The sequence below is a fragment of the Solea senegalensis genome, linkage group LG1 (genome assembly GCF_019176455.1).
Source record: "Solea senegalensis isolate Sse05_10M linkage group LG1, IFAPA_SoseM_1, whole genome shotgun sequence".
In the NCBI taxonomy this organism is placed as follows: Eukaryota; Metazoa; Chordata; class Actinopteri; order Pleuronectiformes; family Soleidae; genus Solea; species Solea senegalensis.
This window is the reverse complement of record NC_058021.1, coordinates 19,921,543-20,065,721: the sequence shown is the minus strand read 5'-3', so window position 1 is coordinate 20,065,721 and position 144,179 is coordinate 19,921,543. Positions and strand designations below refer to the sequence as shown.

Here is a 144,179-nt window from a genome sequence, read left to right as displayed (position 1 = left end):
GCCTCGTATGACCCGCAGGCCGCGGGTTTGAGACCTCTGTGTATGTTTATACGTTAAGTGGCACAAACAAATCAGTTGCTGCTGCTTGGCAGGCAATAAAAACACGGTTACTGGGGCTGATGTTTTGTTTTAATTCAATTCAGTTCAGCAACACAAACATAATCGGCAAATAAAAGTCAATAAAAGATTCTATTTCCAAATTTATGGAAGATTTAATACACGGGATAACTGATGTAAGGAACAAAATAAACACAAAAAAATATCCAATTCTATTTGTTAGGGGAAAATTAGGAGATATTTGTATATATATATATACATATATATATATAAATATGTATGTATATATGCACATGGAGACTGAACTTATACTGAATCCGTTGGAGCAGAGTTCCTGCATAGATGTGAGATGAGATTTATTCATGTGTGTGTGTGTGTGTGTGTGTGTGACTGCTTATATATCCACCCTTTGATCTTGGTGGCCTCAGAGAGCAACGGGAAGCTTTGATCTCCCCATCCTATCCCTTCACTTTGGACCACGGCCCATATAGGAGATGACAGCAGGGCGATGAGTGGAGGTATAGCAGCACAGACAGGAGAGGGATGAGTGGTGGAGCGAGGGTGGGGGGAGGGCACAACAGAGAGAGGAAAGACCGAGATTAAAAGTGTTGCAAAAGACTTGGTTGTAGGTAGGGGCCTGGAAAAGAGTGTGAAGACAGAAGAGGACGGAACAAAAACACACAGCAGGAGATTAGATGTAGACGAAAGGAGGAGAGTAATGAGAGCAAATAGCATGGATGAAAACAGTGAGAAAAAAGACCTTTGCTTGGGTAGACGCGAGGCTTCGAACTAAATGCCTGCGTACATTGGCATACAAAGCTTTGTTTTCTCACTTCTGTTCGTCTTCTGTGTCTGCTGGTTCTGTATCCTCCCAGATCATTTAAGCCTTATTTGACCAGATTTTGTGGGTGTTTGTCTCCAAGTTTGCTCTGCGTCCACTTGAAAGAATGGTGGTGAATGTAATTTGCAGTGTAAACAGCAGTGGTGGGAAAAGAAAAAAAAAAGTTTCTTGAACTTTCAAAGCTTTTTGAGTTCTTTCAATCTTTCAGGAAGAAAAAACAATACAGTAGCTTAACAGAATCAGTGAAAAAATATTGACAGCCATCACTTTCACTATCTGCTCCCCCGCGTTTAACGCAGGATTTGCGTTAGTTTGGGTTTGCCTCTTTGTCTGTATCCATGTCTTTTTTATTAAGAGGAAAGTGATTCAAGTAGTTACTTTACTAACAGCAATCAAACTGTGAGTTTGACAGCAGTCAAGAAGAAAGAAAAAGTTTCCATCCTTTCAATGTTTTAGTTTCCTCAAGGCGTTTGGGGATTCTTCTCCCAGTTATATAAAATGTGAGAATTAAAAATGAGATGTATCATAGGAAATATACTCGCTCGTCGGGACACTTGTAGGAGAAAAATACCATAAGTATCCTACAAAAATAAGAATCAGTCAATATGTTTAAATGCTAAGGCCGTAGACCAACTAAGACAGGTAATTGGACAACTTTGGACAACTATGTTTCATACCTGCTCCACGTTAGAGTAATCAGACTATGAATCGCATTATCTAGGTATGTTAGTCGGACTAGCTCGATTTTAGTCAGACTAACGTCTTTACATGACATTAAGAAAACCAAATTATTGTCTTAGTTAAAAGCTACAGATTTTAGTTGGACTGACTTTAGACATGCATGTAAACGCACTGTGTTTTCTGGGTGCACTTTCCTCTGTGTAGCATTATCTTGCTAGCTTGGCTACTTAGTTAGCTATGTACAATGAGTTATCAAGCACAACACAGACAACATTGAGTACTACAACGTTCCTATACTGTGGCAGAACATGTATTAAATACACACAATTACAAGCTGTTACAGTCTGTAAACGTTCAATTACCAGTGGTAGCAGCTACTTATGTTAGCTTGATGCTAACATAAGTAGCTCGCTTCCATTTCATTTCACCTCGGCACTGCGCTTATAAGTGTGTCGATTAGCATGCAGTGCTCGTAAGGTGCTACAGTCAAGCATGTAGCAACAGAGCGAGCGGGCGTTATGAATTTTTTGTCATTTAATTGGACTCCTGATGAAAATGATGGCTATCCTCACCTTTTTAAAAAACAAATTGCTCGAGTGCAAGTTCTGTCATGAATGCACTTGATAACTATCTTTAACATTTTTAAGTGATTATGTGACGAAATCCTGGCCCTTTTGTCGTGGAAATATGAGAATGAGCTTTATATATAGTGTATACCCGCAGGTATGTGATCGGATCTCAGGAAAAAACCTCCACGTTAAAACATGTAAGTTCAATCAAGCTTCTAAATAATTATTTCAGTGCATCTTATCCTTTATCCCCATCAACATTCTGTACAAACGTGCGTTGCATCCAAATATTGCAGTCTCTTCTTTGTTTATGCATTGTTCTCATCATCACTATTATTATTAATGTGATTTATTTTTTTTAATTGAATCTCAGCGAGAGATTCACCACTGTCACTTCAAGCACAAGCCAAATTCACCGTCTGCCAAGACAAGGATGAATGTGCTCATATAAATCATGAGTAAGCAGAAATTTAGAGGCAGGATTAGTCAAATACGTTGTCTGTGGCGAGGAGGAGCCCTTTCAAATTAGTAAAAAATACTCAGTCGTAACGGACTGCAACACACAGTGTATGATGGACGAGCAGGTTTGCTGACAGCAGAAAAATGTACAAACAGTCAGAGACAGATTGGATTAGGTAACAGTCTCAGTATACTGGGAGAAGCTAATGACTGTTTATTGCCAAAAAACTAATTTTTCCCGATATGGCTGTTCAGCGTGATTATTTTTATTATTGAGAAGCAGCTGTGGATGCTGTTTGTAGTTTGAGGTGATCAGTGCGAACAGATGGACAGCAGAGGCTGGACAGGTGACGCATTACAGGGTCAGTCGATAGTGTGAAAACACAAGGGCCATGTGGAGCCAGGCTAGAGATGGCAGGGGAGAAGGAGGAGGAGGAGGAGGTATCTGGAGGCAGAAAAGAAGAAAAGTTCATCACTATGACAACAGTAAAAATTAAAAAAAAAAAAGCAACATAAATGATAGCTCTAAAAAAGTTTGTTTCGGTTGAGTAGATTTATCCCACATTTCAGAAGCCCTGATATGAGCCGTGGCGACGCCTCAGTCTCGTCCCTGCGCTCCTTTTTTTTTTTGGTTTGGCTGGTTTAAGGCGAATCATCCCTCCGAGGTTTTAAGTTACTACTTTTTTTCGCTTGGCAAAAACAACTTTCAAATGACTCGTGATGAGGTTTAAATTTAATTTTTAATCACTTATCATTATCATGACAATACAAGCAAGACTTCATTGATCTTCACTTCTATAATTATGGTACTAATTCATGAATGTACAAGTGGAGCTCCTTCACCAAGAGGCAAAGTAAGAATATAATCAAACATACATGTCGGTTCTTGGCCTGGAGCTCGTGTTTTGTCTCTGGACTAAACTAAAACAGACTTTTATCAGCTACTCGGAGCTGCCTGCTCATTGAGTGGCTTTTCTAGGCATGTAATTCTGTCTCAATGAGTGACTACTGTGTGTGTTGAGCACATTTATGATGGATCACTTTAATGAAATTTGCTCTGTGCTTTTCATCCGTTCGCTAACACCCCACTGTTTCCAATCTCTCTCTCTCTCTGTCTTCTGCCCTTTCTACTGCCTCGCCCTCATTCTGCTTTCATTTCACACTGCCTCTGAAATGAAAAAGTGTAAATTGTTTTTCCTTCTGATCAAAAGGATGAAAGCAGGGATATACTTGGCTTTGCTGATTGCATTAGATTGGAAGTGAATAGAGCAACAGTGATTTGGAAATTCCTGAATCATTTTTTTTCTCTCCCCCTCGCAAAATAACATCAGGCATCAGAGTTCAAAGAGACTGATTTCAATGGAGTCCTTGGCTGATTCACGCTTTGTATTCCAGCACAATGTTTGTGCTGTCACCTCTGGTTAGCGAAGACATGTCAGGAAATATTCTTATTTCATAGAAAAAAGAATCTAAGGTCTGTTTCCAGTGTCAGTACATTTATATTTATTCCAATATCCTTTCATTGAAAAGAGGTTACATTTTGTCTTACAATGATCTCAATTAAAACGTCACAGTCTTTTCACGGCGTCGCTGCATGCGGCGTACAAACACGAGCGACGTTTGAGAACTGGGATGATAAGCGAGGATTTAAGCAGCAGTGTTCTGAATCAGCTGCCTCACTTTTTGAATCCTCATGATGTTTTTTGAGTGTAGGTTGATTATTTTGTAAATGTCTGAAACAGGCAACAGCAGTTCCACTTCATTAAAATGTGTTATTCTTGCACACACACCAATTAGTGAGAGTGAATTTGACCTCTGCATTTAACCCATTATTTTTATGGGCAGCAATTGTCTGAGTTCGGGGAGAAATTTGGGATTGGGTGGAGCAGTTCACGGTGGTACAGTATGGTATGTATTTCTTTTTTTTGTACCAAAATAACCAGACCTAACCTTTCCATTTTTTTGCACCCTTCCTTTGGAGTACCAGAGTAAAATGGTACAGTAAGGTTTAGCTCCACCCACGACAGTCAGCTGACTTGGCGACAGAAAGAAAAGAAGAAAATAACAGCAACTGTTGTCTGTTGGGTAGCTTTTGTCGTCACACTGGTATTACGTCACGCTACGTATCTGCTCTCTGTTGAAATGCAAGCCTGACCCACCCAAACCGTACAGTACCATAATGAAGAGGTGGAAAGACTGCTGACATATTCTACTTAAGTTAAAATACCAAGTGCTAACAAAATAAAATATGTAAACACATAATGTATCATTCAAAATGGGTCAACGGTCATCGTTCTCTTGTCCTCATTGTTCACCTGTCCTCATCGTTCACCTGTCTTCATCATTCTCTTGTCCTCATCATTCACCTGTCCTCATCGTTCACCTGTCTTCAACATCGTTCACCTGTCTTCAACATCGTTCACCTGTCTTCAACATTGTTCACTTGTCCTCTGAACCGCCAAATGATCTTGAGCTGGAATGCCCATCACTACACTGTAAAAACAGATGTTATCATTTTCCTATCACAATTACATTATCATCCTCATTTTAAAACACCATTAATACTTGGTAATCTTTCCTTCCTTTATTTGAAGATCAGTTCTGGCACATCCAGTTGTTGATTTGTTTAACACACTTGAGCACGTCTGAGATTGTAGTGCCCCCTTGTGAAACGGTTATGTAAATGTGCGCGTCATCTGCATAATTAGAGAGATTTTTGGCAGAGCATTAAGGCAGCTGGAGAAGAGAAGGCTTTTTATGAAGATGTTTTATACGATCACAGCCTGTCTTTGTTGATATCTCTGCTTGATAGGATCAAATTTTGTGGGCAACACATTTCCTGTCAGTGAAGAAATAAATTCATAGTCGTCCAAGGCTGGTCGGAGTTCAGAGGTCGCCGACATGGGAGTCCGTCTGTTTTCTATTATGATCAGCGTGGCGTTTCTCTGCAGCTGCAAACTAGTGGATTTGGGCAGGGGAGATAATGGGAGTAGGGCAGGGGGTCAGCAGTGTGTAGCATTTCCATCTGGACTGTGAACTCCGAGAGGGCAGCGGTGGGGTGGGGGGGCATCTGGAAAGGAGTTTTTCAGGGGATGAAGATGGTGAACCCTCACAGCCAGTTGTTTATGTGTGTGTGTGTGTGTTGGGCGGGGGGGTTGCTCTGATATCTGTGAGGTGACTCCTTTAGTGTTTCTGCTGCATTGTGTTATGACTTCTCTGGTTCTCCAGGGGCTTCCTCCAGCTGCAGCTGCAAAGAAAGGCTGTCAGGTTTGATCTTATGTGATGCCAGGTCGAGGGGGTGAAGTTAAACTGGTTGGAAAAGCAGGAAAAAAAACGTGGTCAGTCCAACTGGTCCACCTATTCCACCTCCAACCAACGCTGTAATTATTGTGAAGGAGAGAACTGGAGTTGAGGAGATGCTCGTTGAAGGTGTTTACCTCCACAGGCAAGGTAGATGCAGATCTTACAGGGCAGCACGCCCTTTGTCCAGGAGGCTTGTTCCAGCATGGAGGAGATGTACACTGACATGTGCACATGGTGCACCATCCCATAAAATCAGATTTGTTTCATATCAGAACCCATGTGACTTTTTGCTGATATACAGAGGTAGAGTAGCTCTCACCCACAAATTCACTGTGCTAGCTTCTCTTTATGAATTTCCCTTTTGGGAGATTAATAAAGGTACATCTTTTTCTTATCGCTCAAATCTTCAAGACCAAGTGGTCTCACAAATATAATGTTTTCTGTTGTTGCCGCATGCAAAAATATAGTATTTGTGCGCATGTGTGCAGTTTGAGAAGCTGTAATGAATCAGATTTGAATTGGAGCTGGATTAAAATGAACCAAATTTACCAACCATACCTTTTGTGCTAATCCCAGATGACACAGTACCTTTGGAAGTGTAGTATTTATTTACTGTAAAGCCTGGATTGTGTGTTGTTGTGTTGACCTGACAAGGGACTACAGATGAAAATGTGCTCCTTTTCTTTGCTAACACTGGCACATTGAAATGTTGATTAACGTGCATCATCTCTTTTAAAGAAGTGTTGAATTGTGTTGGTGAGGAATTCTGTAACAAGTGATGTGTAAAGTACAGAGTGATCTATACGCTGTTTTCCACTGGCCAAAAGAAAATCCACTAACATCTGTTTTTTTTTTCACTCCGCAGTGGAAATTGAAAGAGTCTACATTGACTTCTGGGTCAAATGATTTTGCAATATACTTATGTGTCAGGAACGTCTGCAGTGGTTCTACTATCCAGACCCATTATATCCTCCTGGCACAGGATTACACATATAGTAATAATCATGAAAAGAGAACAAACCCAACAAGGGGTTTACTTTATGTTTTTATATTTGCCACCATGTGAAATAATCCCTGCTCCTCTCTGTGCTCTTCTCTGAATAAGAAACACTGACTATGCTGAGGAATATTGAGCACCTTCTCAACATCTGACAGTAATTACTTTTGTGATTTGTGTAGTTTTAAGCTGCAAAGCGACTTTTCATGTTACAGACACTTCAGACGCTGCAGATCCACTACACAATAAAAGACAAACGGTGTATTTGTGTGTTCTGTTTGTGCCTGTGCTGATGACGCAGGCTGTTTATTCCCCCCAATCCAATTATAAAGTAATGTGTTCAACAAGATTGGGTCAGGTGGACCGGGGGGGCTGTCCACTCTTAGTGGTGATTACGTCGGTGTATGAATTTGATTTAATATGACTGATTGCGCAGGACCTTATTTGTGTAGGTGAAGTGTGTAATTAGGTTTTCATTTTGCCAGATGCCAAGATTTGTTTTCCTGTCAGAGATCTTCTGGAAGACGTCGTAGAGCATCTGGGCTTGTGTGACAGCGGTGGAGTGTTGTTGACTACTAAGTGCAAGTGCGGTGTTTCAGCCTCACTTGCACTTTTAAGTTGAAATTTTTTTTTAATTAAGCAAGATACACAGGCCACATTTGAACTCGCTTTATACTCCCACACCCATAACAGTGGCCCAAAGCACATTTTAATGCTCCCAATCTAATTTCCTGCCTCTTACACATGTGTAACTACTGAGATTGTGTGCTAGACTCGGAGAACTTCCACCACGCAGGGGACCTACATCTCACTGTGTTGCCAGCACACCTCCTGTGCGGCGCAGCATGGAGTTGCTCTGCTAACAAGCTGCTCACGTTATACTCGTGGTGGATAGATATGATTTAAGGCCAGGAGCTCAACTTACACTGCAACCTAACCAAACACACAAAGAAAACATCGACAACGCACTTGAATACTTGTGCATCTGCAGAAAGTTTGGTTTGTGTTGTGTGTGTCAGGATTCTCTCACATGACACTGCTCATTAAAAACACTTGAATTTTGTGTAAGATAGAAGTGATTTTGATATTTAGGTAAACGTCTCCCTTGTTTGCTACAATGCCACCTACTGTTTCATGCCCTGCGTTGCTTGATGTACGTAGACAAGACCTATGCAGCATGAACGCAAGTCGTAATTATCACTGTCCCTCTCTCCGCCAATGACGTGAGATTAACGTTAACCAAAGAGAGAGCAAATGACAACGTGATGCCTGGGAAATGAAAAATTCCAAGATCTGTGTCTCACCAAAGGAAATGACAAAGACTGACTTTGACCAAGATCCCCAAGGACAATCACTTGTGGACGCCATGGACGAAGACAAGCTCTTACAAGTTGCCCTCCCATCTTGTCAGCACATTTGGTCTTTAAATTTGAGGGAATTGGTCCTGGAAAGTCCTTGAATTTGATATCAGCCAAGGTGTGGGAACCCTGTATATACATAAACCCCTACTTACTAAAGGAAAATAATAAAGTTGTCCAGATGTAGATGTAGTTTATAGGCGTCTTTTGCCATTTCTGTAGCCCAGTCTTGAATTGAGGGTATGTGTTTAATTAAGTTACATCATTATTATAAAGTCACCCATGCAAAAATCCCCCTTAGAAATCTTCATAAAAAACAATGCAGGTGACATTTTTTTGGACATGGACACTGCCACGTAGCTTCCAGTATCCATGTGTTTTGAAGTTGGTGGTTTTGGGGGTTATCACTGTGGACGGATGCAGCCTGAAGTCGCTCAAAACAGCTTCAGGCTGTGCAGCCCACACAAGGCTATAGCACAGCGGCCCGCGGAACATGTGAGTGGGCGGGTTTTGTGACAGTACTTCTTGTGCCAAAGTATCAAAATGGGCATGTCTTTTTCTCTTGTGCTGCTGGTTTGTATTTTTCAAAGTACTCTTTCTAACTGTGTGGTAGTTTTTTGTCATTTTGTGTGAACCTAAATGTTTGTTGGTACCTGTTCATGTAACATATATCTTATATATAACTAAACAAAATGTGTCCAGCCATGAAAAAAAAACAGGAACAAATCGGCTGAGGGACACTTTGAGATTCCAAAAGTTTTGTGATTTCTAAGCTTTCCATCAATGTCTAACACATGGAAATTTGGGGAGAATTTTAGCCTCAAAGATTTACACCCTCTGGGAGCCAAGAGACATTATCAAGAGATAGGAGGTTAATAAGAGGTTTCTTTTCATCACGGGCGTCATGTGGTCATCTCAGAAGTAACTGCTGTGTCTGTTTGTCTCAAGGTGTCCAAATATTCTCATGTCCTGCCACTTTCTGTAGGCTGCTAAGTAATCCATCCGTTTGTTGTGTATAAGCTCTGGAGAAAGTTTGCGACGATGAAGTCTGCTAGCTTAAATGCTAATACGTTAATGATAAAGTCCCCTAGCTTAAATGGTAACACGTTAGCATTAAAGTCCCCTAGCTTACATGGTAACACGTTAGCGATAAAGTGCAATAGCATAGCAGAAGTGAGATCGGCGTCTTCGTTGTGAAGTACAGCCAAAGGTTTGCGCTGTAACAGCAACGATTTAGTTCTTCTGTGATGTGTTTTTCCTTGTCCATCTTCATTCAATGGTGAAAACACAAAGTTTATGGTTATAAGACCCCTCATACTGTTATTTGAAGCATGTAGGGGCTTCTTTGAAACTTTAACTTGCATAATTTTGAAGAAAAAAAAAGGAAAATCCCTCATTTTGTAAAAACAATAAAATAAACCTACTTTCTGTGTGTACTGGGTTTGTGCTGGGCTGACTTGTGGCGGGTCACAAACGATTAAAAGCTCGGTGACATTGTGCACATGTGTGCACAGTCTAGTGAAATGATGGATTCTTGAAAAAGAAGAACACACAGTGTTCCTGTGTGTGTCTGCATGTCTATGTGTCAGTTTTACTTTTCTGTGTTTTTCACACTTGACCGTGCCCTACAAACAGTCAGGTGAAGCATAAAAGATAATACCACAAATCAATAAAGCTTGGCTCAGATGGTGACAGGCGGCCTGAAGGAGACCTGAGCTTTTGGACACGTCTCAACTCCTGTATCTTTTCAGGCCTGGCTGATCAGAGCCAATTTTCTATGTGGCTACGCCAGAGCAGCTGTGAACACAACACATTGAATGTGTGAACGTGTTTAGCCAGTGGATCAGAGGACAGAAGTCCTGGCCAGTCAACAGACTGTCACAGACCTCAGGGGACCCGAGGACTGGAGGAAAACCTTTTCAGTGTCTGCAAACACAGTGCGAGCACTTGGGAGAGAGACATTTTCTATATTTGCCTGTGGTTGCTAATAGATTCAGTGCTGTCAGGCTGCTCTCTGCAAAATGGACACTATCCAGGGGCAATGCAAAGGAGGACACTGCCTGTGGCCCAAAGTGAGAGACATACAGCCCCCAAGAATGGATTTTATTAGTCCACAGCAATGAAAAATAATGAAAATTCTTTTAAATACAACCACTGACACACTGTCACCCTTAGCGCTCGACTCAATAAAGTTATAATAAAGGAGGGGAACACAGTTTTACTGCAAGTGAAAACAATCCAAATAGAATAATGCCGAAATATAAAGTGAAGTGAAAACACATGATGCAAAATGAGTGGTGACTGTGAGTGAGTGAGTGAGTGAGTGAGTGTAAGGATGAGCAAAAAACAAACTGAGCTGTGCTGCAGAGCTGAAAGATAGAGAGAGAGAGGGAGAGAGAAAGAGAGGGAGGACATTCTGAGAGGATGGAGAACACCATGCCCAGATGCCTCCAACCAGACAAATCATCAGCGCACTGAAGGAAAACAATACGTTTTATGAAAAATACTAAGTGCAACACACTTAACGCGAAATTGTCCCTGGCAGTGACTGTGTGAATGTGTGAATGTGTGAAACTGTGGCGTAACAAGCAGCTTTGAGTGATCATCAATGATCCATCTACTAAGTACAGGAGACAGCAAGAACTAGACATCCTTGCAAAGACTTTCTGATTACAGTGTGGCCAAATATGAAGATATGAAGCATGGTTGTGTTTTATGAGAGTCACAAAAGGAAAACGAGGGTCTCCTACGTCCAAAAATCCCCTCGATGAGCTTCTCTGATTTGTACAGTGCCGTTTTTAACGATGGCCACATCGCATCGCATTCACACCACCTTGTTTTCGATACAGAGAGTGTTGGAATAGTCAGAGCAGAGCAAATGCAGAAATCAGATCAAATGCATGGCACAAACACAGAGAGCGAGCGGGAGCTGCTGGAGCTGCTGTTGTTGCAGATGTGCCCCTGAGCAAACGTGCGTCGGGGGGGAAAAAAAGCAGTCGCATGAAACTTCTTCAAGCCGAAATTGGCCGCGCTTTTTTATGTGTGATGTCGCATCCAAAGATGGCAAACTGCAGCAGCCGAGAGCCAAAGCCTCTCCAGCTCAGCAACAATCACACCAGCCCTGTGTCAGAGTGAGAGGACGACACTCGTATCCATTCACCCATTCATTGCTACAGGCTGCTGGGAACGCCTCTCTCCCTGAGTCTGATCCCCTTATTTCCCCCCCAATGTTGACTTTTACACACTTGCACAAAAATAATTGGTCTCATTTCCCAGCTGGATCAAGGAAGTTAAAGGACAGTATCATATAATTGCTAGCTTGTGAATGTGGTGGTTTGTGTATTTGACGTTTTTTTGCTGATGGTTATGGTTGAAACTTTTTGAAATGGTTTCGTTCTGTTTTATTATTCTTTCTTGTTCAAGAATACTGTGACTACTGAATATTGTCTCGTCCTCCATTTGACCTTGTGTCTTCTAGGGCTGTCAATTTTCCTCTATAATCCCATTTGATTTCCATTCCTTATTATTTTTAATATTTGAATTACGTTCAAATTTTTTTATTAAAATTTTAATACATTTTAACTTAATATCATGTGGTTGAGACCGGACCCGTGCAAGATGTTCATCAGTTTCATGTTTTTGCAAATAAAGTGTACCAGTTTGTCTGTAATAACATTAATAACATGTAATAACAAGCAGCTGTACACTCACGATGTGGAGCGAGGCAAAAAAATGCTCTGACTTAAAAAGTGGTGATCTCCCCGGGTGTTTTTTCGCCGTCAGCCATTTCTGACTGAATGTGAGATCGTTGTGATTCAGAAATCTTGTTTATATTGTTCTGCGAGGCAGAGGAAAGAGTGTCAGGCTTCCGTCGCCACGTTTTAACACATGTATTAAAAAAAAACACACATTCAAATAGTAATTACAGCATTCGATTATCAATGATTTTGAATCGACTCCCAAAATTCGTTCCAACAGCACTCGTGTCTTCAGACTACACAATCTTTTTGCCTATTGTCACTCGAGTGACTTTGACCAAAAGACGTGTACAGAGAAACTCGACCCAAAACAACCATCACTGACAACGAGAGGATGATGGAAGGAAGACGGCGCTGTAACCAAAGTGCTGTGATGTAATATTTTCTAAGTTTGTACGTCGCCAAAGACCAGCGAGGACATTTTGGTGCAAGTCCGACTCCAGTCCGTTTAAACATATACATGTAGGAGTAATCAGACTTTGAATTGGATTAGGTATTGTTAGTCCGACTAAGACTGGACTAAGGAATTCTACACACGGCCTTGATTCCTGTTCACTATGACTTTGATGCACTTCAAGGTATAAAACAACACATTTCCTGGCTCTAAAAGTCCCAAACGGAAAAGGGAAAATTGCAAAGTGTGATGTGTGTCGGAAGGTTCCTCGCTGCTGTGGCAAAAGACTAATTTCCAGCATTTCATTTTGTGCACAGTTTATTTATTTTTCATGAAGCCAGTGAAGACGTGCTTATAAAAATTGTCTGTGAACAGAAAAAAAGCAAAAAACTGCTGCTGAAAAAACTGCCCGTTATAAAACATTAATTGTTTTCCGGTGGTAATTTCACTAATAATTTTGTGCAAATGTATGTGCAAAATCAGTCAATTGGCCGTAATAAAAGAATATTTATTTGACCAGAAAAGCTGTGCTTAGAATCCGTCCTGGAGTTTAACATGTAATAATAATAATTAACAGAGGAAATGGAAAATCACATCATCATTTAGCGGTCATGGTAACGCTGTCGCACTTAGCATATTGATGATGGTGGCTGTACTTGTGTCATTAGGAGTTGCACTGAGGAACTTTTGTGTTTGGATAGAAGGATAAAAGAATAGGATGAGAATCAGGGCCTGAGACGAGATTGTCTCTTCTGTCTCTCTGGATCTTTTCTCTGTCTTAACTATTATTATATTATTAAGCTTGTTCATTTGTTCAGCAAAGTAAGGCACCCATGGGCGGATTTTTCTTCTTCTTCTTCTCTTCTTCCTTTGTGATCATCCGGTGCCCTCCAGTAGATGACACCTTAGACAACCGCTGGTATGGCCGATGCCTAAAGGCCCTGCAGGGTAAACATCCGCACACTTGCCGCACGCATATTGCAGACCCTGGTTAGTCGTGCATCAGTGTCCTATAGTATTCCACCTCACCATCGAGTGGTGGTGGTGGTGGTATCACAGCTGAAGGGCCAAGGCTTGGATGACTTTCCTTGGCGAATATTTCTGTTTCTGTTGTCTAAATGTTTTTTTCTGCACCCAATGCGCTCTTCACTCGTGGTTCCAAAATCTGGGCATTGTTCTCATCACATGCACCTTGTGTGTTGGGTCCACGTGGTGTTGTGTGTGGAAGTATACCAGGGCCTTAAAGCCTTAAACTGATGAAAATGAAGTGGAAGTGGAACAGTGATAAATAGACGGAGGAGACGAGAAAGCGTCTGGGTGGAGAACTTTGAGCTGCATTTTTTTAAGAGCTTTGAACTGCGATGGGAGTAGGATGAGACGGAGGAGATGAAAGGATGTGAGGAACTGGGATCAAAAACTTCGAACTGTGGGGTGGGGGGGAGAGCATAACACCGCTCAGTGTACAGCTTGCCAGAAATGATTAGAAAAGAAGAATGAATCAATCAATCGATCGAAATGTGTTCATGTAGCACCTTTCATACAAAGCTACAGTAAAAACACTCATCTCAACAATCAGCCTAAACAAGTTTTGCGGTTTCCCACAACACCGGTGGGAACACGTGGAACGACAGCGGCGCAAAGACACTGTGTACACTTAACATCTTTGTGCTTAATATGTATTGTGTTTGTAGTGCCTCTGCAGTATCTGTGTCAAATGGGCACAAAATGTGAGCAGCCTTTCCGCCGCAGCCTTTTCACGGCAGCATTGATTTCCCTACAATGATTCTGTTGTGCGGCTACTTATCCTTGACGCGATCGCTTGCACAAACGGTGATAATGGCAAACACTTTCAGAGGCATTCAAAACCCTCTCAGTGCTATTACTGTAACATTAACAGTGATGGCAGTTGTGTGAGGAAATGAAAAGGAGAGTCTGAGGGACGTGATGAGACCGCAACTCTCCACTCCAGTGACGTGTTTCGCTCTAATCTCTGTGTGTATTACAATCGTCAGAGTTGCCTTCCCTTATAACCTCATGCTCGTGTCTGTACGCAGCAGTGTGTACCTTTTCCCTTTGTCATTCAGTAAACACGCACATGTTTGCTGCAGACATATTTCGGCGATGAGCACATCCTTTGAATATTAATTGAATGTAATCTACAGTCCTGGTTTAAGTTAATATCATCCAGCTGGAGGAAAGATAAGGCTGTATCTCACAGAGCTGTGTGTCATTGGCTAATTGAAAAACAATATTGTCTTTCATATCTCTATTAACAAAACACCGACCAATATAAGTTGGTGTATGAACACGCCAACAGGTCCAGTATCACAAATCACAGCTTTGCCCCCGACAATCGCTGTCATCTGCACAGAACACAATACTGTTCCCACGCAGCATCATGCATCATTATTTCAAGCCGAGGTAAGTTTCATAAATGGCGATTTAGTAGAGATTCTCTTCCTTCCATTTATCTGGGCTTGGGAACCGACACAAGGAGTAAACTCGATGTGGTCCCTCTGTGGCTGAGGTCAATTTAGAGTGGCATCACAATTAACACTGAGCAATGAGGATTGGGTGCCAGGCGGGTACTCAAACTGGCAACCTTTCAGTCACAAGCCCGGTCAGAGGTCAGTACAGAAATGTAGAAAAAGTTTGAGAACAAGAGCTCCGTCTGGACCCAGCAGGACCTGACGGTTTGGGCCAGGTTTCGGACAAAAATCCAGAAATTGTTGGGCTTGGGTCGGGTTTGGTCACGTCAGTTGCCATGGTAATTTCAAGTTCTTTCAATGAAACATAGAGTAAAATAGGAGGAATTCAAGAGGGATTTTTCTTAAAATCATCCATCATCCATCCATCGTCTACTGCTTTTTCCTCCACATGAGGGTCGTGTGCCAATCCCGAAACCCTAACCCTGGCCCCAGAGAGATGCCACCAATAATTTATGTCAGTGTATATCAAATGTAGGCCTGAAAACTTCCTGTAAATGAAACAATATTTGTTAGGCGTACTTCCTATTGCCAGTAGGTGGCACAATGACTGGCTTTGCAGGTTATCATCGTTGACCAATTGACGCAGAAATTATGAAAAAGAATAGCGACTATTCCCGCAAACATATGTTTCAGCTGCTACACGGTTGCCATGGTAAATACTGATCAAAGGACGCAGAGGGCGGAGTCTGCCGCATGGCTAGTGGGAACACAAAATATGAAAATATGTTTTTAACTTTAAACGTTTGTGTTCAGCTTGTGTTGAGCTAATATTTGCCTCCTGGATGTAACGATCATTTTTGTTGTTTACCACCTGAGCGACTACAATCTTCTTCTTCTTCTAATGTGATTGAAGTTCTCAATCCCAGCTCGACGCTCACAATATCCTCAACCATCTTTTTCCTTTCTCTTTTTATTCATTAGTCTTTAGTCCTATTTTTGTAATTAATAAATTACTGTAAAACTGCAAGTATAGATGAGCACTTTTTTTTCTTTAAACTTTGCTTCCCTCCATTGTACACATCCTTTACAACGACAACAAAAACACAAGCAAATTAGTACTTTTGCTCAGTCTGCCTGCTTCTGCTCCTGCATATCGCTGAGCGAACACTTCCACAAATTAAACCCTGCAGGAAAGAGGGGGAAAAAAGCAGCAGCCAGATAAAAGGAGGTGTTAGTTGTTAATCAAAACAGGAAAGGACAGAGGAAACGAAAGGAGAAGAGAAAAAAAAACATTAGATGAAGATTAAATTCATTTGTCGTCAGCACAATAACCTGTCAGATGGAGCATCCCTCCACAGCGTTATATTAAATAATCGATTACTTTAATGGAGAACTCAAATAGGATGCAGGGCAGTTAATGGTTTTATTTTATTCCACCTTTCAGAACTGGTTATTTCCTTCTAATGAAATATGTGGATTTCGAGGTCACAGTTTCCCTCTCATATAAAGACGCTGAGCTCCTCTTTTTCTTCTCCTCGCACTGGTGCGACGCGACAAACAATCGGCATCACAGGTGCCATAAAAGGAGTCCTGTTTATACTGGTTCTCCATCAAATACAGTGTGTGTGCTTTTCTACAGTTACTGTAAAATAAAAAAAAAGCCGCGTGTTATTAGTCTCATGCTGGTTGAAAATCAGCGGATTGGAAATCAGGAAAAAAGACAAAAGGAAATCTTTAATGTGTATATATCGTTTTAATGCTTTAATATCGTATAAATGCTTCAATAAGCACGGGATGTAAAGCGCGAGGTGAAGAAAGCAGCAGCAGCAGTGCTTAACTAGCTTGTGTGGTCGGCTGTTTATTCCTACGTTTATGGAAGTAGAATATCTGTTGTACATCTAGGAGCATTAGGCTCCCGAATTGGCCGATTACGGCGAGGCGGCAGATGCATCAGCACAACTGTTATTAGCAATTTAGCTGTTTGAAATGGCGAGTATAAGACGATCAAACCGATCATGATTCTCGCCGTCGGACGTGTAAAAGTGGTGTTGAGCCATTTCCAGTGATTTGTAGCCATTAGCTTGAGATAATGTTTTCTTGTGGCTCTAGTTTTCTCGGTGTAAAACTTTACCACTGCTCTTAAACCCGGTGCCTACTGAGAGTGAACACTGAAATCCACCCGTGCAGATTTGGACACCCGTTGCTAGCTGATGTTACATCGCTCTAATTATTATAGCTATAGGTTTTTGTTTGCACTTAACTGCAGCAAAACAGAAACATGTCAGAAAAGGTATAAATGCTTGGGAATACTCGTGGACAAAACGAATACTGCACGTGTCTCCTTGCTGTCCGCTATCCGTCTAACAAAACGGAAACGGCACCAAACCAGGAAGTCATGATCCAATTTATCGACCGTTTATATGAACAAAAATAAAATTGGTTTCCAAATAGGCTGCATCGGATCCAGATAGCCTTACTATTTCACATGTGAACGATCAAAATGGAGGGAAAGTGGTCGGTTGTAGGCGTTTGAATTGAGGGACATGTGAAGCTTATCCATTAAGCTCAAGCACAACTCTACTTGACTGTAATTGTTTCATTTGCTTTTCCATCAGTATATCTGGTACCTGGTGTATTATTTTTGTACCAAGCGAGCTGGTCAGTGTCATCACTGTTAGAGTCATGAGTGCGACGCCACAACACAAGAATCAAAGCGAACAGTGCCGAACTGTGGATCAGTTAAAAAGACTAAAAAAAAATCAATGAAAACATTAATCTCCGACATTTAGAAATGGGGAAAGGAAATGTCTCAAATCTGGAGTCTGGTGTATTTAGCGACAGCACTGCTGAAAGCCGGCGATTGTGAGCCGAATCACAACTGACAGTTCAACTGATTCTAATGATTCAATTACACCGAAAACAACTGCTTTACAAGTCACGAGTTTGAGTGTTTGTGTCGTGTATAAAACAACTGTGCGATGGCGACTCAAACCGAGTAGAGTCGAATAGAACTAAAACTACATCATGAGCAAGTTCTAGCAGAAAAACCTAATGTGGATTTAAATCAAGATGATGTAGGAACATCAGTGTCCAAGTCAAAGTTCAAATCCAAGCCCATGGACAGAATCTGTGGAGAAAGATTTCAACATGAAAATTCACTTTTCCAACGTAACAGATCCTGATATTTGGAAAGTCACATTATGTGGTTATATTGAGAATATCTTGCAGCTGTTTGTTTGGAGAATATAGTTTGTCTGTGACGGTGTCAGGTACTTCACGATAAACGACAGAGAAGTGATAAATGAAATATGCAGCAGAGGAGCCGCAGTCGACGGCGCTGCTCTCTGCATATTATGACACAGTCTGTCGTAGACATTCTGTGTGGAACACGCGGGATGAAAGACACGTCTTGTGTGTGGACAATAATAAATGATGTTATTGAATGCTGTGGCACGATAACATGCCCGTCTTACACTGAGCTGGATGGTATTTTATTCCTCTTTATTCTCACAGTGAATAACAGAATAACCAGTCTTTTTATGTGGGACATAAACTTGAAATTTTCATTCATAAAAACTGTTTGAACATATTAGTTCCTGGTTTATCCAGGCCTGTGGCAACATTGCCACTCTTGCTCACCAGCAGCGATGCATTTTACATCAACCACCAGTGACTGGAATGCCAGAGGTGAAGAGAAGAGCAACAGGTGGGGAAAAAAGCAGGTTTTAGAAAAGCTAAAGCAACAGGTTTTTGAAGCCTATGGGGGGAAAAGAAAAAAAACCCCAACAAAATGGGTATAATGCCCCCAAGAAAAGTTTCAGATCCTCCACATGACAAAGAAACTCACTGTTCACAGAAGAAGTAAGGTGGTGATTTGTGAAAGTTTATGCCCCCTGTTGGGTTGTGAACACACTGCAGGTGGACTCAGCCGACGTGGGGCGATAGGCGGAGTATACACAACAACCGTCCACTCGCACACCTATGCGCTATTTAGAGTGTCCAATTGAACAAATCCCCATATTGCATGTTTTTGGACTGTGGGACTCCATGACACAACTGAACAATAGGGTGGCCACAACACAACACCAAAAAAGAGGACACTTTGCGGCATTTAGTGAGGAAAGAAATCTCTAGTGTACTCCCCACGACAATACAATTCTGTACATGATGTACAACGATGGTATCATGACCAGTGTTGGGAACGTTACTATAAAAAAGTAATTAGTTATAGTTACTCACCACTTGTTCCAAAAAGTAACTGAGTTAGTAACTGAATTACACTATAATAAAAGTAACTCGTTACCAGGGAAAGTAACTATTTGTGTTACTGTTAAAAAAAAGTTGCTATATGTCAAAGAATTTGGATTTTTTTGTGTAGATTTCACAAGTCAGTTGAAATGAGTAGATCAGACAGATGTTTGTACATAACTTTCTATATTTATTGCACGTCGACAGACGGCAAGATGTTTATCCTGCACTTCAAGTATTATCTTTGTAAGAGAAGTAAACAGTTACACCATATAAAGTGCATTTAACTCTAGCAAATTAAATCAAACTCTCAACCTGAGACAACAAAAGTAAACTTTTAAACAACAAAAAAGTGTGTTTGGCTCTGTAGTCTTATTCTTAATTAAATAAATCAAACTCTCAATAATCTGTGTTTTTGGCAACTAACTTTGTAGATGTGTGTGCCATTGTGAGATGCTTCATTAAATTAGAATAGCTTACAACGGAGTTTTTGCTTCGGGACATAATGCACACATTACAGTACATGTACATTCTTGCCTTTGATCACAATGAACTTGAAGAAGTGATATTATCGCCACAAACAATGAAAATGCCAACTTTACATCGGAATCCTGACTCGCCATCTCTGCTGCTTCATCGATTCTCTGGTTAGCTGGTGTGTGTGTGTGGCGCGTATGCTGGAATGCGTGAAACGTGACTCTGCCTTGGTCAATCATAATCGCTTACCTCGTTATTAACCCGCCTCCTCACTAGCTGTGAGACAGGGGTGCGTTGGGATTACACAGTTTATTCAATCAATGCAAAGTAATGCATGGCATTTTACGTCCAGTAACGTTAACGGCGCTGTAACGACGGGAAAAGTAATTAGTTAGATTACACCGTTACTGAAAAAATAACGCCGTTACCTAACGCCGTTCTTTTAAACGGCGTTATTCCAAACACTGATCATGACACAGTGATTCTGAGATACTCTGTTCATCACAAAGCCTTAGCTTTTGTTCCCCTTAGCTGTAGATGAGTCACTGAAGATCTCTCGGTCAACTTTAATTCCACAGTCTACACTCCATGACTGGTGATGCTTGACTGTATGATAAACTTTAAAAAGTTCTGCAGCGGATATCTTGTCATCTTCAGGCGATGACGTTGCTTCCCGAAAAAACAACCGGAGGGAGGAGGTGCCTGCGGCCTGTCCGTATCTTTCTCCGTGCTAGCATGCCTTTCAATGGCCGCCTTTTCCTTGTGTGCTAACGTCCACGTCACAGCGACAAAGTGTGCAATACGCATGCAAGTCGTCTTTGCTACGTTTGCTGACAAACGTGTGCTCTTTTGACCATTCGGCATTAAATGAGGCCCGTCTTTTTCACATGTTAACATTCAGTTAACGAGATGAGTGACACAGCTAGCACATGGGAACAGGGGGCGGCTTGTTTACATTTTCAACCAATGAGAAATCAGAGAATTGAGTGACACCGCTTATAGCCAATCATTTTTAACCAATCTTTTTTTTTTTTTTTACCGAAAGTCTTACACCATTGGACAATATGCAGGGTTGCGTTCAGGTGCAACTCCAAAAAGGATGACAAATAAGCGTCCGGACAAGGCATTTAAATTCCGGACTGTCCAGCCTAAATCTGGACGTATGGCCACCCTACTGAACAAGGACCCAAAAACTACTAGCAAAAACAAGGGCTAAAGCTAACTAACAAAAACACTCTTTCGAGGGAAAAACTACTAGCAAAAACAAGGGCTAAAGCTAACAAACAAAACCACTCTTCCAAGGAAAAGACTACTAGCAAAAACAAGAGCTAAAACTTACAAAACCAGTCTTTTGAGGGGAAAATTACGAGCGAAAACAAGGGCTAAAGCTAACAAAACCACACTTTTGAGTGAAAACTACTAGCAAAAATAAGGGCTAAAGCTAGCAAAACACTCTTTTAAGGAAAAAACTACTAAAAACAAGGGCTTGACAAATTAGCAAACCAAAGTACAAAACCTGACAAGGCTTAATGTAACATTAGCCGCTCTTTCCCTTGTCCCTAGGCTGTTACAGTATATGATGTATCGTCATATAATCACTCTTCAAAAGTCAGTGTTCACTCACTCTTCCTTTTTGTTGTCCTGTAGACAAAAGCAACATGGACTATGTATGATTCTACGTCCGTGGCCCTGCCTGTTCCTGTTGCTAATTAGCTGTGATCTGCATGTCTCCCTGGAGGACTGACCCCTGTTCTCAGGTCCACTTGGTTTTGATTACACATAATGTTAAACAGATCACAAACCTGTGGTGGTCACAGAGCCATGGTAATATATCTGGATCCCTGCAGGTCAAGGTCTTTGGTCGTAGAGTTTGGGGTGGAAACATAATCAATGTGGTGGTGCAGAAGCTCGCATTGATTTTTATAAGGGCTTGTTTTCTCTGTAAATGAAACCTTGAATCAGTATTGACACTTTTTGACGACAAAGATTTCCCATAACAAGTGGGGAGCAATAGGGATGTGCTGCCATGTCTTAATGATTGAAGCGGAGCAGTTTAAATAAGGTAAATGCAGCAGACTACGATAACTATACAGTCCAACAATAACACAGAGGAAGTGGAGAGGGTGGGAGATCTAAAAAAAGCAGTTAGGAGATGATTTTTAAGGCATCTTTTTAAAAGACTTCATGGAGGAAAATCCTCTGCATGTGAGATATTTTGGAAGATCTGGATCAGTGAGTTCGCTGTAAATAGTGAGACCTGTTTTGAGAGGCTGCGCATAATCGAGCAACACGTTCTGCGACACGTCTCGTTTTGTTCTCACGCACTGATGTTTTTTTTGTTTTTTTTCTCCTGTTTATTTTACTCCTAACATACGTTGGTGCTTACCCGCACACACACACACAAAGAGAAAGCATTGCTGGACTCGAATCAGAGATTTGTTTTTCTCTTTCAATGCTTTTTTAATGCTTGCAGAATCTTTACCAAAATAAAACATTTTTTTCTCCTTTGTGGCCTCGAAGGAAATACATGCTCCCCATGTTTCATAATGTAATTGTACATTTAGACTTTATTTTTAAATGTACAATTTCAGCTCACATTAATCAGAAGATTTTTCATCACTGAAAATGAGAGTTGAAGTTCAAAGAGCTCTTTAATGTCCCTGGTTGAAATTGGTAAATTATTAATATTTGGAGAAATTATTACCTTTTTTTTTTAGAAGGAAATTGTCCAACATTTGGAAAAAGGTGTGTCTTCTTCCATGTATTTGTTGCTGTTACCTCTTTAAGACCTTGATTTCTGGCATAAACACTGACCATGTCAGGACCAGAAGTCTTCATGGAGTCCATAACCTGGTCCTAATGATGTTTAGGGCTGTGCTTTGTATGGGGGTTATATTAAGGTTAAGGTTAGGCACTGAACACTCTGTTTAGCCTGTCCACTCCCTATTAAATCACTAAGCGTCTTCAATATTTACAGCGTCCTTTAATTTACATGTCTTGTGGCCTCACCTGCACTCACCTGCACCTGAATGTCTTAAATCCTGCATCTCGCACGTTTTGCACATTACAACATTTGCACAAAATACCTTCCATTGAGACATTACTGCACAAATAAGCTACATAATTATTTATTTAGGCCGCACTTTGTTAAGTTTGTATATTTCTGTCTATTTGAACGGAGGAAATGTTGCAAAGTAAGAGTTTCATTGCTTATTGTACTGTGCTCATGACTAATAAACATCTTGATTCTTGAATCTCTTGAATGGAAATCAGGGTTAGGGTTGCAGCGATGCAAACCTGTTTGTGCGTGTGTGTGTTTATATAATAAATGTTGTATTGCACATCAAAGAGGGGAAGGAAGTCCACCAACATATGAAGAACCAAAGAAGGTGACCAGAATTTAAAAAACCTAAAACATTTTAAGTGCAAAGAGCAGAAACAACATCATCACCACGTCCATCAGGACTGAAAATGTTCACTGAAAATCTCCCAAAGGTCATTTTCGGTGACGACGCTAACATTTAACATTTAGTTGTGATGTGGTTTCATTTTACGCTGAGTACACATGAGCCTGCAAAGAGAACTCCTAATGTGATACTTGTTGGTGAAACAGTGATGAACAGAGACGAGTTGCCACCTCCTCTGTCTCGTGTCAACATACCTTGGCCCCATTTCACGTCACAAATAAAGGGAATGACGGGGAATTACGGTGCTAATTTAGCAGCAGCAGCAGCAGCGTGTGAAACATTTGGCGCTAAATAAGAGCGTCACATGTGGGGTTTCTGGCTTTTAGGGCATAAATAGAGCGTCTTATCCCCGTTACACAAACCTCAGATCTTGTTTTCGCACCATCAGAATCAGATTGGGGGCTTAGGCATGAGCTCCGAAAACAAAGACAACTAATCTGCTTTGGCTCACTGGCAGATGTACTGTGTGTGTGTGTGTGTGTGTGTGTGTGTGTGTGTGTGTTCATCTTTACAGTGAAGAGAGAAGGGCACAGAAATAATCACGTTCTGTGGAAAGATGTCGTCTTTTGACTGAGAGGAGGATTAGACACTGGAGGTGTGTCGCCTTGCGTGGTGTCAAATTAGAGCGGCAACGCACACAAATAAACCCAACCTATTTTAGGCCCAGCAACACGCTTTCACTCCTTTGATGGCCACATGCATTCAGTGGATGACTGGATCTGAGCAGGTAGGTGTGGCTTAGCTCGATGAGGCGCAGAGTTTCATTTTTTTCACCGGAAAGCAGCGGTCAAACGTCTGAGAGGAAGGCCCCGAAAGTGCTGCTCCAATTTTGTCCTAAAAATAAGTAGCTCAAAATGAAGAGAAAAGTCCGTTTAATTGAGCCGGGGAAGGCGATTATTGCATTAATGTGCATTAACCGTTAGATCTGTGCCGCAGGTGCTCCCATGGTCATTTGCTGTGGGAATAATAAACTCCAGTTACCACATATCGCCACAAGGACGCGCCAAAGCACCATGCCTGATACCATTATTTTAAAAGATTCACTTCAATGAAAATAAAAAGACAACAACACAAACTTTTTGTTGTTTATTCTCAGGCATTTGAATTTTACCGTCTCTCCTTTAAACATGCAAGCTTCTCTATCACTCTTTTGTTCGTCAATATGTGTCCTTGTCTGTTCGTGTTATCGTGCTCTTTCAGAGAAACGTTTGAAGTCTGTAAAACCCGTCTGAATCCAGGCTTGTTCGGTGTCCGGCATCGGAAAAAGACGAGGCAGGGAAAACAAAACACGGTGCTGGTCTGAGGGCAAACAGTTAGCTCCTGGAGAAAGCGCTAGCGACGTTCGGCTGGTCGAGTTCAATAAGCCGACGCTTTTCCTCTATGTAACGCAGCGCTCTTTTGCAGCGAGAGGAGAGGAAGGTGTTTGGTGTTTCTTTTTCCACACGCTGGTAAAGTTAGCACAACTTACATAGAAGCGAGCAGAGGCACAGAAACATGTCACTTGACCGGCACTGATTCCTAGCTTCTTCTTCATGTGAGACTGGCGGGGCGGTGCCCTAGCGCCCTCTATGGACGGGCACAAATACAGGCTTCCTATCTGTTGTTGAGTCAAAGTTCTGATTCATTTTCTAATTGCATTTTTTAGTAGCGATAATTGTGCAGACATCACTAAAGTAGACCGTTTTGTTTTTGTTTTGAGTGAACTTTGAACTGTGACATAGTTCACAAATTTCACCAAATTCATTCTGATTTTCAACATTTTTGAGTACCTTTTGTTCAGGTGTGTTAATATAGTTGGAGAAAATTAAAAAAAAATATTCTATTATACATTCTTATAGCCTCTATATAGTATACGTTTTAATGCTCTGTGTTCTAAGGGTTAAAGCTGTAGTGCGAAACTTACTGACTGTTATTTTCTTACAGTTGTCAAATCAGTCCAGCTGATTAAGTCCGTCGGCTCCTCGCGACGCTCCGTGTGTCTCCGTGTGGCAGTGTTGTACTTTTTGTGTCTGTGGAGACGTTTAATGTCACGACTGACGGAGGCGGAAACATGACGTCTGTGCGCTTGTCAACAGTCGGAATATGGACCGAGAGTCGTCCTGTGAACAAAGACTGAGGAGTGTGCAAGAGTCTGATGTCAAAAACCCAAAGTTTCCTCCTCATCATTAGAGTCCTGACTCGTGACGACAGCCTCTGCCTCGCTGCAGCAGACGACGACGACGTGTCCTCTCGTCGCAGCGGCGGTTACTCATCGCACAAGCTCGGAATATTCCTGCTTTTACTTCCTGAGCTTTTAGACTTAGTCCCGTGTGCTCCTCATTAAGGCGAGGACGTGTCGAGCTTTTCGCATTAGAGGTTCAACGCGGAAGCTTTTGATTCTACACTCATTTTATAGCTTATTATAAATGTATAAAATAAGTGATGTGAGAGAGAGAATAAGAGTTTCTGCACGTGTGTCTTTAGAAGTTTGACCTTTCAGATTACCCGGCTGAAGTGACTCACACAACCCTGTGAACTCATTTGGTTTGTTTCTATTTCAAAGTAACACACTACAGCTTTAACCTTTTATCTGGCAAGTGACTTTTGGATGGTAACTTCCTCTTATATCTGAAATAGCATCGCTGTGCAGCCCAGTGAGGTTGGAAAATCACGTGACTTCTCTCGGCCAATCAGTGAAGGTTAGGAGGTGACATCACAGATCATTAGACCAAGGAACGGTAACTTGATTGATCTTCAATTTTCTGACATACAGGGGTTAAATAAACATTGCGTCAGTATCAGCGGAGTATTTCAGAGACGACGAGGTCACCTCGGTTCACACGAAACCGCAGGATCGCTGTCTTTCTGTGCAGCGTCGTCGGCCGGTCGGCGCGAGCATCATCGACTTCTTCACTGACCACATTTTGCCACGTTCTCCCCTTTTTTATGTGTATCAGACCAAATGAACGCCTGCCCAGAATAAACCGAGTATAATTTGGCCCAGGCCATTGGACCCCTCTCTTGTCACTAATAGTTATAAACAGGAACATTTCTTTTAGCCCAAACATAAAACATTAATAAAATGTTTGTGCAACCTAAAGAAAATGTAGGATAACAGAAGTCTTCGACTACTTTAGTAACGTTTCATACATTTATCCAAAAACACGCTTCTAATTACTCCAACATTTGACTTTCTTTTCTTTCTCACTTTCATTCTCGGGATTAAAGTCCGGCCTACAGGCTAATTTATCCTTGCGTATAGCCCATAATAATATACCCAGAGTATAATCTAGCATAGGCTGCTTTAAGCCTGGTTCATTCTGGACTGGAGGAAAACTACGGTCTTGGATTGGTTTTTCGCGTCAACGTGAATTCTTCTTCCAACTGTAGCGTTGGAGCGAGCGCCCACGTCTCTGTGACACAATGCGGTCCATCTGCCCGCCGACGATGATGAAGATGATGCTGATGATGGCGAGGACGACGAGGCACAGTCGTCTCGCTGTTGCTTTCACAGCTGCTTTAATTGCTTCTATCACTTACGCTGACGAGTTTGTCGCCGGGATCTTAATATGTGACGTTGTTGATGAAATGAGTAAGTGATCTGTGTGTGTGTCTGTGTGGAGACGGCCCTGCCCGAAGCAGACACGATGGCACGAAGTCCGTCACAGAAAAACAGTTTTACAGCATTTTTTGAACATCTATATTTTTCCACTTCTTGAGTATTTTTTTATCTCACTTGTCTGTGATTGAGGCGATGACTCAGTGTTTTCTTTGACTTATAAACTTATTGTTATTTAACCGACTTCCTTAACTTTTTTTGTTGTTGGGCTTCAGTCGTCAGGTGCAGTTCCGTGTGAAGCCTTCAGCATCGGCTCACTTTGAGGTGTCCTGGAAGATGTTCTCCAAATGGCGCTCTGCTCCACGCGGTCTCCAAAAACCTTGATGAACAATGACAGACACTTGCATTCATCTCTCCCTCTCTCTCTCTCTCTCTCCCTCTCCCTCTCTCTGTCTCTCCACGTCGGCCTTTGATGATGCCAGGAACAACAGCCAGCACATCCAGGCAGTCGCCACTTTACTTGCGGAGGACTCATCAGTCCCTGCCGCAAATGTTTCCCCTCGCTTCTTCATGTCTGGATGCTGCGGCTCCCGCACTGAGGCCATCTGTGGAGGATCGCATTCACCAGAGAGAGGACGACGCAGTGATTGTGCTCTGAAGTGAATGTTCACATCAGCAGCCTCTTGTTTTTTAACTCAAGCGTCAGAAGAAGGAGAATGAGGAGGAGGAAGAGGAGGAGGAGGAGGATTATACCATTCTGAGCCCAAATCCCAGCTCAGATACAGTTTGTCTTGAACACAGTTTGTCTTTTCCGTGTCCCTAAGTGTAAGATTTAGACTCGGAGGGAAAATAGAAGTTGAAACTAAGTGTGTTTTAAAGTATGAATTTGTGGTGGAAGACGACCGTCGAGCTATGAGAATGGAGTTTTTTTGGGATTTGCATGTTCTTCCTGTTGTCACCCGGGTACGCCGGCATCCCCCTGTACGTGTGAATACGAGCAGCTGAAAAAGGATGGATGGTTAATCCGGGAAGGGCTCCTCCACATCGAGAGGAGACAGCTGAGATGGTTCGGGCATCTGGTTAGGATGTTTCAGGTGTGTCCATCTGGTAGGAGACCCCCAGGGCCGACCCAGGACACGCTGGAGGGATTATATCTCTTGGCTGCACCTTGGAACCCCCCCCTCCCCCCAGAGGAGAGGTAGTGGTAGAAGTGGCAGAAGGATGGAGCTGTATGGGCTTCCTTGCTAAGGCTGTTCCCCCCCATGGCCTGAATGCAGAACAAGGCTGTGTCAATTGCCTCCCTTATATGTGCACTATTGTTTATAGTCCAAATAAAGACGCAAGCAATATTCAGAAGCTGTCGTGATCTGGGTTAGCAGGATGCGATGGCACCAGATGTGGTTTGCGGTTGGTGTAGTACATCTGTTTCCAGGTTTAATATGTTCTGTGTGCAGTGGTTATTCCAGTCATTGCTCTCTCTCTTCTCGCTCCGATAACCCCAGAGATGGACGAAGGTGAAAATCCTCGTAGATCAGAAATACTCAGCCCAGCCTGGCTGGCTTTCTTCCTCATTCCGATGCTCAGGTTGAACGGCAGAGATTTTGGTGTTCACCTGAGTCGAACAGACAGGAAGCAAGGGGTGAAATTTCCTCACGACGAGAGAAGAGAAGAGAAGAGGAGAGGAGAGGAGAGGAGAGGAGAGGAGAGGAGAGAAGGTGTGATCATGGAACAAATGGGTGTCAGAGACTTTGGCTTGGTGATTCAGTCTCAGACTCAGCGAATGGAGAACGGAGGATAAAGGAAACAGCGACACGTTAGCCTATATTAAACTTCCAAACTTTGCTCAGCTATTGCAGCCCAGACTTATTATTATTATTATTATTATTATTATTGTTATTATTTTATAGTGCACAACACTCGTGTGCACAGGTTTAAGTGGTAAATATAATTGTCCCTTTAATAGGCCAACGGATTTCAACTTAATGAGGGTTAATTATGTTTCTGTAAATCACAGCACATTAACAAAGCAGCAAAGTTCACTGTGTGTGTGTGTGTGAGAGATAACAGATGCTTTTTGGTTCTGTCACTCCAACACTCTCTCTCTCTCTCTCTCCTTGTTTTCACACCCAACTTCGCAATTTCACACAAACACACGTCATGTCAAGTCTTGCGCTCTTGACAACTTTAATGGAATCGACTGCGAATTTCAGCACACTCTCTCACACACACACACACACACACACCACTTCTCCATCTTTCAGAGAGCACTTATGAGCCCCCCCTCCCCTCCTCCTCCTCCTCCTCCATTCTATTCTCCATTTCCTCTTTTCTCTTCCTCTTCCTGAAGAGCCCTCAGATGGAGGCTGTGGCGACACACGGCGAGAGCCTGCTGATTAACAGCTTTCGTGCTCCCCTCGCCGCTGCAGATGGGCTGTGATTGGGCGATAATCTGTGTGCTTATGTGTGCATTAAGCTGCCTTATTATTAATGAGCAGGGACGTGGAGAACGGGCTTACACAAATTGAGTTTACCCATTTTATTTGCATAATTATTAACCCGCGTTAAAGGGTCTGGTGCAGCGCTGGAGCTGCGTTCACTCAAAGACGCGTCAACAATATATCAAAATGCTGGAGATGGATCAGTGACTCAAACACACACACACACACCTGCCTCTGTTGGAAGTCTCTGCCTTTGCAAATCTGTTTTTAATACAATATATTGCAGGTAATAAGGAAGTAGAGGATGTGCACTCATAAAAAGTACCAGTAGCTGCTGATACATGGCTGCTTATCGTCGATGCTTCCTTCTCTTATTAAGTAAAGTAAAGGAACGCCGCGGTTTCCTCATCAGTCCACACTGTGTTGTAGTGTCAATCATGTGATTTCTAAATGTCATCGCTTTATTCGCCGAATCGGTTTCCATTTCACTCATTTGCATTTACTTTACTTTTATCATCACTTTTCCAAGATTGCTCTTTAACGTCCATCCTCTGCACGAGGGTCGCAGGGGGCTCTGAAACTGGAGAACACCTGGGTTCTCACTCCCGGCTCACAAGGAAACCTCTGTCCACATTGTTCTCATTTGTGGTTCCACAACAAGCTTCCCAGAGCTACCAGAGCAGAGGTCTCGCTCTCTTTCTCTCTTCAAGAAACTCTTGAAGACTCATCTCTGTTGAGAACACGTCTCGAAAACCGTCTCCCAAACTTGTCTTGAGGACATTCCCCTTTTGATCTCACCCAGCTTTTATTGTTAGCTCTTTCTTCCTGATGGGGTTCTTAGCTTTTAAAGAACGCTTTCTATGAAAAGTGAATGTCTTCACATCATTTACTTTATATTCTGTAACTGCGTGTGTGTGTGTGTGTGTGTGTGTAGTGCACCGGCAGAGAGGAACCCACAAGCATGACAGAAGCAAAATAGCAAGATATTCAGTCCACAACAGGAAGCAGATCTGGTTTACACACCGGAGAACTGAGAGGAGTTAGTGATGAGACAAAAAATAACTGCGTAAAAGCTAAGCACGAACTACTGTCAACTGTTACATCTGGAACATCTGGAAACTTTCAACTGACACTTTCGTCAATGGATAAAAACGACATGGAATTTTAAAGTACTTGCCATTTTAACGCCAAATTTGTTGGCGCGCCAAGGCCACGCCTTTTGACGTAGAGAAAATCCTTTGAAGACTTTTAGTTAATAACTTGTCTAGAACATATGGACCGAGTTTGGCGCGGCTAGCTCAAACTTACTAGGAGGAGTTCATTCAAATACTTTTGTTTATCCAAAAGGGTCGACTTCCGGTTCTGGGTGGGCGGGGCTAATAGAAGTACATTAGAAATTTGTTTGGAATCATGAGAGCAACAAGCAAGTGTACCACGTTCGGTTAAAATAGAACAACTATGTGCGACTTAGACACGATAGAAAAAATAACAAAAATTAACACAATTTTGGCAAAATTTCCCAAAAAATCCTCAACTAACTTTGGAGTAAGCCCACTTGCCAAAAACATTTGTGCTTGGGCCCGAACAACCAGAAGAGAAGAAGAATAAAAAGAGATCCAGACGTCTTTGAGACCTGAACGTCAACACGACATGTGCGATGTTTCCAGAAGACAAAACCGTTTGAAAACCATGCAGAGACAAAACTCAGAGGACAAAAACACAACAAACCTGAGTGCAAAGATTCAGTAAATCACACACAGCTGTCGTTGGCGCTGTCGCTAAACTTAATATGCAGTTCAAACACAAACCACCAACGCACGCTGCTAATTCTAGCTTCTACATTAAAATACCAGCTGTCACGCCGAAGATAACAAGGCCAAGTGTTCATGTTTCACTGTCTTTAAATTGTTGAAACAACAAAACTGTTTTAATTATATTTGAAAATACGGTTTATATCAGTGTTGTAAATCCAAACCCACGCAATAACATATTAATAGATATTAAAGAATAGATATTAGAATATGATTATATTTAGTGGACTAAACCTAAATGATATTTCAATCATAAACTAAATCAAAAATTAACATTAATTGGTTTAAGGAATGCGGACAAAAACACAGCTATGATAATATCCGCTGTATTTGTATGGTAACTCCAAGCTTCTACTTTCACTGAGTAACTTAAGTCATGGTTGATGTTGAAAGGAAATATAGCAGCAGCTGCTGCTGCTGCTGCTGCTGCTCTGTTCTCTTCCAGCAGAAAATACGCTGGCTTCTGGAAAATGAAATGCATAAAAAATGATCGTGGGGATCATTAGAAGCGACGTGACGGATCACGCCGCGTCCTGTGCGAACACACAGTAAGAAGTGTATTGAATTGCAGGTACTTAGCCCTTTATTTTACCGCTTTGGCACAACTGCCGCCTCCGCCTCCACTTCACATCAGCAGCAGCAGCAGCAGCAGCTGCGTTTAACTGAAAAAGAGCTACAGTAACTAACAGCAGACAATGTCACAGACACAAGGACCAAGCTGTGCTCCGACCGTGCTGCTGACCTTAAAACGTCTCTTTGCCGCTGTTTTGGTGGCACTGGTGCTCAGGTGGGAGAAGCCATAATGATATTTTTGATGGAATTTGGAATCATTTTTTTTCAATAAGCACTTCTGCTGTTGCTGTCGCACACAAATGCCCAAACATGTCTGACTGTGTGGTGCTCTGATACCAACACTGAGAAATACACCGACAATCTTATAGTTATAGCAGAATAAAGATTTACATTACATTTTATCACATTATTTTGACTTTTTATCTCATAATTTCAATTTTTAATCTTATAAATTTAATTTTGAATCTCATAATTTTAACTTTGAATCTCATAATTTCGACTTTTTATCTCATAATTGCAATTTTTAATCTCATGATTTCAATTTTTTATCTCATAATTTAAATTTTTATCTCATAATTTAAAATTTTAATCTCATAATTTCGATTTTTAATCTCATAATTTCAATTTTTTTATCCCATAATTTCAACCTTTTATTGCATAATTACAACTTTTTATCGCATAATTACAACTTTTTATCCCATAATTTCAACCTTTTATCGCATAATTTCAACCTTTTATCGCATAATTACAACTTTTTATCCCATAATTTCAACCTTTTATCGAATAATTACACCTTTTTATCTCATAATTTCAACCTTTTATCGCATAATTACAACTTTTTATTCCATAATTTAGAGAATATTTTTATTACCAAGGCTAAATATTACTGGTGGAAATGGGCTTCCACAGTAACTGAATCATTAGACTCAGTTAATTAAAAATATTTCTTCAGTACTCTTCGGCGGGCAGGGTTTGTGATGCCGCTTGCGATCAGCAGTGCTGTCGTTAAATATTGAGATTTGAGACATTTGTCTAGTTATTGTTGGAGATTAACCCACGTTTTTAGGATTGTTAAGTCTTTTTAACTGATCTACAGAGCTTCATTGTTCGGTTTAATTCATGTGTCGGACGTCTCTTCCTGTCATGGCACTCTGACCAATCAGTGGCCGGCAGGTACTAAAAAAAAATAAAGCTTGTCAAGCTAGTGGAAACACGCCAATACCGTATGATGACGAATCTGCAGAGACGAGAACATTAGTGTGTTCACTTTGATTACATCACCATATTGAGCACCCACTCACCAACCTGCATACATCAAACAGGGTTGATTATAACTCAAAAAGCTTACAGCTCCATCAGAAATGTATTGCATTCTTTGATACGGTGGGAGGAGAATTTATTTCGATGCATGTTCAAACTCCGTGTAGGGGAGTGGACGTCTCTCTCTTTAAGGTGTATATCTAACCCACCCATCACAAGAGAAATGAAGATGGGCTGAAATTTAAACAGCTGTGCTGTGTGCACCTTTTAAATATAAACAAATGTCCATCACATTCACACCATCGTAAATATGAGATAAAAAGTTGAAATTAAGATACGATAAGATAAGGTAGTCTTTTATTTGTCGCGCAGTGGGGAAATTTGCATTGTTACACCAGCTGTTGAATGAGCTAATTATGAGATAAGTCAAAATTATGAGATAAAAAAGTCGGAATTATGAGATAAAAAAGTCGAAATTATGAGATAAAAAGTTGAAATTATGAGATAAGTCGAAATGATGAGATAAAAAAGTCTGAATTATGAGATAAAAAAGTCTGAATTATGAGATAAAAATGATGAGATAAAAAGTCTGAATTATGAATTATGAGATAAAAAGCTGAATTATGAGATAAAAAGTCGAAATTATGAGATAAGTCTAAATTATGAGATAAAAATTCAAACCATGAGATAAAAAGTCTGAATTATGAGATAAAAAAGTCTGAATTATGAGATAAAAAAGTCGAAATGATGAGATAAAAAAGTCTGAATTATGAGATAAAAATGTCTGAATTATGAGATAAAAAATCTGAATTGTGAGATAAAAAGTTGAAATTATGAGATAATGAAATGATGAGATAAAAAAAGTCTGAATTATGAGATAAAAAAAGAATTATGAGATAAAAAGTCGAAATGATGAGATAAAAAAGTCTGAATTATGAGATAAAAAAGTCTGAATTATGACATAAGTCTGAATTATGAGATAAAAAAGTTGGAATTATGAGATAAAAAAAGTCGAAATTATGAGATAAAAAGTGTGCATGCGCCTTAATGGCAATGTTTGTAAAAATGTTTGAAATGGGCTTCCGTAGAGACAAGAGCAACAGGCTTCAAAACAGTTGGAGTGTGACTGAAAAGTCTCTGAGGTTAATTCAATGTGCTACGCATGTATACGCCCAAGCGCTCCCTCTGTCAGATCTGATAATATGACTGACATAACAGATTATTTTCAGATCCAGATTCAGGACCGAGACATAATGTTCTGTAGAATGTGCTGGAGCTTGTAATCACACTTTTATTGTGATAAAACGACAGGAGACGCAGCAGCGTCTTGGGAGCACAGACAGAAGAAGCCTGGTGAGTTTACCAGACAGGCTGTGCTGGGTTAGGGTAACTTTGCTGATACTTGCATCTGGCAATAACCAGAAAAGCTGCAAATTAGAATCTGCAACGGCGCCATTCGAGGTGTGCCAGGCTTTCTGTGAGGGAAAGCAAAAACCTTCTGTCTGCTCCCGACAGCCAGAGACTCTGAGAACACTGACTCTGAGTTCTGGAGAGTGTGGAACTTTCTAGGAGTGAAGGCCGTGGGTGACACAACAGATGAATAAATGAACGTCGACGGAGGTCACCTCTGCGTTAAAATGGACTTAATTGACTTGCAGCCCTGTGTTTGAACTTTGACACAGAGTGGATCTGCCTCACAGTCACTTTAATCATTCATGCCCCCATTAGGACCACAGAGCGAGGAGGAGGAGGAGATCAGTCATGTATACATTTGGAGGTTATGGTAATGAAAGTAGACCATAAACCTTTAATCGCTGCAAAGTGTTATTAAACAGTTAATTAGAGGATATCTGATTAAATATTGAGTATTAAACATTAAGATTACATTGGTGGCTTGCTCTCTCTCATACGTCTCATGCATATTCTTCCTCTCTGTCGCTGCCTTTGTACCATTTTTTGGGTTTATGCGTTTGTTTTATTTTATATAATACCTGGAAGCCACAGTAGGTGGCGGGCGGTACTGTGGGGTGCAGGAAATGGCTCAATAGAATAGCAGGTTATTACTCAGCAGGTGTGCTGCTTACTGAGGAAGCACAGTTTTTGACCGCCGTCTGCGTCGCTGTCGTCATTTTGGAATGGTCGCTTATTTGTTAAGAGCGCAAAAAATGTTTGGTGACTGCATACAACGCTCCTATCTTGAAAACCCAACATACAGAGTAACCTGGACAGGATCTGTGTCGGAACCCTGTCCTCTAACTACTGGGGTCCCTCAGGGTTCTGTCTTGGGCCCTCTCCTCTTCTCTCTGTACACCAACTCTCTTGGTTCTGTTTTTCACTCAATTCAAACGAAACACACTTGGGTAAAGGTAAAACAACGGTTAAATTAACACATAAGGCTTTTGTTGAAGATTTGGAGAGAATTAAACAAGGTAAAAAATATAAGAAAGGTAAGTGAAGAGCATATGTATAAAAGGAGTGTTGCAGAGGTAAAACATTCTTCATTTGTGTCAAGAAGCAAAAACTGATCATGGTTCGCTGGTGCATTTAATGCCCTCTGAAGAAACTGGGAAACAAAATACATGGTTTGCTGCAAAAATATTGATTGAAAATGGGTTCATTGATGATGTTAAACAATGGTTGAGAAATAATGAAAAAACGTCGGTGGTGTGGATGATGTTCATCCTGACGACAGGATATCAAATGTTGCCAGTAAACGTTCTCACCAAAAAAGCAAATGCAGTGGGAAAAGCAGCAAAAGTGGTCAAACCACGGCACCAGCTCACATCAAAGCAGAGGCAGGAAAGGCTGCACTTCTTGCCCGATCTGCAGTGTTAAAGGAAAACCATGCTGTGGGGAAGCAAGAAGCAGAGCTACGAAGGAAAAGAGAGCAGCTTGAGATTGATGCTGAAATCGCAGCATCCACAGCAAAACTAGCAGTTTTACAAACGGCTTCAGAATGTTCAAATGAATCCCAGGCATCATCAAATGGAATGAATTCATATTTTGTACAAAGGGAAAAGGAACAAGAAACATCTACCATGGACTCAACCCAGCAGCAAAGTCATATGAACCCTGGACATGGAGTGCAATGCCACAAACCAATTTCCCAGTACGTCATAAGGACTCAAGTGCACGGAACATGGTGGAGCAACGCAACATGGAGAGACACAGCATCAATCTCTTTATTTGCCCGTCAATAATGAACAGCCTGCATCAGTTGAGCAACCGCAACCAACATTCTGCACCTACATTTGGAGCAGTTTACAAAAGGTCAACCCAGAGAATTGGTGAACCCAGCAGATGACAGACTCCTCACGACAGAGGTGATCAACTGGCGAAGGAACTTCTACATGAACACTTTGGAAATGAATACAGGATTGCTGCTGCTTGTTTAGAGAGAGCTCTGGCTTGGCCTACAGTGAAATCAGAGAATGTTAAGTCACTACAAGCCTTTTCTCTGTTTTTGTGTGGTTGTTGCAACGTGATGGAGGAGCTTCACCATATGCAAGAACTGGACGTGCCAACCAACATGAGTGCAATCATGACAAAGTCGCCATTTAAATTCAGAGAAAAATGGAGGACAAAAGCACATGAAGTCAGGTACAAATGCAGAGCTCGCTTTAAAGATCTTGTTTCGTCATCGAACGTCAAGTTAAAGCTAACATAGACCGGAAGCTCCAATTAACGCTGCGTTTGTATGTGTGTATCTGCGTCATTCCCTCGTTTATGAAACCCTAAAGTTTCAGAACAAACAGTTCAGCCACTGCGGAGAAAATAGTGTTGTATTATTTTCCTGGGCTCTGCGAATTTGATGTCGTCATCAGAAAACCTCACCACCGTAGCGCCTCCTGGTGCGGGCACTAGTCCGGGCACGTCCGGTTGCGTACATTCAACCGCAGAAGAAGAAGAACTACTCTCGTTGTAGCTGCTGAGATGCAGAGCATCCACCGTGCCAGAGGGGGAGCTGTGTATCTGAGAGCTGGCCTATCTATTACGTCACTTCCAGGTACCTGGCCAATCACAGGACAGTGGGAAAGCTCTCGTTGGCTGGCCAATCACAACACAGTCCACATTCTAGGGGTGTGGTTTTGGTCTGAAACAGCGCGGCTGACGAGAGCGTCAGTGAGGAGATATTTTGATCGGCTCGTTTGCAGCGATTAGGAGGTTTTTAATCATGAAAACAAGTTAATATATGTAAGTAGACCTCCATAACTAACATATGTGTGATACAAGCATTCTATGTCACCTTTAAGATCATCTCTGATCCACATCCAGGAAACGACAAGTGGTTCCCCGGCATCAACCCCCTCCACACTTTCACTTCATTAAAAAAAAAAAAAAATCCCAAAGATTATACTATTTTACATGATTCTGTGCCAAATGACTATTAATATAAGCTATAGTTAGACTGTTAGCCCTGGGTAATTACACATATTTGGATGTATTCCTAACAAATGCTTGATAAAATACATTTTGGTAAACTTACACACTTATTAAGGAGTGAAAAAACATACATGCTTGTCACACCGGGACAAGGACTTGGACCCATTTGCACGACTCGGGGGACGAAGTGAAAAATAAACAAACTTATATTTGTAAGTGCAACAAAATAACCACTCCTAAGAGGGAAAAACTACTAGAAAAAACAAGGGCAAAGGACAAAGTAGCAAAGAAAAAGTACAAGAACCTGACGAGACAGTGGCATGAAGCAAAGACTGATAACTCCTGAAAAGACAAAGACGAACTGGCAACAGACAAAGGGAGACACAGACCATAATATACACACGGTAATGGGGAACAGGTGGAAACAATCAGGGCGGGGCAGACAATCAGACTGATGGGAAAACACAAGAGGAAGGAACAAGTTACCTGAAACGAGAGGAGAGAGAACTTTCAGAATAAAACAGGAAAGCACAAGACAACAACGCCCACGCTTCACATTTTAAATGCTGTAATACAGTGCAGTACAATTCAGAAATGTCCTTTATCAGTTCCACCAGGGAGGCGACTGCTCAGTCCTTGAGTGATTCTGCGACAGGGCCGCAAACCCAAACACAAAAGGCGGAGAGACATAAAGGATGAGGAGTCCTGCAACAGATGGTCTGGTCCCCGTAGAGACCTGATCTCAGCATCCTGGAGTCAGTCTGGGATCATAAACAAACAGAAGCACACTCGAAACCCTAGTTGTGTTTTGTTTTTTAAATTGCTCTTGCTTATTTATTTCCTGGTGTAAACTTGGCCATATGGTCTATTATTTAGAAAGAGGATTTGACCACGATGTGTCCAAACCCTCCTGGGCTAAATTCCTTTCTCCTCTACTCCTTCATGGCCAATGAAAAAACAAAACACTCTTTCTGGCTTCTGCTTTATTGTTTGGCTTTTATGAATTTTTTATTTTTGTCAATGCAAGCTGACAATAGAAGCCATTTCCCAGTGTTACTTGGTTTCCAGAAGAGCCCATTTCTCTTCTCTTGTTGTGCTTTTCTCTCAGTTGCAGTCCTCTATACAGCGGCTTCCAGGGTGTGTGTTGTTGTTGTTGTTGTTGTGCCTGCTGGTGCAGGGAAAGGCCTAACCCCTGCAGGCCATACAGAGCACAGCGTCCTGGAGAAGAAGCTCCACACTTTATTCACCCTGAGACTTTTCATGCATTTTTGAGTGAAGCTCTGTGTGTGCGTTGTGCATGGTTAGTGAGTTTGACGGTCACCTTTTTTTTTTTTTAAATCTCCGTACATGACGTCTTTATCAAAGGTTAAGTGTGAGAAAAAAATATGACACCCTAATGGAGGCACACATGCTAACGTTACAGCTGACATTGCTAATGTTGTCAATCCCCAGTGAAAAAGGTTCCTTCAAATCTCTCTGGGACTTTACCAATTCAATTGTACTGTATATGCTCAATCTACACTTTTTATTTCTTCATGCTTTGTTACATTAACTGGAAAAGAAAACTGTCGCACGACAAATAACGGTTTACGGTTTACTACAAGTTTACTCAGTCTTGACTGGGCTGAGCTTCAGGCAGTGCCGCCCACTCTGAGAATTCATCCAGAGAGTCAGAGATGGGCACTGACAAGAGTGGCTGCGTGTCATTAGCAGAATCCACATGGAGAAGAAAAAGAAGAAGAGAGGGCCCGGGATGATGCCTTGTGGAACTCCTGTAGTTGGTATGGTAGTAAGAGAGACCTGTCAGGTAGGATGCAAACAGAACAGAGAGAGAGAGACTGAGATAGCCACCGCGTTCATGGCGGGAGAAGACCTGGCTGCAGGAGTACGAGGACAGAGGAGAATGAACCTCTCCTGTCAAGAAGGGGGATTCAACCATGTTGAATGGCCTACTTTGAAAGCAGATCAGTGGGGGGGTTATCCGACATTATGTCGGATAACATGTGGAACATGAAGTGCGGTGTCGCTGTTATCATGTATTCAGTCACCCACAAATGAGCATAAGAAGCCAAAAGGTGAATGATATCGTGTTGAGACAGTTTACATCCATTACCACATGGTTTGTTGTACCTCACCTCCAATTTATGAAGAGAAAATAGTCACATTTTAGGATTTTTGGAGGATTGTGACATGTCGCTACTTCATCTTTGGAGCTGAAAAAATGCACTATGGGGGGTAATAATCTTTTATGTTTGTTTCCGTAACTGGATGTGAAAGAAATAACTGGCGTAGCAGAGGAACAAGATTTTTTTACAATTCTGAAGAGAGACAGATGGAACAGGTGGTTCGTCATCAAACTAAAAACAGAACATTTTAACTGTAAACGTTTATTTTGATAAAATTAAACAACTTGGTAATACATCATCATCATCATCATCATCATATACAGATGGTCGACTGCCTACAGCAAGTTCCACACCTCCAAAATGACATTACAAAACAGTGAATTTGGAGGCTGGTTTGATTTGTTTTTTTTCTCCCCCTCCAGGATTATCATCATCATCATCATCATCGTCGTCACCATGTCCTATAAATATTTGGTACAAAAAAGAATGAACTACAATGTAAAGAAAAACATGGGTGTTTGTATGTTTTAAGCCTTCAGAGCGGACCACGGTCACGAAACACAACTAGAACAAACGGCTGCTTTTACTGGAACGGTCATAACACAATACAAACGCCTGCTATGAAATGAAATTATCCTGACAACATGGTTTCCTCCATCACTCGGAAAATACATATATCTTTTTTTAAAACATGGCACTGAGGTTGACTGTTGTGATTCTGAACTTTTGCTTCAGTAATTAGTGTCGCAATGCAAATAATGGAATGTGCGGCCGCCTGCCGTTAATTACAACATTTCAAACAAAACCTCATGGGTTCGAGTGAGACATGAGAGCGGGCTGAATAATAAAAATAAGAAATAAAAAACAAAAAAACAAAGAAACAGTAAATAAGGAAAGAAATGTGGTTTTTTTTCTCCTTCTTCTCGTCGTCTCAAACAAAAGCAGTGAGTGAAATATGTGCCACAAAACCTTAGGGAGTAAACATTTGAATCATATCTTCAAACTGTGCCAGTATATTATGTGGAAGGAAACAGGTGTGAGCAGGAAATAATGAGGCAGAAAATGAGGTTACCAGTCACTGAAAGACATTCGAGATGCAGCACGGGGCTGTGAAGTACTGTAGGTCTGTCACCTTTTTTTTCTTTGTCCATATTCGTTTAACTTTATTTAAATTTCACAAAGAGCCTCATTCCCTAACTTCTAACGAAAAACAACATTATTTTGTTGTGGTTGTGGCTGATGTGTTAGCATGTTAGCACACGGTGTCTTCAATTCCATTTGGAGACGTTTGTATTCCCCACATCAATGAATGCATTGTAAAAGGAGCTTTTAGTATACAATACAAGCATTAGCGTGTACAGAATCTATTGAATGACATGTGTTTTGTCTGGATATAACCCCCTTTCAGGTTTAGCAGGCAGCTAGTTGTTAGCATGTCAAGCACCATTCCCAGTCACCTTTTTTTGGTCCATATTCATTTAACTGTATTTGAATTTCACAAAGAGCCTCATTCCCTAACTTCTAAAAAAAAAACTACTTGTGGCTGATGTGTTAGCATGTGAAGCACACAGGTGTCTCGTCCCAGAATACAAGCGCTAGCATGTAAAGAATTGATTGAATGACGTCTGTTTTGTCTTTGCTACGCTAGCAGGTGATATACTCTCTTTCAGGTTTAGCAGGCGGCTAGTTGTTGTTGTTGTCAAGCACCATTCCTAGTCTTCCTACAGTACCATCCAAGAGCTTTAAAATTATTACATTTAAGCTGGTAGAAAATGTATTACGTCATATTTTTTGTCTCCTTCTACCACTGTTTTCATCGATTACTTCTAGGTCAAAGCCTGGGGTTGGAAACTGCTTGAGTCTGACTGAGCGTATACATGTGGAAATACACAATATGGACAAAAGTATTTGGCAAAACCTGTCTAGTGTTGAATTCAGGTATTTCATTCAATCAGGCTTTGGTCTCTAGGTCCCTTTAATGTAGGACAATCTTAACTCTTCAGCACACCAAGACATTTTGGACATTGCTATGCTTCCAACATTGTGACAACAGTTTGAGGAAGACTCTTGACTGTGTCAACCAGTGCACAAAGCAAAGACTATAAAGATATAACCTCGTGAATGTTCTATAGAATAAATGAATTGGGCACAGATTCCCATAGAAACTTTAAACCTTGAGGAAAGTCTTCCAGGAAGCTGTTATAGCTGCAAAAAGAGGGACCAACTCCATATTAAAGTACTGTATAATGTATTTGAATACATCCCCATTGGTGAAATTGCCAGGAGTCCCAATACTTTTGTCTGGGTGTGTTTGGCCCAATTTTGTACAATTTTAGCTGGACTAAATGTTTACATGTCTTTTAAAAAGTCCAGTTTTAGTCGGATTAATAATAATAATTTGTTTTTTCTATCTTCATGTAAACACACAGCTAAACCAGCACTGTGCAGTTGTAGGCCTTAAAACAAAAACCATGAGCTGAAAGATGCTAAAGTGAGGAGTTGGTGACTGCAGTCTGGATTTTCATGATAAAAGTGACAGGCCCACATGTTCTTCATAGCAATGTAAAGCAAATTCACAGTGTGCAATTTCAACACTGTTCAACCACCGTCTGTTTGACGCCTGAGGCCGTGTTTTCAGCAAAAAGCCTCCAGTAAAATTAAAGATTTACAGAACTTAGTTCACATCCAATATGACTCAGTTCCACCACAGTTCTGACACAATATACAGCCAAGAAGCTAAAACTCTAGAAATTATGCAGTTAACATACATATATTTTTGTGTGCAGCAAAAATAAAAAAGGAGAAAGAAAAAACCTGCATAAACATAAAGAAATCAGTGCATTTATTCAAAGGAGTTTTCTTTTACTCTGTGTCCCGAAGAAGGCGATTTTCGAGCGAGGATTCTTCAGAACAGCTCCCCTGGAATGATCATTTTGTACAAGACGGCGAAAACGACAAGAAAAGCAATCATGTAAAAGTCGTTAGCCCCCTCCAGTGTCAGCCAGTGTGCAGGCGTCCACAGTTTAGCTCGAAGGGCAGCACAAAGGGCACTTAGTCAAAAAGGAAAAAAAATAAAAAATGTGTCTTCTCCACACTTTACTTCACTTCTGCAGCCGTTAGTGTGGTCCAGTTCTGGAAAAAATGACACTGGGGTTTTGTGGACTGACCTGGTTCCAACCATTCCATTCAGTCAGCCTTGAATGGCACCATTAAAAGCCACGAGCGACGTTCCAATGGCTGCTTATTCAGAGATTAAAGCCAAACCTGAATGTGAAAATGGCCAATTCTCAATAGAAAATACAATCCAATTTTGATTTTTAAACTCCAATCAGGCCTGAAATGCGTCTCTGAAGAGGTCCACACTGGTGAAACTGAAGATCTTTGGATCCACCGTTGGGCAGGTTGATTTACATTACCGTTCCTAAATACATATATTTAGGACTTTTTTGTCTCTTACTGGAAAAAAAAAACTCAATTTACATTGAAGGCAGGACAACGATTGAGTGGTGTTCTTGATTATCCCATTAAATGGAACTGACACCTGCTGCCAGCACATTAGTTTGTTCTTATGTGTTTGTCTTGTATTTTTAAAAGTTTTCACATTATCTTAAAGCTCATCGTCAGTGTTTACAGTCTGAGACTGTAGCGAGACGCAGCTGTCATTGGACCCGCTTTGGTCAAAATGTAACCAAAGCTTGTATTTGACATGATTAGTCTTATGTGTGTGGTTCCGTGGTATCTCTGTTAGCAGAAGTCACTGTCCTCGGCTCCGTACAGGTCGGCTAGTTTCCTGAACCTGGGCCCCCAGTCACTCAGGTAGTGATAGTCCTGCTCGGCCTCAGATGAAGCTGAGCCCAGCGAGCTCAGTGACTCGGCCACCGAGCCGGTGCCCTCGTACGCGTAGGTGGCCAGCGAGTCATAAGGCGGCGCCGTCGGGTTACAGTCGTTCTCCAGAACCCTCTGGTTGATGAATTCGCGTACGTCACCGTTGTCCCGCGAGGCTAAGTTGACAGGCGGCATGATGAGGCCGGGGGCGGTGGGTGCAGGCCGGCGGAGCGGTGGGTAGAGCAGAGTGTCCGTGGGGATGATGTCACGCCTCTGCTTGGCAGACTCCTCCAAGGCGGCGGCGGCGTCTGGATGTCGCAGCGCTCCGATGTCGAAGGCCTGGGTGTCCTCCTCGCCGCCGCCCTCGTCGTTGTAGCTCACCACGTTGTCACGGACGTCCTCCTTGGAGATGATGAGCGGTTCCTGCTTCCGCTGGCGTTTCAGTGCCGTGAACAGAACCACGATCACTGCAGGAGACAACAGCGGAGGGATACGGGGTTAGAGAATTTCACTGATCCAAATATCTCATTTTGGTTGCTTCATTTTCATTGGTGATGACAAAGAGGAGGTGCTGAGTTCTCAGACGATGATTAAGTAAACTAGTTAGCTCACCAACATCAATGCCACCCGTCCAACATCAGACTAACAAGCTTCTGACTAAAAGTTAAAATTAAAATGTTTGGTTTGCTGTAGGGATCAGACAAGATGGAGGCAAATGATCCACCATGGCAACCCGAAAGACAAAAGAAGAACATGCACACCATCTCTCTTGGATTTACCAATTCTAAATAATATTAGCTATTACAGAAATGGTAGTTTCTATTGTTGTGGTTGTCAAGGTTATCAATCAATCAATCCTCATCTAACCGCTTTATCCTCCACCAGAGGGTCGTGGGGGGTGCTGTGCCAATCTCAGCTACATCGGGCGATAGGCGTGGTACACCCTGGACAGTTCGCCAGTCCATCGCAAGGCCACACACAGCTAGAGACCAACAACCATTCACTCTCACACTCACTCCTATGGTCAATTTAGAGTGTCCAATTTACCTAATCCCCACATTGCATGTTTTTGGTCTGTGGAAGGAAGCCGGAGAACCCGGAGAGAACCCACGCACACACGGGGAGAACATGCAAACTCCATGCAGAATGGCCCTTGTTCCAACCGGGGATCGAACCCGGGTCTTCTCGCTGCAAGGCGAGAGTGCTAACCACTACACCACCGTATGGCCCGTTGTCAAGGTTATATTATGGTTATATATATTATTATGCAATTTGCTCTGATCAAGATTTATATTGTTAAGTGGGCTGTCATTTTGAAAAAGTTGGTACCCCTAAATTTGGGAAACCTTGCCCTAAGGCATTAAATCATGAAATCGAGAGCAACTGGACTTGATTGTAGACTGAATTCTGGAATTGGAATTGAAACACTTGAAATAAATATGCATTTCCTGACCATTTGACATGGTTGTAAAGCTGTTATTACCAATGCATGACTACTAACAAGCTCAGGTTTTGGGCCTCAGTATTTCTAAAACCGTGTGTTTACAGCCGGTTAGCAGTGTAGCAGTGTAAGGTCATAATATATATACTATGGGTCAGATGCAGCTGATTGCTCGAGCCACTCACAGGTGTTTCGCAACGTCGGAGGACAAAATCTCCACCCAGCTTTCTCAACAAGGCATTTATGGACCTTCTCTAAACCGGTAAACACTGCATTATCTGACACCATGGTGCATTTGATGAATCTCTGTGACCTCAGACCATAATATGGGTCACACTTAGCCGCATGTTTCCACACAGATTACTAAGTGAATATGTTCTGCTAAAGTAGAATGTGCACATTCATGATATGTGAGCTCTGGCCTCATCTTTCCCCCACTCGGCACACCAGGGAGCGTGGGAGTGATGACACCAAGTTCCCCCATGAAGAACAGAGTTTTAGAGCCTACAGGTGAATACTGGGTTTGGAGATGAGGCCCTTTTTTCAAACGCTACATGAGCAGAGCTGACAGGTCGAGTGCATTAAAAGGCTCCCTTGGAAAAATGCCACAGGAGCAAAGCTGTGCAATGGAGTTGGCTGCCTGAACAGATTCAGCAGCTTCACTTCATTTTGTAATAAACCAGAACAATCTTTTCATCTCCAGCTAAACACAGGAAGCACAGTATTATATTTAAAAGTAAAAGAGCAAGATCAGTTGTGACATGTGCATCACGACACAAACCCGACACATGAAATTTAAAAAAACGAGGTGCAGATGAATTACACCCCCAAAACAAGAGCTGGAAACACGGGGGGCTGCACCGGCCAGCAACAGGCAGACACACAAAAGCACAGCAGCCTTTGATTTCAGAGAGGGTGCAGCCACAAATAATCATGCAGAACATTTGATTGGCTAAGCTCAGACAGGCTACTGAATGCAAATCAAGAAAAGCAAAAGAGCACAGTGGCAACAAGAAAGAGCCGAGGTATAGTTAAGGTCAGGGGAAGTGAAATAACCGAGATTAGGAGCAGCATAAATCCCAGCGTGTAATGTCTGTCAAGCAACAGGAGAACATAAGCTGGGAAGTGAATGAATGACACATGCGTTCTTTCATTAGATATCGAGAAAAGGTCAAGAAAAGAAGGAAGGATAAGTGTTAATAAAGGAAGACAGTTACTGCACACGATGGGCAGAAGAAGGACAAGATGACGAACACTGATGTGACGGCTGAGGTGATCGATACGTTCATATGCAACACCGAGACGCTTTAATTAACACCTTACATCAACTGTCTTTTCCAGCACCACAGACTGTGATTCCCATGTAAAAAAGCTGCACACCAACACACCATCAATGGCCGCTTCCTCTAATGTTCATTAATGTCGAGAGCCCTTGAAGTGCTGTGGCTTGATATGAGCCAACATTGTAGTTTTCCTTCAGCAAACTGCACATCCTTTGGTTTCATACCGTTACATCATTTATTATATCGTTCTATGACATACATCTTGTTGATCTGCTCTGCAGACAAGACATCGATTGCAATTCTGTCCTTCCTGGAAGAGAGAATCCTCCTCTGTGCTTCTTCCTATGGTTTCCTTCCATAATATTCCCTGTTAAAAGGTTGTTTGGGAGGAGTTGATCCTTAAGGCATACATACTGGTATACAGTACTTCTGTGCACACGTACACATGAATATCGCCAGATCTGGTATACTCGCGTATCAGGGTCCTGTACTATCCCACTTCTACATCAGCCCCAACTTCCCCATGTTATGTTAGTATGTGTAAGGTTACGTTTGGTTTTGGTTTAAGTTAGCTAAGATGCAAGTTAGCTTCCAAAGAGTTGGCTTGGGTTAGTTTTAGCATAGATAGAGTTATCTTAGGTTTAGGTTAGTTTAACTCTTATGTTATCCTAAAACCAATTCAATCTACATCTGGTTTAGGTTTAAGTTAGCTAAGATGCAAGTTAGCTTACATAGAGTTGGCATTGGTTAGGTTTAGCACAATGATGCTACAGCTCCCTCAGGCATGTCTGGTGCGAGTGGGCTGAAAGGCCCGTCGGGGCAGGGGAGTTGGGGTGTCAGCTGGTTCGAGGGTTGCCAGGTCAAAGCTCGGATGACTTTCTGAGCCTTGACTTTCCTTGTGTGCACCTTTCATCCGCAGGTGCACACAAGGATGGGTTGAACAAATTCTAATTCTGATGGTCTACGGACAGAGCCCACGGAGGTCTGCTGTAATTTGTGCAATTTTGAGTTCACCAAAGCAGTGCAGGACTCTTCTGTACATACTAGTTGTCATATGGACCGTGTTGTGTTGAGAGTGTTGCCGTACTGTGTAGCATAACACAGTCACAATGCAGTGCCTGCTGTGATATTGTGTGTTTCCATCAGTGGTATGGCCTTGACCTGACAACTGTGCCATGTTGACAAAGGTGTAACTGCTGAATCTCTTGACGCATCTGTTGCAGTGTGGTGTCCATTGTGGCTCAAAAAGCCTCAGAGATGTTACATTTTCAATGGGTTGCATGTAATGAAAGCTTGAAAGACAGACTGAACTGAAACACGATGTTCTTGTGACGGCTTTTGTTCTAATAATACTTTTTTGTTTATTAGACGGTGGTCGGTGGTGATCTGGATCCATCTTTTTTAAACAGTGAAACCTTTCCAGGTAAAGAAGTGTATTGACAGTGTGGGGAAACTAGAGTGGTTTCTATGGTTATGATTATTATTATGACATTCATTCAGGATGAGGCGTGTGTGTGTGAGAGAGAGCCTGTTGATGGCTGGCTGCTCTCATATGTTTGGACACCGCTTTTCAGCACTGCCTCTGTGTGTGTGTGTGTGTGTGTGTGTGTGTGTGTCCACTAAGTCTGCAATGACTGCACCTTCAGAGGCATAAATATGTATTCATTTTTCTTCCCAGCGGCCCACTGGACTGTGACCACTGCATGAATAAGAGGATAAGTGGGGATGTGGTGGCAGATGAGATGCGCTCATTTCCATACAAGGTTTGATTCTGATGAACAGCAGCCGACTGAAGCCCTGAACCGACATTGTTTTCCATTACAGCAAATGAGAAAGTGCAACGGCTGCTTGTGTTAACGACGCTGTACAAATGGAAGCAGCTAACAGGGCCCGTGCAAGCGCGATCAAACACACACTGCACACTTTGTGCGCCCATTTCATTTTCTATTTGTCCTTTGAGCTTTTTTCTGCTGTTTGACTTTTATGCAAAACATATTTTTTACATTTCCACTGATTGTTTAATCTCTTGATTTTTTTTTTTTTACACAATGTTCGTTTATGTACAACGTTTCTGATTTTGACTTCGCTTTATATCCTTCTTACTAAAAAAATGCCACCGAATAACTTTGGCGGACGTCTGGGCCCCTCGACAGCGCACAGAGTTTGGGAACCTGTCATGTAGCGTAGTGTGTGACGCATCCCCGGAGAAGGAAAAGTTTCTCTTGTTTGTTTGATTTGTGTGATGCCACAGGAGTTAAGAGTGACCACAACACGCTGAAGTCTCCACTGGCTGTACCGTCTGTTTTACAATATTAAAATACGAAAATACTCTTTCCTGGGCAGTTTTTCCACTGACATGTTGGCATGTTGGGTCATCAGTGACAAGCACCAGTGTGTCACTTCTGTTGCCAAAACTGTGTCTCGCTCTCCAGCCCAGACTAAATTTGCAGAGTTTTCTGAAAGGACAACTCTTAAGTCCATATTCCAACTGTTCTCTTTTCTCTGTACCTCAGTACCTCACTAGTTTCTCTGAGAACCACTGTTAATTCCTAGCTTACCTAAGAGTAAGTATGTGAAAGGCTACATTTGGTTCAGGTTTAAGTTAGCTAAGATGCAAGTTAGCTACCATAGAGTTGGCTTGGGTTAGGTTTAGCTAAGCCTAGATGAGCGTTATCTTAGGTTTAGCTTAACTCTTATGTTAGCCTAAACTTAATTAAACCTACATTTGGTTTAAGTTGGCTAAGATGCAAGTTAGCTTACATAGAGTCGGCTTGGGTTAGGTTTAGCTTAGCTTAGATGACAGTTAGCTGAGCAAAAGGTTACATTTATTTTCGTCCTTTTTGCACAGGTATGTTTATAAAAATAATAATTTAATCTGATTACCGATAGGTTGTGCTGAAGCCCCCGTACGTGTTAAAATACGTTTTAACACACTAATGGAAAAAACAGCCTAAATGCTCAGTGTTGTAAGGATTATTTGACCAGTGGGAAAGAGGAAGAACTAAACACAATAACAGGCAGGTCTTTCTGAAGTGATAACGACCTGCAATAAAAGAAAAAAGAAAAAAACATTCCCTGCTCCTGACCTGAGCCTTCTCTTTCTACGTGTGTTGTAGAACATATGTAGTCTTCACCTAACATCACAACTCAGAAGATTGTTTAGATTGTCCAAATGTGGGCTACTGTAAAGATGTGGCCTCCATAGAGCTGATCCCAGATATTCCTGATATAATATAAAAGGCTCATTCTGTGGTAATAAACAACAGCAATTCACACAATCAAGTGAAAGTCTCTCATAAAAGAACCTGTACAATTTTTACACACAGGACCTTGAAGCATTAAATCATATCAAGTCATTCCATAATAAACACGGAATTGTATTGTAGCTCATTCTCTTAGTGAGAGATGCTCTATTTGAAAGTAAGGTGCACACAAACACACATACACATCCTCTCATACTCACTCAGCAGTATGATGGCACACAAGAGGATGGCGATGAGTGCGCCGGTGCTGAGGCCAGGAGAGCTGCTCAGAGCCTCGGGATTACACAGCTCCATGTTGCCTTCACGGTCGCAGGTGCACACTCTCACAGTCAGCGTCCCTGTGCTGCTCTGCATGGGGTAGTCGCCATCAGTGATCACCACGGGAACCAGGTAGATGCTCTGGTGAAGACGACTATAGCTGGCGCGACGTGTCAGGATGCTGGCAGTGTTATCTGAGATGGGAGGGGGGAAAAAAGTGTGTTAGGAGATGACTTCAGCTCACCTGCAGCGCATCATAGCCTGACACTGTCAGGAATAAAAATCATGTTGTTGCCAGGGTGAAAAGAGACGTCTCTGACAAGGCATTAGTCACTAATTCTCCCTCACTGTAGAGACAGAGTGTTGAATTCGATTAGTTTTACAAGTGAGGGGGAAAAAAGGAAATAGCAAATAGCAGGGCGTGGTGACAGAAATGATTAATCACCTGCCTCAGTGCAATAAAAGGTTTATAGTAAATTAAAACACACTGATGAACTCTTGATTCAGAATGATATAAATGTTTGACTGAATTTTTTTTTTTCGGTTTTGGTTCACTAGGAAACTGTTGCTAAATTAGACAATGTCAGGAAAACAAAAGGCGAGACAAACACATAAGACAAGACAAATAATAATGGGGTGTGATTCTTGACACAAAGCCATTTCTTACCAACAAAAGCAGAAAAGAGCAACTTTCATATCTTTAAATTAAATCCCATCAAGATTTATGAGGGGAACTAAGTTTCTACGGACTCTGGACAGACAGTAAACACTGGGATTTCCAGTACTTTTTTTTAGTACCTGCTCTGACAAGGATCCAACGAGCTGAGTATTTTAGCTGTACTAAAATTAACTGATTGGAACGAAAATTAACTGATTCTAATGATTCAGTTACACCGAAAACAACTGCTGTATCGTGGAAAAGCAGTGGACTGTAAAATGGATGTTACGTGAAGCCCAGGGATGAACATGGAAGTAGCAGATAGCCACCAGGGGGCGATACTGCTGCTTTCATAAACAAAGTCCATTGACTAACGGGAAAAATAACCTAATTTCTAACGTCAGGAAACAATTTCCTGAGGAGTTCATGTTTCTCAATCACTAGTTTCAGGTCTTAAAATAGATGATTAATTCGGGCACATATGAGTGGAAATTGTGCCCGATTGCAAACGATGTCTGTGAAATTCACGTTTTTTTTAAAAAAATGGACAAATTACAAATCAATAGAAAATAATTTTACAAATTTGAAGACAACGTCAATTTAATTTTTGTTAACGTACAGGCTCAGGGATAGATCAGCTGTTATATAGAGTCTATAGATAGAATCCGTCAGAATTAACTCAGTGTTCGTCGATGCTGAATTTAACGTAATTGTGTCGAATCCAGCATCGAGTGACACGTGGAGTGAAAGCCACTGATTTACTGATTCAAATAAATTCAGCCTGTCAGACAAAACACTTTACTGTAGAGCGAAAAGTGAAAAGTAAGAAAGAACATTTGCTCAGAAGGAAAAAAAGCAGCAGCACTGGTCGAGGTAATTATCTCCAATTATGAGCTCCATATCTGCGAGCATATTCATTTTATGAGATTTGTACTGATACGGCTTTTATTGATCTTTGTTGTGTTCATTTATTGAAAGCCAGTTTCTCTTGTGTGCCGTGATTCTTTAATAAACCTTGATGTGAGCGTGAGATGGCAGAGAGTGATATTTTCTGTCCTCCAATGACTTTTTGTTATTTGTTCTTTTTAAACCACTCGGTGGAAAAAAGCTCTTCATCCTGGAAAGCAGCTCACGTCGAGTGTCTGACTTTAATGCGCTTGCATCAGATTTCAGTTAATGAGCGAGTCTGCGTCTGCTCGAGTGTCACTTACCGCCGTTGTCTCGGACGGTGAAGTTGCTGCGGTGCATCTTCTCAGGAGCCAGACTGAAGAAGAACTTGTGTCCCGACGAAGGCTCGTCTGCGTCGACGGCACTCACCGTCTGGATCCGCTGTTTGGAGACACACAGACGTGCATTAACATCAAAATCCCAGTGGACGTGAGTGAATTAAGGGCAGGTAGTTGAGTGAGTGAGTGTGTGTGTGTGTGTGTGTGTGTGGGGGGTTATTGTTTTCCTTCACAGTGAAAGTACACACTGCTGTGATGTAAGCCTCGGATATTATCGGGATCATTTGTCTTATTTGTCTGTGCAAAGTAAGATATGAATTTATCTGTCAACAACACGGCTCTTTGGATGATTTATTACACTTGTCGGGGGAAAGTTAACTGAGACACAAACAAATAACAAAACAATGAATTTGAATTTATTTCACTTACTTTATCATGTATTATTTGTCAAATACATAGACTGGTTCGCAGGGGGAGTCTAAGCAGGAAGTGACATGTTATTATACCTCCACCAGGGGGCAACTGTGCTGGTGGCAAAAGTAAGAGTTTGAATGGAAGTCTGTGGGAATATCAGCAGACTTCTCATGTGATTTCTAACGTCAATAAACATTTTCCTGAGGAGTTAATCACTCGTTTCAGCTCATGGAGAAGATGAAGTATGGCTCAGGGGACACGGTGTGATTGACAGCTGGTGTTAAATCCAGATTCCCGAGGCTACAGCTACGTTTTCTGTAAGGAAATTATCAAATTTCTATTTTACTGTAGCATTTTTGTTGTCTGCTGCTGTTTTCTTTTACATCTGAAAAAAGTGGGCTTCTATCTTTTTGACATTGTGGTTTCTTTGCAATCCTTGAGGTTGTTTTTTTTCCATTAAAACCTTAACAGTTTGAGAAGTTTATTTCCGTGTTCCGATGTTTGCAGCATTAATGACAATTTGTCGTCGTGAAGAAACTTTTTTCTTTTAACATGTCCTTTCACATCTGCGCATGGTGAGAGCGTCACACTCCACAATTATTATCTTTTGAGTGAAGTTGAAAAAACCTAAAGAGCAGATCACTGGATTAATCTCTGTGCATTAATGAGTGTTGAAAGGATTCATATTTGGGAAAATACTGGATCTGACGATTGTTTAAACTGCTGCTGTCACAATGACTTTAGAGATATAATTACAGCCAGCATCTTCCCGTCATTTCTCAGTCAATGACGTTTCCTCTCAACTACAGTCGTATTTCATTGAATAGGAAACACTCACAGAGAGATTAGAGGCTTTAACAAAGATCTGTGCCAATCACACGCACACACACATTACACTGAACAAATCCAGAAGCAGGAGGAAGCGGCGGAGGATATTTAGTGAACAAATACTGATGATTAACACTGATGGACAGATGAAAGGGCAGAGGAATTAAAGGATGAACTGGTGGCAGGATGACAAGGATGTGCGGAGATTAGTGGCAGCGAGCCACCGCAGCGAAGAACGTCCAACTGATCCTGTGTACATGTGTGTGTTCGTGTGTGCATGTCGCCGTCAGCGCTGTAAATCATGTTAGAGCTCACATGGGTGATGACATATGTAGGAACTGGTGAAGAATTGGTGAAGTTGTTGCACCTGAAGGTCTAAAATGGCCGCCTCACCAGAGCTGATACAGCTCATGATATACAATCAGATGATTGTACACTTATTATATACAGCTATTCCAGCTTCAATTTCAGGCAATTCAAACATATTTGCAAATACATTTTACACAATGGACCTTTAAGATAAAAAAGGTATAAATCAGCTGTAAATCACGTTAGAGCTCACGGAGGTGACGACACAAATGTAGGAGTTGATTCAGAAAGGCATTTATTGGTCGAGTTGTTGTGCCTGAACATCATTGAGCCCCTCACCCTTTCCTTCTAAGTGTGTGAACCTTCAGTTCGCATTAAAACCCAAAAAAAGATGTTTTAGACTACGGTTAAACCATGGGTGGTCCAAAATGGCTGCCGCTGTCAAGCTAAGATAAAAAGAGCTACACTTCCTGAAACAGAAAAGACAAAGTGGCTGCCGGCAGAAGGAAACTCAGAGACTTTATACTCTGGAGTGGGAAGGTGAGCTAATGAGAACAGCTGAGAACAGTTAGGGAACAGGTGTGGGCAATCATGGCAGGAAAGTAAAACAGGAAGTAACGTAATACCACCTGTGAGAGCAGGACAACTTCAAAACAAAAGTCTTAGTCTGAAGTTTTAAAATGACAAACCTTACAAGGTTGTACACTTTAATCACATTAACTGAAATCAATCAAATTCAGAATTTTTTTATAAAAATGGGTTAAAATATTCTGTGCTAATATTCAGTCCGGCAAAGTCAAAACTATTGTGTAAAGTCATTCTGTGAGGAAGCTGGAGGGGGAGCTAATTAACGTGATTTACTGTACGTCAGGACAGGAACTGCTGCTTCAAAGGCTGAGCACGAAGAAAAAAAATACTGGCACTCAGTTCCACATGTAAGACTTTGTTGGTGTGTTGCTCCTAAACCCGAGAGACACTTTGACCCACATTTGTCAAACACTACGAGGGTCAGTGTGGTCGTCATGGCGGCTGATTCCATGTGTGTTTGACGGTTCATAAAAGGGGATTACCAGCTTAGTTTAGCCTCTTGGACTCGACATGTCCCCTAAGTGATTCATAAAAGCATCGGCGCACAATAACCGCAACACCACCTGCTCTGGGCGGGAGCTACAGAGCCAGAAGAGCTCAAAATCTGTGTTAAAGGTCATTCGAGAACACTATTCCATGGCGGTATGATAAGTTATGAGTTTTTTTGTTTTACATATCCAGCAGATGGTATATTAAATAACAATAATAAAGTATTTTATGTGCCAATTTCAGTATTTCTGGACACAATATGAATTCTGACAAACTGGTAACTGTATAACTGAGGTGGACTCATTATGTCATCATGATTACTATCATGGTCCTATATTTTGGGTTATTATGGGTCTGCCATTACGTGTTATTTTTTAAATGATGTGTTATTTTACTTTTATTTACTATATATAATATATATATAGCAATATTGTGACTTATTATGTGTACATTTCCAGTGCCAGACGGTCAGCATACAGGCAGTATTTGCTCTCAATGTTAATTAATTACTTTATTTACTAATTTGAAGGATAATTACGAACCTTTGACATGGAGCTCAGCTAAAATATCCACATGATTGACCCTATAGTCTTGTGTGTCAATCCCTGTTGTGATTTAAGGTTTGGGAGTGAAAGTGGACGCTGACAGCTACTGTGATGGATTATCAAAAGTGAAATGATCTTGTTTCTCAAGTTTCTTGAGTTAAAATTATTATTATTTTTTTTAAATCTAATCTACTTTTTTCCTCCTTACATTGCACTTCTGTCCTGTCTGCCTGTCATTCCTCCCCACTGAGAGCACCTGCTGGCCGAGGTGACGCAGTAATTAGCAGCCACACTAACATTAATCAACCGACTGCTGAAGAAATAACCTGTGTTTAAAAATTGGAGTGAGTAAAATCTGTGCCTTTTAAAAAGAAAATAATCCAAAAAGTGTTTTGGTTTCAAGAAGCACAGACACTGACAGGAAGAATGTATTTTGGATTAACTATTGGTTTTCCCACACAGTTTTATCTCTACCTCGTTTGGTATCAGTCACTTCATAGCTCCTCCTCAACGTGGGCGGAGTCGCCATAACATGGCTGCGTGAAACTGCCGTGATGTTGTGTTATACGCGACACAAACACACAAACCAGTGACTTGTAAAGCAGTTGTTTGTCCGTGTAAAGGCTCCGGTATACTAACACACACATGCCACACACTGAAGTGGTGTACTGGTATATTCGCGCCTCAGGGTCCTGTAGTATCTGACTTCACCATCAGGTGGCGGTACAAATCTGCGAGTTATATCATTGTATAAGTGTACCAGAGCCTTAACTGAATCATTAGAATCAGTTGAATAAAAAAGACTTGTTCACAGAGTCGTTCAGTACTTCCTGCATGACTGGAACACAGACTCTGTCTGACACGGTCACTGAACTGAAATACCACTGAACGCGGTCGTGTTCGCTGGTTCACCAGACTGCTCTGCTAAATGTTGAGATTTTAGACATTTTCTTTGCTAAATGTTTAAGATTAACGCATGTTTTCAACGCATGTTTTCAACGCATGTTTTCAACGCATGTTTTCAACGCATGTTTTCAAGACTTTTTAACTGATCTGCAGTCCGGCATTGTTCGCTTTGATTCTTGTGTCGGACGTGACGCTCACGACTCTTCCAGTGACTACACTCTCTGACCAATCAGTGGCTCAGCTCACTTGGAACCTCACCAGTGCAGGTACCAAAAAAAGTACCAGGTACCAGGTACCAGGTACTATCACTGATGGAAAATGCTGATGCTGTGGTGATCCAGGCAAAGAGAAATGGATAAAATTCAGACAGAATTCTTTTCTTTTTCTTACACCAGTGACGCGGTGGAACTGTTACCGATGGTGAGTAAAGTAAATGTAAAGCGATTTTAGAAGGTGTTTAAAAAATGCAAATTCCACGTCACACCCACTGAGCATCAGATGTCACCCGTATGTCGTGACACGAAAAAGAGTGAGGATATCATTTGCATCCCTCTCAGGAGCTGAACATTTTTGCGTGTGTTGTGAGATTCGGATAGGAACGGTGGGGATAGAAGATAGTAGTTGCCTCGCTGTCTCGTCTGTTTTCTGGGAGAGAACAGGCAAAATAATCACAGGTTGTGTTTACTCGGATGGATAACAGCAGTAAAGTGAAATGATCAGGTGGCCAAACTGGCAAAAAAAACATGCTTTGCATTTGGCACGTGTGGATTCATGGCTGGTAGACGAGACGAGAGCGCTGTTGACATCAGGTATGAAAGCAGCAAAAAGTGTTGTGTGGAAAGATACGATTTTGTGTGTCCTGCATTACTTGTTTTTTTTTTGTCTGGTGAAGAAACTCTTGCTCTTTGCTTCGTGTTATTGTCACAACTCTCAAAATCAAAACATATGACAATATTACATCACAATAACACACAAATAACGATATTTCACCAAATTAGTAAGACTTTGAACTATGCTAAAAATATCGCTCACTGTTCATGACAATAACTAACAATCACATTGAGTGCTACATTCTGTCTGTGATCTGTTGACAGCTGGAGGTGGAGGTGTTCCCATTATAACTTGATATTATAGCGAGTTCTACCATGAGAACTAGGATGTGAAGAAGTCCTACTTTTATCTCAAAGTGTCAGACTGATATCTAATCAACAAGTCATGTCATTTTGGCAGTGAATACACATATATATATTTATTTATTATATATATATATATATATATTTATATATATATATACATACATATATATATATATATATATATACATGTGTACATTTATATATATATATACATATATCTTTGGCCACCTTTTCAAGAATTAAAATTAAAATGCAGACTTTGACTGGAGGAAGTCAAAGTGAATACCCAAACTATAACTAAATACCCAGGAAAAGACTTATACTCATACTTGCTGATACAGATATCAGAGCTGCAGTTTACCACCTGCAGCTGTTTCAAGCATTTGCAAAAACACAGCTATCCAACTGTGTTACAAATATTCTGCTCCCATAAGAGAAGAAATAAGCAGTCAAACGCATGACTCGGCTAAAACGATGTTGCTGTTTTTTTTTTTATCTTGGGAATTTTTGACGCGAGAGAAAGTGGCCAAAATTGCAGTAAATGCTAAGTCGCACATAGTTGTTCCGATTTCAAACAAACTTGGTACACGTGTTGCGCTCATGTTTCCAAACTAATTTCTAATGTATTTCCATTAGCTTCGCCCACCCATAAGTCAGCCATTTAGGAAAAACAAAAATGGCTAGCCCACATTTGAAGAAACTCGTCCAAGCACATTTGAGCTAGCCACATCAAACTCGGTCCATGTGTTCTAGACAAGTTAATGATTAAAGGTTTTCGGAGGATTTTCTCTACATCAAAAGGCGTGGCCTCAGAGCTCCGACAAATTTGACGTTAAAATGGCACTTGACACTTGAAAGCTTTGACGTGAACAGAACTACATGAAATTTCTCACAGGTCAGGGAACTGCTGCGTGGCGATGCAAGGGCCTAGCATGACTGTGTGCAGTCCTAGTCATTATTATTATCATCTTTCTGATATTTTGATCAGTATTGGACCAAAACTAAATGGCCCATCCCTCCAAAATAAAGGTATTGGTTCACTTGAATTTTAGACACTGGACCTTTAGCTGAAACCGTTTATCTTCTGTGCTTCTACTGATTTTGGCACCTTACTTTTGCTGCTGATCAAACCTTTCTCAGCTTCAATGTTGGGAATATAAGACAAACACAACACTGTTATGGTATTTGTTCCTTTTTTCAAAAACACGGTCTGTTAGACCTACAGAAGAGGGATAAAGCGATAAAGCGGTATTTACCTGACCAGCCTTGGTTCTCTCACAGACGAAGGTTTCGTACACGGTGGCGAAGGTGGGCGCGTTGTCGTTGATGTCCAGCAGGCGGATGTAGACGGGAACATGGCTGCTCTGACGGGGATTATCTGAAGGACAAACACCAGAGCGGCGTCACACACACATACACAGAGTTACCCTTGACAGAAGAAGTTGGAGTGGAGACACGGACTCACTTATCTCAGTTTTTGAGAACATGAGATGAAAAATACAAACATGAAAAGCAAACAACAACAGTAACCTGTAACTTTCACAGCGTGTTTCACTTCAAGGAAGGAAACCAATCAGGCTTCCATTTCACACTCGTGAAAGAGGAGGTTTTTTGATGTTAATGAACCCTGAGAGTTGAAATAAAGAGATTTTCGACAAACATTATTAGAAATTAACAGCGACTCACACTTGGCAGCGCAGTGTGACCCAAACAAAACATAGCCTCTTCTGTTTCAACACGTTTTTTTTATCCCTTACACTGACTGTAGAGTGAAAATGAAGAGTGAGATGTTATATTGAGCCGGGTTTATACTTGAAATGACATCATCACTGCTGTCGCAGCTCTATGTCTCTTATTTCTATGATTTCTATGAGTTTGTTTTCTTCTATGATTTTGTGTTGGTGATATCCAAATTTCCACCTTGGAGAACAGTTGAACCTTTAACGCAGAGGTCTCAAACTCGCGGCCCATGGGCCACATGTGGCCCACCACTTCATATCAAGTTTTTCCTGTATGTTTTCAAGATTATTTTTATTTAACTATACATGGTTCCATCAACCAAAATGCTTTTATTATGAAATTCTGTGAAATATCATCAGAAAAAATTCTGCAAAAAGTTAGATTTTTGTTCTTTCACTTTCCCGGCCCCGACTGTCCAGACTAGATGCTCAGTGTCCCCTAGGTCATTTGAGTTTGACATTTGCTTTAACATTTTTTACCCATAAAGGGCCAGAAAATGTGCTGTTGCCCATTTTTCCTAGAATAATCCGATATTTGCCAGTTATTTACAATTAACTGCATGTTAAAATACTGTTCTAACAATTTAAACTGAAGAAAAACAGTCCAAGTACAGTATAAGAAATATTTACAATAAAAGTCTCTCAATGCAGGCCAAAAAATAGAATAAACGGAAACTATGTACAGGTGTTTTCCCACTCTCTCTCTCTCGTTCTCTCTCTCTCTGGCGACAAAGACAGAGATTTGCTGGAAATTACTGTAATAACCACATGTTGGCTTTGACGTGCAACTTCTCAACTTTCAGAAACCGTTGGATTTTTTTCTGATGGCTCAAACTGTTGCGTAATTATGGTAAATGCAAAGTGCACTTGTACAAACGTGTCGTCAATGATACGCTTGGTGTTAAAGGCTTGACTTCTATTCTATTCTATGTCCCACACCTCTGAAGCAGTTCCAGTAACGCTGCATCAAACACGGCTGGTGACACGGAGACGACCCAGAGCTTTTGCACATTTCCTTTTACTGCATTAATTCCTTAATTCACTCACACAGCGATTCGAGGTGTGAGGTGCGACAACAAAACTTAGGCGTGAAGATCAGAGACCACTACAGGGTTTTCAAAAAGTGACTTCCTTCAATTTGTTCTAAGATAACACGTAAAAAAAACATCAAAACAAATGTTATCTGACCAAGCCGGTTTATCCAGACAGGTATATTATAGCATATTTACATTGTTTCCTTCTCTTTTGGTTAAAAAACGTATTGATATATGGGTATATTCTCTCTAAGAGTCCGATGGACATCGTCACAGATGGACTGTTTATGTCTGTGCATAAATAAGATGCATACATAATGTCCCAACACATCAATTATAATAAATAATGAAGTTTTACTGTGAAAATGAATCAAAAATGTGGGTTTTAAAGTTCATGACAAACATGACAAACACTTTCAGGGAACTTCAGGGAATTATACCTCAAAGTGTGCATATCTTAGATATTTGCTGTAAATTAGGAGCTCACAAGTCACTCCCTCTGTTCACATAAATGAAGTTGCGTCACTCTTGTTTTACTTGAGTGACAGCGAGAACTTTAGAGGAGGCCATCTCTTAAAACTCCACACTCGGCTAAATGAGATTTTGTAATTTGAGGTGAACAGATGCTTCGCTGCTTCCCACTCAGCGGGTCCCCGAATACTGTAATTAGAGGCACGCCCCTTCTTGTCGAGTTCCCTCCGTGATAAATGACTGTGACACTCTGTCTGGCCTCGTACATCGATACATCACATCACATCTGCCCCCTGCCACACTCACTGAACTCGGTGGCGATGACGGAGATGTTGTGCCAGGCCGTCTCCTCTCTGTCCAGACGCTTGAGCAGGAACACGGAGCCGTTCCCCGGGTGGACGTTGAACAGGCGGTCCATGTCGGTGCGACGGTCGATGGAGTACCTGCAAAACGAAAAAGGACAGCGAGGAGGTGAAGACGTGAGGATCCGCGTTTGCAGAGCCTCGCCGGGCAATCGCAAAACAGTAGAGGAGTTGATTTCTTTCAGTCTAGGCTGAAGTTGAGCAGTAAAAAAGAGAGCGGTGATGGTGTGGAGTTCAAGTTACAACAAAATAATTTAGGGTCGAAAACATCTTATTGCAACTTCTTTGTGATTTCTGTTGTTGTCGATGTTCTTATTGTACCTCTGTTCTGAAAAGCAGGCTCCGTCAAGCAATACTATCAGTACTACTAACGAGGGATTGGGCGGGGACAAGAAGTATTAATCACATCAAAGTGCTTATGCAATTATCCAGCCTGTTTACAGTCGTCTCACTTCAACGACACAATGTTGTGGTAGCCTCCGTTCGCTTTAACATAAAACAAATCACTTCCTGTGTGCAGCGTGGCCGTGTAGCCTGGCGACACAAGCTCTAACCTGAGAAACATATAGAGATATATAAAATATAAAACGACATTTATTAAGTGTGGGAAGAGTTTATTACTTTAGCTTCTTAACTTTCTTTTCTCGCACTGAGATCAGAATATTATCTTGTATCAGCTTAATGTCAAAAACTGTTCCAAGGACAAGACGTGTACAGTATGTGTTGATGCAAATTAAGGGGAATTTTTCTTAAATATTTCTTCTCCTTGACTTTGTGAGAAAGAGTAATCTTTTCACAGAAATAATCATTATAAATGTCAGACATAATAATGGTTTTGAGAGCTACAAGAAGCTCCTTATCTTGTTTTTTTGGAGATCTTAAAACCCACCATAGAGTGCAGAAATGTGTTGTTCAAAGTAAGGAATGAAGAGACCCCCGCTCTTATCCTGAGCAGGGATAAAAAGCAAAGTACAGAGAAGATAAGAGACCTTGGAAGGAAATTACGGTAAAAAAGAACTCTAGTGATAATAACAACAGCAATTTCTCACAAAGGTTTGTCAAAAAAAAAATTAAAAAATAAAAGAATAAATAAAAAAGACAGAAACCTAAATTCTAATGTCATTCTCATAACTGAGAAAAGACTTTAGAAATCTTTGTGGTTTTCACACACGCTGCAGTCTAACTGGCACCTGAAGGAAAACTGTGTATCGAGACGCGTCAACTTTGATGTACCAGCTCGGATGAAACCAACAAACAAAAGGAACCTTGATATTCAAACAGCTGGAATCACATAACGATGCCACGCTGGTCGTCTCTGCACTCTGTCCTCCTCTCCTATTAAATCTCACAGTAGCCTGTTCAAGAACATCTCAGCCACTTGAAAATTCCGTGGACCGCTCTCAGAGCATTCGCCATTTTTGAACTATTTGCTGAACGCAGCGTACTCGCGACTTCACAGCACTCCATGGATAATAGAACTAAGACGCCTTTGCTTCTCGTCTTTTCTTTCCTCTCCATCTGCCTGTCAAAGTGGAAGCAAACTGCTCTGTGAACAGGGGGGGGAGGGGGCTTCACACTGAACATTGTCAGTGTCTGGATCAAAGCCGGTTCTCGCTTGCCCCACACTCACAAAGCACAACGTCCAAAAGCAACCAAGCAGCTAATTAAGCGGCCGCTCAATCTTAATTATTGTTTTCCATAAAGCGATATATGAATCTTAAAGTGGGAAAAAAAATTGCCTCCATGCGTCCAGGTCTAGTCATAATTTGGAAGCACTCAACGGTAAAATAGTTCACTGACACAGTGTGAATGGATGATCCAGTCATATACACAAATTCACCACCACGAGAGTAATTGGAATTGTGCGTGTGTGCGTGTGAGATTGTGTGCCCCCTTGTGACACGTAATTTTAAGAGCACTCCATGGTCCCATGCTTGTTTTAATTGGAATATGTTCCTCATCACTCCGCCTGCTTTGAACGTCGAGACATAAAGAGTCCGTGTTGGTCTGCTGTCGTATACATCACGGTTATATCTTCTTCACCTCTTCACTGTGATCCAACCGCGATGATTGTTTCATCATCCACATTCTCCAGATTCATATTGTTTTACGACCGTCTCCTGTTCTTTCTTTATTTATTTATTTATTATCACTAACAGCTCTAATTCCCTTTTCCGAGATCGGGGGGGGGGTTTCAACTTATCTTAACAGTCTTGTAGCTCCTGATCAATACCCAGTGCAGCACAGCAAATTACTGAGAGCCTTAAGGCTTTTTTTTTTTGTTTTGTAAACATCAGAAAATTCCCAGGACGTGCCGATGCCGTTTGAGCAAAAGGACAATTACAAACGGGGAGAGAAGCAGAGCTCACACAGACCCAGTGCCGAGCTTCAATAATGAACGGCGCTGCAGTGAGGCAGCGGCGATTGCACAGCCTGTAGGTTTCCACGCGCAGATGTACGGTCCACAGATGGCCTGGTATATACTGTAATCTCAACAGTAATCACGATAGCGACCATCATTGAACATGCTTTACATTTTGATTCTGTTTACCCTCTTATCAGCCTCTTATCAGAACTCCTCACGAGCCTTTAGAGAATTGAGGTTCATTAGAAGTCCTACTTCATCCGACTTCAATGTATTTGGGGGGAAATAAAAAGCTGAGCAGGCAGTGCAGATATGGAAACTTTCAAATATGATCTGCTCGTGCAGCAGAAGCGACCGTCTTCCCTTCAATGATACAAGGAATGAGTGTTTTTATCTGTGTGTGTTCACACGTGGCATTAACGGGTCCACACAGGTGCGCTGTACTCAAATGCACACTGCAAACAAATTTGTGTTGCTAATGCTACATACCCTCATTGGAGATAAGGGTACGAGGGCCTGACGCTTGAAAAACGGCCCATAATTCAATAATTATCAGGTGTGGCCAAATACCTTTGTCCATATAGTGTACATAGTGGAGGTTTTAACGACAAAGCTGCCTATTCAGTCCGAGAAATGTTGAACTTTCCGAGCACCAGTGCAAGAATAAGCGAATCAAACCAAATATTCCAGCACAGGCGCAAGCTAACTACTGTACAGAAGCAGGACAACGTCCACACAGTGCGAAAAGCCATTCGACCTGACAGAGTGCACCCAACCACCACATCGCTATCACTTTAGCAACATTAGAGACTCTTGCTGTGAAGTCGGCCATGACTGATACTGTCCTGCTAACGTCCAAAAGCCACTTCCTGAACCATTAAATGACCACAGTCAAGCTTTAAAGTGAGGCATGTTTTTAGCTTGCAAGGTTTTAGCATTTACATAGACTAGGACTGAAAGTTCGCCACGTGCTATTGCTAATTAGCTGTACAACTTTACCTGGTTATGTTTTTGGTGGCTACCTTAACAACCTAAGAACAATGACGAGACTTAGAGGGGGGACCTTGTAATTAAGAAGCTAATGGAGTTTAAAACCTCTCGTGTTGAGTTTGGGGCTGCTGTTGGCAAATGTGACCGTTACAGTTTTATGCAAATACCCTTAAAATTTTAAATTTAATTGGCTATTGGCCATCTGGTGCGTGCAGTACAAGTCGTGTACAAGACATTTTATTCACTCAGCAGATGTGTGTGTGCTCCAGCAGAAAAATAAACACACAATTCCAGTTGCAAACTGAAAGTGGGGGAAAAAAGTACACAATTCACTGAAAAATTCATGACTCATCAGAATCACAAAGTGGGGCTACAAGAGAAAAACCCTGACGAACTTTGACTGACTGAATAACTAACTAACACACCCTGGACTCACCTCATGCATCCACATTTCTCTACATTTTGACAGCAGGACACTAGCACAGTGTTCAAGTTTAGCCCAGGTTACTATAGGTAAAGTCTGCACAACAGCTGTGACCCACTGAGCCCTTATATATTTTATAGTTATAAATGAACTGTGTTTACCAGGTAATAGCCATTAAGCCCCCAGGGATTAACGGTGGCGAGCATTTCCCTCGTAGTTGTGACTAAAAATAAATGTTTGTGAACTGTAAAAATGTGTTGCACTGCAAGATTAATTCAATGTTAAGCTAAATATTGTACATTGGACCAATGTAGCATTTCACCCGCGAGGCAGACAACGTTGTTGTAACGGTTGATTTAAAGGTGGATGTTGTTAGTGTTCTAAACAGTGCGACTGTTTCAGCATTTGGAAGAGGGTGTGAAAGTGAAACATAATTTTCACCACAGCGGTGAGTCACCGCGTGGAGACGTGGAGGCTGGAAAGATAACCAGGTTATCAGTGCAAATCATAAATCTCATTACAAGTAAAACTGTGGCCTTACTTGACAACACTGCGAGCTCCGTCAGGGTCCATGGCACTGACCGAACCCACCGCCACGCCCACTTCCGCGTCTTCCTTTAACTCCATCAGATAGCTCGTCTTGTCAAACAGCGGCGGCTCGTCGACATCGTCCACAGCGATTCTCACCGTGGCCACGTCTCTGGAGCCCGCGGCCATGAAGCGAGGGTCCATCTGGGTGTTCTGGACCTGGATCTCGACCGTGTACGACGGCTTCTTCTCAAAATCCAGAGGCTGCAAATGGCAAAGAGGAGAGAGAAGTTGAATTTCAATTGATTCTATGTGATAGTATATGATGCTGAAACAAATAATACACATGTTTAGGGAATATGAAAGAAAGGGGACCAGAAAGAAAAGAAAGAACAATCTGAAAGAAGTTTTTTTTTGCATTAGGTAGCTTTTCTGGCCACTTGGGGGCAGCACAAGAGGCGAGCTGTGTGCGCTACAAGAAACTCTTCATCATCATTGCTATTATAACATCATTGATTAGTGCAGATTAAAATAATCCATGTTGAGATATAGCAAACATGACACTATTGCTACCTTATCTGTGATCACTTTGGACCCGTTTATCAGAGATATAGTAGAAATATCAAATATTTGCTGTATCTTGCTGTATTTTTTTGTATTCCTTATATAAGAGAGCAGTTGATATCAGGTCGAGAGCCATTTTTACTTGCGGTTCAGCAGGGGAATTATCTGGTTCAATATGTTATGTAATTTTACAGCTGAAAAGTTGAGCATCAAAGATAGGATGTAAGAACAGGACTCTGATCATATCAGGGCTGCTGACTGATAAAAGAACAGGACATGGAGTTACGGCGGAGAATCTGACATTAATAAAAATTGTGATAAAAAGCTGCTGACAAATTCAATCAGATGACAAGTGTTAATAGATTTTCTACTTCTTAAAGTTCAAATAATGTTCACGGAATCAGTTCCTTGACATTGACTGTGACAACGCTGCATGGTTGTTGTCTCGAAAGAAGAACAAAGCTTTGGATTTTACTTGAGCAGCTCTACATGAAGGGCCTCTGCTTCCTTGAAGAAATTGTGGATATTGTGCTCATCTCGCATCCTGCTGACAGAACATCATTACTTCTTTGTTAGAGCCCGCAGACTTTCTTAGGGTTGTGTCAGCAAGAGGAACAAAAGAATTTCTAAATATCAATTGTGATTGTACACCAGTAAACACACTCTTTGTGAGGACACTGTGAATCACTTTGAAAACTCGGCGGCAGCAGCAGCAGCAGCAGAAGAAGAAGAAGAAGAAGAAAAAGCCACTCCAGTGCATTAGTGCCTGCTGCAAAGGCTACGACTTCAGGGTGGTGAAGGGAAGGTAAAAGATGAAGAAGTTTAATTTGGTTTCTTTCATCTGTCAAGCACGCGGAGGCTTTGCATATTTAACAGTACATGTAAAACAGACGACGTGGGCAGGATCCATAATATGAGTCCAAAGTGTGGGATCTGTTGAGTCACCGTTTTAGAATTAATTTCATTTAACCAATGCCATGAGAAAAATATCAAGATAATTAAAGGATGGCCTCATTTGGATGCAGATATTCACACACACACGCACACAACGCAGATTTATTGACATTAACGGACGCAGACTTCCAAACTCTCAGCCCTGACCCACAAGGAGACAACAGGAGGAGCCTTAAAATCATAATATTACGTTACGCTGATTTCATATAAACTAATAGTGGAATAATGGAAGTAGCCTCTGTGTATCTTTCAAAGAAACAAGGCCACAACACTGACCTTAAAACCAGTTACTATGAGATAAGAGATATGTAGTAATCTGACATTGTCATTATGGGAGAAAATACCAGTGGGAGTGGGAGAAAATACCAACACAACAATTTATGGATACCAGTGTTGATACGGTGGAGCCCAAATATCAACAGTTTACATACTAAACCTGTACTTAACCTTCTTAAGGTCAGTTCTTATTCTCTATTTAGACATGTGATCGCATATTTCGTATTTCGTAAGCTAGCGTGCCATTTCCTAAAACACATTGCTGAAGAAGAGTGACACGTGTGCCAAAGGAAAGTGGGATAATCACAAATCTGTTGTGAGTTTGGAAAACCGTGCTGAGCTGTGTTTTCAGCTGTTAACATTTGTCTTCTGAGGAACATGCAGTACTAGCCACCGTGCCAAATTTGACGGATTAAAATAAGTGTTTAAAACGTGTTCGCAACATTCTCTGTTAACTACTACTTTTTTTAACAAATATGTAGAGAAGCAACATTTTCACCATTTTGGTCTCAGTTTTAACACAAACACAATGTCGCTACAGTCTCGCTCTCCGTCGCCCTCTTTCTCCATCAGTGGTAGTGCAGACACATCCTCAGGACAAAGACATCTCAACAAAACTCAGGCAGGTGAGAGCAGGTGCAGTTACTCACTCACTGGTGAACAATAAACCGCTTACAGCGTCAGCTCTGCTGCCTCAACAGTTTCCGACGTGCCGTATTATTTTTAACTCCACAGTTGTATTTTTTTTTTCACGTCGTCAGCCACTATTTTCTGGCATGCGGAGGACAAACTTTGCATTTGCTTTACACGCACTTTAAGCTGCTTTCAGACATGCACCGAGGTCTGGGTATTCTCCGGAGATCGCGTTTGAGAACACAAATGTCGTGCAGAAGTCGCTGCTGACATTCTCCCAGCATTTTTTCCTGCCAAATCCCCAGTCAAATCTCCAGATAGCGTCTGAGCGAGCTCATGTAACAACACAGCCAGAGAAACTCTGGAGAATCCACAGCGAGTCAGTGGGCAAATGTCCTGCCTCCCGCCTGGATGTTCCAGCCTGGATCCTCTGCAGATTTTCCCGCTGCTGTGAACGCAGCTCACCGTGACCACCTCCCACTGCAGTCGTCATATTATGTGAAAATATAGACAATGTCTGGAGCCAACTGTTAATAATATCCTAACATCCTGCGTCCTCTTACCTTGCTGACGGTGATTACTCCCTCCTGAGTGGCCTTGTCAGTGGAGATCTCAAACATCTCCATGCCGTCGCCGCTGACAATGGTGAAATACATCTCGGCGTTCTTCCCGATGTCTCTGTCCGTGGCCTTGATTCGTCCGATGGGGGTTCCAGACTTGGCCGACTCGGGAACTCTGAACTGGTAAATACCTGAAAACAAAGAGAACAACACAGACCATCAGACCACGATGTTTGTCTGTCGGTACCCGTATCTGTGCTGTGATCATGGCAGCATCACATCAACCGCAGTAGCGTTCTCAGGATCATTTTTTAAATCCAATGGATGGTCGAAGAAATAATGACGTGCTCTCATTCAAACCATCTTTAAAGTAAGTCGTGCCATTAGAGAGGCACAGTGCAGGAGTTTTGGTCATGTGACCCTGGTATACTAGTACAATACTTTTACCTCAGAGTGCCCGCTTGTCTTAGAAGGTCTTTACAATATCTATCCATCCATCAATTATCTACCGCTTTATCCTCATCCGGAGGGTCGCTGTGCCAATTTCAGCTGACATAGGGTGATAGACGGGGTCACACCCCAGACACACAAAGAGACAAACAACCATTCACTCCTATAGTCAATTTAGAGTGACCAATTCACCTAATCCCCATATTGCATGTTTTTGGACTGTGGGAGGAAGCCGGAGAACACGGAGAAAGCTCACACACACACAGAGAGAACATACATCCATGCAGAAAGACCCTTGTTCCAATCGAGGCTCGAACTCAGGTCATCCTGCTGCAAAGGCAAGAGTGCTAACCACTACATCAACCGTGTGGCCCCTGACTTCAATGGCAGGGACCACGTCCTTCACTGAAGGCTCCGCAAATCCTACGAGAAGATCATCTTGAAAATCTGATACTGGAAGTGAAGAAACAGAATCTGTAGGCGAGGGAGAAGATTTTTCGGGGGCCTGTTTGAGCAGGTTCTGGTTGCCTGCAGGTAAACAGTCCACAGCAACTCATGTTGCAAAATGGAGAATGGAAAATCTCTGCGTGGAAATCCGTTGACGTGTTTAAGCTAACCCAAAACAATGACCCGTGCGCTCAGAGGCTAATTCATCGTCAGGCGATAAAGCCGAGGGGTTCCCGGGGTTGACAGGCAGATTTATGGTTTCATTTCAGCGTATCAAGGCGACAAAGAGAAACTCTCTCTGAGAAACTCTTTTATTATTATCCGAGTCAAATTGGTATTTGTCTTTGTCGGTTTTTCAAAAATGACAAAGGCAACAGAGATAGAGGGGGAAAAAAAATTCAGTTCTCTGAGAATTTCTTTCATGTCAAAGTGACACTGTGACTGAAGTATCCCTGAATGAAATCAGGAGCAATACGGAGCCCTAACTTTTGTCATTTGTTTACTGCTACCTTTTACCTTGTCCCTGTGTTTTTTCACTCTCTTGTTGCTGTGGCTACTTAGGCCGGTGTTTGTGTTTTCTTGTCTCATGCAGCCCCATGAGGCCCCTTTTCATACTGTTACCGCAATTAAGGGCTGCACAAATAAACCTGACTTAACATGACAGCCACAGCATCACCACCTGAGTCATTAAGGCGATGGCGGCTGGTTTTCGATGAAGAGCACAGTTAATGCAGCTACCCCACCCCACCCCCACACACACACACAGTGTGAGTTAGTCAGTGATGGAGCAACTGCAGGAGGAGGAGGAGGAGGAGGAGGAGGAGGATAGTGCCCATGACAGAAAACGGATACACCTCATAAACTCAAACAAAGACATCGAGAAAAGTTCATCTCTGCTTGGGGGGGGAATCATATGACAGCATAAACGCTGAATAGAGAAACATCTCTGTGCTGTCTCAGGACTTCATTATGAAGGTTGGACAGGTAGACAGGCAAGAACAAAAGAAGAGGAGAAATTAAAAATTAAAAACATCAGTGTAAGTGCTGATGGAAGTCAGCCGCTAAGAACAATGTCTCTGCGCCAAATTGCTGACAATCATTTCCTTTTTTTAAAAAAAAGAAAAAGAGAAAGAAGCATTTTTTTTGTGCTTCTGTTCTCCGGATTAAGTGCTAACATTGTCTGTTTCCATCAAGTGTGCTGCTGCTGAGCAGAGTCAGCTATTACTGAGACTTCTCCCTCCTCACTGTGAGACAACTGCACTGACACACACACACACACACACACACATGTGCGCACCAAGCGCCGTCCACAAGTAACACAAACACAACTAAATGAATGCAAATGAGGATTCACCAGGTGACACGAACCCGAGGCACCGTCCTATCAAGATTACATCCTTCTCTCTCTCTCTCTAACTCTGTGTGTGAATATGTTCCATCTCAGCGACCCCAGTGTGTATAAACCACTTGAGTGAGTAATTATATGCCTCAGACACACATCAGGTATCATACAGCCTGGCAGACAAGACAGTATTCAATCTACATTTGAGTAGATTTGTGTGCGTGTGGACCAGGAAGGAGAATCAGATAAAAAGGACATGTTTACATTCATGAACAGCACACAGCAATCATTTCAGGTGAGAGGGAAAGAAACGCAGCTGTCCACGTCCCTTATCTTATTCCACAAAAGGAATCATTTCATTACCTTCATGAGGAGGGGATGTTTGGATGTTTTGGGAGTTTTATCCCCTCCCTCCCTCCCTCCCTCTACACACACAGGCACGGTAACTACAACTCGATATTTGATTATTAAAAACTTCTATTCACAAATCTTTAAATAAAAAACAAAACAAAAACAACACTACCAGCACAAGGTATAACAAAAGCTTAATTAGCAGCACAACCACGAGGATTTACAATCACCGCACAGAACAGAAGCTCTGCTGCGGAATAAATCACACCAGCGTGCCGACATGAAAATAACTTTAACAAAACTGTTAAAAGTGACAAGCAAATAGGTGCTTCACATTCTAATCCGCAAAAAATCTGATTTTTGAAAAAGTCTGCACAGAGAAAAACAAACTGTCGTCGTCTCCCACAGGAGAATATGAAATAACATGAATATGAAAGTGTAGAAGAAATTCTGTGGTTTTTTTCTGTCCGAACACAAAGCAGAGCATGTAACATGTCCCTGACATGTATGTGTTGCTATGGTTACTGCTAGTTTTACTTTGTTACAGACGTGTGTAGTGAAAGATAGATATGAAACACTGAGAGGTCAACATTTACGGCTTCAAATGACCAAAGGAAAGAACCCTCAGTGCTCACGCGGCACAGATCCGTGCCACAGGTGCACCCTTAGTAAAATGCAGTGGGAATAATACACAACTCCTTATAACTCCTATAATGGACATCCAGGGCACGCATTGACAGGTGACAACAAAATGTGTTTTTTCATCTCCTTATGTGTTGTTGAATCACATGAAGAAGTCACACAATTTTCTTTTATTTTTTGTTCATAAAAGCGAGCCAAGCGAACTCTGAACATGTGACATAGTTCCAAATGTCACAAATTCAATCGGTTTTAAAGATTTTGCTCAGGTGTGTTTATATCGGTGAAAATGAAAACAAAAAAGGAATCGTTTCATAGGTGCAAACCTTTTGTGTTCGAACGCAACTGCACTGAGTTCATGCTAACATGTATGGAGGCCCATTTCCCTCAAAAAGAAAAGAGGTAAAACTAAGCCTTGCTAATACAAATATCCTCCAAATCAGTCAAAATGATGAGATAAGAAATCATAATTGTGAGATAAAGATTCATAATTATGAAAATTGAATCTGGTGTTAGAAATTTTGAATACTTTTTGCCCAGGTGTGTTTATATTACTGGTGAAAATGGAAACAAAAAAGTAATAATTTCATCAGCCTATAAATTGTGATGAAAAAAAGACTATAAGATTCTATATTGCACATCATTCTTATAAACCTGTGTCTACACGTTTTAACATAGTAAAGGAAATAAGCTGCCTAAATGCTCTGTGTTCGAAGGGTTTAAAAACAAATTAAAAGGTTTGTTTTTCTCTTTCATTTGCTCGACTAAAATGTCTGACATCCACTGGCCAGCACAGACTGTAGGTGCTGCAGCTAGAGATTATTTTCATGTCAGTTATTATAATTCACGAGTTGGAATTCGATCGTTGAGTTGCTCGTTTCATTAAGTGTCAGGAAAGTGTTTGTTTACTGAACCTGAAACCTTATTTTGTCCACAGCACAGACGAGCAGAGACACAAAAACAAGCCCAAATAAGACAAAACAACGTCACGATCCTCGAAATAATCATCAAAAACTATTCGACAATACAATGAAAAGAGGAAAGAACAATGCAGAGAACATTCCTGCCAACAGAAGACTTGAGAATGTGACGATGATAATGTGACTGAGATCAACGTGGGAACAATTCACTCTTTTACGCGACTGTGGCCACTGAAGCACAGCTAACACTCACACACACGACGAGTTGCCACATTCGCAGCAGCTGTTGCTGCGTTCAAACCTCAGCTACTCTGAAGCATCTACTAAAGTGGGATTAGCACTTAATTAAACTGGAATACACACACACACACACACACACACACACACACACACACACACACACATGTACATAACAGCTCTGACCACAACTAAATGTCTAACCCAGGGGTGTCGAACTCATTTTTGTTCATGGGCCACATACAGCACAATTTTATCTCAAGTGGGCCGGACCAGTAAAAATAGTAAAATAATAGCATAATAACCTATGAACAACAACAACTCCTTGCTTTTTTTCTCCTTTGTTTTACATTTAATGAAGGATATTTTTACAAAACATGACATTTCTTGAGAAATATAAGTGCAATTTCAACAATATCGTACCTAAATGTACTATTTACACATCACACTGGATCTAAAATGGCACAAACATTTAGTCACAGGTATCTGGAAGAGAAAAATATTGTATTTGACATCATGTTTAGATTGTAATCGTAGTGTGAAATTTTAACAAATTCATCCTGTGGGCCGGATTGGACCCTCTGGCGGGCCGGATCTGGCCCCCGGGCCGTATGTTTGACACCCCTGGTCTAACCCTAAACATTAACCTAACGCTAACCTTTAAAACTAGGTTAACCAATGTACAGAGACATTTTAAGGTGCGGCAAACTGATGATCTAAGCACATACACACACACACATTTTCTTCTGACGGATACAAATATAACATGCAGTTATACAAGTGCAGAAGAGAGGCAGGAAGTGCTGCAGGTGCGCTACAGTGAGGCAGGTAAAACACACACACACACAAAATAAATAAATAATGTGGGAAATCCTGCGAGGTGTTGAATTCTGCAGAAAAGTAACTAAGGCACTTCGTCTTTAGGGGGTAATGATAGCGTTTTTTATGTTTTGAGCATAAAGGGAAACAACATGACCAGCACACTAGATAAAGACACGTGTTTCTCAAACTGAAATTCAGAAATACCGCTCTACTGCATGTACCAGGTTTATGTGAGCAGAGGAATTTTGAGCAGCGTGCGTAGAAAATGGAACAAAAATGATAATACATGAAATAATAACAACTAGAGTCACCTTTATCTCTCGCTCCATCTCAAACCTTTTAACACCTAAGTCTCAAAATGCCCTTTTTATGGTTATTTTAACCATAACAATTGTGCATTTGTGTGAAAATAAATTTTTGTTTGAGTTTTTGTCTCAATGTCGCAAAAACAGGCCACACCAATGGAAACTAAACTATGTACAGGAGTTTTCCCCCCCTCCTCTCTCCGATTCTCTGGCTACCTGCAACAGCACAAGTGAAATTACCGTAATAACCACATGTTGGCTTTCACGTGCAATTTCTCAGCTTTTCACAAACCACTGGAATTTTTCCCGACAACACAAAGCAAAAACACAGCACTGTGTTTTAATGACAGTGATCACAGTGTTACTTTAAGAGGTCCAACCACTGATATAAGTGACACAAATGAAAAACTGCAATAAAATAATGCAGAAAAGTCAAAGAACTTATTTCAAAGACGTCCACCAAACACAAAGAAACAATATTCAAATTCAAAAAAAGAAGAAAAAAAGAAACGTTTCGAGTTTGACAGACAGCTCTGAACGACGGAAAGCAAGGTGAACAATTATACATTCCGTTCCAATCTGTTCTTTGTCAAACAGCAGCTGAGATCAGTGTCACCACATCGCTTCCAAACAGTCACTGTTGCTGTGTTTTTTTAAAATTCTCATCAGAATGAACAACACACAAACATCTGCAATTATTCCATCACACGCGGGCACAGCTCACTCCATCTGCTCATGAAGAACATACGACATGAATAAACATAAGTAAGAACAGTCCGGCTAATTATAATCTGCTCGTGACAATGATTGTACAATACTGTACACGACTATTTCAAAAGAGCAGAATAATAAATGTGGAGATGCCGGTGGAGCGATATTTAAAATGCAGGGCCGGCCTGGAGGCCCTTGTCGCTCCGGGTTGTATTTTGCTTTTGTTTTTTGTATAATCCCAAATATCCTCAGGACCCATTGGGGGGTTGGTGGTGCAGTGCTTTATTTTTTTATTTCTTTTAGTTTTCGCCCTGATCTGCTCTTGACACAAAACATTGAGCAGTGACATTTCCGAAAAATGGCGAGCGTCTTGTTTTCCACTGTCAATATTTATTCAGATTAAAACTAATTTCACTATGAGTTCTGGTTTTATTCGATACATGACGCCAGTCTTTCAGTATCTGCGTTATTGGATTAGCTGCTACTCATTCAAACCGGCTCACTTTGTAAGAAATGAGGTGTTGACGTATACTTGGCTCGTGTGACAGTGACATAATCCCCTGCAGATTAAGCTCCAATCATTAACATTAGATGGCAAGAAATTGGACAGGCTAATTTGCTCTCACCTCTCGACAGCGACTTTAATTAAAGGAACTGTTCTGGATCCTTGGATATATTTATTTATTTATGTCCGAGCGCTGACCACCGTGGCTCTGTTGCCATGGCATTCAGTGCCAGAATTTGTTTTTCAAATGGTGTTTTTTTGCTCCTCTCTCTTCTCCCCGAGGCTCTCTGTCAAATCTCGTCAGGAGAAGTCTCTAAAGTCACAGGTGAGCAGAGGATGTCGCTCTGATTGTGTTTGTGACTCCACATTCTACAGAGTATTGTTACTTAAAAGTCATGCTTGTTCTCCTGCAGTCAAATTCTTATTCAATATTTTATAATTATGCTACATATATAAATTACGTACATTTTGTTTCCTACAGAAGTGGATTAGGGCTACATGAAAATACATTTAGGGAATAAAATAAAAATAAATAAAACAGCCTGAATTATGAGATTAATTTAATCATAGAATTCTGGGAAAAAATGAAGAATTTCTTTCTTTTTTTCTAAGAATTCTGATTCTGATATCAGAATTCAGGCTGGTTTCATTTTTCATGTTTCCAAAATTTATGTCCATGTCGCCCTAATCCTCTTCCGTAGAAATCAGAATTTATTCAAAACAAACAAAAGTGTTGATATGAGATTTCAGAATTAGAATTTTAGAATTCTGAGAAAAAAGTTATTTTTGCTGAGAGTTCTGGCTGTTTTCATTTTTCATATTTCCAAAATGTATTTCCATGTCGCCCTTATCTTCCTCTGTAAAAATCAGAATTTATTCAAAAACAAACCAAATAAATCTCAGAATTCTGAGATTAAAGTCATCATTCTGACTTTTTTTCCTCATAATTCTGACATTTTTAAAAAAAAAATTTATTCTGTTTCCAAAACATCAGACGTGGCCCTATAATCATCTTCCATCTATCATGGATCTCATACTTCAAACCACAGTGTTTTTACTGTGCATATCCCTGCAAAACTGTAAAGCCAGAAAATAACAGAAATTTGATCAACATGGACAAAAACCTGACAACTGCAGTATATTTGACCAGTTCTCACAGGTCAAAGGTCAGGACACACAAACAGACAAAGTCACAAACAGGAGAAAAGACTTCCCACTTATAGTGTGACACAATAGTTTGACATTTTTGATAATTGTCGCCGCACAAAACTTCAACAACCACTTAATGGTTTCAATTTGTGCTGCGATGAAAGGTCATAGTAATCTCTCTGTGTGTGTGTGTAATAATCACACACCTCCAACTTGTGCTACATTCTCAATTTACTCTGATTCAGATCCAGAGAGTCTTCTGGATCCAGTGGATCAGATGGTATTTGCTATTTGAAGCCTTGGCTTCGTCTGAGCTCTCTGAGTGATCTTGTGATTGCTCTAAAACAAACTTTACACTAAACGACTGATTGCACCGACTGAACTATAATTTACAGATTTGAATAATAATTAAAATGTCTGCAGCGCCCAGCTGTGCCAGTGCAATCTATAATTTGTGGCCACATTTGGAGAGGACATCATGAATATGAAATAACGCAGCACAGCACAGGGTCTTCGGAGAGCCCGGGCTTGTTGGTACAAAGCCCACACGTTATCACTGAGTATGTTTCTGTGATTAAGGATGAATCAGGTTTAATTAATTACAAGGGCTTTCAGGAAGAATTACTGTTACTTGGACTAATTCCCTCCCCCTGAAGGACACACAGATCGGGTGAAATGATTTTTTACAGAGATGAGCTGTCTCCTGCTGACAGGTGAAGTACAGAAGTTAGTTAAGAAACATCTGACATGTCAGTTGTTGAGCACGAGGATTCACTGATCCATGACTAAGAGAAGTCAGCAGCAAGCAAAAACATCCAGTTCAAGTTGAATGTCGCACAGTGTGCTGTGATCCCCGGTGCACCGACAATGAACGCGACACAGAGGACAACAATGGCCCGTACCCGACATCGTCCTCCCTAATTTTAGCCTTGAGTTAGATGTGCAAGCTCGTCTGCGTGGGCCCTCGCCGGTCATTGGAGCGGATGGGTGGAGTCACAAGACAAGACAAGAAGCTGTCTCATGCCGAGTGGCATGTATCAGAAGCTTCGGATACATGGAAATTGGGCTCAGGTCCTTAGCTTCTGAAAACTTATTCCTCCTCGTCACCATAGGTTTGTTTTTAATCTTAGGTATAGCGACGCTGTTCCTTAAAGTGACATAAGTTTTTAGCGGGGTTTTATTTCTGTATTTGACGAGTAAGTAATTGAGCTCTTTCTTTTGAAGAGTCCTTTCTCGTTTGCTTTTTGTTCATTTTGAACAGCGTCCTCTTCCCATTTTCTGTTGTTTGACAGATTATTCTGTGAGCGTACCCTCAACTTTGACCGTATTACATCTTGGTTGTTTATGTTGCTTCCCTTCCAACCCTAACGAGCTGGGACATAACACAAGGCAAGGGTACCGACAAATGGAACGGTTGGGGCTGGAAAGGCACAAAAAAGACGTGCCGAACAGCTCCGAACACGCCGGAAACATGTTATTCTCATGAATGACCATCAGGTTGCAAAAATAATTTCGTTAACATGCAAATCTATGAGAAAATATGCCAACTTCTCACTTTGATTCATAAAGTCGGTTTACATTTCCTTGAGAAGTTTGTCATTTCAATCTCTATTTTCAGGTCTTGACGTCCAGTTACATGAAATTTAAACAGACAATAAATCAAGTTGTGGTTTAATTGACGTCGACCTTGCGGTTCTCACTGCTGGAGCACTTCTAAATCTACATGAACCAAAAGGTTCGAACCCTGGTCCTCTCTTAAACATCTACTTCCACTCCAGAGACCTTGGATCACAGTTGTGCTCTTTGGTTCTTGGATGTGCGCACTATCCTTTGTCTTGGAAATTTAACCTCAGCAGGGTTTGCCTCGGATATGCCGCTGTTCCACCGCGTGTTGCCTCACCTTTGGTTCACTGATCCACGGCGCGTGTTCACAGTGAGAGAGACTGTCCGACATGTCCGTAAAAAAAAAAGGTGATTTCACAAACAGACGGGGGTTTATTTTTTAATTGGAGGTAAGAGCTCCCATCTGCTCGTGATAGTTGGTGCCACGCGCCACATCTTCCTGCTATCTAATGTATCTACTGTGATTACATCGTGTAGGTAAAAAAAAAAAAAATATTTATTAGCCCACTGGAGCTGCCTTCTCCCCCTTAACACTGCTGCCAACACGCAACCCACTCACAGAATCTTAACCCTTACCCCTGCGGGTCAGCTCTCAGTAATAACTTGAGAAATGATGGACTTCTGTGGGGGCGGCAAAGGCCAACCTTCCCTCCTGAACCTCAGCATCCTGCACTGAAATGTGCAGCAGACTGTTTGGGAGTTTGTGTTTGAGTTTTGAAATAGAAAAGTTCTATATCTGTAAAAATCACTAAGAGAGAAACTTACATTGTGCCGCCATTAGGATAAAAAAAAAAAACAACCCAAACCACTCACTCACAGCTAAGTGGAGCAATTGCTGTTATGTGAATAAAACCAGTTGTCGTTCCTCACTCACTAACACACACAGTTCCATTAGTGTCCGTCTGTACGCCGCGTTGCTCTGGCAAAATCCATAAAATCTTAATTTTCCTCGGTAAATGGTGGGATATCAAATGTTTTTTAGAGTTTGATTTTTCTGAGTTTGCCTCTCGGGCTCATTTTAAGTACAATGTAGCATTTGGATGCAAGGGGATATTATTGATTCCAGACTTGATTTGTGGATATAAACTCTGTGACATTTCAGCTTGTGAAACTTTTTGCCAGACACGACCGCACAGCCTTTCATTCCCGCCTCTTGATCTCCATAATGAATGCGTGTTTGTGTGACTCTGTGTTTCATCATGCGGACACGATCCGTCCGTCCTCCGGTGTTTTTCAGAACTTACTCTGGCTGAAATGAGGCGGGTTGTCGTTGACGTCGGTGAGGCTGATGTTAACCACCGTGGTGCCGGTGAGGCCTCCCCGCTGCCCGGCCATGTCTTTGGCCTCGATCACGACCTGGTAGTGCTCCCTCTGCTCGCGGTCCATGTCGCCAGGACCCAGCGCTGTCCGGATCACGCCTGAACAAAGATATAAAGAGTCTTAAACCGCCTTCAGATTCACACAACAATGACAGCTCGTGCTGTATTCATTAAAAAAAAAAGAAGAAGAAGTATTGTTAGGGTGACGTTAACCTGACTTTATGTTCTCTTACAAAAAAACTGCACTTCATCGCTCTCGTTTCCTCTGTGGGTGGTTGAGGAGAGAACTTGCCACCTGTGAGACGGCTGTTTTTATGCACAGCTTGTTCCAACACGTGTTCTGCAAATTCACTCATATTTACGACGGCGTCTCAAATCCTCTTTGACCTCATGAAACTTGTGTTTGCATTGACAAATCTTACCACACAGACTGGATATACAAACACATTAGGAAGGAATCCGAGCCAGGGCACGTTTGGCTTTTAACGTAGCATTGAGACCAGATTACTTAAGAGGAAATGGCTGCACAGTCCAAATATAGACATTTTTCCACCGGTTCGTCCCGCCTTGGCACGACACAACATGGCACGGCTAAGTTGCCACAAGCGATAGCACCTGGTCCTTTTTTTAGTACCTGCTCTGGCGAGGTTCCAGGTGAGCTGAGGCAATACTATGACGGCCACTGATTGGTCAGCGTGCCATCACAGGAAGAGACGTCCGACACAAGAATCACCGAACTGCAGATCAGTTAAAAAAGATTTAATAATCCCAAAAATGTGGGTTAATCTCCATCAATTACCAGGGAAGTCTAAAATCTCAATAATAGGAGTCTGGTGTATTTAACGACAGCATTGCAGATCATGAACAGCGAGTGGAGGAAGAAGTGAACAAAATAGTTTTTGATTAAGTGACTTGTTTTCAGTGTAACTGAATCATTAGAATGATAGGGCTGCCCCATTCATAAAAACACAAACTGTATTTGACTCCATTTGTTTAAATCAATGGCTGTTGTTTAAATAAAACTGCTTTAGGTTGCTTAAGATAAATTGGGTTAGTTACGGGCATCTTTCTCTTCATTGATCTAACACTCTTCTAAATGGTTTGTACCGGAGCTGCATGTAATTTTTTCCTATTTTCATTTGTGTCGTTTCCTTATTGAAGAATCTGTCTATGCTGGAATGACTTAGCCCCTTTTTTCCCGTAGAGTAATTACTGAGATTGATACAGGCCCAGAATTCAGAAAGCAATGAAAAATGTTCTCATTAATATTTATTTAACATTCACCGGGCCACTTTATAAGGTACCCAGGAAACCTAAGGAAGCAGACCTTTTCACCTTTTTCAAGTGTTTTGTGCTTAGAAATAATCATGATTGTAACAAGTGGGATTGTTACTGTTCCTGGCTTCTCTATTTTGTACCAGTCTGGTCAATTTCCTCTGACCTCTGGCATCAACAAGGCATTTTTGACTGGATATTTTCTCCTTTTTTTTCGGACAGTTTCTGTAAACTTGAGAAATGGTTGGTTTGTGGGGAAAAAGCCCAGTGAATGAGCAGTTTTCTGAAATACTCTGGCACCAACAACCATGACATGTTCAGAGTCACTTAAATCACGCCCTCACGATCTTCAGCAAATCATGCACTTTTCAGCAGGTCATCATGACCATGTCTAAGGGCCCTTTTCCACTGTGGTCCCAGCTCGCTTTGACTTGCCATGGCACGGCACGGCACAGGTTGGTGTTCCACTACAAAAATAGCAGTGCTGTCGCTAAATACACCAGACTCCTCTGTTAAATATTGAGATTTTAGACATTTCCCTGGTAGTTGTTGGAGGTGATTAACCCACATCTTTAAGGATTGTTAAGTCTTTTTAACTGACCAGTTCGGCTTGATCCTTGTATTGGACGTCGCTTCCTGTGACGGCACTCTGACCAACCAGTGGCCGGCAGTCTGGCATCGTCACGCTTAGTATCGCCTCAGCTCGATTGGAACCTCGCCAGAGCAGGTATTAAAGAAAGTACCCGTTACAGTAAAATCCTTTCATTCTCATTTATCAATAAACCATTTAGGGTCCAAACATCTTTAATCTTCTTCTTCTTTAATTAACGTCTGCTCTCCAACAGCCAGCACTGTATAAGAAGAGTCGACGCCATTGCTGTTAACAACGTTCTCCTACACTTGTTTACCTGGCAAGACATAGTGTGGCTTTCATTGGCGGAATAATGTTTGTTTGTCACACTGCAGTAAAAAAAGAGCAGACCATGAACCTGGTTCTGACTCATCTTTGTAGTTACAAACAAACGGATGAGCAGAAAGAGGGAGAGAGAGATTAGAGTGCTGATTATCTAAATGGATGGCTGACTTTTTTATTTACAGAGAAAGTACACAAGATCAGCTGTGGTGGGGGAGCAGTACAGCAAAACCCATTTTCCTTTTTCTGTTCCCTTTTCTCTCAGTGTCGTGTGAACATAAGTGAGCAAGGCGAAGGTACACGTCGAGTTTTGGTCCTTCCATCAGAGTATTGATTTAAATTGACATATAAAGAGCTGGAACCAAGACGGGCATCCACTACACACTGTTTACCCAAATCAAATTTAGCTTCTGGTGACACAACCATAACAATAATGTGAATGAGGAGGAGTGAGATTGAAAGGAGTGAGACAGAAATGGGATTTAAAGTCAGCTTCAAATGAGACGGAGTATTAGCGTCGGCAGTTTCCCTGCTCTTGTGGTTTTTGTAGCTTCTGCTTTAATTTGCTCTTTTGTTGCTGTATTTTTTTGGGCAATGAATGGATTCTGCTACTGTTCAAAGGGAAGAGCTAGAGTGTTCTCGCATCGACAGTCAGATGGAGCGTCTGATGTCACTTTCATATCTGTGTGTCCAGTAGGTCTTTGGCATGTTAAACTTAGCTAAGCCCCATATAAGACGAGCTAAAAGGAATACTGACATTCACCAAAATGTCAGGTTGCTTCAAAGCAACCCTGCCGGAGCTTTTAAGCTCATTTCTTTTATTTATTTCACTTTCTTTTGGAAATTAAAAAGTCACAGTGCCAGTGTGAAGGCTTATGTTGGATTGAGAACAAGTGCTGTAAAGCTATACGGAGATCATTTGGTCCAATGGTCTGGTGTCTGTGTGGGTTTTTTCTCCAGGTTCTTAAACTTCTTCCCTCGGTCTAAAGACACACAGCTGATGCTCAGGTTAACTGTGACTGTCGATGTAAGTGTGTATGTGTAAAGGTCACCAGCCCAATGGCTGGCTATATTTTACAGTTATATGTTACTTCTACACTGAAGGATTTTGATCTCACTTTCTTCTTCATAAAGAACAAATATTAGATTTTTGAAGTGATCTGGGTGCAGATCTTAACCTTAGCAGAGGTAGAAGTATTTTATCTAAAAATGATTTTAAGACATGAGGTTTGCACTCTTTGTCTCAAAATTGTTTCACCCATTTTCCCCCACTTGGTCAAATGAAGAGTAAACTTAAAACCATGACGATGCTGCTGTGTTTGTTTAATTCACATTTTTCTTCTCTGTTACTTGTAAAACGTGTCACAATTGACAGAAACACAGTGAGAAGCAGTACAATTTTTTGTCAGTTTGATTCTTTTTTTTTTCAATCCCGACTTCCTCTGTTGTTGTGGGAATGAGCCGTATATCTCAGATCTGTCCGATGATCAAATGACACATTTATCTATGGAAACTGTGCATTTTTCTGGGTGAAGTGGCCCTTTAAGTATAATTAAGTGTGCCAACACTGTGATAGGCAGCACAGACTATAGCAGTTTGGCCCCATTTTATTGATTCATAATAGTTTCTGACATCTAATTCACACGTTTCAGGTATTTTGTACAAAGATATTTAAGTATACTGTGTATAATGCATATGACAGAGTCTGTCAACGGTACCTGTGTTGGGGTCCACTGAGAAGTACGGGTGTCCTTGGCTGATGCTGTACACCAGTTTGGCGCTGTTCCCGTACATACTGTCATCAGCATCCGTCGCTGTCACCTGGATGACGGACGTACCTGAGAGAGAGAGAGACACATTCACGCGATTATTGTAGTTCAAACCATACGATAAAAGCTAAAAGCATTTGGTGGACGGTGGTGGGCGAGTGGCAGAGCTGAGGTGTCCCGGGGTGAGACACTTAACACTTAACCCCCCCAAGTCGCTCCTGAGTCAGCAGCAGCCTGTGTCACTTCGAATAAAAGCATCTGTCACGCAACAAAAATATTCCTGAAGTGCAGTAAGCTCTTACCGATGTCAGACCTCTCCGGTACGCTGCCAGTGTAGACCTCCTTGCTGAACTGAGGCTCGTTATCGTTGATGTCGTGGAGTTTGACGGTGAAATCTGTCTCCGGCTCCAACTTTTGACCCGTGCGCTTGTTGACCACGGTGGCTTTGAGGATATAAAAAGACTTCTCTTCGCGGTCCAGGCGGCGGGTGGCGTGCAGGTCGCCGTTGTTCTCGTCGATGACAAAGATGGTGCCCGCCCCCTCGCCAGACAGGACATATTTGACCACGCCGTTGCCGTGGTCCTGGTCTGACTGGAGCTGCAAACGGGGACAAAGACACAAGAGCTCAGTGATCATCCACTGACAAAACTACCTGTACACATCTTTTCAGTTATTCAAATTTTTACTTACATACATTCAGAGGTAATAAACAGCCCACATTTTAGTGTTGTCACTTATATACGAGTAAAAACACCACCAAGAAAATGTAAGATTGTGAGGAGAAAGATGTAATCTTATGAGAAACCAAATTTCCCTTCATTTTTTAACTGTCTGCTTGTTGTTATTTATTATCTTACACTTGCCCTAAATCAAACTGCCTTCAGAATTAATGAAGCTGTCCTGTTTTGTACAGCATTCTATTTATTTCCATAATAGTATACCTCCCCCCCGCCCAAACATGCTGGGTGAGAGAAGCGTTTTGGTAGAAAATGTTTTTGGCTTAATGTTTCCCACTCTGAGTTAAGCTGGTTATTCAACTAAGATCTTTTTCTGACCTTAGAGTTTATGTCTGGAGAGATTTTTTTATTTATTTCCTGCGAACATGGACGCTGTCCTGCTGCCCGAAATACTCACAAGAGCAGCAGCTGCCTACTAATCCACTCCTGAAAATATTACCCCTCAGTAAAAGCACTACTTTCGCTTGCTGTGCTACGTTTGCTAAGACGTTGGACGTCACCGGCTGTTTGCCTACATGACTACATATTTGTGATGCCTTTATTGAAGATGGAACATGTATCACATCCACTGTGTTTAAGCATTTCTATAGAACTTCTATGGAAGTATCAAACGTTTATAATCGGACAAACGTTAGATATTCAGAATTATTTTGTCGGATGTAGAAAGGGAAAACTTGGGAAACGAGTTCCAGACGGACAGTGACTCAAAGCCCATGATGACTTCCAGTCCATGGAGCTGTTGTGCCAAAACTCAGTAGCCAATCAGCAGGCAGCTTCCTAAGGCCCGCCCACAAACAAAAAACCATGGCGAAGAACAAAGAACAAGTGAGGGAGCGCAAAAACAAGCGAGGGAGCGCAAAGAACAAATCAAGGAGTGCAAAAACAAGCGAAGGAGTGCAAAGAACAAATCAAGGAGCGCAAAAACAAGTGAGGGAGGTCAAAGAACAAATCAAGGAGTGCAAAAACAAGCGAAGGAGTGCAAATAACAAATCAAGGAGCACAAAAACAAGTGAGGGAGGTCAAAGAACAAGTGAGGGAGCGCTGTATTTTCAAACAATAAAATAGGATATTTCGAATGATTAAATCGATATTTTATTTGCTTTGTGAAAATATTGACACAAATCTAATTCCATACATTTCCTGCATTATTATTTTAGTTACATTGTTCAGGGTTCAAAAACCTCCTCTTCCTTCCCTACGGGTACAGACGGTGCTTCTGCATACGGGTGGAGGCTGGAGGAGGACGGACAGGCCAGTGCATTGTGGTGACAAGCGTATAAAAGATGAAGTGGAGAAGAGCAAAGACAGAAACACATAAAGAAAGAGCAACGGGGTCAGCTCGAGATTGAGAAACAAAACAAGAATCCTCTGAAGTAGAAAACGAAAAAGAGAGCAGCAGAAAGCCAGAGTTTGTGTTGTGCCCGGAGCAGGAAACATCTGTGAGATCTGCTGCTTTGACTCTCTTACCTGCAGCAACAACCTCTCTCTTTCTCTTGTCTTTGTCTGTATCTGTCCACCTCAAGAGGCTCACTGTTCACCTTTCATCCCTTCATCCCTGCTTTACTCCTGCAGGTCAGGTGTGAAGCCGAAAGCCTTTGAATGTGTGTGTTTGTGTCCGTGTACTATAATATCTCAACACAGCAAATCCACTGCAGAATATATAATATTCTCGAGTTATTCTTATGTTATCTCATTGGAATATGAAAGGTTATCAGTAGGGTTATCACATGTTGCTTTTATAACTGGTGAGGGATCCCCTAATGCTTAATTTTAGATTTTGTTTTTTTCCCCTCTGTCCTATACTGTTGGATATAAAAGAGTGAGTAGAATCAAAGGCTGCAGCCTCAGGTGGGCCAGCTATTCAAGCACTAACCAGTTGTAACATCCATAAGAATCTAAACTCCCGTTTTAAAGCCTTAAAACAAGACATTTCCCCATTGAATCACAACCTCTTTTTCCAAAATTGCAGTAACATTTATGCTCCTCTAAATGTGAACACAATAAACTGAAATTATAAATAAAAAATACCCCCAAACTAGCAAAGCAGAGAGTTAATTCCTCAGGAAAAACGTTTAGAGATGTTATAAATCAAGTGAGAATGAAGCTCATTTCCCCACATACTTCCACTCAAATAGACCAAAATCAGCAGTGTTGCACCCTGCTGGTTATTCATTCCACACTGGCGTGTTCCCTTTGGGGGAACCAGAACACTATGACCACCATTTAATATACCGTCTGTGACCAAAGGCTTGATTTTTCTGAATGTGGTGATTTAAATGTTAAAACTTCCCTTTAAATCTGAGGTAGGCAAAATGAAAGGAAAGGAAATGAGTTGATCCCGGGGTCTGGCAGATTAACGCGCTTCATCTGAGGCAATCTCAACTTCTTTTTTTTAGATCGCAAGGTACACGATTGTTACCACTGTTGGAATAGAGACATTTATACCAAAGGTACATATACAAGGGCATAGACACACAACTTCTTATTAGCACATCCAACAGGAGGCTCTGAACCCAAGGCTGTTAAAAGAACTATAGAATCTGACTGACACAAGAGGGTTTTGAACATGGGACTTTGGCGTCAGAGCAAAACTCCTTACCAGCTGAGCTAATGAAATGCACAGTAGCTTATTAAAAGATAGCATGCAGCATGAAAAAACATTTGTTAATCCCTGTATGTGACTTTAAATGTACACTAATGAAACGTACATTAATGAAAACTCACCCCATAAGAATATAGGAGGTTAATAAGAGGTTTGGGGTGCTTTTCTTTTCATCGCGGGCGTCATGTCGTCATCTCAGAAGTAACTACATTGTCTGTTATCCAATTATTCTCATGTCGGCCGCTAAAGAATCCATCCGTTTGTTGTGTATTTAAGCTCTGGAGAAAGTTTGCGATGATGAAGCTCTGCTAGCAATTGCTTACATGTTAGTTATAAAGTCCGCTAGCTAAAATGCTAACGTGTTAGCGATAAAGTCCGCTAGCTAAAATGCTAACATGTTAGCGATAAAGTCCGCTAGCTCAAATAATAACATGTTAGCGACAAAGTCCGCTAGCTTAAATGCTAACGTGTTAGTTATGAAGTCCAGTAGCTTAAATGCTAACGTGTTTGCGATAAAGTCCGCTAGCTTAAATGCTAACGTGTTAGCGATAAGGTCCGCTAGCTTAAATGCTAACGTGTTAGCATAGCAGAAGTGAGATCGGCGTTGTCATGACCAGAAGCCTCCGTCTTTGTTAAGAAGTACAGCCAAAGATTTGCGCTCCCTTCCGCGGGCCAGACTTAGGACATGCCTGCACTACACACACACAAAAAAACGAGTGACTAAGAATTTGTTTTCAGTGTCACTGAATCATTAGAATCAGTTCATTAAAACTATTTGTTCAGCACTTCCTCCATGGTGGAGCACAGACACAGTCACTGGACTGAAATACTGATTTTTTTCAACTTTCTAAAAGCACAAGTGCTGTGTTTTTATCCAACTGCCTAGACCTCACGATGATGACGATCCTCCGCACTATCACCACTTTCATTGAATTCTGAGTGGATTATTCATCTTAGTCGCACCTTTGGAGTTTTCAGTCAAAGAAATGGCTCAGCCAAAAGAAACAGATTATGAAATAGATTATGTTCATCCAATGGAATGAGAGGATTCAAACAATCTTCTATTCACAAGGATCGTCACATACACACATAACGTCACAACACCTGTTAAGGACTCTGCAGTTCATTACAGGGGGAAAAAAAGAGAAATAAGATCCACTCTGCCCACACAGCAAGCAATACATCAAAGACTGGGTCAGCTTATGAGCCTTCTGGCCTTCAAAACTTTCTTTCTTTCACATCCCAGCACAACCTTGATGGGAACAAGAGTGCTGACGCTCAGTCTTGACTTTTATCCCCCCTCAGAAAAAAAAGAAGTCATAATCTGAAGACTGTTGCTGAGTGAAGTTTTGCTGCGTTGTCAATGAAAGGATTTTCCTCTCAACTTAATATATCTGTCCCCACAGAAGTCCTGTTCCTTCAAAGCCCCCTGCCCAAAAAAAGAAAACAGAAAAAGTGAATCCAAGACCTGCTCAGGCTACTAATGTTATTAATTCAGGAACATTGTGAATGAACACAGCTCAAACACGCTCAAGGTCTCACCCTTCTTCACCTTTCCGGACAACTGTATGCTCACGCCTTGATGTCCTGCCTGCCTGTTTTTTAATCTCACACAGGCACGGATTTTTAATTGGTTTACGCAGATGAATAACAAACATGGAGGAGAGACCAAAAGAATGGCTGAGACGCTGTGCCACTGACATGTTTAAAATTCCTGCCTCGGTGCTCCACTGCCAAACATCAGAAACACAGCAGTTGATGGGGAATTTGCCCGTGTGCTCATGACTGAATGACAATTCTTGCATGACACATCATAACAAACACAGGTATATATCCCTGCAGTGTGATAGACCATGAGGAGATATGGCTCGATAGCACTTCTTTTGTGTCCAGTACACGACCGATATCACAACCTTGAATTTCTACCAATACCGATATAGTCTTTCACATCTTTTGAGCAACTTAGCTGTGACAAAACATGCGCACTGAGGGCTTTACCTCCTACCTTTTGCACGTTGCCTGTGTTTTATTGGAGCTTATATATCATATTTAGCTCATGGATCCTACAACTACACATGATCTAATTTCTAAATGACAAAATAAACGATCCTCACCCCGAGTTTCTCGCACCAAACGCAGACTTGTCACCGCCTTCTCTCTCTCAACACGCGATTCGCATGTCATGTGATTCAGTGGAGGCGGGAGTCTGTCTGCGGTTGAGAGTTTACGAGGAGTGGCGCTGAGTGAGTGCGGCACAGAACACAGGAGAAAGTGTGCGCTAAGGAGAAATAAATACAAAATGGATGGTGATGAAAATCACACAACCACCCGACCCGCGCTTGAGCCAAAAAGAGGTTCACATTCGGCTCCCTGCTCACGATCGCAGGGTTTCAGCAGTGCTGTCTGCTAAATACACCAGACTCCTCTGTTAAATGAGATTTTAGACATTTCCTTTGCTAAATGTTGGAGATTAGCCCACGTTTTCAGGACTGTTAAGTCTTTTTAACTAATCTACAGTTCGGCACTGTTTGGTCTAAGCAATTCTAAGCAAAAATAAAAAATTGTGATTCACATTTTATCCAGAATCGCGCAGCCCTAGTTTCGAGCTAATAACGACAGTGAGCATCATACCGGTTCATCCTTAGAGGAAACAATGGTAACATATTGTAGCACAAGAAGCACAAACTCAGTGCAGCTTTAATTACGACTACCTTCAAGATTCACATCAGGCGGTTTGGACTCATTTGAGTTCTTCTCGGGTTCCGACATGTCGATTACCCAATAATAATAGGGTTGGGTGCTTTAAATGACAAAAATACAATGCTTTGTTTTTCAGTGCTGATGAGACATTGCAGAGCCATTTGGTGATTTGGAGATTCTGCAGTGAGCGGCGTCGAGGGAAACAAGATGTCTTACTTTTGATGGCCCTGAGACTTTTTCCCCGCGGGGAGACTTATTAGGAGCAGACTGGCAGAGTGCGTACAGTACGGTGGTATTTTTAGACATGCGCACCGAATGTATTCATACATGTCAGTGTTTGCAGCTGATGAGTTCTGAGGCAGAACAAACAATTCTGTCCAGCTGCTTCCTCTGCAGAGCCGCGCGGTGTTAAGATTATGGAAAAGGTGAAGCTGCACTGTCGACTGCAGCTCCCGAGAACAGCGCTGTCTCCCGTTCTTAACGCCCCAACATTTGAACCGGGGGAGGAAAAACACACTTGGTCGGGCTTTTTGACTACACAGATTGAGGTGTCAAAGATTGAGCTCCAAGAAACTGAAAAGACGCAGATCACAGAGTGGCGTTCAGTGGCAGGGAAAACCTTCCCATCTGTGCAAAAGTTGACCACCAGCTTTTTAAATTGGGAAAAAAAGCTACATGACAACCTTTATGACGTCAGCAAATTCAAAAAAATTAACTCATGACGTTGGATGTCAAAAATAATTTTAGATTTCCCTCATAGAGAATGTACATCCAGATGTGCTAAGTTTGGAACAAAGACAGAACCCAAATGCTGAGCTTAAAGAAAACAAAAAAAGTCTGTTGACGGTCGAACACAGGGAAGCAAAAACTGTCCAAACAAAGTCCAAAACTGATGACAAATGAGACACGGGAACAGAACAGACGATCCCACACAGAGACTGGAGGTTCAGAAACGTAATTATACACAGGTGAAAACAATAAGAGCAGGAAGCCAAGTGATCAGAAATGAGACAAACAAGACATACACAAGGAAATGAACTGTGAAGTAAAAAATATAATCAAAAATAACAAATCAAAAACAGGCTAAGGTGGACGTGAAAAGACCAGGGCATTACCATGTATAGCCGTCTAAGCCTATATCTCCATACTACTCATAAAAAAGTCCCCAAATTCTGCTGCAGTATCTACACTACCCAAGCATTTTGGAGCCAGCTGTTTTCTTTAGAAAACTCCAATGCTGCAAAATGGGCAAACTGAAAGAGTTCTGGAAACAAACAGTGCATTTACATGCATGTTAAAAGTCATGTAAACACATTAGACCAATTAAAATCCAGCTAGCCTTAGTCAGACTAACATACCGGGATACTTTTCCTACCCCGTCTTTGACCCCAAAGTAGAAGCAGACGACGTATACATTGCAGTACTGTTGTCGGAATTCATATGGCATTCTTCGGAAAACCCGGCAACCACAAGAGCCATGCTCCGTCTAATTTGTATATCAATTAACAGAACCACAGCGCGATCCATCTCAAGAAACTGATTCAATCCACACAAGCTTATATAGAGAGAGACACAGCGCCACCTACTGTATGTAGGCGGAATCAGGCGTACACGGCTTGGCAAGCTGTCTTGGCAGTTACCCAAATTCATATCAGCCATGACTCGTCCATCAGCTGTGAGCAGAACTTTTGTGTCCAGGTTCACCTCATCAGTCAAAAAACAAACCTTCTCCCTCTCACCATTGTTGCTTCATGTGAGTAATCCTCTGTGAAACTCAGCAAACGGCCACATGATTAGGTATATGTGTATGGATGCAGATCACCTCTGAGACACACCTAAAGCAGTCGTCTGGATACAAATCCTTCCTACGTGGACAAAGCCACATTTAAAAGAAAACACTGCACCATGAACGCAGCCCAAGTGTGAGACACTTGAGTGTGTGTGTGTGTGTGTGTGTGTGTTCTCAGAGCAGAGCAGCTGGTGAAGAACCGGCAGAACTAATGCCCTGAAAATGAGTCACACTCCGGCCCCTTGATTACAGATGTATGCACAACGGGTCTGTAATCACTCGGGCGACTGATGATGGACTTCTTCCGCGCAGAGATAGCGACAGTGGACATAAAACATGCAGTGGCTTTGCATTCCTAAAGAGACCTGGTACAAACAGAAGCTAAGTTAAACCTGCTTACCATTTTACAGAGGATGCAAGCTGAGCTGCTCCTGCTGCTGCTTTCCCGCTGTTCTGTCTCTTCACCTCATATTCCTCTATGACAAAGCAGGGAATAAGGGAATTGGCCACTCATAGCTGTCTTATTAGGCTTTGATTGTTATCAAAACGACGAGAGAATTTCGCCGAGACTGTCTCGGGTCGTCAGTGACTGTACGCTGAAGTGTGTCTCCATTGTAACAAGTGGTAATTTAAGTTGTTGTTGGCTTTCTGTGATTTGAAACCTGGCTCTCCGCTCTCCCTCTGACCTCTGGCATGGACACGGCATCTCTGGCCAGGAGAACTGCTGCTTTACTGGATATGTTCGCCATGTTTTCTAAACCCTAGAGATGTTTGTGTGTATGACAATCTCTGAAATATTCAAACCAGCCCATCTGTCACCAACAACCATGCCACACACTCAAGAGTTCCTTCAATCTTTTCTTCCCCTCTTCTGATTCTGATGCGGTGGAGTTTGAACCTCAACACGTGCTTTCTGACCATCTCCACATGCCTAAATGTGCATTGAGCTGCGGCTGATTAGGGCATTTGTGTGAGCAGTTCAATGACTAATGCTTCTGTGGTTGAAAAATGTAATGAGGTTTTTCCCAGAGCTCCGTATAGGCCATCCCGAGATAATGTCATCAATCAGAGCAAGAGAGCTAGTCATGAAAATGAAGACGAGCATCCGTAGTCATTGTATTTATTTAATTTACTGCTCCTAGCAACGGCTGATAGAGTTTACATGTGCACTGAAAGGGGGACGCCAGCCGACGAGTGGGCAACATAGCAACCGAAAGAAACTAGATAATGATGCCAGACTGATTAATTAAATGACAAAGTCACTGGACCTTTACGAGGAGGATGAATATTTGGCATAAGGCTTTTACATAAATATAGCGAAATCGCAGCTCGCAGTGATTTAACATGACAAACTCTGTGGCTTCTGTTTGACATCCAGTGTTGGCAAAAGAAAAATGTCGCCGCAGAGCTTTTTGGCTCGTATTCTACATACATTATATGAATGTCGCCGTCACCCTGAACGTCCTGCCAAATCCTGTTAGAAAACCTGGCACTTGAATAAAGCGCTGCTTAATATTCTTTATGGAGAAGGCAAAGTCAAAAATAACAGACCGAACAGCCAGGATATGATGTGACTTCCTAAATCTGAGTCAGATATCGCCCGGAGTCGGGGCTCGGACTGCTGTGAATTGTGAAGAGCACCCAACAGATTTATTATTTTCCCCCCTTGAAGGCACGACTGTATTTTTTCGAAACAAAATGTTCCTCTTCAAAAATGCAACATCACATTTATAAGCAACAACACCAGAATTGCTTCCTCACGGGTCCAGACCTCTGCCAATAAGTCAAGCAGTTTGCATCCATGTTTAAGCAGGACAAGGATGACTCATATCCCCCTCACCTGGCACTTTTATTAGGTACACAGGGACCTATTAAACCTAGTCTTCTGCTGCTGTAGCACGTTAAACTTCACGTTTCAGAGATTGTCTTTCTTCATACCTTGGTTCTAACACATGAGGAGTTACGGTTCATTTTCTAACACTTCAAGCCGGTCTCGCCACTCTCCTCTGACCTCTGGCATCAACAAGGTATTTTCACTCAGAGAACTTCCCCATCATTACGATATTTTCATATATTCTGACCATTTTCTGTAAACCCTAGAGAACCCAGTCGAGTCAGCAGTTTCCTGAAGTACTCAGACCAGCCTGCCTGGGCCCACAACTTCAGAGGATCACCCTGACCATGTCTGCGTAAACTAAAGTGGAACTGGTCCCTTTTTTTGCCCTTTTTTTTTCCTCCAGAGCTCCCCCTACAGTTTCGGAGTGCAGATTTGACACTCCCCTCTCCTGGCCATGTGGTTTTGTTTTCAACAGAGCCATGTCCATGCCGGTCGCAGGCTTTCAGCTAGCAGGGTGTCCTGACTATAGGAGTTATTTGGCTTCTTTGGTGACAATAACTGTGAACCGGGGGGAAAAACAACAACAAAAACATCAGCACGATGCGACCGGTGAGAACTGTAAGGGGGGGGTTGCATGGTTCCTTTGAATACTAGGAAGCCTTAACTTTTATAAATGGTCGATAAATTCCACAAAATTTGCACCTCAACATGCAAAAAATAGTGTTTCAGAGTTATGAATTTCAAAATGTTTCCATGCATCATGTGAAGGTGTTAACAAACAAAAGTCAACACCCTAAAAAAATCCTAGCTTAAAGCCTGGCCGGTTGGCATCCGTCCTTCTCTCAGTTTCCTTTTTCTTGCTTCCCCTGTTTTCTCTGCTTCTTTCTGTCATCTAAAATAATGTGTCTGTATAGTGCCATGAAGCAGTTCATGTTTCTCGTGCGCTAGCAGTCCTGCTAACACGCTGGTGTAAACTAAATGAGTCAGTTGACATGTGGAGCTTCTATAAAACTTCAGGACAGGACATTTCTGGATTACACTGGAGTCTCTTCACATACTCTCCCCACTTGTGCTACTGTTACAGAATTTTGTGGACAAGGCAACACTGCTGTATCCATTTCATTTGTTAGTTGTGGTTTGTCTATACTGATTTACACCAACAACTCTCTGCTCCGCTCTGCTACACAACAGAGTGTAGCAGCAAAGGCAAAAAAAAACAATGTTCAGCATTAAAATGCCGTCTGACTGAAGTGCTAAAGTATATAAACACTGTAGAGCCGCAGTAAACATAATTAGAACGCTTCCTCTGGTGGGGAATAATGGTTTTAATAAAACTTAAGTCAGTGGTTGGCGTTGACACGATGCGTGACTCAGCGAAACAATTCCAACACTCAGAGAAGAATTCTGTGTGATGTGACTGAGGGAATCATTTCATCTTTAGACTCTTCTACTTCTCAAAGACAAAAACTTAAACCACACACACGAGGAAACAACGCCGTGAATTCACAAGAAACGGGTCACACTCACACATCTCCCTGGTTCTGGTGCATGAAGAGGAAGAAATGTGTCTCCCAGTCAAACATTGAGATATAATGAGTGTCTTCACCAGAGGGAGACGGCCACAATGGCATGGAATTATCATAAAATACAGACAAACACGCATAGTCATTTTGTGTTCAATTCATCCTCTTCTCCTAGCAACCACTAATAAGAGTTTACATGTTGGCTGAATGGGATGTTGGCATGACAATGGGCAGCATCCCGACAATAAAAAAGCCCCAAAGACTTCGTGTCTGATTAATTAAAGGCGGCTCTGTCTGATTTTTTAGACAATGAATGGTCACTGAAGGTCTTTCCATATTTTCCTTGTTGACGGTCCAGGATGCGGCGGCGTGCCTGGTCTTCAATCTGCCTAAAAGGGCACCTGTCGCCCCTCAGCTACCCTCAGCCGCTGCATCAAATTCAGATCACTGATGCTAGCCTACAAAGAGCTTCATGGGTCTGCTCCCACCTACTTAAATGCTCTCCTAAAGGCTCATGTTACCCCTCGACTACTCCATTCATGAAAGGATTGCCGTCTGGTGCTGCCGACACCTCGCACAAGACAATCCAGACCATTTTCATGTGTGGTTCCACGCTGGTGGAATGACCTACTGAGCACCACCAGAACAGGGGTGTGCCTGTCTATCTTCAAGAAGCTCTTGAAAACCCTGCTCTTCCAAGAGCATCTTCTGTCCTAGCACCATACCCCTGCACAATCTCCTTCTACACTTGGATCCACCTCGGCACTCTCACCCTCTATTAGTCCACTGTTCCTGTTGAGTGGAGTTCTATGTAGCTTATTCCTCACTTGTAGAATAGAATATATACTTTATTCATTTCATTTATTATTTACCTGCATTTGACCCATCCTAGAATTAGGAGCATTGGGCTGACACACTGAGTAGCGCCCAGGGAGCAATGGGGGTTGGGTACCTTGCTCAGGGGTACCCCAGCCCTTTCGACCTGGTAGGAACTTGAACCGGCGACCTTCTGGTTACAAGCCAAGTTCCCTTTCCACTTGGCCACGGGCTGTCAAGTCAAGTGTAAGTCGCTTTAGATAAAAGCGTCTGCTAAACGCTTAAATGTAAATCGCGTCATGTCCACATAAATATGAGAACAGAAAGTTGCTCCATAGTCAACAGCAAGAAGAAGAATGAGCCGGCTAAAACGGTAGAATTTTACCGTAATATGTAATGTCTTGGCCACACGGTTGGTGTAGTGGTTCGCACTCTTTGCCTCTGCAGCAAGAAGGCCCGGGTTTGGGTTTTCTCCTGGTTCTCCGGCTTCCTCCGTCAGTCCAAAAACATGGGGATTAGGGGAATTGGACACTCTGAATTGACCGTAGGTGTGACCTGATGTGTCCCTGTGATGGACTGGCAAACTGTGAAAGGTGTCAAATCAGACTGACCACTGCTGGAGAGGAAAGATGGCACGGAAAGGAGAGGGAGGCAGGAAGGGAAGGAAGGTAGGGCAAGGGAGTGTGTTAGAGGGAAAGGAAATGGAAGCCGAGGGATTGAGGAAAGAAGAGAAGGAAAGGGGGAGGTTTTATCATGTGGAAAGTACTCAGACAAGAAGTGTTGCTGAGTTAAAAATACGAGGAGGTGAGGATGGGAAGAGGCACAGCCACAAAAGAGTGAAGAAGATTCGAGGAGGTGAGGTCGTCCCCCTGAGGTCCTGTCTGCTGAAAACATGCATCGGGTAGGCCCGTTAACCCTAACCCTGCGACCCTCATGTGGCGGACAAAGCGATAGAAAATTGATGGGTGTGATGTCTTTTGATACGGTTTGTGTGATTTTTATTCAATATTCGGCCTGAGACTGGTCACAACATCAGTAAAGAAAATCTAGGAAATGATCTTTCTTTGCTCTGCCAAAATAGAAAGTAAGTAAGTAAGAGAATATATATCATACATTATTTCATAAACTGAGGTGTCCATACACAACGCCTGTATGTATCAACAGCGGATTTAGTATTTTATCTCTCCACTGCACAGCTTGTCCTTGAGTTAAGGTTATTCTGCTGTAATGTAATATTGACAACATCTCACAGAACTACTTTATTTATTTATTTTTTTAACTATTTTGAAAGTGAAACAGCTCATGCAGCACATCACACTGAGCCCATTCCATTTACTATTTAATGACTGAAACATCAGATATGATCAGTGTTTACAGTAGCAGGGAGCTGTGACTAGCATGTTTTCAGCAGACGGGACCTCAGGGGACGACCTCACCTCCTCAAATCTTCTTCACTCTTTTGTGGCTGTGCCTCTTCCCATCCTCACCTCCTCCTGTTTTTAACTCAGCAACACTTCTTCTCTGAGTACTTTCCACATGACAAAACCTCCCCCTTTCCTTCCCTTCTTTCCTCAATCCCTCGGCTTCCATTTCCTTTCCCTCGAACATACTCCCTTACCCTACCTTCCTTCCCTTCCTGCCTCCCTCTCTCCTTTTGATCCGTGCCATCTTTCCTCTCCAGCACTGTTCAGTCAGATTTGATCTGTCAGTCTGCAGGGCTGCAACACCTCCCTCCGTGCTTTTACCTAACATGAGCTGATGAAGCCTGAGGACTTTTCATCGCAGCACATTTTCCCAGAGCAGAGCACGGCTTCCCAGAGTGCTGATGTGTCCCCGGAACACTGCCTATATGCGATCACCTCCACCATGCATATGGTTCTTTTCACCGTTATATCCAAGCTGACAATGGCACCACACTCATGCAGTACCTCACAGGGACCTTTTTAGGCTCACGGCTATTTCTAACTTCACTGACAAACCCTGCAGCAGTGGGCCATACTGTGGTATCGGATCTTTTGAGTTAGATACACGCTGATAGATTATTATTATTGTTATTATTATTATTATTGTTGTTATAGACATGGCTTTTCGGTACTTTTTGAGAGGGTTAACGTGCATCAAATCTCTAATATTGGCATAGGACCCGTGCGTTGCGCAAGGGCTCTATGGCGCCCCCTAAGGTGAAAAAAGAGACAAAATTGACTTGAAATGTTATAGAACAAGACCAACAAAAAAAGTCGACCTCAACTCAACAGGAAGTTGACCATGCTGGCGATGTGCACCCTACGTAATTGAGCACGTTTGTCGTACTGACGTTATAAAACAAACAAAAACAAAGCGCCAATTTGTACTAGATGCATCAAAGGTGAAAAGTTGTGGAAAGGTTTTGCGGATTCAAAATGGCGCGGCATTTTGGCAATTTGCCCCCTTATATAAATGAGCTAAAAGTTGTCGAAAGGTAATTTTAGGATTCGACAAATGCACCAAACACCACAAAGATAATTGTTTCTGAGAGCTGCAGCATGTGCACATGAATACAAGTAACAGCTATGCTTTTTTTGTTAAATATTTAAATCCCTGTGATTGGACCATAAAAGAAACGGGTGAACGTGATATCTCGAGTACATGACGATATTTTCTCCATTAGAGAAACTTCTTATAGAGCTAGAGAGATTAAATAAAAATATAATTCTGTTTTTTTGCTTAAGCTGATCAGGGGATTAATTTAGGCCCTTTTCCATTTGTGTAAAAAAATGCTAACACTCGCAAATATCTGGCTTTTGTCGACAATAAGAAGGGGAAACAATTGGTATTCACTCCTGCGTCAAATGACTTTGCAACAAATTAATCTATTTAGTAGCTGTGATAGGCAATAATGGAGATATGACATAGAAGGATTTTAAAATGGTTGAAGATTGTGGATTTACATGTTTTATAAAACGTTGGTTGCTGGTGCATTTTCAGAGGCAAAAAGACCAGTAATGGAAAAGGGTTAACCACATTTTTTTTGTGGGTTTACCTGCAATTAAACTTCTGCATTAGCGCTACCCATTAACTGTGGTGTAAAAAAAAACAAAAAACTAAAGCTGAAAAACTTTGAATCTCACTGTTTTTTAATCACAAAACTTACTCAGTAAAACCGTGTTCAGGAATGCTCATTAACGCCGTCTGTGAACAACACGAAAAATAAAAGGACAGCTTTGGGTAAGTTTTGCATGATCTGAGTTTTTGTTTTTTTTTAACAAGTGTGTTTTTCTCATGACAGAGCATGTGACATCTAATTATTTCGGCAACCAACTGTTAAAGAGCAGTTCCTACTTTGTTTCACCTGCAGTCAAAGTGTGAGCACGATTTAAAGGTCAGTCCCCTATTGCACTGGGAAACTGTCCATGCTCAATTAAGGTAAGTACAGAGGGTCAGTTGAAGAAGGGAGTCAGTAAGCAAACAGTAATGAATGTTACTGAGGTTTCTTTTCTAACCCCCCCAAGTAATTAACTGGAGCAGAACAAGCTAATCAATCAGTGGCGGCAAATAAATGCACCACATCACACAGGCAGAGAATGACTTATTAAGTTTTTTCTTCTTTTTGTTCAGAATCCTCTGAGAGCTTGACTCCCAAACAACAACAAGCTGGATGTGGATGTTAGTCTGTTCAAAAACTAATATCAAACATGTGCCGTTTGATTTTTTTTGGTCTGATTGGGATCACGTCAATCAGAGTGCAGCTAAAAACAGTTGTGCCGCTGTGGAACTGAACACAGGGAGCACAACGAACAAGTGAGGGAGCACAATGAACAAGTGAGGGAGCACAACGAACAAGTCAGGGAGCGCAAAGAACAAATGAGGGAGTGCAAAGAACAAATAAGGGCGCGCAAAGAACAAATCAGGGAGTGCAAAGAACAAGTGAGGGAGCGAAAGAACAAATCAGGGAAAGAACAAATCAGGGAATGCAAAGAACAAATCAGGGAGTGCAAAGAACAAGTGAGGGAGCGCAAAGAACAAATCATGGAAAAGAAGAAATCAGGGAGTGCAAAGAACAAGTGAGGGAGCACAAAGAACAAATCAGGAGCAAAAGAACAAATCAGGAGTAAAGAACAAATCAGGGAGCACAAAGAACAAATCAGGAGCGCAAAGAACAAGTGAGGAGCTAAAAACAAGTGAGGGAGCACAAAGAACAAGTGAGTGAGCCAAAGAACAAGTGAGGAGCACAAAGAACAAGATAGGGGCGAAAGAACAAGTGAGGGAGTGAGGGAGCACAAAGAACAAGTGAGGGAGCACAAAGAATAAGTGAGGGAGCACAAAGAACAAATCAGGAGCGCAAAGAACTAGTGTGAGGAAGCACAAAGAACAAATCAGGGAGTGCAAAGAACAAATCAGGGAGCACAAAGAACAAATCAGGGAGCGCAAAGAACAAGTGAGAGAGCACGAAAAACAAGTGAGGGAGCACAAAGAACAAGTGAGTGAAAAGAACAAGTGAGGGAGCGCAAAGAACAAGTGAGGGAGCGCAAAGAACAAGTGAGGGATCACAAAGAACAAGTGAGGGAGCGTAACGTAGTGATGTAAGTGCTCTAATGTTATCCGTTAAGTAAAAATTACATCCTCAATCGTTCTTAAAGGCATAATATTTAACATTCAGGAAACTAACCTATTTAAAGTGTGTGTAAATAGCTCCTGAATATGGTACAAAAGCTGGTCCAGGGCAGGTGAGACATTGCTGTTCATGAGCGTTTGTACAGAACATTAACGTAAACGCTCCACTTTGTGCAGAAAAGCAACATTTTCGGTCGCAGATGGTCGGACCAGCTGCACTCCGTGCTGTAAGTATTGCCATGGTTACTGTGTTCATCGAGACAAGCCCATCAGAACGCTCCCCTGTCACATTCACACCCTGAGAAAGAGCCTACGTTTTGTGCAAACTGGGTTCACGATGTCCCGGACACGACTCCCTATGTCACACTTGTGAGTTAAGTGGCTTCACTCGAAACACAGAGAGAGACGCGGCAGCGAGTAACGAGCCCAGCGCTTGTGGCAAGAAAGTCGTTTTTGAAAGTGCCCGAGCTGAAGGAAGCTTGCTCGTTAACGTACAAAAGACCTCAGATACGGAGTGAGAAGAGACCAGAGCTGGCGTTTCTGCGATGGGAGCCGTCTGGACTAATGAGTAACTTGATGCAAACGTTGATGTCACATCAGGGTGCATTTGCACACTCATGATAATGCATGTTTTAGTCAGCTGTAATTACGAGAGGCTTTTGCCACTTTTAAATGCTTTCAGAAATGAAAAGGTGATATTGCCATTTTACCTTAACACTATGCTCGATATAAAGGACGGGTCATGGTTATCAAATAATCAAGTTGTCGTTTTTAGAAGTTCATTAGCACGCGCAACTATGGCAATTTCCCCGCTAGAAACCACTGTATTCCATGGAAACCACTGTCACACATTCAGCATTCAGATCAGATTCCCCCTCTGTTCCCCACCTCTACTCTTTCCTTTCACCCCAACCTGTCTAGGCAGATGGCCACACATCTTTGAATCTGGTTCTGTCAGAGATTTCTTCCTCTATTGAAAGGGAGTTTTTTTTCTCTCCACTGATGCCTCTAGTGCTTGTGTGAACTGTTGGCGTTTCTCTGTTTTTGATGAAGATGGAGGCGAATCTTGGATGCGGGACTAAAGGCCGTCTATGTGATATATATATTGTTAGAAAAAAAACACACAATTCAAGTAAAAACTGGTCACATGAAGTAGTTTCAACAAAATGTGAGGCAAGAAATGGTCATTTGGAATTTAAAAACGTGATTTATGTATCAAGATATGACATTTTTATAGTGTGGCAGTGAAATTGAGCCCTGCTTATGCAGGCACATATTGAAATGAACCACTAATGCTTATTCGACTAATTGAGATGCGACTTTCGAGTGGTGTCTTTGCATGGAACGCCTGTCCCTACTTGATATCAGCTCCCTCTGTTGTTATAAGAGCATTATCTGAAGCACCGACCAAGGCATCAACCCAGCAAGCAGCAGGGAGTGTCTGCTGACTCTGTCGCTTGCGCTTCTCTCCGTGTTCACCTCAACCACGGCAAACTCCAAAGCACACCTTGTGGTTTTTTTCATGCTGTCAGAGAGCAGGCTTCATACAGAGCAACACACACACACACACACACACACACACACAGCACCTCCCGGCATCTGGATACTGATCAAACAGTATCAACAATCATCACGATGTTCTAACTTCACTAATGGGCCCTAGAATCTCTTCTAGATATTAAACAGAGCAGCGTGTGAGATGGAAAAATCCATACATAGCCCTGGTTACTCAGCGCAAGGTATAATTGCATATTATACACCTCATTAGAAGTCCAATAGTACATCATCAAAGGGCATGTTTTATGTGCGGCAACACTGAGGGCCTTACTTACGAATGAATGGATGAAACCTTTCTCTGCCCCGAGGATCACAGTGAGCACAACTGTTTTAAAAATGAGTTTTATTCCTTTCTTGCACTTTTCATGCAGTTTGTGCAGCGTAGCCTGTGTTCATCAGTTCATCAGTTCACTCATTCACTGTTTTCACGACAACAGGCATTAATGACACTGTTCAGGTGTTGCTCCACCAGCATTTCTTGTAGCACGGCGTGGCACTGCTCGACTCTACTCATTTTTTTTGCTTTTCTATTAGGGATAGTTTTTGGAACCTGCTCTGGTGAAGTTCCAAGCCACGCAAGAATTCACGATACAAGAATCAAACCAAACAATACCGAACTGTAGATTGGTTAAAAAGACTTAAAAAAAAATCTCCCAACATTTAGCAAAGACATTCAGGGTTCCTGCAGATCCTTAAAAAGTCTTAAAGGCATCAAACTGATAAATCTAAAAAACAATTTTAATTGGTATAAAAATGTCTTAAATTCCTCTTTCTTAAGTCTTGAGTAGGCTTTTATGAGTATTCTTTGGGATGTGAAAATCTCAAAGTAATTGCAGTTATAACATAACAGTTATTTAAAAAGAATCATTTATCAAATTGCAGTAACATCATGCAGATTAGGACAGCAGAACCAGGAAGTAGATATTGTAACTGCACCAAAAAAGCAAAAGTCGCATTTTATGTTGAAGTATACATTTGGGCAAAGTTGTCCCTGAACTGTCCGTGTTTTGGACGGCTTTGTTTTTTCTGTTCACTGTAAAATTGGTCTTACATTTCACTCCAAGTGGCATTTAAAAAGTCTTGAATTGAACTTGCTTTAAGCTGTACGAACCCTGGGAGGTGTCCAAAATCTCAATATAGCCGACGGTCAATCGCGAGCCGAATCCCGACCACGTTCAGTGGTATTTGTGTATTTGTGATTCTGTGAACAAATCTTTTAAAATCAACTGAACCAAAGGATTCAGTTACACCCAAAACGACTGCTTTACAAGTCACTAGTTTGTGTCGTGTAGAAAACCGCGCCGCGGAACGCTCACATTTAGAATCTGCAAAGCAAAAGAAATACTGAAATACTGCAATCCATTAAATACATCAAAGGAAGCGCGCAGCAGTGAGGACGACTTATTTAAGGCTCGCGCTCCACTGAAGAATTCCATTGTTTAACTTCAGTATCACTGAAATACTGTTGTGGTCAGCAAGTAGCAGCTCCAGTCCGTTATGGGCTTTGCATATATGCATATTGCATATAAGTATGTGCAAAATGTACTTTCCTAGAGAGAGCGTACAAATCCATTTAAGCAAATAAATAAATAAAGCAAGGGAAGGCAAGTTTCATATGTTTGAGTCTCAGTAAAGTGTCGAGGTAGGATGACCGCGTGGCCTGTAGGGAGGCTTGTGAATTTTTTATATTCCTCTTCTCATATATTTGTGACTCTGTGGTCACACGTGCACGTCACACAGATGCTGGCGCCGCATGAACTGGTACATTTGTGCTCCACTAACTTAATAAACCAGGATTATAAGGTGCATCCATTGTCACGCTTTGTGCTTATGTAAAAACACACACACACACACATAAGAAAACCAGCGCCTCTTCTTCCTCCTTTTGAATTTTAAAATCATGTTAATGTGGTAGAATACAGTGGAAACAAGCAGGAAGCGGGGTCAATTTCAATTTAACCAATCCTAAAATACATGAATATAAAGCAGGGGTCACTGAGTGTCTAGTTTGGTCAGTAAGTATAAGAATAAGAACATGCATGACTAATGAGTGTCTTTCCAACTCATGGAGGGAATGTCATCTTACGACACGAGGACAATCCCACTGCAGCTACTCACCTTGCCAATGTACTGATAGTCGCTGCCCGTGTACTCTTCCTGCAGGAAAAACTGGTTCCACATCCAGCCGCGTCTCACTCTCCTGAGCAGCTTCCCTCCTCTGACCGCCGCCAGATTTCGCTCTCCATCCACTGCCTCCGTCCTCCATCCAATCAAAGACAACGCATCCAGGGACAGGCCGAGACAAAGCCACGTGAAGCCCAGTAAGATAGTTCTCATTTTTCCCGTAGGGAGCGAGGAAGCTGCAGGTCACTAACGCTGGATCACCTCGACTTGGCAGACAGATCTACCGGTCATAGTCCTCCAGGTTCTGGCTGATGGACGAAAGATTCTGTAAAAAGAGGGGGGAGAGAGAGAGAGAGGAACAGAGATGAGGTCCAGGCAGTTTAAATGGGTTTGCTTTATATGGAAGTGTGGATTTTGTCCCCCCTCCAACTTATTGATATGCAAATGTATGCAAATCAGCTTGTGGTGAATACAAAACTCTACAGGAAAAAAAACAACAGGGTCAAAGCGCTTCATCACCCCTTCCTGACACCGGCTGATGTAAGTGTTACAGCAACTTTTCAACATGTCCCCTCGACTGGAGAGCCCGACCGACGCATCTGTCATCTGACTTCATTGGCTAGAGCTGCAACTAACGATTATTTTCATGATCGATTAATCTGCCGAGCAATTAATCGAGTCATCGTTTGTTCCATGAAATGTTGAAAAATGTCTTGTCTTTGTCCACAAACCAAAATGATCCAGTTTTGATGATTTCTTTGTTAAATGGAGCAAAGAAACCAGAAAATATTCACATTTAAGAAGCTGAAACGATCAGAAATCTTGTTTTAATCGTGTGAAAACCCTCAAACCGATTCATTTACCCAGGGTAAAGAGTCGTGAGCGCGACGTCTGACACAAGAGTCAAAGTGAGTAAACGGCGAACTGTAGATCAGTTAAAAAGACTTAAAGGAATCTCTATTGAAACTGGGTTATCTCTGTCGTGGAAATGTGAAATAATATTTGAAGTACGTGCCTTCTTGGCTGAGAAAAATTTATCTTTGGCTCCTGTAGATGAACGACAACAACTCCCAGAATGCACTGCGCTCGCTGCCCCGTGGGAGTCTTGCTGTCTCAGTGTTAACCACACAAATTACAGACCTGTAATTTACTCAGGGATTCAGAGCGGTGCAAGCCTGAAGCCTGAAGGCTAAGCTAAGCTAGGCTAGGCCAGTGCGGGAGCAAATCTAGCAACATAAAGCTACATGCAAATTGGTGAAGTATTCCTTTAAAAATCCCTGAAAACACGCATTCATCTCCAAAGGAAATGTCTAAAATCTCAACATTTAACAGAAGAGTCTGGTGTATTTAAGCGTTCAGTTGTATTTTAACTCCGTGACAGTGTTTGCAGTCACGCAGGAAGCACTGAGCGATGATGTGAACTCGGCTTTTTCATGCTTTTAGACGCTTATTAGGCTCATTTAGGAAAAGCATACAGTACAGTACATTTGCTTCAGTCCAAATTGGAGTCCACTATTTTGTCCACTATCCCTATAAGATTTATTAACACACAGAGTGTGTTCCTGCGTGCATCAGTTCAGGCTCACAAATGTTCTTCCTAAAGATAAAGACTGACCACCGTCTTAATGGATGCAACGTAAAAAAAAAAATGGCTTTGTGCACTTAAAACAGCGCCGCATCAATAAATCCATACACTTTCATGTTCAAGGATATAGAAGAAGCTCTTACACAGCAATTACAACCCTGAAAGGAAATGTGTTTTTATCTTCCCACACAAAAGCTCGGCCAGTGTCTTTGCTGTAACAAGTGAAAAGCACACAAAAAACATGGTCTATGCCGCTTTCCATACAACCTGTTTGATTCTGTGGAAGTACATATATATATACATATACTGTATGTAACTATGTATATATATATATATACATATGGACATACAAAAGCAAACGTGCAGATTAAGCGATCCAAGTGTCAAATCTATCGGCTTTGCAGAACTTCAATTTGAGGAATAATCCACCCCCCCCATCAGTTCACATTTCCAGCACTAGGGTGCAGCCCTCACATGCAGCAGACGTCACAACACTGACTGTGTGGTCACCAGTGCGCGGTCCTACACGCATGTTCCTACAAAAACCCAAACATTATTCCGGTAAATCAAAGTGATGCCATAACAAATCACTGCTCAGTACTTCACACACTGGCTGCTTAAGTAAAGCCGGGTCATGAATCACACAGAACTGACACTCATTCTTTGCCCTGGCCTTTGTCCTTCCTTGTCTCCACCTTGCATTAGACCCATTAAGTCGGTGCTTTATGGAAAGGCTTTAATTGAATCAGATGAAAAACACACAGGAGAGTAATTGATTCTGGCTGGACGCCTTAACTCTGTCTTTAACGGGCCTCATTGCTTCCATTACAGTGCTGCTGCGTGAGAGAGGAGAGAGAGGCTGGAGTCTCCGGGTTTTTTCTGCCACCACAGATCGCCTGGTTGTCCCAGTGTTTGTGATAAAAGCCCACAAATCTCCTCACAGCTGTGTCTGCATTGTTTAAGAGCATCATCAGTGTGACTCACACCAGTGACACAAACAGCCAGCTATAACTTTGTGTGGGTTTTTTTCTGCATCATGTGAAATGAAAGCCTTGATGTACGCTTGGTATTTTTACCCCAGAGAACAAAAAAAAATCAGACGTCCCTACCTTTCCAGGCATTCGAGGATTCCAAATCACTGAGAATGGCAAAATAATGAACAATCAAACTGTGACTAAAGCAACCGATCGCGCCGTCACGGTCACCTTTTTAGGTGACACATTAAATACAGATGTGTCTCGAACCTAAATACTCACATACAACGTGAAACGCTCATTAACAAAAGTGCGGTTTAATGGGCTTAAAAAAAAACAGCTCAATCGAAACATCCGCAGCCCGTGTCATTTCCCAGACGTCTAATTGTCACCGGAAACCTTCCAAATAACAACAATAACAATAATAATAATGATATGTAGATTTGCTTTCAAACATGTTGACAGCGTGTAGCTGGACAAATATCTATAGAAGCCACTTGGCAGTTGTTTTAAATCTATCGGGAGTTGATCCTGAGCCCCATCTGCTCAAATGGCTTAACTGCACAAACGCAGCATAAACAAAAGCATGGGGATAATACAACAGGGTTTAGGTTCTCTCTGTTGGATATGAGCAAGAACGAGTTTATTAGAAATGAATATTGGGTTCATTTATATGTAAAAAAAAAGACAATGCATTGATGTCATTTTTGTTGAATTTTTTTTGGACTTCAGTACATGTTAGGTCCGTAAAATGTCATAAAATGTCTTTTTGTTACGTGCAGCAAAGAAATAACAAAACACTCTCGTTTAAGAAGCTGAAAAATCAGAAAACTGTGTGCAGAGACGCCATAAAACCACATTTATTTCCTCACTTTTTTATTATTATTTACAAAACACATCAAATGGGAAGGTTGGGCGATGTGGTTAAAGCTAAGATTTGCGGTCTTGCTTCGGGAGAACTTTCCCAAACCAAGGAGTGACACCACTGTTCTACGACGACACCAGGCTTTTAGCTTTTAGCTTACTGAAAATAATAAGAAATTAGACACCCTACTTTTAGACAGGAAGCCTTAAAGATGCCCTTTTTTCTCCCCGGTAACTTCCCTGAATGTGATAAAAATTCACCGGTTCAAGCCTTCCGAGCAGTCGCTTTGCACGCGCCGTGTTTGCTTTCCGATGAAATCCCACGTAATCGTGCTTAGCTCACATCTCGTGTAACCATTTTCGAGGGAAGCTTAAAACTTTTAACAATGTTTACAAAAAATTACAGAAAGCCGGATTACTATGAGTATTTTCAAGTTTTTTTGGCTTCTTTGGTGGCAATAAAACAAAGACAAAAGTATTCCACAAAATTTGCACCTCAAAAATGCAGGAAGTAGTGTTTCAGAGAGTTCATATGAAGGTGTTAACAAACAAAAAATCCTAGTTAATAGGCTGGACGACACAAAAAAATCCTCCTTCCACAGTACGGTCGGGCTCCAAAACCCATGTCCAATATTCCTACATAGCTCTAATTTCATTCTTTCATTTTGGTGTCTTTTTCCCACATAATGTAAACAAATCTGACACAAACTATACAGTTAATTTTCTTCCTACATAATATATACGTATATTGAATATGTTGTCATGTTCTGATGTTGTCTTTTAAAAAAAAAAGAACAGTATTCACTGATATTGTTTTTACTTTTTTAAAAACACTTCAGGCACCATCTGAGCACCGTGGCACCGTTTCAAGTTGGCACCAGAAAAACCTAAGAAATAAAAGTCAGACAGGAAAAAGTCTCCAGGGAAACAGATTCCCCCGCTCAGTTATGATAACAAAGAACACATTTATCACTCCTAAAACCACACCGCTAACGCGAGGCAAAGTCTCAACGTGACTCAGGTATGATGAGACGGAGACTTTATTATTGCCTTTGGTCTTAAATAAACTTAAAAAGTCAAAAATGGTGACTCTGTCCCCGTCTTATTCAATTACACTCACACTCACAAGCTTCACAATTAGAAAAGCAAGTCACCGAATCGCAGCCACCACACGGCTTTCACACGTCTTATGCAAAGCTCCACGGGCTGCAGTCAACACAATACAGCCAGAGCCGCGGCCTTTTCAGCTAAACGGGATTATAAGTCGGCAGCATGTATGAGTTGATGTGGCCATAACCGCGGTGAGGCTGCTGTTTAAAACGGAGGACGTGATGCTTCCGCTCTAATCTTCCCTCCTTCGTCTTTACAAACAGTGACAAATGTCCATGACCTTCAGGTGACTATCACGGCGCCTCTCCTCCTCTGTCACCTCCTTCTCCTGATGCCGGGGCTGGGTTTGTGTGTGTGTGTGTGTGCGCGCTTGTATGTGTGTGTGTTTTTGTGTGCATGTGTTGCCACCTTGCAGACAGCCACTGAGACCTCTGACAACTCCCAGAGGACCAATTAGAGGTGAAAAAAGGAGAATGTCAGCCACCGAGCAGCCCGCGCGCGCGCGCGTGTGTGTGTGCATGCGTGCATGTATGTGAATATATATGTGTGTGTGTGTGTGTGAGAGAGCGTATGTGTGCACATGTGACAACCCAGCCACCCCTTTCCATCAGAATCCACCAGCCATCTGAAGGCAGCCACACTATGCCTGTCCAGTTTCAACTCAAGCACTCTCTCACTGTCTGTCAATGTCTCTCTCTCGCTCTCTCTCTCTCACACACACTGACAAACACACACACACACACACACACAGAGCCGTCACATAGTGCGGTCACTGGTAGTTGGCGGTGTGAAGTCTCATTATGAATAAACCATCGAGGTGCAGGAGCTGCACCTTGACTTTAGACACTTGACTGCGAGTTTTTAAAAAGGAGAGAACTTTTTTGGCAACTTTTCTTTTCTTTCTTTTTTTGTGATCTACCTGACACCGTCATGAATCACTCTCTTTAATGCATGCCACAACATGGGGGAGACACGGAGACACAATGTCAATTTAGCTGCTCCATCATTCCAGTTGTTCGGTTACCTGGTAACTGTCGGAGCATCCGTGACTTCCCCAATCAAGTTTACAGTCCGTCCGTCAGTCACTCCCTCAGCCTGTCAGTCAGTATTCAGGGACTGGAACCCAGTATATGGCTACACTGAGTAGTGGAGGGTGGAGCGTTACTACTTCATGTCTCCTCACGGTGGCGCTGCTCAAATGAATGAGGGGAAACTCGGGCGGAAGTTACCCGGGTGAAGAAGAAGAGGGAGTTTATGGCGGGATAGTGGCGGTGAAAGCTATGTTAAGAGATGCCCTGTCCACATTCAACACGTTGGCTTTATGCAGTTTGTTCTCTATGTTGTGAATAAATAGAGAAATGATGCACTTTTAACTTTACACAGATGTCTTGTTTTCGTCAGTTAAGGCACGGTGAAGTTTGTGTTTCCACTAGCATAGTACCAGGTACTTTTTTTTAGCTCCTGCTCTGACGAGGTTCCAAGCCAGCTGAGTCGATACTATGCGTGGTGTGGCCAGACTGTGTCGTCACAGGAAGAGACGCCCGAGACAAGAATCAAGCCGAACAATGCCGAACTGTAGCTCAGTTAAAAAGACTTCACAATCCTTAAAAACGTGGCTTAATCTCCAACAATTACCAGGGAAATGTCTAAAATCCTAATATTTAACAGTGGAGTCTGGTGTATTTAGTGACAACACTGTTAGACTGTTGGAGTCTGTGCTCCGGTCATGGACAAAGTACAGAAGAAATAGTTTTAATGAACTGATTCAAATGATTCATTTACACTGAAAACAACTGCTTTACAAGTAACTGGTCACTCGTTTGTGTGTCATGTGTAAAACGCCGTGCAGTGATGGCTCTGCCCACGTTGCGGAGCCATCACAATATTTATGTAGTGGAAAACCAACAAAAACCGAGCCGTGCCTTGACGAGACGAGACGAGGCGAGCTGGGACCATGGTGGAAAAGGGCCATTAGACTATGATTGTCTTGGAAGAGTCGCGGTATCGTGATATTATTGGTATCGTGGACCGTGTGTCACGTATCGTGAGTATCATAATACTTACAATTCTTTGAAACTTCCCTCTAAAGTTTGATGGTAATGGATAAAATAACAGGACAAATCAGTCATTGTATCAGTCCTACCCTCGCCGAGACGTTTCAGATTCGGATCACGGTGTCGGCGCGACAATCACGCGCACGCCCGCTGTCATAGACAAGGGCAAGATAATCTTTCTAACGACACACTTTCGGAAAATCTTTCGTCGGAAAACAGTTACGCTGAGAGTTTTGTTTTGTTTTGTTCCAACAAGAATATGGAGTACACACCCAACTGGGCCGACCCAGGGGCAACACAGACCTGCTACCACTTTGCACTGGAGCTAAATAAAGGCTCCAGTCACTCGATGAGGTAGCCAAGCCGTTAAAAAACGTTTTTGTAAGCGAGCACACAAAAAGTGAGCGAACAGTACCACACGATATCTGTATATCTTACAAAGTGTTTTCAGGTTGGATGAGGTGTTTACGTTCTTTCGACGTCTGAGTTACTTCACTGCAGCATGATGCTCATTATGTAAACGATAGCCCTATCTAGAGTGAAACAGAGGATAAAGCAGGACTGAGCTTTAAAGGGACAGTGTGTAAAATGTTGCTGGTGGAGTTGCACCTCGTACTTCCCCTTGCAAGTGTGTTGGAAAACCTATGTAGACTTCAGTTAACACCAAAATCCAAAAGATGTTTAGTTTGTTCCTTAATTGCTACCAAATGAAAATAATTCCACCTCAAATTGGACCTTTAGGGTTTGGCTAAGGTGTCAAACCCTCACACCCTCAGCTTCTTGCCCCTGCTCCACCCTCTCATCCATATATGGCTGTGGTGTTTAGCATCAACTTAAGTTTAAACTCCAGCTCCCTCCCACAATTCACAGACGTGCAGATTGACGTAAGGTTAATTTAGGTCCTTTTTAATTGACTTTATGTTTGTATGATGGACCGGCAACCGGACGTACCGCTCGCCTCATGTCAGCCGTGAGTTGCTCCATCTTCCTCAGGAAGGACAATCAGCAGATAATGAACGGCTGCATGACGACAGCGCTGACCAAACTCTTATGAGTCATGACATGATGTCGCAAACAAAAGCACAGAGAGTGAGAACGTCGCTATAGTCACCGGATTTATTTCAGGCCAACTTGACATATCCAGATACTTTGACACCTGGCTTGGAGATGTTTTGGTCTTCATCATGCAGCCAAGCTAAAAATACAGCAAAATTACCATTTTCAGAACACTTTTTTTCAGCAAAATAGATATTCACTCGTCTCAAATTTGACCTTTTTTCCCCATCGCGGTGTGCAATTAGACGCGTCGATAGGACTAACAAGGTAAAACGGCGCCATTATCCGAGCACAAGCTTTAGTGACACTCCAATCACTTAACTGTGCATTTATTTGCAATAGCTGTAAATAAAAGTTTGCACGGTTGACTTTGCTGCCTCGACGGCAAAGTCAAACGCTGAAATGCCGTAAGCTGTTGAAATTTATAATTGCTTATGAAACAATGACCTCCAGAATGGCTGCCAACGGGCACATTACTTCATATTAGAGCCCTATTAGAAGTGGGCCACTGCTGCCTGGGCAAATTAAAATGGAGATGGTACATGCTGTTTACTGATTTATTCATGGCAACACTGACTGATATTGATGGTCTCTCTCGCTCTCACATGGACTTACAGTCATTACATGGTTGTTTCCTTTTAATGATTGCTCATGATGGTTTTTGTGTGCAGGCTTATTGGTAGAGTTAAGACAAGAAGAGGAGGAGGAGGAGGAGGAGGATTGGACAACGCATCTGACATTTTGTATAGACGTATGAGGCTGGCGACCTTGTCCATGTTGTACCATGCCTCTTGACCAATGTCACGAATCCTTGACCTTCATGGGATGAGTGGCAGACAGTGAAGGGACATTAGCATAGGAACACAAAACACAAAAGAGCCAGCGAGTGGTTTTCAACGGACGTAAAATGGTGAATATTTTTATTCTTCTCCACTCTGAAGTGTGTGTGTGTGTGTGTGTGTGTGGGAAACCGAGCTGCTGTTGACTAGTTAATAATCTCATAGATGGTTGCAAATGTTCAAGAAAGCTTAGAAGGACACATCCTGAGAGATTCAGGATCCATCTGTGACAAATCAGAAAAAAGAAACTGTTCATACTACCAGAGTGGTATAATGGTAAGTGTAAGTGCTTATGAGAGTGACCATTTAAAACTGTGGCATACACTTGAAATCAGCCAACATCTAGCCATGACAAACACTTGACTTCCGTTCAATGAGGAACAGCAGCTGTGTACGGAGCGTTTTGTAACTTCAGTTGAATTGAATTGTGATTTAAAATGAGAGGAGGCTGTAAAAACCCGACCGAAGAAAAGCAGCACGGCTTTCACTGCAGCCGGTGTTTTCTTAGAACTGCATCAGCTATTCAGCAAGCTGCGTTCAGGTTGACAGCTCATCACCCACCCAGACAGGCTTTACCGTCCTTTTGTTACAAAGCAGAGATCAATAATACTAACACATCAGTCCAGACACAACGCACAAACACACACACACACGAGCGGTGCTCTTGGAGAATGAAGGCCCGACAGTGTGTGGTCCGCGGGCCAATCGCAGAGCACCCAGACTATGTCCTCAACACTCCTGCTGTGATCAAAACTTCCCTGCTCTGTGATGCTTCATCATCCAAAAAAACCACAACAATCAACACATCTGCTCCTTTGTTAGAAAGAAACACAATGTTTTATACACCAAGCCGAGGAGGGCAGGGCAAAAGTCCTAAAGCTAAAGCACTGCAACTCTCGCGCGTCCACATTAGTGCGAGTAGCGCGGTTCCCGTGGTGTTTAGTGAGAGAACAAAGGGCTTTGAAATGAAATAAACATCTTAGTGAGTCCAGGAGAAAAAAAACAGAACGTCTCCTCAATACTATTTTGGCAAAAACGCAAAGCAGAAAAGGTACTTTCGCTGTGGAAAGGTGTGCAGAGCCTTATAGGCGGTTGCCTAGTGCGCCATCTACTGGAGGGGCGCCAGGCAACCACATCGGATTATACATTATAAAAATGGCCTTGCAAACCCAAGATGGCGGCCTTCCTGTAGGACTTACGGCAAAGTCGTCATTGACTTTTTGGACCGTCCTGATGTGATTAACACGTGTACCAACTTTCGCTCATGTACGTGAAACACGACAATAGTCACCTGATATAGCCCCTCCCACTTCCAACTTTTTTACGAACATTACCCCAAACCACTATCAGACGTGAATTTTGACCAGGTCTGACACGGTCGCAGAAATCCTTGAGTTTCGGGGTATGTACAGGCCCTCAAAAACTATTATTTTAACTCTTATAATGATTTATTTCGAGGAAACATAAGAATAAAAAGAATAATAACTCGAACCCTAACACGCAGCATCGCAGTCTCAGAGAGACATGATTTGTTTTGCCAGACACTGAAGGTAAAACCGTAAATACACTCGCATCATCTGCTGACGATGAACTGTAGATGTTTTCTTTGCAAAAGGAGTGCATGTTTTTTTTCATTTTAAGTTTCCACTAAAGATTGCCTTGGTCGTAAACTGAATAGAAAAGGTATTATTACTCAACACATTTTTCTCTCAACTTCATTTTCTTTCATGACAAACTGGCAAAAGATCATTTTGCAGTGAAGAAAAATGCATCCTCCATTCTTGCACACAATATTTCTACTCCTAATTCTAAAATAAAGATCTTAAAGAGCAGCTTCCTCTTTGTCTCGGCTCTCTCTGCTGTGTTATATTCTCGGGGAATATGAAGCGTTGTGCAAAAAAACAACTGCTTTACTAATTAATTCTGGTGCATCACAGTAGACAAAGAAAAAACACCTTCACTGTGAAAAACACAATGGAATATCAAAAAGCTGTGGAGGCCCCATTTGTTTTGCACCGTTGCTTTTCAACCTTAAGGTATTTTACCTGACTGATCAGTGAATGCACCACAGAGAAACGCCTCCTCTGCCTCCTCACTTACCCAGAAACACACGTGTGTGTTTGAAAACCGCATTACAACTTTTGTAAATGACCTTAAAGTATCGCTTACAAAAGTAATATAGCGGGATGTTAAAAACGAGGGCTTCCCATATTTGACGCCGCTGATGAGGAGAGGGAGAAGGGGAGAGAATTGGCTCATTATTTCTAAAGCACTGAATGTTCAGTCAGACTATTATGTCATTAAAGAATCGATGCACACACACCCAGAGACAACCCTGATAAATGCCACGCTGCTAATTTATATTCACTGACTTTTTTATGATAGAGCTCCGCCTCGACGAGTGCCAACGACTCTTCGCTGCGATGTTCATTTTAATAGATTATATAGAGCTTATTTTGTAGATATCACAACTACGACGTACACAAATGATTCCCATAAAAGTGACTGTGGCATTCATGTTGCATTGTGTCACATCGGAATAGTGATAGTCAGCGCTGCAGGACATTGTGAACGACTGAGGCGACTGGTTGGAGGGAGTTAAATAGCTCAGCTTTTTCCTGGGCAGGAAACCACAGCCGCCCTCCCCCCCGCGCGCGCGCTCCACTGAGCTGAATGAGCTCTGCAGTCACCACAGGGATTATCGAGAACAGCAGAAAGGTGGTGGTGCACACCTCACACAAGTGAGTGGCACAAGTGAGCGTGGAAGTCCCGGCAGAAGGATCCACCGTCGCCTTTTTTAAAAGCAATTTAAAATTCGGGTCTGGACATGGAGTTGAGACTGACGTTCATATGTGATGAATGCCGCAGAGCATTGTCTGGGTCACATGTTTTTCACAACAACAAAAAAATGTCTCACATGGGCTCACTTCATTTGGAAATTGGACCATGAAGCTGGCAGGAGAGGTTCTGAAAGTCTCCTAGATGTGAAACTTCAACTGTATCTGCCACGTGTGATCTCACTCAACACCACATCGCCGCGGCGGATTAAGCTCAGCTTTTTGAGGTCGGTCAGTGTTTGAGGGAAATCATTGAACTCGTCGATGGGTTCTCTCTCACAATGCGACAGTTGGGCGTAAGTGACTGGAGTCACTCGACTGGAACTTATACCTCGTTTCAAGGCAGCTACCGGGACAGTCATTAAGCTGTAGTTTGAATGGGCTTTCACTTAGCACTGTTTGTAATTAGCGTCTCTACCCAACATGCACTGTGTGACACTATTAGCATCGTCTTAAAAAGCCGCGGGCACAGGACTTCCTGCTCATCCCCTCTGGTGAAAATAATGTAATTGATGTGTGTTTGTGTGGGTGAAGGGGTGAGCGGGTGAGGGGACGGGACTCTAAATGGCAAAAAGCTTTTAACTGTGCGTGTTTCTATAAAATGACCTACATATACGGTGTTTAGTCGCTTTCCCCGGACAATGCAGAGGGCGAGTGAATGGATATTAAAGTCTTTATTCCACGCACGCTCAATAACATCCCGGCTCTACTGTGACCATGAACGTCAACATCTCAGCTAGGAATCAGCTTTTAACGGAGCGCCATGGTTCACAGGAACTGACAAAGCACCCGACAGGACACAAGCACATTGTGGGTCATGTAATCCCTGCCCCCTATGCTTGACCCCATCACAAACGCACTCACTGGGTTACACTTTCACAGTAATTACGAAGTCCCAACCGGCCTAATCCTCCCGTGCGACCTGAGCTTCTTTAATCTGAACAAAGGGGAGATAATAGATGCTGAAGTGTGGTGGTATGTGTGCGCGTGTGTATGCATGTGTGATTTGACATTGTATGTCCATTTAATATGTTTCCATGTACAGTTAATGGTGTTTGAGCGGACTACTGTCGTTGTCCCAGTGTACAAGCACCCCCCCATTTCATCACTGACCAATAAATATGGCTGGCAGCTAGTTGGTCAATCCACAAGAATCTTCCATGAACCTCAGAAACATTAAATTCTTTGAATTGACAGAGATTAAACGCGTTAAAGCCGGACTTCTGTATTTCCGGGTACACGGGTCTGCTTGAATCTGAGCAGTAGTCGCACAACTCCCAAATGAAATGATCTCCGATTTCAGTGGGACTGTGTGTGAATGTGCTTTGCGAGCGCTCTGATCTGATCTACGTACATCAACAACAATTAGTGGATGGATAGTGTTGTTGCTACCAGATGGTACTTTAGGATTTACAGTGTTATGCAACTAGAGTGGGGGGCTTGTGGAGGGGAGGGGAGCGGGGGTCAGCGCAGCAATGACAAAGATGGGAGACCTGACACACTGTGAGCTGTTTTTCACACACACACACACACACACGCCGCAACACTTCAGGGAACAGTTTGGAAAACAGTTTGCTGTTCTGCTCTATCTGTTGGTTCGTCACCAATAATCGATAATAATAATAAAACCAACATTATGTTTAAAAATTGACACATTTAAATGTTTGGGGGACATGGCTGTAAGTGCCCTCGCCAAAGATGTTCAATTGATTGGGGTACAGTACATACTGATTCTGAAATGCAGGAGATCTGTGCCTTTTCTACCTTAGCTCTTTTGTGTTTATTTTATACACACCAATTAAGTCACCGCTAACGCAAAAGAGCAAGAGAGAGAAGAACTGGTGACATGAAAAAACCTCATGGGTGAGATTTTGCTATTTCTCTGGGACCAATTTTCCAAAAGTACAAATTTTAGGGCTCCCAAAACGCCGGCTCCATGTGGATAACAAGCGGGTACGATTAAAACGCATTTGGTAGCCTTTAAGTCCTGAACCTCGTCTCCCACATATGTCTTTACATACTAATGAAGTTACTTAAAGGAATACTTTAGCTTTGTATTACTAGAATAGGGGTAGCATTTGTGATACTCAGTTTCCCCTGAGTTGATTTGTTTTTTTGTTACGTGCATCCACCATCTTTGCTAACAGTTACGCTAACAGGACCAAGTGTCACTGGTGGCACCTAACAGAGAAAGAATGAACATATTTCTCAATTCAGGGGAAACTGGGGTTGGGAAGCACAGTTTTTCTTTTCTTTTTTTTCAAAAATACTTCCCCCGGTTCTAGTAATACAAAGATAAATGCAAATTGGTGAAGTATTCCTTTAAATAAGAGCTCTGGTGACACTTTAACAGAACATTAATGTGTATGTTGTGCTTAATTATCTCTCAGTGTCTTTATATGATATTGCATATGTATATTCTTCTTTATATCTTACATTTCCCGTGCTTCAGTCCCACACAGGGAGCTCTCACACGGGTTATTACAGCCACGCTCCCCGATTTTGTTACCTTTGACAGTAAATAAATAAAAATTCCTCCCTGCTCTCTGCTCGGCCTGGGAATTTAACTCTTTACTGGAGATTGGGGGGTAAATGGTGGGGGGTTGTTGGTGTCAGCCCCAATGACCAAGATCGTTAAAGTACTAAAGTACACAAGCAATATTTACCGCTTTCCTTTGCCTTTGTGTCGCCGCTGCTGTAAATGAGTTTTGTCCTTGTGTGTGATTGTGTTCACGAGGGTCTGCGGCGCTGCTCTGTTTGCAGCTCTTTCATTCACGAGGACGTTTTATCATGAGAACTCCTGTGTGCTTTTGTCACTCTCCCGTGGAATGTGGCGTGCTATTACTATGCAAATGAGCGAGCGTCTAACCCTGTAAACTACTGTGTGTGTGTGTGTGTGTGTGTGTTTACAGCACTTGTAAAGAGCAGAGATATGGTTAAGAGAGTAAACACACACACACACACACGCGCAGATGGAACAAGGCTCGGTGTAGAGAAGATGAACATGTACTGTGTGCGACAATCATCCACTTCATGCAGCTGCGCCATCACAGGCTTCTCCTCAAGTGTGGAGATCAGTGCAGCTTCCTCTTATCTTAATCTCTTGGAAAAGGAATGAATCCAATTTGGAAGTGGTTGAGGGGTCTGGGGAGGAAAGGAAAAAAAAAATCTACTTGTTCCAGAAGTCACAATCAAATATTCATGCTCAGCCAGCTCCGGCTCCAGCTCGCAGCCTCGCTTCCTTTCTATGCCACGTCCAAAATTGATTAATAAGCACTCTAGTGGGCAGTCACTCTGAAAGAGAGTTGATAAAGACGGAGGAAGGGTCGGCCCGTGTGGGTTAATTACCCTGTAAATACACCGACATATGCAGCCACATGGAGCGGATTCTCATGTTCCAGGTGCACCAAAAAGTGGTGAAATCGCATTGATTTCAATACATTTCTTTTGTGAAAATGACCAAAATGAATGAATCTAAGACTGGTTACACGCGTCATTTCCAGAAAATGTTTAAACTGAGCAGGAGAAGCAGGAATATTTCCTCATGTGTTCTTAAATTTAGCGAGGCATTTGTGTTCTCGTACAGCTCCTCCAGGCAATTTCACTCAAATGTCCAGGCTTTGGTGTATGTGCCGAAAAGTACAAATACTTTGTTACCGTACTTAAGTAGAATTTTCACATTTACTTCGTTATTCACAGTTCTGACGTTTACTTTTACTACGATACATTTCCCTTAACCGCCTTTGTTACTCGTTACTACAAAATAAAAGTTGAGTTGGTGACGTAATACCTATTAATACCTAATAGTTTGTAGTCGCTAGTTGTTTTTAGCACCACCAGCTGTTAGCTGCAGACTTCGGCTCCAAGTGGACTTAAAACACAACAGGGGCTCGTTGTTTACCGCGTCTGACACTGAGGGTCCGGCCTCCGGGTTTCTGTTGTACTCTCCGGACGCTGGGTTTCAGCCATCAGCTGTTTCAGCTGAGCAGCCAACCGGTGAGCTCACGAGCTGACGCAGATAAACCGCTTACTTCCGTTTACTTCTAAAACTTAAGTATCAAAAGTCATTTTCGGATATAAAATGTACTTAAGTATGTTCTTTAAGACTTTTACTCAAGTCATATTCTATAAGGTGACTTCTACCAAAGTCATTTTCTGGTAAGATACAGATACGGTGCATAAAAGGCTGCACAGGCGATTTGGCCAATCAGGTTTAATTGAATTCAAGCTATCAATACGGATAATTATTGTGATAAATGTCAGACAAAAAATAGATTTTGCTCCTCAATTAAACAAGTTTACTTTACAAACTTATTTGTGAGCAGAAAACAATTGACGTCAATATCAAACTATTGATCTGTTGATACGGAAAAAAACGCCCACTATAGTTGTTGTTTTTGTTGTTGTTTGTTTTTTCACACTTCCAGCGGGAGATGAAACCATGTCACTCAGGGTAGAACGGAAAAAACAACAACGATAAATTGCAGTTATGGGAGCCACAGCTCACCGCCTCAGTCAGTTTGTTAAAATTCCATGGCTCCTCCTGTCGCGCACATATTTCAAAAAGGCGATGAAACGATGCACAGATGCCAGCTTTAAGTCTGGCCAGCGACCCTGCACATGAGTAATAGGTGTGGAAGATGAATGGATGGCTTGAAGGTCAGTGAGTGAGCAGTTCACGGCCTTGGAGGAAGAGCACGCTGTGGAGTGCATTATCTAACTGAGTGCTGAAGTATATGTGTTCCGTACAAGGCCACGACGTATGTGTGTGTGTGTGTGAGTGGAGTGCCCACGCTGTTAATTTAACCTCACTGAACTACCAGGCAAAGTATGATTCAAGCAGAACCCGCCATCGCAAACAACATCCATCCTCACAGTAGTTAATACATCACTGCTGCCGTGTGAATAGATTCCATAGCTACCAAAATGTGTAATATTCTCCCATTTAAAGAATGACACAGAGGATCGCACGGGAGATAAAATCTGGGGCCAGAAAATGTGTAAAAATCTGACAGGGCCATCTGAAGCACGGTAATAGAAGAGCTCTTTGAAATACGGCCCTCTTTTATTACAACGCTTTTATTGCAGTGGCACGTCCTGTCCAATCCAATCCAATGAAAGTGGACCATAATCAAAAGGAATAAAAGTGAACAACTTACAGTAACCCCCGCGTCTTAGTGCCAATATATCATGCAGCCGTTTCCCCCGCGGCCCACACAAGACACAAACTGGGCAACACAATGAACAACAGCTGCCGCCGCTGTTTTGTTTTGTTTACGGGACTTTATTAAGGATTCCGTTTATTTGGCCGACCTGTATGCTCTGCCGCGTTCACTCCGGCTCCTCCTTTTATCTTCAATTAACGCAGACAAAGCCCCGATGATGAGGAGCACTCCACACCGAGCAAATACCACAAGAGTGTTTTCAAGTAGGTGTTTGTGCTTTTGTGCGTTTTTACAGCCAGTGAGACAAAGTGTGTGTGCTCTCACTTTCTTCACACCTCCAGCTTTGCCATCAGCATGTGTGACGGAGACGAGGTGCGGGAATCACTCGGGATACGACGGTGCACGATTCCAACAACATTCTGTGATAATCAATCATATTATATTATTATCCCAATCGATATAATTGTTGTATCTCTGCTCCTGGTCTCTTCTTTCTGTCTCTACCTCACCTCCCTTTCTGTCCCCCCGTTTTTCCTTTCACCCCAACCTGTCGAGGCAGATGCTGCACATGCCCGAGTCTGGTTCTGGTCAGAGTTTTCTTCTTCTTTTGTGATGCCTCGTGTTCGCCCGTTGTGTGAATTGTTGGGTTTCTCTGCTCTCCATGATGTTGTCGACGTACAGAGTCTTGAGATAATGTGTGTTGGCGCTATACAAATACAACTGCATTGATAGCGAGACATCACGATATCTGTCTAACGGAAGGAAACGAAACGTTAACGTGAAAAGTTAATTTCTCTATTTATTGTGCATTAAGTTTTTGTATTGAACGTGGACACCATCATCCCGCTGTAAATGCTCTCTTCTTCTTTTTCAGCCAGGTAACTTCCATCTCATTCATTTGATCAGCGCCACCCTGAGGAGACCGGAAGTAGCGACGCTCGGCGAGTGAAACTGGCAGAGACTGTTTACTTCATAAAAATACTGATATTTTTGATGCAGCTTCACTTCACAGTGTTGATGGCTGGTATTTTCCTCCAGCAGCTGTAAAGTGAGCGTGATTCATGAACAATAATTATCGATAATTAACTTCTGGTTTTTCATTTTCAACTCAGATTGAAGTTGGGTGCTGAACAATTCGTCGAAATGTTAGCGAAATCGCAATACGGCGCACTGCAATTTCTGTTTAAGACAAAGTCTATACACGTCTTATTCTGCACACTGAAGAGAACTTATTTGTTTCACACAGATCTGCACAAATATCACACATCTAATCATTTAAAATATGTTTTTCACATGACAATATTGCGAATCATATCACAATCGTCAAAATAATCGCAATTAGAGTAGACTCAATCCTCCGACATTTATCATAATAATAATAATAATAATGATTATGATAATGATAGTACCAACACCAACTGATTTGTTCGTGATAACCCAGCCTTAAGTTATCTAACTTTAAAGGAATACGCCAAAGAAACTCTATCCTATCACTTCACAGAACGGGTGTTTTGGGAGCTGTAAAACACTTTCAGGAAAACAGGTTCCTGTGTGGATCAGGCCCGAGTTAGCAGCGCTCACCACTTGCAGGCTTGTGACAGGGTGTGAATGTGGAGGCTGTTTGGCTCTGAATTGGAGTGGATTCTACAGTGTGAGAGGACATTGTCTTCAGTGCTTCACGTGTATTAAGCGCAAACAAACCCATCACAGCACATCTAAATATACCAGCTCTGTGCTGCCTGATCAAAGCGGCCGATGCTCTGTTGGCAGGAGTGTATTCACCGCTCCATTGTCTGAGTGGCTATTGTTTCCCCCCGCCTACTACTGAAGGTACTGATCAGTGGCGACGACCTTTTTCACCTTTTTAAAACGTACGAGCAGGGACGGGACAATGCACCATTTAATCAACAGCACAACAAAAGCACTCATCGCAGCCTGGTAAGTGTTGCGACTGTCTATTATCAGGACAATCTTCATCTAAATGGGAGGAAGTGACTTCAAACAAACACAATCTGAGTGATTTATAATGAAATGCCACTAAGGGAGTGTGCAGACTTTTTTTTGTCTTTAAATTAATCTAATTTTCTTATTGAATCAGTAGCACAGAAATCTCTTTTCTTCTTACTTAACTTTGACCTGGACGAACATGAAATTGACATTATGCCATATCCAACTACAAGAGAGATGATCTGGCTGCTCAAAAGATAACATTTTTGGTCACATCTACTTTTAGTCATTAGTCAGACGCTTTTTTTTCCAAATAAAAGATAAACCCACACTCTCCTCTACTGTGTGTGGGTTCACTGACACATTCCATGGAAGTTTATGTTGTTGCGCCGCTGTGTCACAGACTGCGTTTACAACTTTTCGTCAGCTTTTCTCAGAAGGTCAAAAAGATAAAGGGAGGGGTAAGAAAAAAGAAAAGATGAATGAAATCATAAAAATAGCGCCGTCATCAATAGCTGTGCCGCGGAAAGTGTTCCGCGCGGCACACTCTGCGCTCACTGACTCGACCTTTAAGTCACAACTTGTGAGCTAGTTCTTTTCAGAGTTTGGGCGGCAGCGTGTGATAAACGCCGCTGCCCTCCGAGCTGAAAATGTGTCTCCACTTTAGCGGCGTGTGCTGCATTGTATTATTGTGAAAAGAACCTTTAAATCACAACGCTATTTTGGCAGCGCTCCTTGGTGAGATTATATATTGTGTTTCGCCCTCACAGTGCTAAATATTTTCTGGGCCATTTTTTTTTTTTTTTTCATGTTCAACAAAAGTTCTCCTCTGTGTTCCCTCAGAATAAAACATTTGTTAAATAGCGTAGCTGGAATCAAACACGCCACTCATCTGTTTTCAGTAAAACACTGACGAGATGTTCTGACGCGCCGCCGTCGCCGCGTTTCATCGTCTCTGACCCGGGCTCTGATGAACAGCGATCTACTGCATTTGCAAACACAACCCTGGAGCCCAGAGAGCTGTAATTGGAGGAGCTGTCAGCCCGAGTCAAGAGGGAGCCTGACGTTGTCTTAAAACAACAATTTAGCGTCTCTCTTCCTGACAGATGCAGCTGAACACCTGTCAGAGGGAAAAACTGTTCACTTCACGTGGAAGCTTTCTTCTTCCTGTCGCACGTTAAAAGCTACCGCGATGTGCGCGCACGCACGCCCCATTTGGCACCTGCCGTTTCCCTGCGACAGTACGGAAAGGAGGGTGATACTTAAAAACCGTGCTCGCAGTCTCTCTCCCACTCTCTCTCTCTGCACTTTTACAACACGCCGAGGAACTGTTGGAATCAGCAAGAAAATGTGATCGAAAGAGAACAAAGTTACAGTTAATCCACTTATCATACCTGACGATGCACCTACAGCATCAGTGTTATCACCTCCTGCACTCACCCCCCCACACACACGCATACAGAGCACAAAGACCACTGTGAAAAGTATCAACCAGAAAACCGTGTGAGAGCTTCATTAGCATCCACAGCTTCTATAATTAAACGTGCGAGTGGCTGCTCTGTCAGATGACATCATGTACTCGAGTGTTTTTATTACCACGTTGAAATCCATTACAGCTGATATCTGGTAACAACATTTTGGACCAGTGTCGGGTTCTGTGTCCAATGAACTGCCTCATTGATTTCACATTTCGTACGTGATCGCGGGCCAACTGGCACGGCTCCAAGCAACTTCCACTCCGCAAAGCCTCGTGGAGAGAATCTCTTCTCCCAGTACAGGGGTCGAAAGTTACTCACGATCCGTCAACACTGACAACAAGGGTTCACTTGTCAAAAGCTCTTTCTGTGAAATCTTATATCATTTCTGCGGCTGAATGAAGCCGCCTGAGGGGACGGGCCCACCTTACAACCGCGTGCGTGCCCTCCGTTGCTGTTGTCTGACCCCGTGTTTTCTATCCGTCAATTTGGTTATGTTTTGGGTTTTTCTCATTGTTTTAAAATGTATTAAGACTTCACTCAGAGATTATGCCTAAATAATCTAAACTAAAATCAATGAAAGGTCAAAACACGGGGCAGCTCTACAAAAACGGACCAGACTTAATATTGCATGCAGAGTATATTCCTCGATTAAAAGTGCAGTTAAAATAACCAATCTTGACTATGGTAACATCAGTAGTCTTCATATGAAGCAGGCTAATCTTCAAATATTGCTATTTTATACTCAATCCATCCACAAAACCACAAAATTAGTTGCTGTTTTTTAATAATTACCACAAATCTATTCGAAAAGAATTCCATTTAATTTTCGGTGGGACGAAGAGAGAAAGATGTCTGTTTTTTTGGTTGAACACAAAGTTACCCACAATCTCCTCCTCATTCTCAGACACAGCTGCTGCTGCTGCTGCTGCTGCTGCTACTTCCTCCCTCAAAACACAAGACTGGAAGAGCACCGTGTGCAGGAGGAGCTCAGGAAAAACAGCCGGGGCTCAAAGCAGTTTGGAAAAGTGCAGCTAATGAAAAACATACTTCATCAAGATCTCGTGTTTAAACTGAAGATGTAAGCCTCAAATATGTCTCTGAAGTCTTATGAGCACGGGAAAGATAATCCCAGTATTTAGTGCTTATCTGTCACACAGGGAAACCCTGCTTCCCCCCGCTGAGTCAAGTCTTCTGAGGCTTCTGATAAAATGAGGGCCATCACATGCCTGCACCTTCTTATCCCATCTTTAGACTGATCTGCTGGTCACAGTTGAGGCCGATGTTACATCACACAAACCCTGGCTTTTTCCTTTACCACAGGACGAGAGAATGACGACCGAGTGAAGCTAAAGAGTCTCTTTATCAGTTGAAATGTCTGATTTCAGCGTCTTAAATCAGTATAATGTGCAGTTTCTTTATTTCTCTGTGAGACATTTTGAGAACATAGTCCATTTTTGTGTTTGTTTGTTTTTTTCACATTTTACTTCCTAAACCACTAAGTGTTTAATTAATTAATTATATCCGCAGCCTAAGAGTGGTCCACAGGTGAGCAGCAAGGAAAAGGACGCTCGACAACAACGGAAAAGATGAACCGAAGGAAGCGACCATAACGAGACACAGGTGAAAAACCATTAAGACCAGGTGTGGGAAACCGGGGCGGCACGTAAAAACTAAAGAGAAGTCAATTTGACAAGTTACTGGGGTAAGATACAAAACGAGTCCAAGCGAACAGAACGGCCAACAGGTGTTTCTTTTTCACAGCAGATATTGTTGCTGTGTGTGTTCAGGCAGGAACAATGAGCGCTGATAACAATAACAACGGCTGTATTCAGGTGAAGTAGTCAGAACAGTTGGAGCCAAACACTATAAAGTCTCTTTCACACTACAAACTAGCAGGTAAACCTGCAGCAAATCCCCAATAAAAGGTGATTTAAAGTCCATTTATACTCGTCCATCATTGTGCGCCTTACAGAAACAACAGGAGCAATGCCACTGGAAACGGTGTGGGGGGGGCAGCATAGAGTCAATCGACACAGAAGAATCGATATTTCAAAATGGCAGAGAGTTTCAAAGAGCGAGATACTTCCTTGATTATGAAACCTACCAATTTAAAAACATGCCGCAAAACGGAGAGAGAAACAAGTTGTCAAACATTCGCGCTAACGGCTACGCTAGTGACCGCACCGAATGTGCATCACGGGGGTTGCACCAAACTCGGGGGCATGTATGGCAAACGTCGCTGCTTGTATTTTTCGAACGTTTGGAGTCTGTGGAGCGTCTCGACGTCACACTGTGTTTTAAGTCCACTTGGAGCCGGAATCTGCGGCTAACAGTTGAGCGGCTAACAGCTGGTGCTGCCTAAAACAACTAGCGACAACAAACAGGCATTACGTCACCAACTCAACTTTTATTTTGTAGTAACGAAGGTGGTTAAGGGAAATGTGGTGGAGTAACAGTAAAAGTTGTCAGAAATGTAAATAACAAAGTTAAGTACAGATATGTGAAAATCCTACTTAAGTACAGAAAACAAAGTATTTGTACTTTGTTACATTACAACACTGAATTTAACCAAATAACAGAGTGCCTGAGTGGAAGTGGTTTATTGGTTTTACAGACACTAATGGACGCCTCTCTACTCTACTTTCCTCTGGCTTATTTTCATCTGACTTTTATTTCCCGTGCAATTTCAGAATGACACGAGTTAAGTGCAGAGACTTAACTGTAAATTGTCCCCACTGCGCGACAAGAAGAAAATTCGACGTGGAGTGGCTTCTGTTGTTTATATTCAGATCCAACCTGAGTTTCCTTGCAAAACTGTGGATTACACACACACACACTCACTCTCTCTCTTATCTTCACCCCCGCAGTGCCCCCGTTTGTTTGCCTTCACCAGAAAAAGAGAGGAACGCCTCCAGTGTGGCGAGAGTGTGCTGGAGTCAGGCTTTTAGCTGCAACAAAGAGACGAGACAAATATCTGCCTCTCCTCACTGATGGCTTCACTGATTCTCCTCGTGAGAGTGTGGGTTTTTTCCTGGCCTGGCTCCCCGGGGTTTATCTCACTGAACTTTTGACTGCTTAACAGGATACAGACTGCATGACTGACCCGGCTGCAACCGCGTTTGGGCCCAAAGACTAAAAGGTGACTGAGCTTTCGCCATTGCGGTTCGGCGGCTTTGAAGCACTAACAGAGAGCGACAGTGTCGCTAACCCCCCCCCCCATCTTCAGAACCTTGAAATAATCAATTTTCTCTCATTTGCCATTTGAGTTGCCTTGTTATTCTTTTATTTTCAGCTCTCTCCTTCACCTTGCATTCATGGCTTTTACTCTCTTTAAGTCTCTTTGTGGACGGCGTACAACACAATCATTGTTGGAAAAGATATACACGAGTGGACCTTGAGTAAAGATATGCTTTTTGTTAAGCTTTTTCTTTTCCCAAGGTCAGAAGTGAACTTCGTTTAAAAATGTGCACACAAGCTTCTGTGAGAGAGAAAACTGATTTAGATGGCAATGTGTTGACTGTTATCCCCAAAGAAACCAGGGGAGGGGGGAGTTTGAAGGAGTCCATCATTCCTCTGATTATCATCATTTCTCCACATTCAGTGCAGTTCAAACCACAGCTGTAAACGGCTCAGTCAGATCTGAGGCACTTTACAGCCACATTTTTTGCTCTTCAGAAGAACGGCCTCCACAGACGACAGGCTATGATTGACCTGAAGAATGCGGGCACTTTTGAGTCTCGCGGTTCACACTGGGATTTGTAGCCAGCGTGAAAAAAAAAGAAGCTCTGTGTTGCCTTCGAGGAGCTTTAGGGAAACAAAGTGCCCTATTGTTATTTTGAGACTCGCCTATTATGCTGTACAGGCCGGGCTTCCATGACTCACTTTCCCAGTAGGTGTCAGTGTCATTCAAGCACCATTATCGGACCACTGATGGGACTGGCTGGGAAATGATGTTTCTGCTTTAATGCCCTGATGATTTCTATGGTGAGTGTTTAGTAGTTTAAAAAAGGCACAAGTTAACGACTCATCTCAAACTAATTTTCCCCCACTGCCTTCAAAACTGTAGTTTTAAAATTGCAATTTGGCGTGAATGTATTTCTAACAATAAAAAGTGAAATGCTAATGCTACGGTGTTAAGTTTAAAGCATTCATTAGAATGTTTTTTTTCTTTTCATTCCTTGTGCAGTTCTTTGTTTTCATTTGAACATTCGGCACAAAGAGTGACTCTGCTCCCACTGACACTTCAATAATAACCTTCATCGTGGTTAGCATTTGTTTTTATTGTTATTAACAAAGTGAAACCGCCAGGGTTCACACAGAAAAGGTTCTTTCATGAATGAATGAATTGTACAAAACTACCAAGATAAAGAGAGAGAAGGCGAATAGAATTCTGAAAACAACTTTTGTTCAATCATGGGTTCATAAGGTGGTCGGATAATCAAAGGACACAATGAACAGGAGAGAACTGTTTAAATACAATCATAATTTAAGTGCAAGTGTAGCCTGTGCTGGGCTGAGCTTCTCTGTTATCTTGTCAGTGAAGAATGGCTCATGATTGAAGACTGACTCGTCACAAATGACTCTGTGAATCCCAACATTATTATTAATGACAATAATAATAATAATAATAATAATAATTCACAGAATCAGAAAGATGTTCCATAGAACTTTGAAAATCTCTTTCTTTCAAAGCCATTAGTCGCTCGACTGATTAACATAACAGCGTTGCAGTAAACATGAAGACGTATATTTGGATGGAAATCGGCCAAGTTCAGCAATATCTATCATCACAGTTGTTCACACGTCTATAAACTGTGAGCATGAATCTGCAATTTACTGCTCCTCACAGTCTACGCCGATCAGCTCCTCGGTTTATCGCTGTCCTGATTTGACAGCGTTTGTTTTGAAAAATCCTCAATAGTGTGAGTTTAAACAGTTTGGAGTGAGTCCGTGTCGTGATAGAGTAAGACACAGATTTGTTCCAATCCAATCTAAAATGAAAAAATGCTCACGATGTTCCAGATGCCTTATAAGACAGAAAATATTTATTACTCAAAATTGCATTGGCAACAACACAACGGTCCAGATGTTGCCCACACCCACAACCACCACCACACATCTGGCTGCCCAGCACTGCATGAGTGGCTGCGCGGAGCTGCCCGCAACCTGCTACCATGACTGTTCAAGCTGTGTGTGTGTGTGTGTGTGTGTGTGTGTGAGAGAGAGAGTGAGAGAACACTTTTTTTTGCAGCCTCTCATCAACAGCAGCCTCTGAATCCAGAAAGTCCCACAAACGCACAGCAGCAGATTTAAGATTCATTTTCAATGAGTTATGATGATCTAATTTGACTTAAGACGCAGGAGATGGACGAACTTTGCATCCTCTAATAAGATATTAACGTCAACACGGGGTCGTGTCAAGACATGAAAATGAGTCGGCAACATCACTTCATTCTGCTTCTCTCTCACACAGAGAGCGCGCGCGCACGAACAGTGGACAAACACAAGAATGCAAAAACCAAAACTGTTCCATTTACGCACGAATAAAACCTGCAATTTCCTGCAGTCTCTCTCTCACACAATATGAATGAATGAATTACTGACTGAACTTCACTCTTTACTTCCACCCAAACACGTCTGTTTTATTCCCACTCCTCACACAGCAGCACACTCAAAAATCATATATATGTATATATATATATATATATATATATGTATATGTGTATATATATATATATATATATATATATATATATATATATATATATATATATATATATACATATACATATATATACACATATACTTATGATATGACTCATTTGATGAGTGGATGAGGCTCGCGAGGTTCACGCCCTCAGCAAACACCAGGTCAGTTACCATCATTTCAAAAATGCAAAATAATAAAATTAAACATGAAGAGAAAAACACGCAGGTTAAAACAAATGAAAGGGTAGTTCGGAGGAGAAGAAAGAAAAAAGTTAAGGGTTTCTTTTCTCTTTCGCTTTTACTTTTCCATTAAAAGCCAGCGCAAACTCCGCGTCCGCGCGAGCTCCGCATCCACAGCCACCGCCACAGACCGCGTCAAGTGACACCAACAACAACTTCAAACACACGAAGACCTAAATTCACACACTCGAGCGCTGCTGCTCTCCTCGTCATAACAAGAACAACAATAACAATAAAGACAATGATAATAATAATAATAATAATAATAATAACGTTATGAACTGGAGCTGGTGCGCGCGGATGCAGCGCGCGCTGAACCAGTGCCACTCACTCACCGCCTGTGTGCCGAGGATGGAGCGAGTCAACGAAGGCGACCAACGGTGAATCCAAAGGAGACTGACTGACTGCTGCGCCCTCAGCCTCTCTCTCTCTCTCCCTCTCTCTCTCTCTGCTGTCCTCACTCTGCCTCTCTCTCTCTCTTCCCCCGCCCTCTCTCCCTCCCTCTTTCCAACGCTCGTCCCACACCCTCTCCCACCCCCACCAGAGCCAAATCAACAAATTGGAGTTGAAATGGCTCCTGACTGGTCATTACAGTGCTGGCTGGCGATTAAATGACACGCGCGCGCACATGCACGTTTGGAGCGTGCATACACACACACAGATCATCATCTCAACACACACACCTTTCCATCTGCCTTTTATTTTCCAAAGGCCAGGTCATTGGTTGGCAGAAAGAGAAGGAGAAGTCAGGATTATTGGAAGAACCTTTGAGCAGCGAGAACGTGGCATGTGCCACTTTGTGATCGGGCTTTAATAAGCAGGAGGTGGCAGATCACAGCCTACAGGTGTCACACCCGAGTGTGCCTGCACCAGCCACCTGCGCTTGTGTGTGTCCACGATGATCAGTCCATGTCACTGTGTATTAAAATGAATCTGGTGCACCCAGGTTCAGAAAGTGAAGCCCATGTAGAAGTGCCTGTGACCTGTGTTCTCTTGTCTGACCACCAGGGGGAAAGTTATTCACTGGCTAGAAAAAAGACGGTCACAACATCGTCTCCACCGCTCGTTTAACGTGAACCTATCACTCCATAACGCATAACAAAATGATTCTACATGAAGGAGACATGTCACCTGCATTCTCTTCACTGGCCACCAGGAGGACACACAAAAACATGTAGGTAAGTCTTCAGTTTTAACATCGAAAAAAACATTGTTTATCGTCGCAATCATTAGTTTCAGGTCATCTTCAGCGCAGCATGGCGGTCATTACGGCTAAATCACGGCTCCAGTTAAAGTCGAATAAGCATGAAATCAAACTTTAGCTCCATGTCAGAAATAATGTCAAGATGTATTCTCTTGAGCGGCGACTCCTTCTGGTTGCTCAACCCTCTTATGACCAAGAGAAGCTGAGAATACGATAATGAGAAGCTGACGTCCGTGATTGGACGGTCGTTGTATGGAAAAGCTCCATTTCTCTGCTTTGCGGTATCCATCCATCCATCCCTCCATCTTCTACCGCTTTGTCCTCCAAGGGAATGTGCCAATCTCAGCTGACATAGGGCGGTAGGAGGATGGTCATAGAAGGGTTAAGTCAGTCAGTTTGTGTGTTAATCTTGGACAAAATGGCCCTTCCTCCTGATTGACTTGGTTTGTAACATCAGAAAATATTTACAGATACCAATCAGATCTTGATTTGGACACCGTGATCGAAAACAAAAAATTTGGCGCTGATAAAAGTGGACAACTGGAAACACAAGTTCTTAAACCAACAGGCGATGTCACGGTTGCAACTTGATCCGTAACCACATGGCTATTCATACAGCGTGTGTGTGTGTGTATGTGTGTGTGTGTCATAATACAGAGCGAGCATTTGGTTGAACAACAGCAATGTTGAAAAGTGAAAGTAAGTGAGAGCGCGGACCTTTCCTTGTCACAAAACGACAGGATAAAACTGCTACTGACAGTCGCCGTTAACGACAGGAGTCGTGACTCAGGGAAACCATGCGAGTGCAGGGGCGTCTGTCATTATTCCCAAAAACTCTATTTAAGAAGGTCAAAAAATCACGAGTTGTGCAGACACCAGACCTAAGAGTGGCAAGAGCAATGTATCTTAAAAGTACAACATGCTAGTGTTGAGATATACATACAATGTATATATATATATATAGATAGATAGATAGATATGATAGTTTTATTTAAAAGATAGACGCGCAAAGACATCAGTCATCGATCATTGAAAATGACTAATTGGACGGTAAAGTTGATCAAGTTTAGTCCCTTGATTGATTTGTTTGTCGACTTTGACAGTTGAGAAAAACAAGAACCAATAATGAAAAAAAAAAAAATATATATATATATGTACATATATATATTCACATATATATACATATAAATACTAATTTACCAGCATTTAGCACTTATAATTTGGCTTACTTCTAGCTCTCGTTTGTACCCAAATGTTGAAATCCACTTACTGTAAGTCGCTTTGGATAAAAGCGTCTGCTAAATGACATGTAATAATGTGATGTAATACCAAGGCTCATGTAACGGAAGCTGTTGCGCTCTATGATATCCTAAGAAAAGGTTGACAGTGTCATCGTAAGAGAAAAACAACCTTTTCCAGCTTGAATCTCAGGAGTTTGGGTACATACAGAAAAGTCCATAGAGAAAACTACACACAAAACCACACAAAACTGGATTTCAAACCTCAAAACCAACAACTCCTGTGTGCTGTGATGTTAAACTGCAGATGTTTTTCTCTGTTGCCTTTGGTGTAGGGAGTGAGCGGTTTACACAGCAAGACAAACTGTTTCTGGAGTTTTGTTTTAAATGTTGTAGACCGTTTAACGCGCTACGAGACGACATCAGCGGCAGCACGTCAAGACAACACATCACTATATTATGAGTAGCAAATAAAGAGCATCTCAACATTCATCACGACATTATTAAAACATTAACATGTTTTGATACGATGTTACGAGATGATGAGAAACTGCTGGTGACTTGATGAGGCAATGACTCAATGTGAATCCTGCCCAGGGACGTGTTATTGAATTAGTGTGTTACTTTATAGGTTGAATATTGTTAATTACTCATTTCTCAGACAGTGTTGTCCTTTACGTTTTACTTTTCTGGCGGTGCCGTGTGCGCTCGTGCAGACTAAATGTGATTATACACCTCTGGCTGGATGTCATCCAGGCTGCAGTGGAGTGTTTGGAGTGAACACTTCATTGATCTGGAATAAGGTTATGTTCAGTTTTATATGAGGAGCTACTGTAATTGCTCTTAATTGACCCCCTGAGTAAGTCAGCAGCAGCAGTGGCGGCGGCGGCGGCGGCTTCACAGACCCTGCCTATATAAGTGTCACTAACCCTCTGGGCTGGAAATAAACATTACAGCTCCTCCTGTAGCTTGTGCTCGACTAAAAATGGCCAACTTCAAAAATCAGACTTGCAGGCTACGTTGCGTCTTATTCATTCATTTATTTATTTATTTATTTATTTATTTGACAGCTGTTTGAATTAAAGACGCCTCGCGGTGTAAAGAACATCGACAATTTTACACAATGGATTAACATGCTTCGCGGGGAAACGAGTCGGAGCTCGATCGCTGACACAGCCCTGAACCCGACCAACAGTGTATAGTGATTTTGAGGTTGGTTATTCTGCTCGCTGCACAGCAGAGAGAACAAAGTGTCCAGTTACGGATCAGCTGGTCTCTTCTGATTCAGCTCTATAGGAACTGTCTGTCCTCCGGTTGCCTTAATAGACCCATCAGTCCTCAGATGATCCTACTTTCACTGCCCGGGTGAAAGGATTTCTATTGTAGAGGTGACTTTTTTTTAATTTATTTTTTCCTCTCTATGTATCCTTGAATGTTAAACGTGCTTTTATACAGGATTACTAAAGCATCTGATTATGCAAATGAGCAGCAAACCGGGAATGCACTTTAAGCACACGGACAATCCCGACTGTAGTTCACAGTGGCGAGCAAGAAGTTAGACAGTTGACGTCCAGGTTTCGCAAACTGTGATTTTGATACCGGGTGTGAACGGAGTGTTTCACTCTGACCACGGTGGTCAGAGTGAAACACTCCGTTCACACCCGGTATCAAAATTCATGCTCCGTGTTCTGATGACAGGCTGATCACACTTAAGTACAGGTCTGAACCTGATGATGCATGTGTCCATACTCCTGCAGGTGCATGAATACAAATCATCTTCAAGACTGATTACAGACGTCTCCTCTTCTGATGTCGTCTGATCTGCATCGGATGAACTGTTTTTTCTTTACTGATTGCCATATCATTTCTTTATTCTAATGGTAAATGTCCTGTATTTCATGTTCTATCATCTTGAACACATCTCTTCAGTCGGACTATTTAAGAAACATAGTTTGGTTCCTGTTAAACCGGGGGCCACTGAGTGTCAAGTCTAGTGAAAAAATGTAAAATGTTTCTATAAAATTCCATACTTTTAATGATATTGGTGACCATAGCTCACAGAATTTCAAAATAAAAATGTTTGTTTTGCGATGGAACGGTGTATAATCCACAGTAACACACATTTTTCCATCCATTTTCCTGCCACATATAAAGACAAACAACCATTCACTCTCACATGTACAGTCAATTTAGGGTAAATTTAGCTAATCCGCATATTGCTTGTGTTTGGACTGTGAGAGGAAGCCGGAGAACCCGGACTCCTAAAACGGCATGCAGAAAAGGCTTGTTCTAACCGGGGTTTGAACCCATGCCTTCTGACTGTACAGTCAAGAGTGCTAACCACTACACCAACCATGTTCCGGGCAGGGCACATGCAATCTATTGAGGGGGGCTTGAGACCTCTGCTGTTTGTATTTGAATACAGGGCAAGAGAGCAGTTGTACGAAGTGTTATCATGCGACCTGATCACTGAGGATGCATGTTAATACCCGGTGTGACGGGCCCGAGTGACCTGTCGACCTGCAGGTTGTCCGCCTGGGCCCTGAGTGAGCGAGTCAGTGACAAACAGCAGAGATCCTACAACCTCTGGTGGGTTGGACAAACAGCAGTTTGGGATTTAAAGTCATTTACCGAGTCTCGCTCAAATCATTGTTTTGTTTTTCACCATACTGCATATGCTGTTAACTATTCAGTGTAGCCTGGGGAAAAAAAAAAAAAAGTATGTGAAGCCATCAGCAAATGACATCAGGAGTTATTAAAGCTGGAATCCAGTCAATGAAAGCAGACTGGAGGTGTGTGTGTTAGAGAGAGAGAGAGTTTGTTTAAGATACTTGATTTGATGTGAAGCAGAAAAACAAACACTCCGAGGACTTTAAGATCAAGACGTATCGATTATAAAAGCAGGGAAAAGGTCACACAGATTGTGGGTTTTTTTTCCTACAGTGACACAAACTGGTTACAAATGGAGAAAGAATTGGACTCACGCTGTGGGACGACTCCAAAATGGCAACCGCACGAGCGAAACGCTGAGTGGCACCAATGGAGCAGGTTGAAACAGACACAACATGGCTGCACACTGCAAATAATGGGAAACAGTGTGAGATAATTCTCCTTGACCTTACAGTACACATACAGTAGATGCTTATTCTAAGGCTATGACTATGCTTTCACACTTACAAACTTATATTCAGTTGCTAGCCTTCACCTTGTTAAAAGTTACACGTTGGACCTTTAAATACAATCAGCTCACAGTTTCTTGACAAACTCTTACAGAAAACCAGGTCATTCCAAAGGTTTCACGTCCTTTTTCTTTTTTTTAACTCCTCTGTGCATCACATTTACTGAGGTATGAAACACGAGAGGTGGGAACATTCGCCCAAAACAAGATGTGAGCCTTTGCTCTTAATTCTCCTTCAGCTTTTTAAAGAAAGTTGTGAGTGACATTTATGAATCAGGCCACTTGTTCGGGTGAAAGTTGACTTTAATCGGAGGGGCAGCAGGGTTTTTAAGCAGCGGCACGGAAAACTAGCACACAAGGGGAAAGAGCTCTTACTTAAACTTGTGTCTGGAAAACCTTGAAACTCTCAATTTAATAATTTATTTGCACCGAGAATAAAAGAAAGGAAAAGAAAAACAGCACAGTGAATGTAACGAACTACACCAAATGTTTTAACCCTTCTGGGTAAATCAATGTGCCATAAACAGGGAGGCTAAAACATTTATTAATGTGCAATTTTCAGTAAAGGTTAAAGGTGATATGTAAGGCCATGATATGTCAACACTTTATATAAAAACTGGTTTCAGACGTTTAATCAAACTAGCAGGTGTCTGAGGCTCAGTTGGTGAGATATGTAACCTATTGCTATCGATAATGACAACATTTTGTACTTTTAAAATGTCTTTTTTTTATATTTTCCCCTTTGTTTCTTACCTTTCCTTTAGAACACACATGGCCATGCTCTTCACTGACAACAGGAAATGCCAATCCAGTCTCCGCCCCAGAGAAGTCCTTTTATGGCAGGTTCCTGAGGGAATGTGCCATGTGTAGTTTGGAGGAAAGGGGGTTTTTGGTGAAACAGTCTTAATATTTTGGGATAATATCTCCACTGTATAATTGTATAACTAAAATATAGTTTTTGTGAAATTCTGTACAAAACAACCTGGTTAATTGATTCCTTAATTGTTAGTTGAGCCTCTGCTTATTTACAGTGTGGCATTATGAGGGAGTCATGAGTCGTTGTTGCTGCATAGGTTTTAGTATTTTTCTGCACTAGTTTGGAAGTTTTAGTTTTTTTGGACCTAAAAAGCCTCAGTACCCCTCTCTAAAATGTCTTGACCAAAGAAGGAGAAAAACGAGGGTCTGCAGTGGAGATATGTTAAAATACACAGGGTTCTCCTTGGTCCATGAAATCCTTGAACGTACCCCCAAAACACTTCAAGGCCCTTTGAAATGCACTCTAAATAGACGTGGGTCTTTGAAGGTGCTTGAATTTTGTGCCAGAAAGAAGTCCAGTAGATTTTTTAGGTCGATGTCTCAAATCATTAAAAGTGGACGGCAGGGATGAGTTGTGAGCATGAATTTTAGGGAAATGGTCCTGGAAAGTCCTTGAATTTTATGTCAACCAAGGCGTGAGAAAGATTTTTCCCCAAGAGGGAAGCAACAGAGGAAACCTCAGCTGTGGTTAGCTAACGCTCTCTCTTTGGTGGATTTTTCCGTATATGTAACATTTTTATGGTTCACCCTGTCATCTCCTGTCACCATGTGATAACTCTCTGGTTGCTCACACACTGAAATCAACAAAAATAGGTTCAAGGTTTATAAAAATAGAACAGACGTTGGGACACTTGCATATGTAGTAACCATTTTAAACGTTAAAGGTCGCTGTTTTTGATTGGCTGTTTTCCAGTTCAGTCGTATACTCTGCAATTATAAAACCCAACAGCATAAATGTTAACATCACATCATGATCATTAAAAAAAATAAATAATCCTCGCGAATCACGACTCTCATGTTGACCATCAATCATGTTTAATGAGAACAACACTTCCACCCTTGACTGAACCACAGTGTGAGCTATCACAGCCAAGACATTGTATTATATTATATTATGTTATATTATATTATATTTTATCATATTATATTGAGTGTGTTGTTGCTGTTACTGTGAAAATTTCCATAGTCTGAAAAGTAGTGCTGATTAGCCTAAAAGCCCTAATGTGTTCCTTAAAAGCCAGTAGACTAGATGTAAGTAGACATTTTAACACCTTTAGTGTAAAGTGCCGACAAGTGTAAGCTTCACCAGAACTTAACCGTGACAATTTAAACCTCTGTGGTGCACCACCCAGATGAGGGTTGAATCTAAGTCTGTCTGATAAGCTGAGCCGAGCACTGTGTGCTACGTCCTTTAAATTTTGGTTGTAGCAGAATAAGACCAAGAAGTTGGGGAAAGTAATAAAAGGTGTGTAACAGCTCAGTGAGCACAGGAGAAGAACAGGCACGTCTGTAATATTGGAGTAAGCGTGCGTTTCAATAGCAGCGTCTCAGACATGAGCAGCTGCTATCATCTATGCAGTCCCCCTTGTGTGGTTACTAAGGAGAAAATAGGATATTATCAGTATTTGAACAACATTATTTGTTGGAACTGGAGAATCAAATCGTGACAGTTTCAGGTGCACCGGAGCTAAAAGGCTGCAAAAACAAATTACTGTACAGCATTTATGAAAACACCTGGGAAGCTCGGCTCATAATTAAAAACCAAAGATTTCATAAGTAATCGGGGGTGAGCGAGGTGAGACTTGACAGTACAAAGTAAAATAACAGTAATACAAATATACCTATAATAGGACTTGGGGGAGTTGCAGCATCCTCACAGTGCCTGTCCACACATCTGACTGAAGCACATATTTTAGCTGCAGCAACACATAAACTGCCTGATGTGTATTATTATTACTCCATTTTCCCTGCATTTTATGTGTGATTATGACTCTGAGTGCTTCCAAATACCACGCAGCAATGAGGCGGCTGCTGCTGCTGCTGCTGCTCAGCTAATGTGCTGTTCAGGCTACAGCTCCTGCACCCAGTGTCAGCAACTCTACTCTCCCAAGCAGTAGAGGGAGACGAGTCTGGAACCTCTGCAGGATCAACAGTGATGAGTGGGAAAGTATCTCACATACTCAAGAAGATGCTTCTGTTGCTGAATATGAAAATAATAGAGGAGTGTGTGCAGGCATTGCATATATACATGCATTTATAGCACAGTCAGTGTGTTTACATACATGTTAAAGGTCCAATTTTAGTCGGACTAAGACAATAATTTAGTTTTCTAAATGTCACAGGAACATATCAGTCCTTAGTCGGACTAACATACCTGGATAATGCGATTCATAGTCCGATTATTCCTGCATCTAAACACTTAGTCAGACTGGAGTCGGACTTCTGGCAGTCCTTAGTTGGACAAACATACCTGGATAATGTGATTCATAGTCTGATTACGCCTGCATGTATACATGTAGTCGGACTGGAGTTGGACTTCTGTTAGTCCTTAGTCAGACTAACATATCTAGATAATGTGATTCATAGTCCGATTTCTCCTGCATTTATACACGTAGTCGGACATCTTAATGTCACGCGAACATGTTAGTCCTTAGTGAGACTAACATACCCGGATAATGCGATTCATAGTCTGATTACGCCTGCATGTATACACGTAGTCGGACTGGAGTTGGACATCTTAATGTCACGTGAACATGTTAGTCCTTAGTCAGACTAACATACCTGGATAATGCGATTCATAGTGTAGATGCGTGTCAAGCGTTTGTTGGCAGCCATGTATTCACTGAGTATGTGCCTTCCTGTCCATAGTTGCCTCTCAGTAAGATGTTACGAGGACGTAAGTAAATCACAAATCATTTCCTTTATTCTTCCGTATCCTTTATCACTGACACATGGTGTGGTCACCTGTCCTCTTCTGGGATTTAAAGTCCTTCAGTCAGGAATGTGCTGGTGGTCAACTCATGATTCATCTTTGTTCCAGGTTCCACTGTATTGTGATTGATTTTGTCCTTGTGTGTGTTTTTGTTCTGCTAATGGGATTCACCGGAGATAAGATATACATTTTAAAGACAGTAAATTCAGTGAGCACCTTTTGAAATAAACTTCAAATGTTTATTTAGCATCCTGGTTTTATAGCAGGCGTCCACGCAGACACTGTTTTCTTGTATCCTGTAAAAGTGATGTAGTACAAATCAGGGAAATCTGCTCCTCACTCATTCTCCCACATTATGAGCTACTACAAATAGCATTTATCACACGTATAAATAAGAAGAGAAGGAAAACACGATCTGCTGTCTCGGTAGTTGTAAACCCGGGGTAATTTCACTTCCTCTGAGCAAAAAAAGCTCTTCCAGGAATTACTTTAAGTCACGGTCAGGGGAAACCAGAAACAAACATAAAAACAACTTCAGGCTGAATTTTTGAGGTGATGTGCATTTAAAACCATGTTCCTGTTGAAACTCCATAAAACAAGTCCCACTTTGACTTGGCTATAAAACATAATCATGTCACGTGTGCTCGAGCCAGCCGCCGACCATGGCTGCAAGTATCACAGGATGCAAACATCTCACATAAGATGCATTGAAAATGGCTATTGTTTCATTCACTAATTCAGTCCGTCTGTGAATATTTGAGAGGATTCTCTCAGGCTTAGCATAGGAATCTCTAATCCGCCTTAAATCAGTTACACCATATTGGCTGCCTGGCTCTGGCTCTGCTGTTTACTCTGCCTTGCCAAGACGAGGGGTAAAACTGGAGCTCTGGCTGAATAAAGATGCACGCATGGAAGCAGGGAAATTAGCTTTCCATTCAGGGCTTTTTTTTACTGTGGCTACATAAACACGGGGGTGGACAATTTCAACAGCTTGATGACAGTTTCAGTAAATCTCGTCACTGTTGGTTTCCATCGATACCCTTTCTTTCATAGATTCATCTCATTTAATCAGGAAAGTAGTAGCTGGAGAACGCAGCCTCCTTTTTCTTTTCTTTTCTTTTTTTTTTTAGGAACAACCCGAGACAAGGGTGGCTGGGCCAGTCATATTTTGACGTTGCTGCCTGAACCACATCTGACCCTGGGCCATATTTTCTTTTTGTCATTAAATCAAAATTAAATTAAGACTCTGGAATGACCCGTGTTAAGAAGTCAGGTCTACATGTTCTGTTTCTATTTCAGGGATTTTATTCCTGTTATATATTGCTTTAAACTTTCTTGTTCCCTGTGTGTTTTTAATTTGTTTTTCATTGTTTTAATTTCTGCTTTTATTGGACCGCACTTTTTATTTTTAAAAAAAGTATCATGATTACATTCATTCACAATTCAAAAAATAAGAGTGCACCCAAATGCACATATAATATAATATAATATAATATAATATAATATAATATAATATAATATAATATAAGAAGAGTGCAGTAAACTGGATGGAAGGCAGAACACATTTGAATAAATTCAGGCGTTTCTGGCCACATCCTGCAATACCGAATGTGGCCACAGTGAACACACCATGCAAACTATCAACTATTAGTTGACCATATACTGGTCCTCTGTTCCCCTTTCTGCGCTGTTTCCACCTAGTTTTTGTCCATTTAAAGGTTGGAACCTTTGAAATGTGAAACGCATGACCTCGCTGGTCTACAAATAAATATAGATTTTCTTTTTTAATTTAAAGTGATTACACACTTCAATTTCTGCCGTTAAACCCTCCTAAATGTTACACACTGCAGATGTTTGTCGTTATGCGGGTAAATGCAGCTCGCGTCGTTAAACTCGGATCAAATTTGATTAATTGTTTCTGAGCTGACATTTCCAACTCATTTGATTCTTGTGAATATTATGACCTGCTCCGTGTCTGAGCTCGTGATTGTAACGTGTAAAAAAAAAAACAACACAAAAAACGTAATTCTTTTTAGGCTATTTTGGTCTCACTCACGAAATGTCAAATGCAAATTGTATGCTGATTATCTCCTATTAGTGAAATTGTTGGAATATTTAATTGTAGGCTAATTAATCAATAAGTTACTGTACACGTTTTCTTCCAGTCTCTAAAAGGCTGCAGTCACTTTACACTGTGACCATCTTTCCACATTGACACTGTTTGTGCTGGCCGTGGTCAGGAGTCACTTCACCATCATCCATCTTTGTTTCCATGGTGGACACACAGAGTCACCTTGTCATCAAGAGTTTAGTGTTAAGGTGTTCTGCTTTCAGAATAACATTACAAACCCAGCGACCCCAGCATTTCCACTTGTATACTCAATCTCCGCAATTCTTCACACTGTGCTTTTGGGAAATTAATGTTAAATGAAATCATCTCATTCCCGCGCTCGCACATTTAACTTCTGCCAAAAGACTTGCTGCGGGAAATTAACTCCAACGGCGGCGCGGAAGGCGTCGTTTTCGGAGAGTCACTCAGGTGCAGTATAGCCGTCTGAAACAAATTATATAAAAAGAGCAGGAAAAAGTGAAACAATACGCCATAAATGCATTCATAACCCCCCGAGGCCCTGTCATGCATTTGACAGGCAATCAAAGACGGGGTCGAACAATGCAAAAAGGGAAGGAAAGATAAATAAAATAACCACATTTCTGACTGTGACACATTAACAATCATGCACAAGTTCAGTGAAAATAGTCAAAAATAGTCAAGAGATGAAGTATTTGGGTTCACTAACCACTGATATGCACAATAGAGGCGACACACGTGTTGATGAAAAGTGTTTAAGTGGACTACAATGATTGTAATTAATGTCTGATACTGGCACATACACTCACAGGCCACTTTATTAGGTACAGGACACAACATTCAGGAGGTCACCAATATTAAATATCCAATATCCTCTGTAAACAAGGACATTTTTGCACACAATACTGCCATTCTATATCTATTAGATCAGTGATTTCCAAAGACTGGGTGGGGACCCACACATGGGCCGTGGGAGATTTCCTTTGGGGGGGTTCACAAACAAAGTTGCAGCCAAACAAAAGGATGTTTTAAATAACAGGCATCTCTTTTGGAAATGATTCATTTACCAAAATCAAATGATGAAGGTCTTTGGTGTCCATTCTCGGGTTCAGAGCCTGGTATGAAGAGATCTGATCACTGTGCCTCAACATGTTTGCATCTCACACAGGAAAAAGAAACCCAGACTTCGTCTGAATATGGTGATGAGATCTGAAATGCATTCTCAGTGCGTCCTTACCTGTGATTACATTTCCCCCGGCACGTGTTAAGACCATTACCATTCCCAGGGCCACGCTTACAGACAGACCAAAGAGTCACTAAATCTGCGACGATAGATAACAAGTGCTATAATACACAAGTGTTGTATATCAGGAGGAGGTCAGCCTTGTCTCACTGTGAATAATGAGCACAGGTCCGGGGTGTACAGGTCCGACAGCTCGGTGTGGTAGCCGTCTAAATACCCCGCGCCGCCTCCGGGTGAGGTCGACTCATGAGTAAGCTTAATTCACGCGTGCTGAGACCACGTTGGTAATTCTAATGTCCTCTCGCAGGGGACTTTTGCAGGGAGTAAAGACGCTGTCCACATGAAGCCTGATTTGGCGCCGCAAACTGACTCCTCTTTTAAACTCCTCTGGTGTTCGCCGCCGCATGAAAGTGAAAGAGAACCATTCACCGAAGGCTCTGAAAGCGCGTTACTGATATGATTTTTGAACAAAGTGGAGTGGTTGTGCTGGTCGAAAAACGCTGGACTTGGATTCTGAGACTTTTCATCGTGTCCTCCAGTCTGTCTGTCTGTCTGTCAGCATCAGTCACCACACTGAGTCTCTAAACAAGCACAACACGCTCATCAGTAAGCATATGCAGTGTGTCGGAATCCACAGGCGCGCACACTCTGGCATGAAGCATCTATATGTGTATAAAAACATACAGTATGTGTATAACGAGTATCTCCCTCTCTCTCTCGCACACACACAGACAGTTTGTCATACAGAGACAGGCAGACAGACTGACAGGCCTATGTGTCATCGGCTAAGCTGATGAACAGTGTAGTGTGTGTATGAGAGAGAGAGACTGTGTGGAGCTTGCTGAGCATAGGTAATCACTGTGTGGTGCATCATGGAGCCCTATGATGCTCCTGTGAGATTCCCAACAAACAAACACACACACACACACACGCGCGGGTATTGGCCTCAGGCCACGGGAGGGGAACAAGAAAGGAACTCATTTGTATTGTGCTTGGAGCCTCCTCCGTCTCTCTACCCTTCCTGAGAGAGTCGTTTAAACACACGAGCGTCTACACACTCGCTGTCTTCACGTATCGAATGAAACAACAGGTTTAATTTCATTTCTCACCCCTTCACGCGGCTTCCCTCGCATGGAAGTGGCCCGGCGTTGTGCAGTTTGAAGGGGAAATCGTGTTTGCGGCCGGTTTCGTTTCCCATTAGAAGTCACATTACAGGCTCATTTTTGCCACAATTGCTGATTGGCAACAAACGCCCCGGTCCCTGCAGTGCTGTAACATGGGATAAACCCAAATTAGCATGACCTTGCTCTGTGACCTTGCGTCTGAGCGTAATGAGGCCCTGATACTGTTGTGATGCCAAAGGCTGAACATGTGTATAGAGAATTACTGGACGACATCAGTGTTGGCTTGTATCCCTCACTAATGCTAACTCCTTCAAAGTGTGTGACTATGTAACAATGAAAAAAAAAAAAGCCGCGCCACTATTGTTTTTATTAGAAATAAAATCTGCTACTCATGAGTAATGAAACACACGAGCGCTCGCTCAGTTCACTCTGCTCGGGTTTTGCTGCTGCAGCCATTCATGATGTGAGGTGAACTGCAGGTTATTGTGTCTTACATAATGAAACATTATGTTTCTATTGATAGATTTTGCTGCGTAAGTGCCATTCGGTTTGCTGCTGACGACTCGCTTCTTGTGCCACTGTTCGGGTGTGTGTCGTATTCAGATGAATGGAAATCTCCTGACAGTGGAGGGACTGCTCGAGAGCTACAGCTAATGGTCTGCAACGAAAAACAGAGGAAGTAAAAGCATGGACTGTACTTTCAGACATGTTGTGGAGAGGTCACAAGTCGCAAAAGACACAAAAGATGCTTCAAAAGAAGAGTTCTAGAGTTCCAGTGTTCATCCACTGGTGTCTTATCACCAGACCAGTGTGTGAGTGGTGTCTGGATTATCGATCCTCACAGAAAAGAGCTACAACCATTCAAAACTGTGAAATCTGTGAAGTGTATGCAAGGCGATGTAAATTCATCAATAGTGTTGACAGTCACTGTACCAATCCAACTTTATTTAAAAAGTGCTTTAAAAAACAACAACAGCTGAAACAAAGTGCTGTACATCAGAGATAGATAAAATATAAAAAATGACATAATAGACCTAACCACAAACAATAAAACAATAAATGTAGACTGTAGAAAGTATAAATACAACACAAATTATAAGACATACAATAAAACTATAAAAAAACCAGACCTGACCCAGTGTACAAACCCCCGTCTCCAGAGAAGTTCTTACATACAAAAATTTAAATCCGCGACTCGGTGAATCACTTGAACCTTTATTTACAGTAAGAGGCTCTGGAAGGTTCCACACTCAGCAGGTTAACAGATCCAAGTGCGAGTGTTAGGGTTCAGTTTAGTGATTAGTGTGGGAATTTATTATTATTAAGAGAAGTCAAACTGAAGTCCAATGGAGGAGAGACTGTTTTTTACAGGTGTTTTTGGACCCCAGCAGAGGCAGAGACAAAAAATTACACACTTCTCAAAAATCAAAAAAAACTTCTAGAGAAGCCGGCCAAACACTGTTACTGCACTGTGGAAACTGACCATGTGGCAGTGGGAGAGGAGCAGAGCCGGGTAGATACACTGCAGGTGATGACAGCTGCAAGGAGGAGGAGAGTTGGCCACGCCCATACCAAGGCCCAATTCAAGTCTATCACCATCTACAGTTAATAGTATTGTGAAAAGATTCAAGGAATCAGAGGCAATCAGGGTGAACATCGAGCCCTCCGGCAGTACCGCGTGAGAAACACAGCGACGTGGACGCGTGGGATATCTTGGACAATCACTTGTCACTGAACACAGTCCGTGGAATTTGCACAGAAATGTCGCAGAGTTCTCTGCAATTAAACTCAAACGAGATGGACGACCGTTTGAAAGACAGTGGACGAGGACGCGGACATGGTTCTGTGGTCAGGCGAGTCCAAGTTTCCACCTGTTGCTGGGGCCGAAAATTGACACCGGTCGGGATCTGTATGTATGTGAAGGTACAAACGCTTGTGTTATATAGAATTTGGAGAGACATACGCTCCTCACAGGAAGAAAGTCGGTTTGCGTGTCCTCTCCATGTGTACTTGGGTTTACTCAGAGGTTATCTGGATCCTCTAAATCGACCGTATATGTGAATATGAGCATAGCAGTAGAGAGTAGATGAATAAGGAATGAACATGTGAACATATAATTGCAAGTAGCATTTCACTTCTCACACAGGACTTAACTGGTAAGTGTAAAAAGTAAAACTTCTGATGACTCCCGGGACATACATTTCACATA

General features: G+C 42.0%; 1 protein-coding gene across 1 annotated transcript; it reads right to left on the bottom strand.

Moving 5' to 3' along the window:
• Positions 1 to 29,923: 29,923 nt before the first annotated feature.
• On the bottom strand, positions 29,924 to 128,545 carry LOC122775900 (cadherin-6-like). The gene is made up of 13 exons (XM_044036118.1): positions 128,482 to 128,545; positions 102,283 to 102,613; positions 82,316 to 82,610; positions 81,963 to 82,082; positions 77,982 to 78,155; positions 67,240 to 67,427; positions 64,263 to 64,513; positions 59,887 to 60,023; positions 57,593 to 57,714; positions 51,107 to 51,224; positions 49,180 to 49,431; positions 42,887 to 43,459; positions 29,924 to 29,947 (listed from the first exon to the last, which is right to left on the bottom strand). Exons 2-12 carry the CDS (start codon positions 102,499 to 102,501, stop codon positions 42,912 to 42,914), a joined length of 2,424 nt encoding a protein of 807 aa, XP_043892053.1. The 5' UTR covers positions 102,502 to 102,613; positions 128,482 to 128,545; the 3' UTR covers positions 29,924 to 29,947; positions 42,887 to 42,911.
• Between the last annotated feature and the right edge of the window lie 15,634 nt (positions 128,546 to 144,179).

Excerpts from the sequence above, each read along its gene's own strand:
- LOC122775900 (XM_044036118.1), bottom strand. The coding sequence starts at position 102,501 with ATGAGAACTATCTTACTGGGCTTCACGTGGCTTTGTCTCGGCCTGTCC. Across the intron at positions 78,156-81,962 it reads CTCAGTGGACCCCAACACAG|GCGTGATCCGGACAGCGCTG; the intron begins GTACCGTTGACA and ends ATCTTTGTTCAG. Across the intron at positions 64,514-67,239 it reads GAGTAATCACCGTCAGCAAG|CCTCTGGATTTTGAGAAGAA; the intron begins GTAAGAGGACGC and ends TGCCATTTGCAG.